The sequence below is a fragment of the Strix uralensis genome, chromosome 18 (genome assembly GCF_047716275.1).
Source record: "Strix uralensis isolate ZFMK-TIS-50842 chromosome 18, bStrUra1, whole genome shotgun sequence".
Lineage (NCBI taxonomy): Eukaryota > Metazoa > Chordata > Aves > Strigiformes > Strigidae > Strix > Strix uralensis.
Window position 1 is genome coordinate 5,234,716 of NC_133989.1, and position 144,179 is coordinate 5,378,894.

The following is a 144,179-nucleotide window of genomic DNA, read 5'->3' on the forward strand; positions in this document are numbered from 1 at the left end:
TAGCCTTTAACATACCGTTAATTATATTTATATTGTTACATATTTCTGTGAAAAGCCAGCAAGTTATAAAATTGCACTAAGTAGAAAAAAAAAATCTTTGGATCAAGTAATTGGGTAATTCAAGTCTTTACCTGATAGTCACAGAAGTCAAACATTAAAAAGTTTTACAAAATTACAGCTAGCTACAATGAAGCTAGCTAGCAAGCTTTGTTGGGTCTGGGCACCGTATCTCCCATGTTCCCTCAGTTTCTTCTAGCATTGCCCTTACTGACATATATTTTAAGCGTTGAGCTGTATGTTCTTACCTTTCATTCTTAAGCGTTCATTTATCCAAAGAATAGCTCTCTTTTGTTTTTTCATCCCACACTGAGCAGCAGAAGAGAATTGAAAGCTAGTCCATCCACTGTTTGCATTGATTCTGTTCACCATCTTGCAGCAATTTAGTAGCAGTCTGTACAAACAATTTTACATACCATATTTTCCTTAGTATTTTCACACTTCATGGAGATCATCTCAACAAAGCTACAAGATTGAGAGTGCCTTTTTCAAGTTTTTAACATTGAATGACTTCCTAAAAGGATAGCATTTAAGACTCCTGCAGAGAAATTTTTGTCTTGTGAGTGTATGTGCCATTTTGTTGCTGTCTTGTCAGGCATACTTTCCAGCTATCAGTGTATTTTTTTTCCTAAATTTTTCCCTTTAGTAGTGTTTCGAGTAGAATTTTCAGATGCTTCTAGATGTCAAGTAATATTAGAATATCTGGCTTTACATTTTTTACATTTTTTCTCAACCAGTTCTATTTTCTTTGTTATTAGCATTTAGTGACTCTTTCTTCTTACTGTCAAGAAAGCATTAAACTCATTTGTTTGCTAAACATCAAAGTACATTGTTACATTTCTACCTGTGGTTGTCCAATTTAGCAATTTTGAATGAGAACAACAGTGAACTTAATGGTCATTCTTTAGAGGGCCGGAACCTCGACTAGTGTAGAGTGACAATCATGTTATGCTGGTTAGGATCTGGTCCAAAACGTTGATATTCCACAAGATGGCAAAGCTTAGTTAAGATCATCCTTCCGAAGACTCTGTGTTGATAAAGAAGCAATACGATCTGGTGCATAATAATTGTAATCTCTTCCCTTCCCAACTGTCCCTGGGAAAAAAAGAGCTTTAGGAAACGTGCTCATTTCCTGCAATAAGTAGTCATTTAATTAAAGAACAAAAGTAACAGGAATCAAAAATGCTTGCAGCTGTGATTCTGTTAGACATTATATAAAAAAGAATGAAATTATAATACATTAAATTAGTTTTTAGAACATGAACTTAAGTGTTTTACAAACTAATTGTGGTAAGTTCAAAATGTCTTGTCAACGTAATACTGAATGACAGTGTGTCAGGTCCATTTATGTTAGAGGCCTTGGAATGGTAAAGCCTGTACATGCACAACATCTCCTTTTCCAAGATAGACTGCAAAACAGTTTAACAAAGTGTTAAAGGAGAGTAGTAGGTTCTTTCAAGTAGCTTTACTTCAGTCTTTTTCAGCAGATCATCCCACTCCACAGGCCATCACTCTTCTGACTTCAGAGCGAAGTACGTCTCTGGTGTTTCTTTCTGTACGTAAGTGCTGCAGACACTTCATCTGCAGAGTCCTTCTTTCACATAAACATCAAGGTATCCAGGGCTGAACTTTAGGGAAAGACTTATATATTCCCCGATGTGTGTTCAGCAGCAGTATCAAAAAGTAAAGACAGATTCTTCTCAGAAGAAAATTTCTATGGCCTGTGAAATCTAAGAGAAATAAGAGACATTTTTCAAACCACTTTGAAATTAAAAAAATATAATTTTTAAAAATTCTGTTAGATTAACAAAAATGTTTTTAAAAATACAGTATTCATTCTGTTTAAAGGTACAGTAACTTGAAGTCTTAATTTTCACCACCACATTTCCACATATATGCCATGACTGTAGGGCAGTTATAGTCCTCACAGCCCAGTCTAACCAGTTTACAGTTACTGGGGAGTGCAAGTGCAAATATAGGTGTGGGGTTGATTTGGGGTTTTTTTCTTTTAGGAATTAAGCCACAGTTTGTCATTGGTAGAAATATTCTTTATTGTGTAGTGATCTTGTTATTTTATAAGAGTTAAGCAATGTTGAGCTAATGCTTTGGAAAATATGAGGACATACTGTTGGTTTAATGTACAATAATCTTAAGAGTCTGTCTGGAATAAATACACTCTTGTTCTGTAGGCTTGTTCTTTTGGCTGAGATACATAATTAAAGTCCCAATCGTTTGTAATGCCTTAGCACTAATTGTAAATGGTAAGCCTGTTTACTCTTAATATCCTGAACAAATTTCAAAATATATCATTATAATCTACTTAAACTGCCCAGGTAGCTTCAATTAGAGAAGGTATCTCTCACTTTCAGACTTAAATTGCAGCCATCCCAGGTTTTTTTCCCCCCTATACTTCATTCTACCAATGCAGTGATGTCTTGCCATAACCTGTAATGTTAAAAGGACCCTAACAATTGCATGAACGCTCTAGAATCAATACAGCCTTTAGATCAGTGTACACTGCATTTACAACTCAAGTGTATTTGCCTAGACCATATTTTCATCGAACAGCCAAAGCTCAGTGAAGCTGGAATTGATTCCAAGTTCAGAAATAAGCATGGGACTGGTGAAGTGAACCTTCCAGAATGCGGGACTGCACACCGAGTTCCTTAGTACAGTGCTAGGCAACTTCCCTTAGCAGCCAGCACACCTGAGAATGCTTACCGAGATGGCAAGAGTACACTGTGCTCCCAGCAACTCCTAAAACTGTGTTTTAAGAGCAATTGGGCTTGCTCAAGAGACCTAATAGAAATTGTAGGAAATAACTGCTTGCTGTTTCAATTTTTCTCTAACTAACAAGGTCTTTTTGGAAGTAACGATGGCTGCGGAATCAGCCTCTCACATTTTTTCCCACTTAGAAAAGGGAAATGAATGTTTTCATGCATGTTTAAACATAGTGCCTGTCATCAGTGCTGGCAGATGAAGCAAGCACGAGACTGAGTAGGTTCACACTGGCCCCACCACTCAGAGAGTGCCAAGAGTCCAAACCAGTTCTGTCTCCTGCCCTCTCTGCTGGTCTGTCACTACGTGTGCTCGGGGGGTTGCACTCCTTCCACTAGCAATGGGACTGACATTCAAGGGATACTGAAACCTGCAGGCTCAACCCATTACAATAAATCCAGTTAGTCTTGTTACAGTGTGTAGAATTTTATATTTTTTAGCAGGGAGGTTGCAATGTTTGTGATAATAAGGTTGCACACTGAAGTACATTTAATTCAGAAACCTTTATATACTGTATTAAGTTGTTCATCTCCTTTAAAAAATTATATACCCTATATTTAATTTTTTGTCATAGCTTTTGAATCTTCAGTGCAAAGAATGCAAGCTGAGTGCTGTTCTGGGGAAGGTCTAGGGGCTTCTCAGTACATGCTAATCAAAGCAAAAAAAAAAAATATCAGAAAAGCCAGGTTCTGGCCAGAAAGAGAAATACTTCCATTTTCTTTTAAAATAAACCTTCCTTTGCATATTCTTCTCCTACATCCAGCATGTAAGAGCAAAATCTACAGATTTAGGACTCAAGTAGACTGTTTTTAGCAGGTAGTGGAAATAAATAGCTGGAACACTGACCTTGTCAAATGTTTGCTTGATGCATGTACCTCCATTTCATTACTTTTGTATTCATTTAGCTCTTTCCGAATTGCTGCCTAGGAATTGAAAACAGAAGGTGGTTAACAATTTTGTATTTATAAGCATTGTAAAATACTGGACTTGCAGAGCAGAACAGGAGTTTTCTAAAGTAGAAATAATAGGTACTGGGTATAGCAAAGCATACTATGCCAGTGGGAATGCTGAATATTTAGATTATATGGATTGGTGATATGATGATGCTTATTCATTACTGATTGCTGCCAGGGTCACACCTGTCTAGAAGCAATTCTGACAGAATAAAACTACAGTGCTTATTATTGTCTATTTTAATAACATTCCAGTTAAAATTTATTAAAGATTAAGAGAAGTTGCTGAGAAATTGATCAGCTGGTCAACTGACTTTCATGGAATGTCAATGTGTGTCACTTTTTTAATAAAAATCAGACTGTTTGCCTTATCAGAACTTGCAAATACCAGTCCAGACTGTGTTGTCACCTGGATCCATAGGATTGTACAGTCATAAGTGAAGAAAAATGTTCTCTTTTGGTGCTTAGTTTAATGAAATTCAAGACTATAAAAGTGAGAGTATTCTTCGGTTTAAATGGCAACTGTGAGTGGTGTTTTCACAGATTCTTTTATATTTGGTACTTCATTGTTTAGCTACGTAAAATGATGAGGCTTATACCCATGTTCATGTTTTATATCCGATTTGGCTTATTAAAAGAAAAACGAGGAAAAATAATGTATTTGTCTACTCCAAAAAAGAAGTTTTTCAGTCACAAATGCAATGGTCAAACTCCTGACCCTGAATTCCTGACATATGCCACCAGTATATGCATTGAACTGCATCACTTTCTTTTAGCTTATAAACCTGCCTAGTTAACAATATAAACCCAGTAAAACTAGGAAAAGCCTAATATTGATACATAACCAGTACATACAAGGAAAATACAAAATCATTATGCCATTGATTAATATATAATAGGTTATTCACCTTTTTAGTGAGCTCAGGAGAACAGCTACTGTAGTAGAAATACATTGTTCCTTTTCTATATGAGTCCTATAAAAACATTTGTTATACTTTTGACTGGGGAGACACTGGAATGGAGAATGAAGTGTTTGATCTCCACATCTCAGAACAAAGCAGTAACGGTGCCATATTTGCCATTTTACCCAGTAATTATCTCAGCATCCCTACTCATTCTGCTTGCTGCAGCCCTGAAACTTCAGAACTTACTCAGCAACTGTTCTATCTGGAATCATGCTGAACTATTTTTCTTACTACTCAAGCACCGAAATGTGAAAGTTAAATTTGGATGTAAATCAGCTATGTGGCAGGTATGTGATGGAACAAAAAAGAGTATTTGTTTATGCTTGTGAAAATGTGGGATCAAGTGACTCCTTGAGCATTCATAGGAAACAGGAAAGGAAATATTTGCATGTTTAGAAACAGTGGAAGATATTTACATGTTTGGGACAGTCTGAGGATAAATGTTAATACTGCATTGGCTGGAAGTGGTTTTGAGTTGCAGCCCTAAAGCAGTCAGAAAGATTGTATCCACCTTTTTTTTCCTGTCAGGCTGGGTAGAAGCCTTTATAGTCCCAAATAGGCATTTTTATAAATAGCACTTTTTATGATAGTATGCATTGGTCAGTGTGGTTTTAGCATAAAAAATAATGGTAACATTTACAGAGATTAAATGTCCTGGAGGTTAAATGTCTTTGCAGAATCTGATGTATCATTCTAGACAAAGCAAGTAGAAAGCAGTAATATGTCGTTTTAATTATGTCAGTACCTTATCTGCTGCTGATAGTCTTGTCCATGGTTTATCTGCTCGCCTGTCATAGTCCTGTGCTTTTGCCACTTCCACGTAATCACTGAATCGAATCAGGATTTTTCTGTCTCTTAGTTCATCAACTGTAGGTCTCTGGTTAAGCTGTATTGAATAGTTTGGTAAAATAAAACTAGTGTTAATAACAAACATTTCAAACATTTTTTGCTTCCCATCTTAGCTGAGTGTGCATTTATGTATATGAAAATAAAACCCAACCCGTGGAAATTCCAGGGAAATACACAATCCTTCAGAAGATTTTTAGGAGAGTAATAATGGTTTAAATGGGGTTGTGGGCTACAGCACAGTGGCTTTATAATGGACAAAAGGGGAAAATATTTTAACCTGGATATTGATAAAATGAATTTATATTATGTAAATGAATCATAATGAATTTATTATGATTTATGTATAATATCATATGCTGTAGGGTGTTCTACTACAGTCAGCGGCGGATTGGCTGGATAAGGTTTTCAGGACTGGACCCATTGTAAGAATTTCAATTTGTCTTTAACAAGTTATCGCCATATTTGGCTTATAATTTCAGTCAGGATTCCTAGGAACAGAACAATAACAAGACCTACTTCTGATTCTGAGAATACCTTAAATGCAAAGAGAAATTTATTGTGGGAGCACACCTGGTGCTCAGCAGGGACTCAGCTCTACTACTGATTGCTACAAAGAATTAAGTAGTCCTTTTCTAGCAATATAGTTGCAAAATAAGCAGTGTGCAAGCAAATATCCATTTTCTGATTTAAAGCTTATATGTAAATATTCTAATAAGTCATGTAGGTGAGATAAAGTAGATATTTTTATAATTCATATTACTGAATATCCCTGAGACACTGCTGAGGAGGATGTATGTTAAGGGAGTTTTTGTGTAATAATGACCTCTATGACTGGTTGATGTTATATTAGCTTTGCTAGATTTCTAAAAACTAAAAGAAGGTACTGCAAGATTTTACCTTTCTTGTCAGTCTCTGTTTGATTTCCCTTCTTTCTTCCTGTTCTGTTTGATCATTTCTTTCTGCGGAGAACATAAAAAAAAAAAAAAAAAAAGTTACTTTCCTCATGAGGAGGATTGGTATTTTCCAAAGTTCCAGGCAATAAAAATTAGAGTGCAAAAAAATTAGTAGCTGGTTGTTAGTTGTATGTTTTGTAAGTTCAGTACATCTCCCTGGTTCTCTATTAGAACATAGTTACCTCTCTGTAAGGACAACGTACTGGTGCCAGTGTCATCTTTTCCTGTGCTCTAAACTCCAAGGAGATTTAATAAAACAATAGCAGCCACACCAACTCTCCAATGGTATCAATTTTAGAAAGAAAATCAAAATATTCCATAATCACTTTTTTATATTGCTGAAGCCATTCATTGCTGTTAGATGCTGAAAAGACTCATTGCAGCAGCTCCAGGGAAAAGTATGTTCTTTCCTCTATAACTGTATTCTCAGGCCACATCTTTAGATGGTCACACTGCCACAGCAGTTATCTTTGACTTGCATGCTTTTTTTCTCTGATATTCAGGATGTGTCACTGACATTAGAACCTCTTTATCCTCACGGGGTTTTCTTTTGTAGCGTTCCTTTCTAACCTAAGCCAGCTTGCTTTTGTGTGTTGCGCCTATTAACATTCAAGCCGTGATAACTCCTACACACTGGGTCTAAAAATAGAGTGCTGTAACACTGTGTGAAATATATCCTTTGCCTTGGGAAACAAGTTAATGGCGTTTCTATTTCTAGTACTATCTGTTACTAAATTAAGGCGTGAGCCTATGACCTGACAAAGCTGAAGACCTAGTGAAAAATGTTTAACCATTCTGGGATTCTCTAGATGCTACTGTGAAGTTTATTATATGACTTGCATTAGGTATTTCCAGTGTTTAAGCACATGTGATTATTAATGTGCCTTGAAAAAACACTAGCACTGCAGATGAGTTTCCAAAATGATATTTTTAGTAATGACGTATTCTTCTCTCTTATTTTTACGCTCATTAGTTTACACTGAAATGCAATCGTAAGTATCTATTTAAAATAACGTAGTAGTGCATAGCCACAACTAGCTATAGTAGAAATGCAAATCAAATGAATCTAAAATGCTATAATGTGCTATATTACAATTCAGTGTCAAGGCACACATTTAAAAGAATAGGACAGCTAAAATTAGTGCTCTGTCAGGGATGAACAGCTATTTAAGTCTGGAATGTTTAAAAAGAGAACAGGTTTTAAAAAGTGGAGCGTATTCCGAGATGTAGAGATACCTGCAAGAAGTTACTAATGCTTCATTCAGTTTTAATTCACCCCTTTTAGAGTAGATATTCCTATCTATATACTTTTATTCAAAGAGAATTTCCTGTGGCATAGTGATTTTTTAACATATGACTGTGATAGGCACTGAGAGAATACCTAAAGAAAAAACACAAATACACATTTCTGATCAAAAAATGCTTTTCCAAATTCATGTGACCCATTTCTATGTGACGTTCTCTGAGGTTCAGTGCTTATTCCCAGCTTCCAGAAATACAAAAAATGATTCTTTTAGAAAAAATAAAATAAGATTTGATAGGAAATGCTAGCAAGGGCATTATAAAACTCAGGCGTTATTACAGAGACAACCCAGAGAGGTTTTTCCCATCAACATCACTCTGCCTACACCTTAGATCCATTCATTAGTGAGGGCTGGTTTTATAAACCTCAGTAGAGAGACACTCCCAATTATGAAGTGGCATGTGCAGTACTGTAATTCATTTTGCTGCTCTGTGAGTTATTCAGGGAACTCTAAGCTGTGCGTGACACTGAAACAATTCCTGATGTTAAGAATGAACCAGGGATTGTACAGTGTGATTGAAGAGATGCTGCCTTTTTGAATGTGACTGCCAGCTTTCTGTTGAATACAGGAAGACGACGTGTGAACACCTGGAACGTGATTTTAGTTCATAAGCTTTTCATGCTTTGTGGTAAACCAGCAGTGTTTCTATAGATAAAGTAAAGGACTTAGGAGATGAATAAAATTGTAAGAAACTGTTGGCTTTAAGTTTGCTTTTTAAGTATTACTTTTATCTCAGAAACATCTCCCTAAGGGAGATAAGTCGTCACTTTTTTAAATCTTCCTGAGCTTTGTTTTAAAATAACATAGTAGTTGCACTTAGGCACTTGCAAAATGCTTCTGATTTTGACAGAGTAGTACAAATGTGAATTATTAGTTCTTAAACAGGTTTGGAGGTAGCAGTGCTTCTGTTAGGAGTATGTATTATGAACATCAAAGATGTTAGGAAACTTACAGTGCAACTGTACAAACCCTTACAACCTGGAGGAGACTGCAGTGATTTCACTGAAGGGCGTTTACACCTGACACCTAACAAGAATGTCGATATCCCTATTAATAAAAAGAGACTTTACTAATTTCTAAATTCATTCAAAACTGAGACTAGAGTTGTTACATCTGTCCAGCCTTTTAAGATTACAACTGATGCAGCTACGTGATGACCTTAGCTCTTTACAAGATACCTAGCCTTTTATATTATGGAAGAGGTAAATAAAATAGAAGTGGTTCTGATCTCAGCCAAACCTGTATAAAGCCTGAGCAACTAAACTGAAGTCAATAAATTTGCTCCATGCTGGGAGCTCTTTAAATAAGATAGAAATCTAGACCAGTATGTAGCTGGCATTCAGGACATATCTTTAATTCTGCTTTATCTTCTTTCTGCTTTATCTCTCTCTAAGCTCATTATATGAATGTATTCAAACTTTTTTATTATTAAAGCTGGTCAGTTTAACCCAGATTAAGGATGTAACCAGCACACTCCAAAAAGTAAATATAAAGGAACAGATTTTTTTCAGTAGAGATCAGCTCTTCCTTAGCCAGGAAAAAACCCAAAGGAACAGATTTTGAGAGATCTTAGGTACTCACTCTTGAAAATCTGGCCCCACATATTTCAGAATCTTGGGTTAATGCTTTTTCTTGTCTCTTGTGGTACATGACAGGTGAAGTTAGGCCAAGTTCATCCATTCACAGTTGCAAAGAATGTGTCCTGTTTCTCATTTAGCTATGCACGTGTTAGGTACATCTAATTTTACCGTGTGCAATGTATGCATTGGAGGAGTACTGAAAATACTGATAAATACAAGTTGGCTATGGAATTCCTTCGTGTTCAAACTGAAATGAAATCCCCAGTAACTTCAGTGGCAAAAGCATAAGGTTTTTTCTATGAACTACTAAGAAAGTTCTGAGACATTCAATTTAGGTAACAAAATGTAGATAACTTTTTTATAGCAAATTATCATCACATTAATAATTAAATATTAATTAAATAGCACAGGCAGCATTGCTTGTATGACAAACTTATGTGGCTTTATGTTTTATGATTGTTTAATGAGAAACAAACTATTGTTCACATTGTTTTTTGTCATTCAACACTAGATCATGAAAATAACAGAAGCAATGTACTTTTCCTTCAAGCAGATGGCCTCCCCCTTTCTCTTGTTTGCAACTCATAATGGAGCCAATTTCTAAGCTCTCTCTCACCTTCCCCTAACTTAGAGGATTCCCAGCACTTGCAAGGAAAGGGATTATGTTCATCACTTCATTGAGCCCCAGGTCAGAATCTTTAGGAAAAGAGTTGCAAGTTTCTGTCTTGTGTTTATTTTGAGAGATGTTGAGAACATTCCCCTGTGGCAGCATCTATAAAAGGCCTCGAACTGTCCCTCTAATAAGTATCTCAGAATGATCTTTCTTTGACTTGTCTTTGGGAAGATCTTTAATCATATGAACAAAGGTACTTGCTAGGAGAATCACACCTCTGTAAGGATGCTTTCTCCATTCCACTTTAGCCTTGGTGGCATTCAGTGTACAGTTTGCCATGACAGTCCACATCTTGAAAAATGTCAGTCCAATTCTCATTGCACTGTGTGACAGTAAAATTGTATTCCTCTCTTAGACATCTGTAACAGTGTAATCAGAATGAAAACTATTTGAAAGCGTAAATTTGAACAAGTCATTCTTTCCTGGACTAAATGGCATGCCTTTATCAAGTTGTAAATTATGATTCCTGCAGTATTTGAAACCCAGGACATGTGAAAATTTAAAACTTTTAGGTACAGAAAATAATTTGTCTATTTAAAAATAACATGTTCTAGAAATGCAGTCACTGGTTTCAATAAACACGTATAAAATACTTCAGGAAAAAAATACTCACGTTTAAGTATATTTCTTCTTTCTAGCTCCTCAACAGCAGGTCTTTGGCTGAGTCGCCTGCGGAAAAACACCAAAATCACATTTTGTACCATGCCTGTTCTTTGGAAAGTCTGCAGTATTCTCAGTTCTGGTTGGTGTTTTCCTTAGGGAGGGGACTACACAATCCCTCTCCAGGACAGAGGAAGAAAAAAAAATACAAGAATCTTGGCACGAGAATGTTTTCTTCTATTATTTTTCCCAAATGTCAGCAATGCAGGTAGAAGTTCTCCTCTAGTTTGCTCTGCTGTCAGTGAAATGCTCCCTCAGAACGTGCATCCTTTTCACCATACTTTCCAGACAGTCAGTTGGAACCAGTGCTCTCCAACAGTTAAATTCACTCTTGTGAGGGTATTTAAGGTGGTTATCAAATGAGTTTCACAGTGATCTTCTGTAGCTATCGTTGCCTCTACCTTTTAATCTCACATAGCAGTGGGCTTCCTTTTTTCTAGTAACACTAGTGGTGCATCCTGACAAAATGCAGACTTGCCAGAAATAAAGCTTTCCTGTGGTTTCCCGACTACACATCTAACAGACCAATCCAGCAGCTCTCCTCCTGCCTGCTGAATAAAATTCGTGTGCTGCTCACAGCCTCATGCTGTCTGAACGGAGTGTCTTATGCAGTTTCACCTCCCCTTTTCAGTAGTGCTGCTTCAGGATTGAGTCTTCAAATCATATGATCAGTGCCATAGCGATTTTATTCTGCATACTAAATGAGACTTCCCCACGAGACACTGCTAATATCTGCAGAGAATCTCAGGTAATTGAGCCCCTCCCCTAGGCAGACACACACACATGCTGCATTTGCTAGCTTTCAAGTAATAATCCAGCAAGCAGATCGGAAAGAGTTTATGATGCTTTCTGGCCTGCGTCCTGGCAACGTTAAGGATTCTCATCATCTCCTCTCCAGCAGATGTTGCCAAGCCAGAGATGAAGTTACAGAGACAAAGAAATGCTCAGACCAGGGACCACACTGCAAACCACTGCTGCAGTAGTTATCCCTCTACTGTGTATAGGAAATAAAGGAATGATTATAAAGCGATGCTATAACAAGATCTACATTTTGTCAAATATACAAGAGATGAAATAATGAAGTAACTGTTAACAGCCTGTAAAAGAATTCGTAAAAGTACCCGATTCTAATTGCTCCTTGTTTTTTAAGCCTTACAAAATATATGTTCAAAATCAACTCTGTATTCATGTTATCAGACCAACAGCCCAAAATATGACTGCAACTCCTTATCCTTTTTTAATTAATTTCCCTGATGTCACTGGGAAAGCTCTCATCTTTGGCAGTGGGAAGGTATCACAACTACTATACCAGATTCACACCAACAGAAAACTTAAGATGATGAACTCTTGTGCTTAGAAACACCTACAGTCTAACTCTCGTTCCTCCTACCTAACATTTTCTATCACCTAAGGTTTTTCTCCTGGTCTCTGGATTTCTTTTTGGACTAATGAGTCAGATACTCCAGCAGTGGAAGTTGCAATAATCCAAACTGAAATCCAAACAGGAATGATGCTGAAATGCCCTGCTAAAGGCTTTAAATATGTAATTTTAATTCCTGTTACCCTTGGGCTCCTCCCTCCTCAGTCATTTCCCTCTATGTCTCAGAAATGATACAACTCTAGCTAGGTTTTGTTTGAAAGAGATTAATGTGCATTTTATAATATAAATCAGGGAAGAATGACTTAGAGAGCTTATCTGCAAATTAAAGGTCCAACAGACCTGCTGCTCACATGCCTCTATCTCAAGCCATTCTTAATTACAGCCCTTCCATGCAAGATTTATAGATTCTCCCAGAATCTGTACATTAGATTTCAGAGACCCCTTTTAAACTGGGGGATTAAAAGCCTAACAGAAATGATTACAGCAGTGTGAGAATGCATATGTATATGAATGCCCTGTATAGCATGTATATATGTATAGTTATGTATGATGGTTAATTATTTAAAACCCCGTTTCCTTTTTGGCTTTGATAAATACATGAGACGTGCATAGGGACAACAACATATTTCTGTGCACACTCTCAGCTTTACCCACAACAGAAGGAAAAGGTGCAGGTATACACAGGCATATATATGCACGAGAAGGCATTGCATTTTTTTTTCCTGAGTTTTTCAGACATAGGGACCATACTTCCAAGCTTTTTGTCATAGTCACGAAACTAGATGTGGACTTTTCTTCAAAATAAAATTCTAACAGGATTTTGGGAAGCTGGGGATAGAGTAAAAACACCAAATACAGCGAGAGTCATGATCAAACAATGAGAAGTGGCAACACAACTGACATTGTTGCTACCAGTATGGAGCGACATTTAGTTTGTTATTTTTTCTGTTCAGGAGAAGCCTCTCTCTGCCCAGAAATCCCTTTTATTTGCTTTCTCCACTGTGAGAGCTGTGCTACATGGTGGCTGGGCTCCGGGAAAAGAGGAAATGGCACAAGTCGGTGAAGGTGAAGGACTCCAGATGCCTCCACCAGGGGCTGCTGATGGTAACGAGGGGAAGCAGCTGTGAGCCCGGCCCAGCCAGGCGAGCGAGGGCCGGGGGGGCCACGTGTCTCTGCTGAGCTGTGCTGGCATAAATCAGGACTGAGAGGCCTTTTCTGCAGAAGGGTCTTTTCTATGTCCGGTGAGGAGTGTGCCTGCTTGTAGAGCGTGTTGCCTTTCCTGATTATCTGTCATAGCAAGAAACTAGTTGCTGCTGTGGGTGTTGACTGTGCGGGCAGAGCCCGTCCTGCTGCTTTGGGAGGATGGAGGAGGGTGCTTCATCCCCCCACAGGGGTCTAAGCAGCCCCAGCCACACTTTATTTCCTCAGAAGGGGACTCGCGGTCCCCCTTGATACTGCCAACTTCCCTCAAAACTTGCCTGCAGCCAGGCTCAGAGCAAGATAAGGACAAATACATTTCTGAAGGTTCCTGTCAGGTCAGCAGCTCAACCTAGTGCAGGGGAAGATGCAGGTTACCCCTGTCAAAAATGCATGTCCCTCTTGAAGGGAGCTTTTAAATTAGAAACTGTTTCAGATGAGTTTGTACCTCTGCTTGGGTGACCTCTTCTCTGGGCAACAAGTGCTCAACTTTGGATATTTAATTCATATTTTTCTCTGAAGCTGTTAAAATGTGAAATCCCTCCTCTGACAGAACCAGAAAACACCCCCTGTGCGTCGAGCTCAGTGTATTTGCTCAGAAGGTGGCTGTCGGGCCCTGTGGAGAGGCAGCGCCATGGCCTCAGAAATGCCGCCACACCTCAGGGAAATCTGGCCCGGGAAATGGCGGCCAGCTCGCCTCACGCGGTTGTTGGGGAGTGCAGGCCGGGAAGCAGGGACTGAGAGACTAAGGCTCTAGAGGGGGAATGCTCAAATGTCCTATGTTTAAAGGAGACAAACTCCAGCTAAATAATGATTATCAGCAGACTTCATCACAGCAGGGGAGCTGGTGTGTGATCCCAGAGGATGAAGCAGGCACCTGCCATGAAGGAACCTTTGCAAAGGCTAAAAACTGAACGCTCAGTGGACTGTGGATGATGTCCGCAAGCTTTGCACAGAGGATTTTGTATTATAGAGCTGCAGGACATTTTGAAGCAGAGTCCTCGCTCATTTCTCCTGGCTTCAGTAAAGTTCCTGCACCTGAGTGTGGGCGGGTGCAGGGCTCCACCCTGGGGCCGGCCTGCACCCAGCCTGGGCACCATGCTGCTCTGCAGCTCTGGTTGTGGGAGCCCTTTGAAGGTCTGAGGTGGGCATGAGGCTCCAGTGCTGCTGCAGTGTAGATGGGGACATGGCTGGGTAAGTCTTGTGCTTTCTGTTTCTGTTGTTTTTTCACCTGCAGACTCAGCCCCACATGGGACTCACCTCAGTGAGGTGACTGTAAGCTCCACTGGGAGCACTAACGTAGTGCACCACTTCTGTTGTGTCACAGTAATGGTTTCTTTTCAGTTGATTTAAATTTAGGTATCTATTTCTTGCTTTTGGGAAAAGCATCCAATTATGCTGTTGTGTTCTTGGGTGATATTAAAATCTAGGTTTGGGTATTTTTGTACTGTCTGCTGAGGCAAGAGTGCCCTCTGAGCACCTCTGCAGGGCCAGCTCTTTTTGGAAGGGCCTTGAAACTTCCTTGAAAACTCTCAGGTAACTCGTGGGCAAGTCCTATCTCCGTCCAGATCCCCTATGGTGTAAATGCATGGACTGTCACTGATATTGCTGTGGTCTCATGTTAAGAATATCCACTCCAGGAATTGCCTTCCCCATTAGCTTAAACCGAGGGATGCCAAGAGCAGAAGTAAGGAGAGCTGAGCTGGCAGCACCTCAGTCAAGGCAAGTGCAGCTGCCTCAGGGAAACTGAGCAGAACTGGACACACCAATGTTGTTTCCCTGTAAATGATGTTTGGATACAGTTCAGACAGAGTTTGCTGTACATGTGTCAATGATGCTGCAATTTTGGATAGAGACCAAAATCTGAATATTTTCTCATAATGCTGAAGCAATCACCATAAGTTGGGGGGGGGGGGGACGGATGATGACACACAACACTACACAAACAGTTATTTCTTAAATTCAGAAAAATGACAAAGCTTTTGTGTTATTGCTGTTCTGTGCAAAGTGAGCATAAAGCTTCAAGCACCAGGTGTTCTTCATCTGTTTGAAGTTTGGGTAGTGTTCTGGGGGTATTTTCAGATTACCTTTAGACTGTTTTCTCCAGTAATTTGGTGTCAGAAAGGTAACTGGCTAAATTTAGATATTGACATCTCTCAGAAGCCAAAAACTTTGCCTGTTCTTGTGTCCTCTGCAGTGTTACTCCTGAGGGTGAGAGGAGCAGGTCACTGCAGGTTAGCTCAGTCACCTGTGGCTCGCCCTGAGAACACCCTGCCAGTACATGTGCTGAGGTCTCGAAGTACTTTGGGTGCTGAGAGCCTGCATGTGGCCTCAAGATAGTTGTTTTCTCTATGCAATGGGCACATGGGAATCCTGTGACATTCATGAGTGCTCCATGCTGGCTCCGAGAGGAGCAATAAATCTATGAGTGTTTGGTTGTTTCCCTTGACGTACATGTGCGGTGTGTGATTGTAGCAAAATAGGCTGCCCAGGGCGATAACGAGTACTGCCCCCACCAGCCCCATGCGTGAAGAAGTCTCTGTTGGCTGGTCTGGTGGAGTGGGCTGCAGCCCTCCGCTACAGGAGTTGGGTTTGAGGTCCTGCTAACTAACATCTTTGACGCATACACAAGTGCAGACACTGGAGTCGGCTTCCAGGGGAAAAGTATTAATTGCTTGTCCCCTCTGGAGCAAGGTCACATGCTCATGAGCCCAACACCTCTCACATGTGCCTGTGACTGCTGATCAATAGATCAATATTTACTTCACACAGTCAGACTGTCTCCTTCACATTTAAGGGAATTGATGTCTTGGGAGCAGCATTACACCATGGGTGATAGTATTGGACTGTTACAGGTGACTGAATCCTCAGCAGTCTGAGGATTCACGTGTCACTAGGATCCCAGGGTCTGCTATCAGATGGGCAATTCATCAATATGTCTTAACAAGCAGGAGACGCTGCCAAGTTCTCTGTCCTCATAGTTAACCTTAGAAGTGTCTGTTTTGCCCGTTGTGGGAACTGCATCACAGCAAAGCCACAGTAAGCTGAGGGCTTGCAGGTGCGGGCACAGAATAGCTGATGAGAGACAAATTTGGGACAGGTACAGCCCACCTGTATGTATATGGGGCTATGCTGGCTTCCCACACCTCAGACAGTCCTTCCTTTCTAGCTCCTCTTACTAGTCTACAGCCTCACCTGTATGGCAGACCCTAGAAAGTATTCAGCAGAATCCAGTGAAAAAAAAAAGCTCACATTCTTGGTTTACAGGGTTTCTTATCTGTCCTCCAAGCGTGTTCCTTTGTTTCATAAATACATTTTTGCACAGTGTTGCACAGTATCTGTATGTATGATTGTCATAAAACTGGATTTCTTTTGGATTTGTAGTTGAAGCCAAAAGACATACTTTGGAATCCTGTTTCTGCTCTTACTTAGATCCATGTGATTTGGATAGTTTTCTATAAAGGGAGGGGTAGACTGGGTAGATTTGGACACGTGCATGTGCCTGTGGACTCTAGACTGACAGGTGAGCAATCGATCCAGCCATCAGTAAGCGAGCTGTAGCCAGCAGCAATTGCATTGATTGTCTCTTGTGACAGGTAGTTCTGCAGATGGAGTTGGGAAGGGGGGGGTGGGAGGATCACTCGCGTGGGAGAGCTCCAGTCCAGGCCAAGGGAGGAGAAATGGGAGTGCCCTGTGCTTGTTCCTCATAAAGCAGTTTGTGTCTGCTGCCCATCAGGAGGCAAAGGCTCAGCCTCTTAAATTGGCATCTCTATTACTGGAACATCATGTTCAACAAGAAGTTTATTTTCATCCTTCCTATAAGTAGCTTTGAAGACTGTGTGTGCCAGGGCTTTGAGTCACCCACACACTGCACTGTGACAGTGCAGTACTGCTTGCAATGTACAATTATGGGTAGTAGTAAATCCTTGATAGGAAGTACTTGCCTTTTACAGTCTATACAAAATTAGAAGGCAGACACTGAGACACAAACTTCTTTTTACCCCAAGGTAATTCTGGAGCATGTAAAAAGTCGTAGCTGAGTGACGTGCCAGCATTTACCATAACAAGAGCAGTTGCTGCCATTCTCTGATAGTAGGAGGCTAAAGAGCAGTATGAATAGGGTGAGTTGGTATGGTAGATTATGCAAGTTACATGCAAAAACTTTACCGTTTTAAAATTGCCCCATATTTGTGTCTATGTTCCTTCATAAACTGTTTTGTGCATCCAAATAAGAAAACTGCCATTGGGTCTGCAGTAGAAGGTACTAGATAAATGCAGAGGCTGTATATGTGGCCTTAATTACATATCTTACTCATTTGTTTGGCCTCTGGTTTTGTGTGGATTTTCAAGGCTGCAAATCAGCAGTTCATTATATTGTCACTCATCTCCCAGGCAATTACAGTTGTCCATCATTATAATTTCTGTGATATAAGCCCTGCAATGAGGAGTTTGGATTTCAGTTGGAATAAAAACTACATACTTGCCCGGCATGACCCTTGTATCATAACCCACTGAACGACCTACATCCTTGTGACAGGTTTGCTATTGCATAGTGTTCCTTAGTGATAAGCACCGTGTGGCCTAAAATACACCAACAGAGCCAGGATCTAATTATGTGAGAGGAGTCAGATGGAGAAGGCTTTATGGTAATCACTGTTTTCACCACCTGTGAAAGCCCCACTGCATTTGACCTTTGGTTTCATAGTTTCCTCAATGTGTGAGGAAGAAAGGCCAGACACAGCTGGAGAGCAGAGCCTGTCCTCAGTTCAAAGGCCTACTGCAAAGTTCACTGAAGATGCTGAGCATCCTTCCATCACCTTCAGGAGGCTTTTGCTGTCATACCTCTCTCAACATGCAGTTAAGGACTCTTGGAGGATGTTGTGGCACATTCCAGGACTGACGTAACATAAGGGTTTTCATTTTCAGACGAGCTATTAGTTAATATACAAGAACTAATGTGCCTACTTTAGGGTGTAAATGTAATAGCTGCTTATTTCAGAACAGGAGCTTTCTCCTCTCCCTTCCATCTGCTCCCCCACACTGCAGTTTAACAGGGCTGCTAGATAGTGGATCTGTCCTGTTTGTAATAGAATTACAATATTTAGTCATTAGGGTGACAAAAGTACAACTGATTATTCAGTCAAAGACATGCTCCGAGTATGTAATTTGATGAGTGCTTCTTTTGGTAGCAATGTAAGCCTGAGCAGCAATACCACTTGCTCTTGCTTCTGCTTTGCCTTGCAGCTGGGCAAAGAACTGGTTTGGGGAATACATTCAAGCTAAAAATAGCTCAGCAAGAAAAACTGCTGAAAGAACATGCTCTTCAAATAAGAGTGTAAGTGGTGCAGACTCCCAGTGCAACTCCTCCACTGAAGGCTGATGAGGGCTCAAGGCTGTGTATTAAAATGTATGTTGAAGGGTCTTCCAACTGAAACCACATGCTGGTTGTGATCTGGGTCACACTGTGCAGGTCACTGAAAATGGTGAATAATGTTTCATTGCAAAGCAATAGATTTTTTTTTTCTCTGAAGCAGGAGTAAAACTCTGGAGCTCTGTGTTCCCACAGAGAAAAAAAAAAAAAGACAATGTTACATATCTCAGATTTGGGCAAATTGAGAACATTGTGAGCTTGATGCTTCAGGACAAGCAAACAAAAGGAATCCTATAAATCCCAGGGTTTTAGTTCTATCCCATTATGTATGAATTACCATTATATCAAATAAAGACATCTGCCACTGCTGAAGTGATTCTAAAATCAACCCTGATAGCAACTGCTTGAGCAACAGTAGGGAGTCTGCAAGTCAATCACTAGTAGACCAGAAGCAAATCTTAGCCCAGTGATGGGGACTGCCACTTTATTGAGGCTTCCCGATACTCCTAGTGAAACAGTTGCATGCTCCTGGGTGCTTACTGCATAATGATATGTACAAAAAGAAAAAAAAAAGATAAAAGAAGCTGGGCTTTAAGTTCACTGAATAAAGGATGCCTAAGCAATGCTTGTGCTTGATCTCCTCCAGGGAGACTGAGGCTGGCTTGCCAGCCACCCTTGAGCCCTGTAAGAAATGTCTGTAGGTTCATGACTCAACTTTTGGGCAGCCAGGAACGCAATTTCAGCCACCGCAGCCAGAGGGAACAGGGACAGGAGGACAGAAAGACATGTCAGTTTGGACTGTAGCACTAACTAACTATGTTTCAGAGTCCATCAAGCAGAGATACTGTATATGGATGGAACGGCCCCAAAATGTCCCGAAATCAGCTAGGATGCTCACTGTTGCAGAGCCAGCGTTAAGACCTTCAGTGCTGTCCACTCAACCCACAAACAGTTGCCCCTACCAACAGATGCCACTGCAATGTACAACTGTGGGATTTGGGTCACTGGAAGAAAGCACAGCTGGATTTGCAGAGAGCAGACAAAGAAAGATTGGTATGCATAGCTTGTCAGCCTGCCTCTGCTGACTATATGTAAATTCTCCTCCACCCCCTCATTTAATGCAAAATGATTTGAGAATGGCCATTCTTGCCATGGATACAAGCTGCTGAGAATTTCCTCATGCAATGTGAGCTCTGGAGAATAGACTTCTCTTGTTCCCTGCAACCTGTATTTGTATATAAAGGACCCTTTGGCAATCTGCAAAGTTTGTGAAGTGACAAATAAACATCTGCAGGCATATTTGCCATTGCAAGGTGTTGCACAAAGCAACAGCAAGGATTTACCCCGGCGCTGGCAGTATCAAGCTGTGTAAGCCTACTAACCCAGCAGCTTCAAACCCTGACAGGAGGGGGCATGCCGCTGCACTTTGCAAACTGGTTGTAACGTCAGGCTTTATGCCAAGGAACAGCTTTCTTAATTACTGAAGTAAATCAAGGAAAATGCAGTGCACTCTTGGCTTGGTGTAATCCCTAAAGAAAAAAACTAAATTATAGTGATTCCTAAAGTTGCAAATGCTTCTGGGATAGACAGTCCCTGCTGGGACCATATGTATGACTGCACACCTGCTGTCAAATTGCAGGAATCTCTCTGGGAACGCTCTCCCTGGCAACGCAAGTACTTTCTAGTTCTCGCCTGTCACTCACCCACACAGCATCTCCAAAAGGATGGGATATCCCTGCCTTCAGATAGCATAGCACCATCTGTTGTACTATTTGCTGTTTCTCTCGTGCACACTATTGTTAGCCCAGCACTTTTCAGCACAGAGCTAGACCAACAGCTTGTCCTCATGCTGTCATTAACCAAGGCTGGCCAGAGCCACACAGCCTTTGCCCACAGCATGCTCTGAATCCTGCCTCTTTACTACATTCCCATCTATTTTAATCTTTTGCTATTTTCAAAATTTCTCTTGAGGTTATCTGTTGATTTTTCAATGCAAAGAGTGTTCCCGCTATCAGCATGCAGAGTGAAATGAGAAATTCCATTGACAACTCAAGAGATGTGGCCCAAGCACTCTGTAGGAGTGTGAGTCCCCTGGTCACAACGACAGGACTGATCATCTATTTTGTAGTTATTTCACCAGCAGATCTCATAGTGCTCTGCAAAGCTGCCCCATACAGTTCTCTCTGTTGTACAGAATAGGAAAATGTGGCAAAGTGTCTTGTCTGGAAAACAAGACTTGCAGACCCTCCTGGGATTTATTCATTTCCCACTGCAATGGTATTTTAGTGATACTGTTTTTCTGTTTTTAAATTGGGCTGTGTGAGGAGTATGACTTGTCACTTGATGCCACAAAGCGTGACACTGAGCATTACAAACAGGCTAACTTATATGAAAATGCAGAGAGGATTTGAATATAAAAATGTCATCCTCATATTCCGTCTGCTCTTCCTCAAAGCTTTTTGTGATCCTCCTTATGATCCTAAACGTTTAGGATCCTGTGTTTAGCTATGGTGGCGTAAATCCAAATAGAAATTGCTGGCACATTTTAGTGAGGACAGAAAATTCTGAGCTTTTGATATCTGGGTTCCTCAATTGAATAAAATGTAAGAATCTAATTATGTAACATTTCCTATTGACCCGAACATTTACTTTTGACATTACTGCTATGATTTGTTGTGGTACAACATACACTGTCTTTTACTGTCAAAGTGCAAGGCTGCAACAGAAAACCTCTGTGGTGTGTTCTTGGGAAAGGATTCAATTTTACCACATCCATGTCTCCTTGGAGTTGCTTTCTGTCTGCTGCGTGACTGCTGGGATAGGGGTTAGCTAAGCAGAGCAATGTAAAGTGGCAGTGACTTCATCAAAACTAGAACAGGCCTTGACTCTGCAGATGACCTCCATCATACACTAGATTTCTAGGCTTTTGTAGCATGTTTTTTTTCATTGCAGCTGATGCACAGCAAGTCACAGGTAATGCTGCATTTGAGTGCTGGGCCTCTAGTCCACCAGAAAGTCCCTGCTAACCCTGAGCTTTCTGCTCTTGTTAGACCTAAGCTTGGTATTTCCACACACCTATCATTCTCTGTTATCTTTTTCCCTTATTTTGTAAACAGGCTGCAAAAAGATTTCTTTAAACTTAATTGCATGATGCCTATAAATATAACTTTCCTTACCACATTAGTACTGGTTTGTTTAACCTTTTCTTGAGAAGGAGGATTTTTCCCCTATTGGGTGGTATTTGGAAGTACTGTAGCCACTCCCTGTGATAATTATAATAATAAGGCTGCAGTGCAGCCTGGCCAGAATATGGCTTTTGCAGACACCCTCAAATTAGCCTGATCTCTGTGCAATAGACCAGCTGCTATCTGGAGAGACTGTTGTGAGATCCTGGCTTTTTATTTTTTAACACTATTTCTGAAAAACTAATGAAGTATTAATTCATTCAGAATTTAATTTGCTTAATGAATATGATCATCTCAAGTAAATGACAATGGCTGTTCATCTGTGAGCTATGTAGTCTTGATTTTGAGGGCTTCTTTTTCAACAGTGAGGCACTCATGGTTTTATTCTGATGTATATCTTTTGGCTGAGTAGTATTTTGTATAGTATCAACAAAACTGTCACATCTTTGTACAACAATGGACTAACTGAAGTAACCTGTTTCTGATGCAATTTAAGACTCAGATTTTACCAACATGCTGGTTCTTCAAGCAGGTGTCTTTCCTAGTTGCCTTGACACAGTCCTCTGCATAAGTGGACTTCCACAGAAGGAGGTCCTCAACCTCCAAAGGTGGTCTCTGTTTCTTTGTCTTTCACTGGATAAAAACTTGAGCATGAATTGATAAATCTGGAAGTCCTTTTTTGTCTTTTGGTGTGTTACATGTGACAGCTAAAGAAAAAGAAAATGAGAGTGCTTTCCAGGGAAAAAGACACTCTCCAGAGTCAGGAGAGGTCAAGGAAGTGTGCTGGCCACTTGGATGAGTTAATTATCCTGAAAAACAGATACTGGAGGAAACTTGCGGTGCTTTGCTTGACCTAAGTAGCTCCCAAGCTACACAAATAGACAGGAACCCCCACAAGACTTGATTATACAGCTGCAGCTTGCCAAGTGGGCACAGGCAATGGAATAAAAAAGATTTAGCTAGAACTACATTTTAATAATTGATACGACTGTACAATATTTATTAAGTAGTGTTTGATTAAAAACAATGACCTTCTGTTCTGACCTGGTTTCTCTCCTTCCCCCACTCCCTATTTTCTAAATATTTATTTTTTTCATTTTCCACTCCCCTTGCCTTCTCTTAATGTTATTTCAAAAAGGTAGAAACTGTGCTAGACTGACCCAGTTTTTCTATATGAAAGCAGCATGCCCAAGCCTCTGATTCCTGGGAGGAAGTAAGATTTTGAATGAACCAGGCTACAGAAGTTGTGCTGAGAGCTGCAGGAGGAGGAAACTGTAGTATTTGGAGGGCCAGCAACTGCACTGTATGAATTGCAGTTTCCTTGGATCACACGTGGTGAGCCAGTTCTTGGAAGAGAGTCCAAAAACATGCTCTAGTTCTTCACACAAAGGTGTAGATGACTCATCTGACAACACTGCCCCATAAATCAGTGATAACATACTGCTCTAGTGCTAGCCATATGTCCTCCAGGTATGGTGTGTGAAAATGTGACATGGCGTAGTAAGGAAGCTTTGTCTCTTCCCTTCCCCAGACTAAAAGACACACTACAAATTTTGTGGGAGAAGTGAATTCTGTCTGCTTAGGTATTCTGCAGGCAATTCACAGCAACAGTTCCGGTGAAACTCATTTATATCCAGTCTGCATGTAAGTTTGGTTAGGTCTGAAAGGAGGGTGGGGGAGGAGAACCAACACCACACCAAAACTCCTGCTCTCTCTCTTTTGTTCTTATATGCTTTCAAGCATATAAGGCAAGTCTGAAATTGAGTACGTTAAAACTGAAAAACATGCAGCCAAACCCCTTTCTGGCTGAGATTTTGCTTATATCAGTTCATAGTCTTCCAGATACACACTGTCCATCGTATCTTGCTTCTGTTTCAACTACAGTGAAGTAAGTGCTTGGCTTTAAGTGCATAAAATGTTTTTCCTGAATTTCATAAACCAAAAAAACTAATCCTAAATAATCTCAGTAACACAGTGACCATCCCCATAAATGGTGAGGGCTGTCCCCGTGAATGCCTGAATCCCTGCTCAACCCTTGGGTTATCAGTCAACTGCTACAGCACCTTGTTCTGGTCAGGTTTTTGTCATAAACCAGCACAAATGGCCGTGACAACCAGAGCATCTTACTTTGGTCCCTATTGATTAAACTCTGAAAATTAAATTAAATTAATTTCTTTCTGTAATTACTTGTGCTGCAGATCCAAACTAGTTTAAGGACTTGAATCGTAATCCAATGTAAGGTGAGGCCGTACAGAGCATTACTGGCCTTCTGCAGATTTCCATTTTGTTTTGTGACTGCTTGTCGCTTTACAGGCCTAGGGCCCAGATCTTCAGGCATGTGTAGATGCCTAGTTTCTGAGAGAGGATCTGACCCTGAACAGATGCTGCTATTTGTAGGCAGCTTTGCAGGACAAAACAAGTGCACTATTTTCTTCCCTAAAATGTTTTTTCCTTATTTAACTACACTTGCTTTAGCCATTTTCCTGCAAGTTTATTTATGTAATTATGGTCCCTTGTAATACATCACAGCTTTCTGAACCCTGATTTTTTTTTAATTTCTATTTTCACATGTGCCAATTATACCAGAAGACCTATTCGAGGAATTGACTCTGTGTCCCAGAAACGGCCCTGGATATTTCTCTGTGTTTACACCTGCTGCTCTGCTCTTCCCTTCCCTGCTGTGCATTGACCTGCTGCCCCCTTGCCTTCACTGTGCCGTGGAAAACATGTTTTGATTATGAATTCCCAACACTGGAGCCAAGGAAGTAGAACAGAGCAGTGCAAGGAGTTAGTGTCTTCCCAGAAGACAATCTCTCATCAGCTGTGCCCTGGACATGTGAAACTTTCATCTCTAGGCAGAAGTTACTGCCCTCTGCAATGACACTTCCCCATGTTTGCACAAAGTAAATACCCAATGTTTTCAACAGCAGGTGCATGCTGCATCCTCAGCAGTACAAACCTGCACTGAGAGCAGCTTTGAGTCATGTGCATGTTGTTCAAATCAAAAACTAGCACACAGGACTAAGTCCTCTCTGTTGCAACCCTTTATAAATGAATTAGTGTGTTCAAAAATTCTTGCCAAACATGCTGTGGGCTGGTCTGAGACAGCAAATTGCTCTTTCTGGTTCAGCTGCAGATCATGGCTATTGCCCAGACCTGACAGGGTGCTCCATAATTAATTGTGCATGCACTCTCCTTCATTACTGAAGCAAGCAAGCACCTCTGGTAAAAAAGCTTCTGTCCAGAGGATCTGTTATGATCACATGCTCAAGGTGGTTAGGTTCATTATTTGCTGACCAGGGATTCACATTAGTGAAGTTCATTCTATTTTTGCAAGTGTAATACATGAAAGGGAACAAAGGCTACTTTTCTCAAGAGCTCTTAAGAGTCCTTAAGAGAAAGGGACAGGGTAGTCAAGGTATGGCATGTACAGATGTACTTGAACTGCTTCTAATACATGTATTTGAACTGTGCTGCAGCTCCCTTGGGCCTGAAAAGCCCCATAAACAGGAGGCTAAACTGACTCATTGCTTGGAGACGTTAACAAAACTTGAGCTTTCTCCCTTTCCTCCCTGATTTTTATCCTTGAAGACTGTCTCAGAGTAACTCTGGCAGCAGACACTAAACCTCAGCTCCTTGACTGTAAGGCCAGTGCTGTTACTGGGTACGTAACAGGGTTTCCAACTGTGTGTCACGGCCTGACATCAAGGAAGGGCATAGGAAATATTAATGCCTATGGGGTCCAGACATCTAAATCCTGGAGGCAGCTTCAAAAATCTCAGCTCTCACTTGCACCTCCCCCATTCTTCCAATCCTTCCCCCCCATCCCCCGCCGTATTTTTCTTTTCTGTAGCCTGAAAAGCTGAGCCCATAATGGAAAAGGGACAAAACATGAAAAAAATCCCAAATCCTCACACAGCACCAGGTTTAAAAAGCACTCTGGCACTGTGCAAGCTGTTAATAAAATACTGCATCCACACACAAATCTCCAACAGCAGCCCCCCAGCTGGTCCCTGCTGCCAGCATCTCGTCTTGCTGTCTAGTGCAGAGCAAGGAGAACGGGAGACTCCCTCGGCGTACACACATGCCCACAGAATTAAATTGTAGCTCTATATATAGTTCCCGTCTCATGTGAGGAGCTGAGGCTTTCACAGACGCCCACGCTGTGCTTGCTGGGGTTATTTTTAGCATCAGTGACAAGGTTACCTGGATGATTCCTACCAAATAAGAAAGAAATGCATTAAATTATACACAGCTAATTAGCGGTGACAGCTTGATCTTTTCTTTGTGCCTGCCCCTGCCTTTCTGTCTCTGGAATAAATCTGTGTCAAGTCTTCCCAGCCTTCTGAAATCAGGGCAATTCCCTGATTTCTAGTTCAGTAAGTGGGAGTTTGAGCACAGTCGAAGCTTCATCAAAAAACCCTGATAATCTCCAGGTGAATTTATGCTAGTCTCTAAACTGGGTTCAGTTCAGTATCTACTTAATTTCTGTATTAGGGCTACTAGTAGTTTGTATGCTGCACACACACCCCTCTTTTGGTTGAAATCAAATAAAATAATCCCCAAAATTCTGTGGATTCAGCCCAATTTCCCACTGAATCCCCATCGGTCTGGAGGGCCAATGCTTTTTCAGTGAACAAATCTGCACTGAGACATTTCTGTGAGGAAGTGGCAATGGACATGCCGTTCTTGGGAAACAGGGGACAGCTTTTGTTTTGTCAGTAGGTAAAATTTTCCTTTATGATTGCTCTGTGTTGAACTGTCACGCTTTCTGCTTTTAGGCTGCAAATCTGAAGTGCTGTTTGCTTGGTATTGTTCTGTCTCCAGCAGCACTGTGAACTTCACGCTCTGTTACGTGAGGCTGAGGTACAAACCAGGGTCTAATCTGGGTGTGCATTTAGCTACGTCTGCAGTTTCTGGGGAAGTCAACTCAAAATGCCTTTCCAAGAACCTCAGGGCAGCACTAGAGCTACAGATTTCCAGATGTAGTAAAGTACTGAATAAAGATACCTCCTTTTCACTTTACATTGCCAAGAAACCTTGCCCCAGCATGATCCACTTACCCATGCCAAGATTTTCAATGTGGTAAAGATCAGGTTTAGGTGTTGGAGTTTTGGTTCCGCTCTATGTCCACAAAACCATCATTCTTCCTGTCTGACTCCTTTGATGCCCACATTTCTGTACCTGAATTCCTGTTTCCATAATCTTTTAAGTGCCGCTCAATGCATCGTGTCTACTTATGTAAATATTCAAGGAGGTGAAACAGAACATGAAGTGAAAATTACAAGTATAATCTTTTCCGGGAATTCATGTTTTCACTGAAACATTAAGTAATAATGGAGTGTCTTTAACTGTGGTTATACAAGGCATACTTGAGAAGTACCAGCCACCCAGGCAGTTCAAACACTAACTTTCTAAACAGTCAGATATCAAATCTAATTAAACAATCTTTTTCTGCGTCACTCTTCAGTCTAGCAACTATTTTCCTCCCCCAGGTTTCAGTTAAAACCCCTTCTAGAACAAAGTGAGTTTGTAAAGCAGAAAGCAGTTATTGCAAATAATCGTACTTGCAAATGTCTTTTCTGCCTCTTGACACAAAGAGCTCTCAATTCATTGAATTCCATTGAGGGCTTATTATCTGCACTCCGAACATATAATAATGGGAACCAAGACCTGTTGGGACCCCTGTTGCCTAATGCACAGTCGGATATTGCAAGTGCACACCATGGCCTGGGGCACTGGGGATGCATGAATTAGTAAGAGAAACACTACTGGAAAGGGAATTCTGGGGAGAATGGAATACTGCCATTTAGGATGGAGGGGGAGGGAGAAATGCATGTTTCCACGGCAACAAGTGGTAGACTAAATTGGCTGGGAGTATGAAATATGGGAAATACACTTTTCAAAAGCAGCAAGCACATAAATGAATACTTGAATCTGTACTCACGCTGCTGACAGTCAGTAATAAATCTGAAGTCAGTGGACTTGCACTGCTGTAAAAGTAGAATCTGGCCCAAAAGATATAACAGAATTTCTCAATCTCTCTTTTGAGATCAAAAGAGTGGGAAAGTGAAGAAAAATAGGGATTTTAGCTTTGACTGCATTAACACTCATCAGCATGATAGCAGAGAGTTGGTTTTCTCAGCAGGTTCACAACTACTGTTGAAATGTATTACAATTAGGATCAATTTAAAAATACAGTGGTTTTGAAAATGTTATTCTTTTGTCTCTCCATTTTTGAAGTTACATAAACACTATTAATCGGTATGTTTTGCGCATTTCGTACATCAGCACAGCTTTCCCTCCAGAGTACAGAGCTAGGCTGTGTTAGCTGTGGCACTGAGGCAATTTGCTAGACAGCTATAGACTTTCAAATCCCTACAAGTGTGCTGAAAAATAGTGATCTTGAAAGCCACTGCCTGTTTACTTGCCATTCTTATGCAGACAGCCATCAGATAACTGCTCAGTAATCTGCCCATACATTATTCTTTTGTGCTGAAGTACAGGTCTACAGCATGATGATACATGTGGATTCATAAATGAGCTGGCAAGTCTCATTGCTGTTATCAAAGTGTTACTAGTAGTGCAGCAGAAGCAACGTGCTCTTATCTGCATAGGTAGCGGCAAAGTCATACAGAGAACGGGCATTTCTGTTGGATCCCATATCCCAGTCAGTACCTCACACCTGAACGCTTAGCAGTACGTCCCTTAGCTATAAACTTCCAAGTTATCACAAAGAGACTATGCTGCACAAATACCAGTAAAATGAATTAATTTAAAGACCTCAAAATCTCATCCAAGTATTTCACTCTTCCCAGTGTGGTTACATTTCCACGCTACTGCCAGGTTGTGCTCTGAGTGGGGACTCTGGGGTGGTCTGGGTTTTGTGGGGTGAGACCTAGTCAGTCCCAGTCAGAAACTCCAGAGAGATATCTCTAGGGCTTTGTCACTTTGGCCTTTACCAGTACCCATTTTTACTTTGGAGGTTTTTTTTTTTTTTTTTACACATACGTTCTCTTCCTGTTGTAAATATTTTCCTGCCTGCATCCACCACCTGAGCTTGTTTGCACGGTCATGTTCTATTCTGGTGGATGAGTTAAGAGCTGAGCTGAGCTCTGCCAGTGCACATATGTGCTGAAAGTTGTGTGGGAGATTGCTTCCAATCTGTTTTGCCATTCCTGGCTATTCCAGCAATCTCTGCACCGTCTGTTCCCCAAGATGTGCTGAATCTTCCATGTTCCAGGAGGAAGGAGCTAAATGAAAGCCTGTCTTCCAGCACTTGGAACAAAGATGGCTTTTAGCCATCCTCTACACATTACCAATGAGACTAATGGCCTGCACCACAGATTGTTCCATAAGACCACAGCAGACAGTATGGAGGCTTCCTTCACTGAATTTCCATATAGACAGTACATTTCCTAGTAATGACCAGCCCTTTTCTTCACCAGTAGAGCAGTTTCCTTTTTAAGTCCTTGAACTGACACTTGACTTTAGGTATGCCTCCTTTAAAATAATTCTTTAGGCTCATTATTAAGCAAACTAAATGGTATATGAAAAGAAAGGGATAAAGTCTGTAGTTATACCCACTGAAGCTGCAATTCTATTAGACCTTTCATGCTAAGAGAAGTCAGGCTGTATTGAAAAGAGATGTGACCTTCCAGGCATTTCAGCAATAAGAGGTGTGGCTGGATATGAGATAATCCTGTCACTCAGTGAATACTCATTGATGGTTGAACTTGGTTTTAGGGATGCAGTGGGGTGGAAACCACATAAAATTGGGCTCCTAACCTACGAAGACATTTCATGAGCAATTGACTGGCCAAAATACTGGAGTTAACAATATCGGAGTGCACCTTGAAGTATTTCCCTGAAATGAATACACAAGGCTTGCAAGGTCAGGATGATCAAGGCCATGGTCAAGGTCCGTGACAATTTTCTTCCTAAGACGATAGGTGTTAATATGGTACATCTATGATTTTCTCTGCCTGTAACTCTTGGAACTTAATGTAAATTGTAATGTGATATTTTCTACTTCTATGGGATGTACATGTTTTTAGTGACAGGGACAGTCACCTGCTCTGTCTTGTGCAATCACTGACACAATGCACTGCTCTCCTCTGGGTACAGAGTGCTACCATGCTATAAAGAACACACAGCAATCACTGAGACTGGAGGAAGGTGATTACTCCATCTCCAACATTGCAGGGGCATCGTGAAGTGCACCCAAAAATCTCATCCGTGTTCACTCAGCAGCTCATTTCTTAGCTGAGGGTAAGTGTGGTGATGGCAGTCATGTTTTCCTCCATTAACTCTGGTCCATTAGGACTTGTGCTCTGATCCATATGCGTGCATCTCATTCCCTGTCCCCTGAGGTAAGATTTAATCAAATGCACACACATGAATGAGCTAGTCTAAATATCAATAAATGTTTCTTTCAGGAGAGGCTTGAGATATTTAATATTTAATAAGCCTTGAAAATGAACTTCCATTCATGTTTCTCAATTTGATTCCAAGCATTTTGGCGGCGAGCAGTGCTCACCATCCCAGTGTGGGCAGGCGCAGCACAGATTATTTAACAATCCACTTTGTCTCATCTAAAATATTCATGTTTGCAGATATCCAAATGTAGCTCTTAAAAAAACACACACAAAATCCAAATGGTGCAGTCTGAGCCTCACAGTTACCTTAAATCTTTGCTTTAGGCTACATGCCACAGTAATGCTATTTCTCTCATAACTCTACCCTGTTGCCCTGGTTACTGATCAAAACCAGACCATCCCTGCCATCCCTGCAGCTGAACTTACACAAACACCTTACCCATGTGAGGGCAATGCTGCTGAAATTGCTTCTTCCTTAAAGCAGAAATACAGCCACCAATGCATACAGCAGCTTTCCCTTGTTCAAGTAAATACACAGCCATAACAATTGCCTTTTTCCTCAAATTCAGCTAGTGCTGACAAAGTAAAATCAGGTTAATAAATAATTATAGTATTATTTTTGTTAAAGCACTAGCATTTCTGGAGGACTTCAAAATCTTGATTGTGTCAGTGGAGCTGCAGGTAGATTTGGCAAAATTTTGTCTCCCACATTAACTTCTGTTTTGTCTTTTATTGAAATCAAGGGAATCCTGACCAAAGAGGGAGTTAAGAATTCTTTTGTGTGGCTGATGGACAGCTGAAAATGTGCTATATTAGTTTGTGTATGATTCAGTGCAGGAAATGGACTTGGGGGTGGGTGACTGTCTCATCTGACAGTACTCAGAGGACGCTGCATTGTAAAGGGATGTTCCTCCCTGTTCTTAGATAGACTTACTTTGAGAGTTTCATTTCAATTTGCTGCCGGATTTCCTGTCTTTCCTCATCTGTCCTCCTTGGGAAAATATTTCTGTCTTCCAGCTCCTGCTTACTTGGTCTGTTTCGTAGTTTTACTGCCAGCAGTTCTTTCTTGCATTTTCTTGGCAAAGTACCTGGGACGTGCATTGAAAAGAAAGTTATTAGAAAGACAGCTCCTGGAGATGAAACCTGAACATATGAAAAGCAGGAAACCTACAGAGTGACACTGATCTGTAGGTTAGTGTGCAAAGAGCAGTTGTATACGTTAATATAAGTAAGTAGCACTACAGTTGTGCAGGGCTCAGACACAAAACTGCTTACAAACGCAGAAGGATCATATTCATCTGTTATCTTTGTTATCCATTATAAGCAAGCAGTGCTGTCAGGTGAAAATTGTTTGCAGCTGAGACATGATTCATATCACTAGTTTAGAAGTAAAAGGCTGTGCATCTTGCCACAGTCCTCTGAGCATCCCTATAGCCCAGAGCAATCCCTATTTCCTGAACCATTTAGTCCTTTGCAGAAGGACTGGATTGCTCAGTGGCTGGAGTGGCCAGGACATGTAAACCTTCCTCTCTGGGTCATCAGGTATAACCAGAAATAGATAAAGGTGACTGAAACCATCAAAGTTGCTGCTTGGCATGTGTGTATGTATGCATGTGTGTGCACACACACATATATAAAATGTTGTTTTGGATTTCTGGCATTAGAAATTAGAAAATCAGAATTGTGATCAGACCCCATGTGTGACTAATGCTAAATATGAGCCATTATGTATGTCTACATCCTGTCCAGTGTGACCATGTGTCATAACAGAATTTCATTTAGCAATCAATACTATACTCTTGACATTAGGCCTTGCCCTCTGAAGAGAACAGGGGCAAATATTCCAAGGAATGAAAGAAAAGACCAAGTTTTAGGAGAATTTGCAGAATGCTGGCAACTTGATTGGGCATTCGGGCAGTAAGAGACACAAATACTTACTGTAATTGCATGACCTCTTCTGCTTATTGTAAAAACAGAATAACACATGTTTTCCATTAAACTAGACAACCTAATACATTGCCATTACAAAAGAACTGTTCAAAGGAGAACATGCAGCAACTGTTCTGAGTAGGAGTCCACTGCTCTTCCGTGTGCTGGATGATGAGTCCTTGATGCTGCCCTTCTAATGACATTAGAAGCATCCTTTCCTTTCCCTCTTACAGGGAACTGTGTTTGAGCTTAGGTGTTTCCGTAACTCTGGTGTAACTCTTTAGACTTCAGCATGCTAAACATGAAAATTGGACTCCTGAGCTTATAAAACCATTTTGCCATGTGTTTGGAAAGGTACGCAATAAAATGGCTGTAAAGTAGAAAGCCATCTTTATTTTCAAATGCAGACTGAAAGTCTGAGGTGATGTCCGTATCTGATGAGGAATAGCTTGCTTATGATGGGGGGGGAAGGAGAGGGAAGTGCTATCAAAACCAGAGAGCTGCTGAGTCTTACTAAGACTGCACTCTTCTAAAGCAAGTAAATTTACACCAGATCTCTGCACACTACTACTGTGCTGTACCGGCTTTTCTGGTGTCCAGTCCAGGGCTTTAGTGGAGTGTGAAAATTATCATTGTGAAGTAGTGCCAGTCAGATGGTGTTTAGAGTATTGTCAGGGTACATAGGAACTACAGTTAAATCTTTGTATTTGCTTCATCTTGGGAGCATGGTGTATAATAGGAGGTTATTTTGTTTTGGTTCCTTTTTACTTTAAAGGGGTTTTTTTAATTTAATGCTTCACCTTTTCTACAAAAGGTCACCTCATTTTTGAAGAAAATGACATTTAATTGGTATTTTTGTTTGGCATTTGAGATAGGATTAAAGTCTATTTTTTAAAGGATGCTCTGGAGGTTGGCAAGATTCTAAATCCTAAATAGATTCTGATTCCCAAATATTGGGGGTTTATATGCTAGGGATCTGTGGACCTACATTATTATTATCATTATTGATCTTGAATTTCTTTATGCAAAGAGGAAGAGTCTATTCCGCATCCACACATACATGTTGGGAAGATTGGGGCAGAGAGTAGTTATGGTTTCCCTGTGCGATCTCTTGATAGTTGCAGTGGTCTAAAATTAAACTTTTTTGAAACCATAATCAGCTCAAAACCCCACTTACAGTCTAAAAGCTGTGCCCTTGTTTAGCACCTTCCTCCTGATTCTTTCCAAGTCTGTTGGAAACATTAATTAAATTAAGCCACTCAGCCCTCTGTGAAGTAGTAGGTATACATTTAACAGATGGGTAAAGAAGTTAAATGATTTGGCTGATGCCACACAGAGCCTTCTGCTAACTGAATATATGACTCCATCAGAAACATTTGGCTCACAAAACCACAGACTTGGGACTCTGTCAAGGTTTTTCAAGCCTCCACCACACTGGGAGTGGGTGCAGAGTGGGCGTTTGCAGTGCTCGATCCGTACAGCATAGGAACCAACAGAATTCCTTCTGGAAACAATCTGAAGCACATTTGGGGCTAGCAAACTCCCGGGTATCCCTGAACACGTTCTCATTTTCACCTGCAAATTTTAAACAGGCGGTAAGAGGAATCTGGTCATGTCAGGAGATTGCTGCGGAAGACTGCGCATGCACATTAAGCCCCCTGTCTCCAGACCACGATAGACGTCCGCCCATGTGCTGGCCATCTGCGTAGTGCATTTGCAGTGCATCTTGGGTGCACTGAAAGCAATATATGCAGACGCTATACAGCACATGCATACGTCTCTGTCCAGAACTGCTTAGGAGGAAACAAGGAAGCTCTACATATGTAGTAAACACTTTTTTTGGAGAGGCACCCTAAACTGTTAGTTCTCCCATTCATTGGTGACAGCTAACGTATGAGCATGTAGGACTCTCCCTCCACCCTTCAAGCTGTATAAAACTACTTGCCATACCATACTATACCTAATCTTTGAATTGAATCACAGTGATTATTTGCTCAGATGAGGTCAGGGCTCATTTTCTGCTATCCCTCATCTCATTGAAGGTCAGCTGAAACCGACGCTTTGCAGTTACAACACTGGACCTTTTTGCAAGAAGTCAGGTTTTGAAGCTGATGTGGAGACATTGGCTGAAGCTAGCTCAGTGTATGCCCTAGAGGCTTGTATTTCAAAGTGAGACAGAACAATGCAATATTTTGCTTGAAACAAAGTAAAATGAAGCTGCTCTTCAGGGCCTTGACTGCTCCCAGGCTGCTCTGCTGTACACTTAGAAAAAGTCTACTACTTTGTGAAATTAAAAACACAAATCATATCTGAAAAATCTCAACTTTAACCCAAATCCTGCTGTTGTATTAGAGGAGCGGAGAGCATATAACCCACTCAGGATAAGCTGTGCTCACTTCATCCAGATGTCTGGATTTCTAAAAGGCTTATGCTATAGCCACTCCCATGGTCCATATGCACTGGGTACTGATTAATCTTTAGGGTATTTCACCAAATAAAAATGCAAGAGATCTGGATTAAACTCATCTGCTAGTCTAAGGAGCCATTCCCCTTGCCTGACCAATTGGGTTAATTCCTGAAAAATAATACGTGTCCTACAAAGTGAAAAGATGGAGATGATGTTACCCCCTTCAGGAAGACGTGTTGGGAAACACTGTATAATTCATGTTTTCATCTTGACCGGCCCACTGATGGCCAGTTCTGTTAGTCCACCTGCTGCAGAAACCCATATCTGATATTTCAGAATTAATAGACAAATAAACAAAACAAAACCAGAGAACAAAGAGGAAATAAAACCCCAAACTAGTTTGCCCCACATCCATTTTCAGCACCCTAAGGCAAATTCCTTCCTGATCACTATCTCAGTAGAAAGTGAACCCTTATTTAAGTATTTTCTTCCTAAGGGTTATTTTTCCTAGTCAATAAAGCATGTTCAATGCTGGTCTGCCCCACAACCAAGCTATCTCAGTCAGGATCTTGGCTGTGGCTGATTTATGATTTATGGCAGCTCAACTAGGTCAACAATAAAGGCTTTGAAAATTCACACCCTTTTCATGCTTGGTCTGCAGGTTCCTGACAAAAGTTCCTGTTTTAATTCAGTTGAATCATGACATTTAATTTCCTGTATGTTTAGTGTTCTTTCTATCAAGCAAAAGGCAAATCTTAATACTGCACACTGATGGAAAGACATTGCTTGCACTAGTTATCAGTTGTGGGCTACATGCTAGTTACATTATTTTTTAAACTCATACACAAGACTACTGTCTTACCTTGTGTTTTTAGAGGTTTCAAAGAATGATTTATTGAGTAGGGTGCTAATGAAAGGCCAAGGTACAATTCCTGACTTTTTCCAGAGTTATCTGTGACCTGTACCAATCTCCCTGTAACCACGGGGCTGTTGCACTGATGCACTGTTCTGCATCGCACTGGCATTGACAAAGCTGGTGATGTAATAAGGCAGTACACTAATCGTAAAGCAACTCCAGATTAATGGATAGTTTTACCTCCTGATTTGCAAATCAGCCCAGATTTTTTAAACTAGAAAGAATGTGGAGCTTTTCAGGGCATTATTCTGGTGCTATCCCTGTCACTACTGCATCTCTCGTTCCTTTCTGAAATGCAGACGGGTGCATTTGAATGAATGCTGGCACAAGCAGTGCCACCCAGTGTCAAGACCAGAAACGCCTTGCTTATGTCCCATCTTGCTCTGAGTAAATGGGCAGCAGTCACATTCCCAAAGCTGTTGTCTCCTGAGGGGCTGAGGTTATTATCACCCCACACCAGGACTTGTGTGGTTTAAGTGGCTGTGTTGCCCAGCTTGCCCAGTACCCATCCATGGCAGCCTCCTTAGACATCAAACAGCTGAAATTTTACATAGCCTGTGTTTTTGTTGTGCCCCTAAAATGTCCCTGAACTTAAACACCAACAGAGCAAGCACCAGGCTTGTACAAGAAGTTAGGTCTTCTGTAAAGGCACATTTACAACCTGCAATGTCCACAATGACCTTCAGCCATTTTAAATAAAATGGTTTCTTGGTATAGAGACTGAAGTTTAGTTGTGAAGAGACTTGAATGCCAAAGAGTGAGATAAATTAATTACAAGGAAGAAGGATGTGTAGGTACAAACAAAGAAAATTCTTCCCAAAAATTATTTTTGTTGAAGTTGGAAAGTGTTTTGCATGGAAAAGGGGGTTGCAGTCATATCTGGAGCCTCTTTATTAAATGATAAACCGTCTTTGTTTGCTCCCTTTGCCCTTGGTGTACATCTGCAGGTAAATACTAATCTGTATATAATCACCACATTACCTAATTTCATAAAAAACATGAGTTTTCAGCCTTTCAGATAAGGTATCTAACTGGCTGTCTAGATATGCACTTCTATTACTAGGACGCCATCATGAGAACTGGGGAAGCAAGTCTGTGTGTAGTTCTGGCCCTTGACGTTTTAAATTTGGGCCATTAATCTTACTCACTAAAACATTCAAGAATGTATCAGCCCCACCTCATTATATTTACCAAATAGTCCTATAAGCTTTTTCATGAAGCTTTTACATCTTTGTAGTACTCACATATTATTCAAAAATGTATTTAATAATTTTTCTACTATCCGATATTGTTTTTCTAAATTTCTAGCAGGCATGCCCTACCCAGTCATAATACATGACCAATCATGCCCAGTACATAAGCCGTTGTGTGAAGTAAGATTTATCCATACACTTAGTATTTTCTTAAATCAAATTATATAGTTAAGGAGAAAAAGTTTTCTGCTCAGTCTGAATTCTTTTTATTTCATGTTGTGTAGCAAATATTTCAAATGGCATATTTCATTATCTTCTATGCTGAGCAACAGCAATGTTGCAGATACAATAAAGCCAAAATATCTTTGAAAGAGGTCTGTTTTTCTCACCATCTCAGTTGGCCTAATATTGCCCTATAAAACTTGCTGCTTTTAAACGATTCTTAAGCCATCACAAACACGATAACACAGTTGTTCAACTGTAGTAAGCAGAAAATTTTCAGAACTCTAACACTTACTGTGGAAAGCCAAGAGCTGCTTCTAGATATCACTGAAATTTGTACAATAACCAATGTCCTTCTATCATCATAATTTCCATCTTCACAGACAGTGAATAATTATTTGTTAAATATATAGAGTGTTCATCTTCAACAGTAAAAGATTCAGATTTTTTTTTTTTACTAGTAGGGGATAACATATATTTTTCCTGGCTGCCTCTAGCTCTTAGAATTTATACCAAAGGAGATCACTTTTATACAACACATAGTAAAAAAAAATAGATAGAACTTAAAAGGTGATTTTTATTTTTTAAGTTATCCTTAAATGCACAGCAATTATGCAAGGGATTCTCTTTTATTTTGTCCTATCTCAGTAGTCTATTCTGTTACTAGGTGTCTTAAGACACAGGAGCAGAACTCATGTGTCCTGTCTGCTGCCTTATACTTTCTAATAGGCACCTTTTAAAATTCATCCTTCATCTGTTATAACAATTATTTTTTGATTAATTTTTTTCTGCCTGCCTTCTTTTAATACATTGATGAAGAGATTGAAGGGTTCATTTCAGACTGAATCTTTGTCTTGCTGACATGGAAAACATTAAAAGCTTGAATGAAAAATAAATTTTCTAATGAGAGCTGATTATTTTGCCAAAGCCCACTTAAATAATTGCTCAGGATTATACAATGCATTCCCCATATGTCTCAAGAAAGGGTAAAATGGGCCAAATGGAAAGCAACTTTCTTCAAGATATTTTTTGTGGATGTTTGTCCTTCCTAGACTCATTGGCCTTTTCCCCTTTTCACTATACCATTACTTCACTGCAATAACAGTCCTAAAATGGGATGCTTCCAAAACATCCACAGCATTGGCACCGACTACACAGAAGGCTTTGCCTACTGACAGTGAGATGTGTCTGCAAGTGCTGCCATTCATATATCATGGTACAAAGGGTACATAAGTAACCGAAAGGGTGAAGCATATGGATACATTGACTTATCACATAACTCTAAACGTCATCTTAGTATGCAGTACCTACCAAGACAAACATGATCACAATCACTATGACTCAAATTTAACTTTAGCTTTTCACCAGGATTCCTTGAAAAACTTGATGTGACAATAGAGGAATTTATGCTGCTCAGTGTTGTCTGTTGCATGCTGCCTCGTTTAGAGCGTTCCGTTAGGCAACAATAGTATATCTTTATAATATAAGTGACTTTCCTTACCAGAAATAATGGAGTCATTCAAAACTTCCTCATCCTGATAAAAACCAGAGTCTTCCTTGAGCTCTGAGTTCATGATCATGTTTTCTTTGTTCTCATCAGACTCTTTAACTGAGTTCCGCTTATTTTCTGAATCACTGCTGTAATTCAGGGAGTTCTCCTTTTCTTTGTTGCGCTCAATGCTAGATGTTCTGGATGGACGGACATCCACTCTTTTTTTTGGAGAGCCTTTGCTTTCTCTTCCGTGGAAGCTGTGGGTGGAAGGTGCACAGCCCAGATTTTACAAAAGACTGATTTATTTCCACAGTAGGAACTTATTGTTATATGAAAATGAGCAAAATCTCTTGTAGCTTGTAAAGGCCAGGGCAGAGTTCAACATGGGACAACATGGGATGGCATTTTCAAGACTGTGTTGAGAATGGCTAACGTGGATCGGCTTTCCTATCTCTGTCATAAAAATAAGGTCCAGAACGGCGGTGACTGATGTATTTCTTTGATATATAGCCACAATTCTATACTGTACTGATTAAAAAAACCACACAGCACGTCTTTCTAATGTAAAACATACATGGCATGAAATATTACCATTCTGATATTTTATGATTATGACAAAGGTTTAACAGTGCCTGGAAATAATATCATATGAATCTATTCCCCATGACAACAGCTGTTATGGAATTGAGAAATGTTACCAACTTAACTCCAAAGTTCTATGATGTTAAAGGTTATCTCTGTCCTCCTCTAATACACAGGAGGGCTTATAATGAAAACCAGACAAAGGACCCAGTGTACTCCCACACAAGCATTTGTCTTAAAAATGGATACCGCATATGTTCATGCATAAGCCAAGAGACGTATACTGAAATAGTAGCATTTCTCATATGTAGAGTACTGATATTTAGAGCAGGATATGCCTTAGCTACTCTAACTTGCTATCTTGTGGGGAGATTTTCTTTTGCAATAAGTCAAGGATTATCAAATTATTCTACCTGTTTGAAAACCTACTTCCTTGTCACAGTAGTCTCCTTAAAAGGAAGAACATACTTTGAAGTAACTGCCAAATTAAGCACTTTAACCAGAGGTAGATGTTCAAGACATCAAGAGGACATCATGACATCAAGAGGGAGGCAAACCCAAGCTGTAGGAGTAAATAAAATGCTAATAACAGGGTGGGAACATTTACCAAGAAAAATTATTTAGTGGAATGACTCTCCTCATGCACCCCTATAGCCAAGGTACCTGTCCTGCCGGTGTTTGGTGGCCAGAGCCCTGTGGAGTTCTTCGATGACTCTGCTGGGAGGTAAAGGCAGGTGGACGGCAGCCAGGTGAGGGGAACCGGTTGGCGTTGTTACCTGTCCTCTGACATGGGGATCTGAACTTTTCTGGCCAGAGGGATGGAAGAGAGCAGCTTGTCCTGAGATTTGGGAGGAACCAACAATGACATAATTCTTCAGGATGGTGGAAGGAGGAGATTTCATGGCTGGGTCATCTATTTCACTTCCTGCTGTCAAAACACAAACGGGTGAGATGTTGTGCAATGCTTCTTACTCTTTTGCACACAGAGTCTGCACTGAAATTAACTGATTGTGTTGAACAGAGGAAAATGGTGATGTTTTGTTCTTGCTAGGAGGTAACTGCTTAAGATGAATAACTATCTGAATTCAAAAGGCTCATACTACACAGATCTAGATATTTGAAGTGGCAAAATAGATGCCTCCCCCATTTCCCCTCTTTCCCACAGTATCAGATTCTCCTTTTTCCCAGCCCACCAATGCATTCTTGATTGCCAGTACTGTTCCTCCTAACCACCAATGGTTTGTACTGCGGCGGCTGTCCAATCTAGCACTTTCTCTGCTGGACTCTGGCGGACCATATTAAAATTTATGCACTGTGGTTCTCAATCAGGACAAAATGTACCAGTGTCTATTATCTGCTCCTCTGTGATTGCTTCACAGCTTTAGACCTCTGTCTTTCATATGCCAGTTGAGGAAATGCCAAAATCATTATAATATGAGGATAATGTTCACATAACAAAACTTGCCAAATTAAATCCAAATGAAAGATGTGGTATTGAGCACTAAGAAGAAAAAAGAAGGGTGGAGAAATTTAATCTTTTTTTGCCCCCAGATTCAGATACTTTTTATGCAATGTAAGCATTTTGTAGGAAATTAGACTTTGATACACACATATCTCTAGCACCTGAGTCCAGAACACAGTGGACATTTCCCTTGTTGTAAATTGATAGTTTCACATTCCTAAGATAACTGAACATCTGGCCCAAAAAAGATGTTGATTAGTTTTTCTGTTCTGCAGTTCTCTTCCTCTTTCCCCTATCTCCATCCCAAGCCTCTGGCATATATTGTTGCTCACACCAATAGCTCAGTCTGGGTCTAAAAAGGCAATACGACTTCATGACACAAGAGTATTTATTTTCTTTTGTTGCCACCTAGTGTTTTAAACAGGAATTTAAACTGACACAGCTTGTACAGCTTTTGTACAAACTTGTTTTCACAGATCTTTTTTACTTTTTTCATTTACTCTTGAGATAAAGCCTCCAGTTCATAGCAGAGAAAAAATTCTGCTCAAGCCAGCATTATTGTCCTGAAGTACCCATGTAAAAAGGACTTGGTTCCTATTAGCAGGGTAACTTACTAGAAAACTGGAGAGGATAAAAGTAGGTTTGAATATTAACTTTGGTTATTAAATATTTCCTCTCAGACCCAGCATCCTGCGTAACGGTTACCAACTACATGCCTTTTCTTAAGTTCACTGTTGGAAATCTGGTACAGCTCTATAAGGGTAGTGCTGAAACAGAGCTGGGCATCTGGAGGTTGGAGGACAGAATTACTGAGGAAAACAGCAAAAGCACAAGTAGGAGGAAGAACTCCTGTAGCTATAACCAAAACCAAACATCAAAAATTTGAGAGTGACAACACTAAGCCTGGTCTCTTCTTCACATTTGTGAGGTGAGGAGGAGAGTATCCTTCAATGAGGAGAGTTGTATCAACAATAAAATCTTCTCTCTTATTCTAAGAAAGGTCTAACATTATTTTTTTTCATTTTTGGAAGGCATTTTTTCACATTTCTCTCCCTCCAACCCAAAACCCTAACCAGTGGCCAGAGCTTCATTCATCTCTCTGTGCATCCAGGAGACAGGGGTCAGGCTAGTCTAAAAGTTACCCTATTTAAAATCTGAAAGGTCTGAAAGCACAAGGGCATTTCTTCAAGTGTCTAGGTGCCCAATGTGCAATGTCTTGGCAATGAGACACCTTCTCACCCCTGAGCTCCTCCTGCACTGATCACAATGGTTGCTGCAGCCAGGAGACAGCCAACCTCTGCTAAGCAAATATGACTTTTGGGCACTCAAGGGATTTTGATTATGTGCTACTTTTATGATCGGTCATTGCCCATTAAATCATGGCCTGAGAAGACGAAAAAACCCACTTCTTAAGTCAGTTTATACCACTTCACAGTGAGAGAGAGTGTCCGTGTTTTCTCACACCAAGAACCCTGGGTTCAGCTCAACCCTAAAGCAGGAAGGGAGGAGACTTTGTTTTATCTTTATACCTGCTTGTTCCTGGAACAGGTCAAGGGCCAATTTTGCCCTCATTGCAGCTTGGGCCAATATTGGGAGTTGAGAGTTCCCTTAGATCACACCTTATTTGTCCTAATGACAGCTGTTTAGTGAATAATCTTGCAAAGTGATGTCTTGGCACCTTGCCCTGTTCCCCCTCTCTCTGTGATTAATTGGTGCTTGGCTTATTCCTCACTCCTCTGCTAAAAGCATCTCTAACATTGTTAAGGGGCGGAAAACTAAACACAAAAGAGCTTTTCAACCTCTTCATCTCCTTTTCTTTCACAATTGTTCTTTCTCTCTCCCCATACATTTGTATTCCCTTACACTCATTGACAGTATTTGTTTAGTCTTAACTTACCACTGCTTTCACATCCACAAAAAAATAAACAAATGTATAATTACTATTGAAAACGTATCTATAGTTATTGGAGTCATTGAGAACGAAGAGTTGTTCTTTGTGGAAAATTTAGATGAGAATGAAATACCAAAACTCAGAATATCTTAGATGTTACAGGAATAGATTTGGTTAAGCAGCAAAATATTTAGACTCAAAATGCTGTGAAGTGCCTGGTGGAGCTGTAATCTCGTTACCCTCTATGGGTCAGGTTTTCCAAATAGCCTACATCCCATGCAGAGCATGGCCGCCTCCTCAGTTGAGTGAAGTCAAAGGGGTGTCCTGATTGTGCCTGTTCATGTTGCAAGGTGGAAGGAGCAGGCTAAAGCCTGACCTATAGCACAGAATGTTGAAACAATCTGAACAGCAGCTCCCAAGGAGCATTGTGATACTATTTTGAATCCAGCTCCCACATAAACTCTTACAGCTTTTAAGCATGGACAAAATATGGATATTTTTCATGGGAAACAAATACTTGTAATTCTCCTCAAAAAGACTGAAAACCTCAATATTGTCTATGCACCCCAGTGGTCAGATCACAATGCCCCTCTGATATTTTGTTTCCTGGTGACTGAAAGCCCTATTCATTGTGCCAGTAGATGAGTGTGGATGCAAATCAGGGCTGAGCTAATGGCTGTCATTTAAAAGTCTAAATATCCAACAGGTCTGACATTTAGATGTCAGGACTTGATTCTAATTTGCAATAAGGCCCTTTTAACTGCTTTTACCATATGTAGGGGCCCTAAAATTGGAACAAACTAAAATCATATTCACTTTAACACCCTTTCTGCAGTGCCAGAATGTTGGAAAATGTAACAACATTGGCAATACATTAGAAAATCAGGCCCAGAGGAATTGCTCTTGAAACATTCAATGAAGTCTGGCATGGAGGATTGATTTGTGAGAGCCAGGTGTATCACTTATGTGTGTTCTGTGTAACTAGACCAGATTTCATAGCTCTAGTTTAAACCTACCCTAGAGAGCAAACCATTCAGACAGCGACCTCTGCAGAACCTATTGACTTGAACTTCATTTTGGCTGTTGTACTGTTATCCAGCAGGAGTCTAGGTAATGAAAACATTTAAATCTTCCTTGTGTTTTATGGCATATTGATACGAGCATCTGATTCAGCAGATGTTTGCAGTTGGTTCGATTTGTTTTACGTGTGTTTAGTGCAATACACTCGCAACAAATAATCCCCTGAAAGATTCAGATAAATATATGAAGTACAAAGATTAGTGCATTGTTATCAGGCAACCGGACACCTCAGTTCATGGAAATCATTAGCATTCTGTTCACCCAATATAACTAGCCTGATTCACAGCAGTTTGTGGCAATAGGCTTAAAAAAGGATGTAAGAAAAACAATTATACACTGTGCCATGTAGGCGAACAACACATAAAGGATGGGGCAGTCTTTACTGACCAGTAATGACTGACCTGTTACGCTCTTTGTGACTTTGGAGATTGCCTTGGGTGGACCTGGGAGCAACGGAGGGCTGGGAAGCTGTGCTGGGTTTCTTTCTGTCTGTTTCTGGGGGGAATCTGTGGATTCAGATACAAGTAAGGCTTGTGGACTGTCTTCAGATGCTGGCAGGCTGGCATCTTCTAATTCTTCCGTGGGTGCTGAAGGTTTCTTGGCTAGTAGGAAGATGAGTAAAATTAATGGAACATGAAGTTAATAATGATAGGCCAGGGGACAATGCCAGGAACATTCAGAAAAACAGAACACATGGCACACAGCTAGAAGCACTTCTTTTCCATAGTGAAAATAATTATTGTGTGTAATAGCCAACCAGCCAAGGCAGGTAAAGAAAACATATGAGGATACTGAAGATATTTTAGTTTTGATGTTCCTGAGACACCTGCTGAGCTTCCCTTACTTCCCTAAAGCCTTTTTCCCTTTCCTTTTTTTTTTTTTAATAATGAAGACAGCAAGGCAAAGCAACTTTTGAGAACTGCAATGAGTTTTCTTACAGCATGCAGCTGTGGTGGCACAGTTGCTGAGTGAGTACTCTTCTGTGCTAGGAACACACAGCCAGAGGGCAAAGAGTATCAAACCGGAAATATTACATGAAATCTGACTTCCCAGTTGTTTGTTGTACACATTTATTTTCACAATTTAATTTTTATCTTATTTCTTACATGACTTCAACTTGCATCCCAAGCTTTCTCTTACTGTACCTGACTCCAGAACTGTTGAGTCTTTCCTGAGGTTAAAGTTGATAACCAAGAAAAGCCTGCCATAAAAAAGATTTGCCTTTGGATCTCAGCAGCTAGTTTAGAACAGAGAATCAGTGCAGTACTTAAGAAAAACTTTAGTCACCAAAGCCTTAGTTTGATATGGTGAAGCACTACTTATTTCAGGATTGTCTCCTGAAAGATGGCAAAAGAACTTAGCTCTTAAAGTTAGTGCAGGCTGAATCACTGAGCAGTTCATCAGATTGACCTGGCTCTGATGAGGGCACAGGGGAATAGATCCAGAAAGGCATGAATCTGAAGCAGGACATAGGTGGAATTTCAGTGATGAAGTCCAAAATTAACATCCTTGAATCATGCTCAGATACCAGCTGACTCTGGCAGTGCCTAAACTTGCACAGTGCCTCACTGTTTGACTTTCACGCTCTGTTACATGTCCTGATCTCTGCCTTGGCATAAATGGGGACCCACAGAGAGGCTTGAGGCCGACTCTGATCCAGGGCCACAGCCAGGCTCTCTCCAAACTGCATTTCCAGACACTATGGGCTCAGTAGTAGCCATGAGGATTATTTTTCCAACCCTAGCAGGTGAAGCACTCATCCAAATGGAGAAATCAGTGTTTAAGTCTTTCCTCAGCACAGAATCATAGAATAGTTTGGGTTGGAAGGGACCTTTAAAGGTCACCTAGTCCAACCCAGCCTGCACTGAGCAGGGACATCATCAACCAGATCAGGTTGCTCAGAGCCCCGTCCAACCTGACCTTGAATGTTTCCAGGGTTGGGGCATCTACCACCTCTCTGGGCAACCTGTGCCAGTGTTTCACCACCCTCATTATAAAAAATTTCTTCCTTATATCTAGTCTGAGTCTACTCTCTTTTAGTTCAAAACCACTACCCCTTGTCCTATCGCAACAGATCCTGCTATAAAGTCTGTCCCCATCTTTCCTGTAGCCCCTTTAAGTACTGAAAGGCTGCAGTAACGTCTCCCCGGAGCCTTCTTTTCAGCCCAACTCTCTCAGCCTGTCCTCATAGGAAAGGTGTTCCATCCCTCTGATCATTTTTGTGTTTCTCCTCTGGACCTGTTCCAACAGGTCCATGTCTTTTCTGTGCTGAGGACTCCAGAGCTGGACACAGTATTCCAGGTGGGGTCTCACCAGAGCAGAACATAAGAGAGGTTCTGATTGGTGATAAATGGCAAATCCCCCTCCTTTTAGCATTCTGGATTGTCTAAACAAAGTGCTTTTCCCTCCAAACCATTCTAGGGTATCTCCTAAAAACTCACAGCAGTGGGCACCCACAGCTGCCACGTCACAAATCTTTTCTTGGCTCAGTTTTATGTCTTGTTTGGAGTATAAACTCTGTATTAATGAACATTCAGCATCCTCATGTTCAGAGTGCATGGGGAGGCACCAGAGCACTTAGGCAGTTGGAAACAATAGCATTGGTAAGATAATAGCATTTAATTTGTTGACAAACAGATTAATGAGAATGCCTAGAAGAGGAGGGATGAGTATTTATCATTCAAAAAAGACAGGAAAGTAAAATGAATATGCATCATTAACAGGAATTCTTGTGAAATTTGGCTTTATAGGAAAGCTGCTGTATGTTAGTTGCCCGAATTATGCAAGGAAATAATTTTCTTTTAAATCTACTTCTAGAGAAATGCTTTGTTCCAGGCTGACATCACTTCAGGTTTTTTTGCCTACTGCATAGAAAACAAAATGTGGAATAGAGGAAGAGAAAAATAAAGTCACTAATGGGTTACATTACAGAAGGATCAAGAGCTCCACTAGATGTTAGTAGCTTGATGGGAAAATTAGTGAGATTTGAGTGCATTCCCCTGAGTGGAGCGATACTTTCTTCTGGCAGTAACTTCACTGAAATCAGTAGACCTCTCTGGGACATGAAGTGCTGTTTGACACAAATGCAGAGGAGCAGCCATAGTGAGACTTTTCCTATAGAGAAGGTGGATCTGAAACACACTCAGCCTCAGTCACACAGATCATTTTGTTTCTGAACTCCATCCTGTTCTGAGAGTGGTATCACAAAAACAGTCTGGCATTGCGCGCTGTTCTCTAAAGAATGGCCATTTTACATTCCCTGCAAAGAATGGTTTGCTTCTGGTTTTCTTCTGTGGTTGTTTCTGGTAACAGCAGCACACGTTTGATTCAGTCTGAAGGCAGACCTCAGTCTTGAGTACACAAACCTATTAACAGTTTTCATACTGCAGAGTGAATATTATCCTGCTGAAAATATTCCAAGTGCTCAGCACTAGACTCCTTGCTGGAGTAGCAAATTACTCATGGAATGCCACTTGTCAAAATGCCATCTCACCACCAGCTAAAAATCCTGCCCCCAAGCCCACCGGCTAGGCTAGGCAGGAAAAACTGCCCTCTGTTTGCCTAGGCTGTTCTTTTTCTGTGTATTAACCAAACATGAAGTCTATAAATATTTCCTTTTGTTTCCTCCTCTCCTCCTCCCTGGCCTTCATCCCACATCCTCAGGATAAAATACAACATATTGGGTATAAAGCAAATATATTCATGTTGTTCCTAGCTGGTCAAATATTCACATGAATTTGTGGAAAGACACCTACTGCACTGGGCCTGGATTGAGCCCAAGGACAAATGTTATAATAAACTCAACATTATAATAAACTTAGCAATACACTGACAATTTTGAAGAGCTTTCCCACCCAATGAATTCCTTAAGGCGGACTCACTAGGGACAGGAATGCTAGAATGCACAGACAGGGATAAATTAGCACATAAAGACTTGACTGACAATAATTATTTTAAAAGCCAGGGGCCACCGCTGAAAGAGTTAGGAAGATTTCCAACAAATAGGAGTGGAGTCTCGCAAACCAGGAAGACAGGAGAAGGTAGTTCCACTGTTACTTTTTGGAACCTGGAAAAATGACACCTCAAAAAATGGAGGAAAAGAAATACAGAAGAGAGAAAAGGTTGTGCCAGGGAGACAATAAAAAGAACTAGGATTAGAGAAAGAGATGTAAGAAATGGGATGATTTTGAAAGCCTCAATACACAATTTTGAATGCAGTGTAAGGTAAATTTTAGATCATAGTACTAGGTTTTGCAGAGCCATAAGATTAAATACATGATATATTATTAGTGCCATCTTTCCAGGATAGCCTGTCCCAATGGTAAGAATTAGAAGTTCAGAGAGAAATTTCCTTAGCAATATGGAATGAAATGCTCTAGAAAAGAGTAAAAAAAAAAGACCTGAAGGATTCTGGGCAAGATCTTAATCTGGTTGTTCTAAGAAGAGGGAGATGAATGGTTTTGCCTCAATCAATTCTTAGGGTGATACAAAATGAAACACAGCCATAAATGATAGTTTGAAGAGAAAGGAAAACAGCATTAAGGGCCTGTATTAATAGAGGCTGTCTATGTCCAATTCTCTATTGTGTCTCTATTTTAAGAGACAAAAAAGAGAGGGGATAAATCTTTAGAAGCCCACATACAGTGCTTTGGGATATTTCTTGATGAAATAACACATGTAGTTGAAATGAAGAAGGTGGTGGGTGATGGAAAGGTATTGTTAAGCTTACAAAAAAAATCCTTGTGATGAGCAAACATGAGGAGAGATACTTTTAGGGAGACAGAATAGTTTCCGTTGTCAAAGCAATTAAGAGTGGAGTGAAGCTACAAATGGGCCAAAAGAGTGTTATATAAAAGCAAAACTTTTGCTGTTTTGGGAACAAAATTGCATGAGTCATGGGGATGGAAAGGACAGGAGGAAAAGGAAGTGGGAAAGGATAAAGCAAAGAAATGGAAAACGCTTCAGAGAATTATTTCCCTTCTGAGCTGCTGAAGCAGGTTGAGGGCATAAGCAGGCAGCATTGCTCAGCAAACCACAGCAGGTAGGGGTGGGCTTGCTGAAAGTGGCCAGGGTCTGGGACCCCAGAGAAAGCAGGGCATGGGGTGGGAAGGAGAACAAAAGGCAACCAGGGCAGATGGACAAGGTGTAAAGATTGACCAGAGGGCAGGAAGACCGGTAATCACTACATGGCACTCCTCACAGACTAGGATAAAGCATTATCTCTGCAGCTTTGCATTTCTTGGTTATCAGGAAGTAAATGGAAACCGTCCTGCTGCTGGGTTGTGCCTGGCTGCTCTGGTCCCAAGGAACTGCTGTCACGGGTGAGCTCTGCCAGAGCATGGTTGCATGAAAGGAACCTGGTTTAGCTTATCTGTGTTCCTGGTATTGAACTTCACTTGTATTTGCAGCATATTGTAGACAGGGTGATGATATGGACAGTGTGGGCTGTGTATTGACATTGTTCTCCGGAGCCAGGACAAACAATTTCAGGCTTGGCACAGAAGTTTAAGAAATGTTTTTGAGAAGCGTGTTTCATCTTCACAGCAGTCACTGCTAATACCAAAGGGGCACCATGCCAAAACTGAATCGTCTCATAATCCAACTAATCCCATTATGCCAAGCTTTGTGTGGTCCCTCAATTTGGTAGCAGTCTCAAAAATCACTGGTTTTAAGTACTGATTGCTAACCTAGTATGGGCTAAGCTGAACAAGGTGTTCTGACGCTTTAATGCACTGACATATTTGACTCCTTATAAAATAGCTTAGCAGAAATATTTTTTTAACATTTTATAGTTTTTTGAAAACATTTTGTATCCAATACCTGCATCTTCTTTCAGCTCATCCAAACGCAGCTCCTCACCAAACGAGGTCACATTCGTTGTGGCAGCTATTGTACTCTCTTGCTGCACCTCTTCTGAGGCAAGTGCCTGGCACGCAGGAGCTGGAGGGTCACTCTGTGTTGCTCTCGTGGCATCGTCACCAGTGCAGGCTTTGCCTTCAGTATCTAAAACACCAAATGATTTAATCTTAACTAAACCATGAGCAGTGAAACCTGAAAATCCCTGCTGTTGTCTTGAGAAGAGTGAGTCTCAAACTGGTAGTGCTCAGGGGACTGAGATTTGCCTTAGAGCAGCACCTGATCTCTAACAATGTTAAGCATCTGTAATGCAAAACTTGTGGACACCAGCATATCGAGATACTAATATCCACCCAGTTTTCTCAGGGGGCACCTTCTTCTGTGAGCAGCCAGCAGCCTGGACAAATGGCCATTGTGCATGTACAGGAAGGCCACTGTACTCTGGAGGCACCTGCTATGTGGGAGATGAGCACAAGTATGGGAAATCAGAGGTCTCTGGGAGAAGGCAATTCTTTGCACGAGCAGAGCTCATTGTGCAGCACATTCACAGGTTGGTCTGACATGTCCGAGTTGTGTCAGGCTCCGTGCATAACACAGTGCCATCCAGCTGCCCCAGCAGTAATGCCGGGGCCTTACCGAAGACAAGGCTGCTAATATTCCCTACCGAGCTGTAGGTTTTGAGCATAGTTTTAGTTACTCAGCTTTGAAAAGCATGTCCTGTGTGATTGAGCTGATCAGAAATTCAAATCCCTCTTCATGCAGACCTAGATACTGCTCCCTTTGCTTACTCTGAAAGATTTCTGTGCCAGTGATCCCTGCAGCTGTACGCATCTTGATGACTGAAGCTTTTCTAGTATTCTCCTATTCAGGCAAGAGTCCTCGGAATACAAACTATCCTTTTACTTCACGACTGTCTCAGAATTTACAAGATCGACATCACTGCTGCAAACCAAAGAAAGCAATTACTTTCCACTCTAGCCAGCGCTCCACACTGACGGACATCTCTGCTGTCCACCCCTGACCTCCTAACTTGTATTTCTCAGCCCTAGACACGCCTTTCTGGAAGCTCCCGACAGGGATATGTTTTCTTGCAATGGTATCATGACAAGTTTGTTGAACATTGATTTAAAATAGCTAGCATTCACGGCTATCCCTATTTAATACTATTTGGACAACATGCAGTGTAATTTATTGTGCTTTTGGGTAAGGGTATCAGATTTTGGCCCAGAGATGCTGCGGAAGGGATGCAGTATTTTTGTACGCTGAGCTCACTCAGTCTGCCTCATAATCACGTTTGGTGAAAAGTTACTGTTCTTAAAATAGCCCTTGCAGTAGCACAGTTGCTATGATACAGGGAAGGGGAGGGGGAAAAAGTTCATTGCCTACATTTCAGCTCATTGTGAAGCCAGCCTATACATAATCATCGGTGTATTAACAGCTGCCTGCATTATTTGACAGGCAGCCCTTATCTCTCATTGCTGTAAGTACAGCTACATCTGATCAATTTTGTGCTCACAATGGGGAGAATATCAGGGGAAGCTCCCTAAATGTTTTCAAGGTTACTCTGCTTTGCACATTCCTCACATCCTTCGGAAAGGCAAGCTGCTGACAGCTGTGCCTCAATGAAACTGCAGTCAGAGATGAGTTCCTTCAGTTCCCAGCCAATGGAAAGTGTAATGACTAATGAAGTAATGACAAGCAGAAGACAGTCCTGTTGAAGAATTTCTATTGAGGAGTGTCTGAGACTCACAACAGCGATGTTCCTGGTCAGAAATGATCAGCTTATGCTTAGATCAAAGTGGGTGTGCTGCTTTGATTGGCAGAGGGTCCCAACACTGTATTTTAGAGACCATCCAGGGACAGGAGAAAGCACAGACCTTAGACCCACTGGTAAGGAAAGCAGCAGAGTCTTGAGTATTGTAAAGTAATCAGAAGAAGTAGGGCTGTAATTTTGTTGGGAATGAATCCCACTGTATGCCAGACCCTGCACCCTATAACCTCTTAGAGAGCTGGTTCCCTAGAGTGAAGCTGTATTTCAGGTTCAGGAGTTTTCATGGGTCAGGTTGGCATTTGGTCTGTGTGAGCAGAGCTGGAGAGAAGAGGAGAACAGAAGGGGCCCAGACTGTGCAACTGCACAGGGTGGCTGGGATTTGGGGTTGTGTGAGGAGAAAGGGTGACATAACCTGTTAGGATGACTCATCACCAAAGCAAGGACGGTGCAATTTCACCCTGGGCTGCTCACAGATTGATGCAGAGTCTGCGCTAGCTTTGTGGTTTGCTCTGAGCCAAACAGTCCAGTTCAAAATGCTGCTTGACAGACCTCGTGCTATGAAACTGGAGTGTGACACAGCCATTGTAAATGCATGAAGCAAATCTGGAGGTTTCTCAGACTACAGCTTCATCCCAGTTTGGGCTATTTATGAAAGTGAGCAGGAATCAGGTCCCTGGAAGTGGAGTAGAGCCTGATGAAATAGAGGGATTTTAGGATTTACTGTAGTCTTTTAGCATAGTATTACTGCTTTAACAATTACAACTTCCTGCGTAAACGAGGACTTAGCCTTGAAACTGCTGCCGCTTCAGCTCAGTCCAAGTAGGGCACTAATCATTTACTGAGAATTATTTGGGTCAATTTTTTATTCCAGTTAATAAGCTGCTTCTACTAATAATATAATAAAAGAACCCTGGAGATTCACAATACTCAGTAAAGAAAAATAACTTGCAGGTGGCTGCAGTGTCCTTCAACTGACTGCTAGCCATTCTTGCCTTTCTGGGCAGCAGGGTGGTACTGAATATTTGTCTGACATTTATAGGGGTTCTATGCAACTTTATTGCAGACAGGTAAGCAGTCTGCAGCGGCCTCTTTAAAAGCACAGCTTGTCATCACTCCTCATTGGACTGGATGGGTATTTACTTAAAACCAATTTAATTTTGTTAAAATGATCTTGCAATTTAGCATCATCTGTTTTTCTCCCAAGCAGTTCTTTATGCATGCAAGAGGTTTATTGATTCACTATTGTTATTACCTTTTAATGTGCTCTACGGAAGTTTATTTTACTGTTCTTTTGCAAAGCTCTAGATATGCATGTCTTCAGATTCATGGATTATGGGGAAACTTCATACTCCTAACAGAAATGGGGTGTATTTTTCTATCCAATAGTGCTAATATGTTAATATGGCAACTGATTATCTAGAATTATGAGAGACACAGAGTTCAATGGACAGGAATTAAAAATGAGCCTTCTGAAAACTTCCATTTTAGAATAAGCTGATGGTTTGGTAGATTATTTTTTTAACTTGAACGTAAAACTCATATTAAAATGTATCAAATAACATAATATGAAAATTGCTCTACTGCAATGAAAAAAAAAAAAAGTGCTTAAAATGCTCTTTTTCTGACTCTTCAGTTGCTCGGTTACACTCCAGCATAGCATCACTGAGTATTGTCCCACAGCCTATTTATAGGCATGGCATTTGTTTTATACAAGGAAACTCAATTATTAGTTTCAAAGAACGTAATTTGTATCTATCAGATTGGTCAAACTCAAAAGGCTAGTCTTTCTTCATGACAGTACTTTCTGCTATAAAGTTTTCAAAGTAAAGATGGATTTATTTTTTTTATCTCTGTTTAGGGGGAAATGGCAAGTGGGATGTTGTCCGTAACATTGGGAGCTCACTTGATCTTGCAGAATAGTCACCCAGATGTCTCCCTTAAACATCTGTCAAAGCTTTGGAGCAGGGATATACAGAACCACAATCCTTTGTGCATGTTTCTGACACTTCATCATCTTTCATTCAGTGACTTCTGCTGAACCTGGTTTGTACTCAGGAAAGCTTTAAAATGACACTATCAAATGCTTCACTTTTCCATGTGAATGAAAAACAGGCAGAATGGTGATATGTTTTGTCACAAACTTCGTTTACTGGAAAGACAGCTGAAAACATCATGTTAATATCATTTCATGAGATTTGGATTCATGGGTTGTACATATTAGCTGAATGCATCTGTATAAGTTTATATTTATACCTTTATACCAGCTTTAGCTGACTTTCTTGGCAGTAGGATTTAGCTAGGTTTAGAGCAATTGCATAAAACATACATACAAGATCAGATTGCACCATGTATAAATCAAGCAAAGATGGAGCTGCATTCAAGATGGTAAAACATCAAAAATTAAACTGCATGGATTGATTGCAGCAGGGAGGAATTTGAAGAAAGACATACTTGATTCAGATACTGAATTTTCCTCTCTGTTTGGATTGAAGGTTTTTCTTTTTATTAATTTGATTGTTAGGTTTCTTCTTTTAAAGTTACGTGTTTCCTATTGTCTTAAAAAAGACTGATAAAAAAGATGAAGAATTTTTACTTACCTTGTTCTATCATCTCCAGAAGGCCTTTCTTAATGAGTTCATCCCGACCTTGTCGTGCTGTCATCTTCTTCTCCAGCACTGCATAAAATAGTAGCATAAGACAGCACCAGTTAACAACAGAGTATTCATATAATGGAGTGAGAAAGATGCAGTGTGGAAATTCCCCCTAGTCCCAACTACTCTGTGCTTGGAAAGAACTGCAGGGATTTCATTTTGGGGAACATGGACTGGTCAGCCTGTTTGTGCCTTTTCCTTTGTTAAAACAGCTGTAAAATCACCCACAGGTAGAGCTGAGATTTATGATCTAACCTACACTCTGATCACACTGAGTGCAGAGTAATGGATATTAGAGGATATTAGAGCCTTCATGCTGTTTAATATGGCACATTGGAGCTGCCTCAGGAAGCGGTGTCCTTTACTTTGACACTCCACAAGATACTGGGGCAAGTGGAGGGAACTGCACCATCCTATCTTAAGGCAAGTGAGTTTGTCTCCTTAATGAACTCCTGGGACATCCCTGGGGACTAGCGAGAGCATGCAGTGCTGTGTGCTGGGCTCCTTCACCACAGAGACCGGTGCTTGAGGGAAGGCATTTTACAGGCTGTAGCTCCCTCCTGTCACTTCTCGTAATATTACTGTGACCTATATAGTCTTCATCCCAAATAAAAGGGGTGATGATTCTTGGGGCCATAAATGTATCCTATTTTGGAGAAGAGACAGCCCATGAAAAGCAGACTGTGTCGAGGCTTGTGCTTCACTCTTGTATTTTGACCTTTCCTTCTAAATGTACTATATTGTACATTTTGTACTATATTGTACTATATTGTACTATATAGGAAGTCAGCCTATATGGGCCCTTTCTAGCCTTAAACATTATTAGCCTGTAACGTGCTGAAATCTCTGAATTAGGTTTAGATCAGGTCACCATTTACATTTCCTGTGTAAGCAAATTTCACCCAAGCTAAGCTTTGCTCTGTGCAGCATCACTCTCTTGTTCTCATCCTACCTGCAGACGTCTGCTTTAGCTTCTCGTTTTTCTTTTTCCGCCACTTCCATGGTTTGAAGATCCTGCCCAGTGTTGCCAGTTTGCTGTTCCTCCTCACTGGCGGAGTTCGAATCCCTGAGACCAAGTAGTCAGAACGCATTGCAGGGGACTGCTCCATCTCATCTGATAGGGGAAGAGAGGAAAGCCAGCTGTTAGACATTTAGCTTCAGCATAGACTTAAAAAGGGGAGACAAATGGAGGCTCACCAGCTAACAAGCGTTCAGTCTAGTCACCAAGATAAGCAGTGCAAGACTTTGAAAGAAAGTCTCTGCATTGCTGGAGCTGGCGGCCAGGCTGAGGGACACCAGCCAGAGAGGCGTTCAACCTCACTGTGCCAGCCCGGTGCTTCCTACCAGCTGCTCTCTTGACTCTGGTCTTGCACAGTACCTGTCTGGATGCCAAATACTTCAGTATCTCCACTGTTGCTGTCCCTCATGCATTAATCAGGGCTATTAGGCCCATAGAGAGGGGGATGTGCTGAATTTGTACACCCTCTGCTTTATTCCGTCTCTTTCCTACCTTTGTCCAAGCCTGGTACTCACCAAGGTACTGGTGTTACTCTCCCTCCCAAGGGCTGCGTGTAACTGCATTACAGCCTTCTGAAACGCGGAGAGCTGAGAGCTCCCAATAGCTTTAATAGGAGCAGTAGAAATTTAACATATCTGTAAACCAGGCCCACGCGGCCTCCAGTTAATCACGTAAATGTAATGTTCATTTAGAAGAATTTAGACCTTTATGAAAAGCTGAGAGGAAGTGTGAGAAAGCTCAGGTCCCTTCTGAATTCCCAGCTTCCAGTTCTGTTCTCAGGCAACAGGATATTGCTGCCTTTTTAAATGAACTCTTTCCACATAAGCTAACACAGAACACACTGGCTTGTGTGAGCTAATGCAAACCTTTTATATAAGAATAGTTTGTTTGATATGTGCTACGTAAGTAAAATCTTAGAACTGTTGTGCAAATTTATTCCTTGAGGAACCTAAGGGGAAAATTCTTTCCCTTTTGTCCAGCCAAGCCACAGGAATTCAGAGATAATGCTTCAGCTGGAAAAGCAATTTAGGTATTTTTAATATTTTGTCTTGAAAATACACTGTAAGTTTTGCTTACAGACAAGTCTTGCATGAAACAATACATACTGACTATTCACAGTTGTGTGCTGGCCAGTACCATGAAAGTAGCACAGTTCCATAAATGGGGTTATTGATGTCTTTACTGAGATTTGTATTTGAGCACCAATACAGTGATTGTTAAAAGAGAAGCTGCCATCACTCATCAGAGACGTTACATGAATAAAAACTGAATGACAATTTGTATTTTTTTTCAACAATCAGTTATGATTTAAATGAGCAATGTGGAGCTATGAACATATGTATGTTTGCAAGTAATTTCTCCCTGGAACAACAACATTTATCATAAATCGCTTTATGTGACTGCAAGATAAAAACTATACAGCATCTTCTAGGCTTTGTTTTTAAGTTAACGGGTGAAAATGCTTAAATCACAGCATGAAGGTGAGGATTTCCAAGTAAACAGGAAATAATTTTTGCAAGATTATTAAACACAGCAGGGGAATGAACACATTCCTCCTCTTCCATTTAATTTTGAAAATACTGGTAATAGAGATGAATCATTCAGTGGAGACAAACTAAAAACTTGGCCATGTGAACTATCAGAACAGAGAAAAGGCTGTAACAATCCCCGCCCCCCCCCGCCCCGCCGCCCTTGTGCATGCCCAGTGAATTTCCCTGTGTACTGAATTTAGAGCATCTTTTGTCTCCTTCCACAGAGCTTATCTTGGGGTTTAAGCTAGAAGAGATTTTAAATGTACGTAAAAATATATTTTTGCCTTTGAAAGAATGGTGTCTACCCAAGGTGATACTTATGATTTACAATTTGGAGGTCAGTATTAAGTTGAGAGCAGAAACTAGCAATAAGCCTATCACAGAAGGAGGGCAGTAGCCTACAGACCACAGCTGGAGTGCCAAGATATCACACTCCCTTCCTAATTGCGTATTCAAAAATGAGAAGTATTGCAGAAATAAGCTTTGAAGAAGTAGAGCTACTCTTGATTACAGAGATGGCAATGAGAATGGAAAATGGCAGAGTAGGTCTGCTAATTTGCTATTATGATTGCTTTAAAGCTGTAATAGAAGCCTCAGAAAATAGCATTTGGCCATTTCTTGTGACACCCCTTGAGTGGGAATGGAAATGTTCACAAAATTAGCTCATCTCAAAAGTGCTGCAGATCAGACTGTAAATCAGACCCTTGTCCCTGGAAGCTACAGTGGAGTAGGACAGCTCAGCCTCACCATCCCTGGCCCTGCTTGTGAGACTGCACTGCTGCTCAAACACTTCCTACCATTCTAGGAATTTCTGAAGCATGTAAGTGAAGATTAAATAAGAAGCTGATTTAAAGCAGTACCTTGGCAAGTTACTGATCTTGCTGCATTTCATTCAGGATGTAGGTGTCTGCAAAGTGGTTTAGGCATCATCCACATGTTTTGTTTAACACTGGTAGCATGAGATCATTTTACCTTTTTTGCCAGATAGCAGGGGATGTAGAGAGAACCAGGAAGTCATTCAAACCCAAACCTATGTGTTTGTAGCAATCTTTATTTTCCCAGATATGCCCCTAAGAAAGAAAATGGGGAGACACCGCAAAGGCACTAAGAATTCCCTAAGAGCCCTGGAGTGAACAGTGCTTCTGTAGTTCCTACCAGCCCTGTCAGCTGGGTTTCTCCCATCCCCTTCTGCCCTCTTGGTTGTGGAAATGTAAGGATTTTATGCCTTAGACTTTGGTTACAGATGAAATACAGATAGAAATCAAATGTCAAAGAAGGAATAGTAGCTAAACCAAATGTTTCAGTGGAGGTTTTTGTGGGCTTTTAAATTTTATTAATGCTTCTCATATGGTACAGACAGTTCTTAAGCAAATGGTTTTATCACCTGGTACATTCTCACCATATGCAGTTCCTACACTGTGCATTTGGAGAGATGGACACAAATAAAAATAGATAGAGACACAGTAAGACAGATGTCCTGAAGTCATAAATAACAAGGAAATGGTCTCACTGGCAATAAGAATCACAAGAAAGCCCTTGGAGCTCCTCGTTTCCAGTCAGTTCAGTTTTTCTTGGTTGTGGGTTGGCTGCTTGGAAGATAAGAAGTTGACAGCACAAAAAGCAGTTCCCACGTACAGCAATGAATACTGAAGAAGGCACGCCTAAATATCAGCCAGTTCCTGTAGCCAACAAGCTGCCAAGACTTGCCAACCCTCCAACCACTCTGTGAAATATTCAGCACATTTTTTTAATCTGCAATCAATATTTTAATTATGCTAACTGTTCTGTGGAATAATGCGGTTATTTCTCCCAGAGCCTGATAGCCTGGGGCCAGGCCATGCAATTATATAGAGGATGTCTGCAAAATATAAACAGCCAAGAGCCAAATCAAGACTCTCCAAGTCAGCAGGGAGAAATAAGGAACAGCTTAACTAGCTGTGTAATGTAGAAAGATGAGGGACAGTTGTTATACAGGGTCAAGCAAGTACAAGCTTAACCCACAGCACAGCAACCTAACCCTACCCAACACAGGGAGGCCAGGCTCTGCTTGGCCATCGCTGCAGAGACAGACCAATTGGTCCCACACTGTCCCACAAGGAGACATCACCAGCCCTGTGGGTCAGAGGATTTTGCTCTGACTGAAGCCTGTTTATATCAAAATTACTTTCGAGTCCCTGCTGTACCCTATTGAGGGCAAAGGCTTCTGTGCTGGAGCTCCAGATCCAAACCAAACTCCTCACATATCACACATTTATCATCTGCTCTGTGTGTGCCAAAGGGGTAGCAATGAATGTAGCTGTGCCCCTGCTGATGGGGTCATTTCTAGAGCTCCTAACAGTGGTCAAGAGTGTGAATGGTTTGATGTCTGAAACATCCCAAATCAGATGAGGGGAGAGGTTCTGACGTGATGGGTATTACCCTGTAGTACTGCTCTGGGCTGCAGAATAAACCAGTCAACAAAGAAGAAGGAAACAAACCATAATATTCATTACATTTGGCTGCAGGGTCTCACCCCTCAGATAGTATGAGGTATGACATCTCTTTACATCAGCAGCAGTTGTGGTGATCGGTGTTTCTGAAAAATGCCCCACTGCTTTCCTCCTTAAAATATCATGGTGACATAAATAGACTACTCTTCCTGTTAGTCCCTTCTCTATAGGAATTATGCATGGATTGTGAAGTTTTTCTGCACACAGAGCTCTCCCATTTACATATGTCAAGTCTAACCCCTCCAGCCTCCCCCAGAAGTGGGGCAGGTTTGCTGGGAGTACTGTGAAGTTTGTGTCCTGGGGTGTGTGATGGATGAGTGCTCTATGCCTGCACATAGCCTTCATTTGTACAGCATATGGTTTTGGTGCTGAAGCGATCACGTCTGAGTGATAACAGTGTTGTGAAAATGAGCTTTGGGTTCAGGCAGTTGGGTCTATCTTCTTGGGTTTTTCATGATGAGCCAGAGTCTGTAGCTCGATGCTTGGGTTGCTGATTATAGCACTGCAGGCTGCACTCCACAGGCTGATGTACTTCCACAGGCAGTTGGGAATATCAGGAATGCAGAGCCAAGTTATACTGACCTTGCCATGGACAGAGTCTGTAAGAGACGTGGGATGCCCTCTTGTGAATACGCAAATTGCAGCAAGAAGTTTATGGGAAGATGAAGGATGCTGAATTTTAATGTGCTGGGAATTTTGGTAACTTAAATTTATGGTAATGGAAGTTGTGTCTTGCTAAATCCTCTGTGTACACTGGTAGGAGAAGGACCACTGAAAAATCTGCAACCTGCAGGCAGTTTAAAAATAACACAGCAGACAAGAGCTGCAGGCAAATTTGTAAGGCAGGCGTGCTCTGTTTCCTGATGAACTGGTTTGTAATGCAGCTCTGCATGTTTTCCCTTTGTTGTCATTGCATCAGTCTTTGCAACTCAGATACAGTTAAAAAAGGAAAAAAGGTTCCCTTTGGTCCACTCCAGAAGGTAGAGACAGTGAGTGGAATCAAAATGACCTTTTGGGATACAGGTGCCTTTACCACTACTAGCTTTCAGTGCTGCCTAGAATTAGTGTCTACCTCTGAAAAGAAGATGTCACAGGGAGAGCTGAATTTTTAAAGGGTACATGTCTACTACTGGTCAGTCCTGAATCATGCAAGCCAGACATTTTTGAGGTTAGCCAAGAAACAGCACTTCTCTACAAAGGGTACTTTTATCTACTGAGAGAAACCTGCAGGGGAAAGAAGGCAGAAAGGTTGTCTTGGGTTTAGAGTAAGGACTATCCCAAGCTTTGGGAAAGAGAATTAGCAGCAGGAACAAACCCCTTTTTCCTTAGTTTAGCATCCTAAAAGAGGAAGAACTGATCACAGTGATTGAATCTGCAGGATAGGGGTAAATTGTTTGTGTCTAGGAGCCTTTGAACACTTCTGTTATGTTCCAGAGAAGCAGAATTCAAACTGAAGAGCTTTTTTATTGCACTAGTTAGATGTTTCCTGTGATGGAGCTCTTCCTTGTTCTAAAAATGTTTTCTGTCACCTGCATTTCTGCAGACATGCTCTCTTTCTTGACTCTTTGAAAGAAAACTGCAGTGGAATGTCTCAGTTTGAAGTTTCCTTTTCAGCTTTTTGAACATAGAGTATTTCAATTTTTCCAATTTTGAATGACTGTTAGAAATTAGAAATTAAAACTAGAAATGAGAAAAAAGCTTTTGATGAACCTGAAATTTGTTTAAATTTTGAAGCACCTTGTATTTGAAGCTGTGGATGTTTCAATGTTGGTATGGAAGGATGTACACAGAATCCTTTGTAAAACAGAAAACCTTGTTCTGTACAGTTTAGTTATTTAGAAAAGGCAAGGTACCTGTAGTACATTATTGAATGTAATTGTAAGCTAATTTTGGATGCACAGCTGCTGACATGACATAGACTGTTGCTCTGACACATCATATTTGTTACACTAGAAAAAACATTGAAACGAAGTAGGGAAAATTACAGGATTGAGGTGCAAATTCAGATGTTTACCTATCCAAATTCTTAGGTTTTGTATGGTCAATAGTGTAGGTAAAAATGGCTTGAATTCTTATCTCTCTGTTCCCAGAATTGTAATCCTTTATGTTCATGATTTCCCCCCTTAGATTTCATCTCACCCAACAGTTTAATCTCATAAGAAAACAGATGGATAGTGGGCCAGGTTCATCCACATGATAACTACGTCATTCATTGAGTTACCTTAGGGGGAAAATCTGGCACAGCAAATTTGTGCAGACTGCAGACTCATGGAGATACATGAAGGCAGGTTGAAAATACTAAGATAAATGGCAGAATGACAAAGGAGAATAGAGTCCTTTATAAGCACCATACCCAAAACAGCTCCAGGTTCAGCTTCCACTGAATACAGGCTGCTCTTGGGCTGTATCACCTTTCTTTTAGCTGGTTGGTATGAATCCTGATTTGATTTTTATACTTCCCTGCAAGAAAATGCAAGTTACTGTGCTTTCCTCTACCTTTCTTGCAGTCTCCAGAGTCTGAGCTTCCATTTTCACTTCATATGCAAATGTTTGCCATGTATCCTTGTTCTATAATTTCCACTGCTCTTTAGTATGTTAAATTATGATTTAACATTTTTCTTTAATTGAAGGAGGAAAAAAAAACGCCAAACATAATTTGTGGGTGGTAGGAGGGGGCTGTGCTTGCCAGGGAAGTTTATTTCCATTCTGTCATGCTGAGCCTCCCTTCAAAGTATTTGGATCTTAAAACCAGCTTTAGCTGAAATGCACGGGGAAACAGATTATACTTATCAAAGGAAAGAGAGCAGGGAAGTGGCAACTCCAGCTAAATCTCTTAGATAAAAATACACTTTATATGCTTGAGATTTGTGATTTCTTCCAGAAAATGTTCCTTCGGGAAGTTGACATATCACCTAACAGCATTACCACCATATGAGCCAAGGTGCAAAGAAATTAATCAGGAACCTTTCATGGTTTTGGATCATTGTGTCAAGTCCCAATAGCACTTCCTGTGATTTACAATGCACAATGTGACATTAGCTATTCATTAACAGAGTAAGTTTTTCAGTGTTTGTGTAAAGAAAACCACAACATGCTTTACCTGGATAAGGAAGAACTAAATAACAGTAAGAAAATTAGGCTAATGAAGGATTGCTGTATAATCACAGTTAATTCAGTTACCCAAGCCTGTACAGTGTCTTCTTTTGAGAGGAGAAATTTGACATTTGCATGCCTCTCACCCAGCAAGGGCTTGCTCAGGCAGCAGACAGAGCAGCATCTTCTGAGATTCACAAAAAATCCATTCAAATAAAGTCAAATGAGCACTGCCTCTGCAGAGGGCCAAGAGCCAGACTGTGCATCAAGCCCTGTCCATCCTGCATCTGCAAAGGGTTTTGTACCACACACATTACAAATTCCCAGGTCCGGGCAGTTTCCCCAAGCCTCTTGGAGAGATGCTGCTCTGCAGGACACAGGGAGGCCAAGCCCAGGAAGTGCAGGAATGGCTTGAATTAGGCTTACCATGCACTGGTAGTAGAGCTGTTGTCTGCACTGCAGGACTAGTGTTTCATCACCTGCAGTTGTTTAATTAGCTGTAGCCTTGCTGCAAACCTGTTGAAAGGATGTTTTTTATAGGTTCCTCAGGGAGTCTGCAGACTGAAACACGCCCTGTGCTGTCTCCATGAGGCACCTTCAAATCCATTTCACTGCAGCTTATCCCTGAGAGCAGTTACATTTACAGAGACGTCTAACACCCAGGGAAGTCATTGGTGTAAGAGCACCATGCTTGCTAACAGGGAACTATGCATTGCTTTTTTCTGGGATTCATACCCCAGAATTGACCTGTTTAGAGTTTCTTCTGTTTATGGGAGTCTATGTCCGTCAGACATACAATCATCTCTCACGTTACATCCATCCCAAACTTGTATATTAGAGAAATAATCAAATCCTCATGTTCTATGCACTTTTATGCTCTTGTAATTTAATGCATAATTTCCTTCTTCCCTCAAACACGCATCTCTCTTTTGGTGCTCTGTCACTGTTCAATGCCACTACTGCAGATAGAAAACATTCTTTCTGCTTTGTGAAACACAAAAGCATCTACCTTTTTTTTTCCCCCCCTTTATCACTCCTGCTGCTTCGCACTTTCACTTTCCTTACAGCCATTGGCAACAAATACACATTAGTCAACAGTCTCTGGTGCATATTCCAGGCCTGCTATACAGAATCGGCAGAAATTTGGAAGAAGAAATACTCAGACAACAAAAATATGACATAAACCAGAACAGCTACAGAGAAAGGTAGATAGAGAACAGACACAGTGACTGAATTCAACTTTTGTCTAAAGGTTATGCATCCAGTTTGGCTCCTTGTAAAACTGTTATAAAGCTGCCAGTGACTCTACATTTGGTTGGTATGTAAATTGTAATGAAACCCTTCTTAGGAGGTCATATCACCTGAATGAATGGTTAAATGCTTTCTAGAGATGGCTTGGTCTGCTGCACCTAACATTATGTAAATATGAGACACATGTAGGAAATACTTTGACCAGAGCACTGTTTTTAAAGATCCATTTATTCCAATGTCTACTGGTATTTTCCAAAGAGGCAATTTATACTAAATACTCAGCAGTCTCCAAAAGATGGCAAGGTACTGCAAAACCCTCTGTTGTCTTCAGCACCCTTGAAAAGACACACACATATATGTGCATGCAGACAGAGCAGAGAGTCAGACACTACAAAGTCCCCATGGGCAATGGCACTTCTCACGTGTTAAATCTTGTGTTAAAGTTAACATTATCTGCTCCTTACCCTGGCACAATCTCAAGGTTCAGATAAGGACTTTAAAGCACTGATCTAACAAAACTACAACATGCTTAACTGTAGAGTTTGAGTATATTTAAAAATTAATGAGTTCTTGGGAGGTCCATACTCTAAAAATTGAGATTCTGCTTCCAAACTGATGGGCTCTGGTTAATAATCTTTAAAGTACTAATAGAGCAATATGCCTTCTAAAATTCTCCACTGGTCGAGGGCCAAGAGAAATAATTGCTTATCAGATTTACTGCAGTGATTATCACTGTTTGTCTGAAACAAGACCACAATCTATTCCTAATGGGAATGGCAGGATCTTCAGGGCAAGGAATGAACATGGAAATTACTCAAAACATATAAAGCTGTCTCTTCTGCAGCTCTTGGAATGCCTTCATTCCAGATTTTTTTCTTCTTGTATGATAGGAGCTATGAAAATAAACTACTGAGTTGTAATCTTTGCCCTCTGTAAGAAATAGAATAGAGAGACAATGTCCCAAATGGCAACAACAAAATGAGAATTTGGCAGGCGAACAGTGATCTCTGTCCATTAACTCTCTATGTCACCCAGAAGCCAAGCAGGGAGAACAACTATGAAAGTAACTGCTATTCCTTTTGTTAACGTAATACATTGGCTGTGTCTACGTTAGCAAGTAACACAGTCCATTAGAAGTGGGTCTGTGAACAGCTGGTGCTGAGGACTCAACATCATCTGGCGTGCATATTTTAAGTAGTGTGATCTTGTGACTCTAACTTGACAGAGAAGGGGCTCTTTTTCATTACAAAGTGCAAGGGAAACAAGATTCTTCTTTAAAGCAAAAATGCCAACCAAACTAAACAACCATCCATCCAAAAATGAACTAAGAAATCCTGTACTTTCTTTCCACAGGAAGGATAAAGATCATTATTTCTCTTACTAAGTCCCTAAACACACATGCAAATTCTGATGAGTTGTTGGTACTGAAAGTCACTAACTTTCATCAATACTTTGCTTCTTAAATTTTTGGTAAAGTAAAAATTCTCTTGTATTGTGTCTTAGCCCATCTTACAGCTTATCTGAAATATCCATATACTACACTTGTCTGTTACATATCCCTATGGCCAGGATGGCATATCTCTTCCTAGAGGCCTTCAGAAGGACATTTTAGCATCAATGAAATTGCTGTGCATAAATTAACAAAATAAATATAATGAAAATTTCAAACTTGCTAGAATGATGCTATGGTTGTGACAGAAAAAGCAAATTTACTGTAATGCACAGATGGACAAGTTTCTTTCAGCTTGTTCTTTTCTAAGGTTTATAGTGCACTGAATTTAGTGGAGAAAGGCTTTGCATTTAACTAAGGTTCAACCAATTTCATTAATTGGAGTGAGTCTTTATGCGGTTAGGTGCAAGAACTGAGTTTTGTATTAATTTTGACTTCATAAAACATTCTTTCCACACAAACTAGACAATTGTTGCTAGAAACAAGTCAGAAAACGCATCATAATAATTTCTTGAAGTGGTTACATTTGAAAGAAGGGGAGAGAAATGCCTTAAATGCCATTTTAATATTCATGTTCTTTTCAAGGATAAACTTTGTGGCTAGTTAGGTTGTACTGTTTACAACAACTGCAAAGGTCACATAATAAACCTCAACAGTATGTTTGCAGATGGTTACTATCTTTAGGAATATTAGGCAATGGTTATGTACAAGCATGATGTTTAATGACTACAATACTTACACCATCTTGGAAAGAACTACTTTAAACTGATATAAACAGATACAAACATATTCAAAGTAGGTACAAAGAATGCCATGAGCTAAACTAAAATGTGATAACTGCTGAGAAATGGCTCTTTTGATATGTTAAAAGTCTACTAGCAGTATTTGCATTTAAAAGTCTACTGCAGCATTGGTAAGTTCCCCACATCTGCCTTTAAGTGCCTGGAAGGTTTCCATAAGTGTCACCATGTGGCTAATGTGTCAGGCATTGTCCTGCTCACCCTAGATCGGCTTGTAGATGAAACAGGAGAGGCTGTAGCAATTCTATTTTCCTACTAATAAATTTTCCCATGGCTTTGTCAAGGCAACTTAGTGGTCAGGGCCAGCAAGGCGAATGTGAAGCAGCTTAAATCTGCCTTGGTATTACAAACTCCCTCTGTACCTTGTTTCACATACATACAGAAATTGCTGATCAAAATCCTATTCTGCACATTTTGCCTGAACAGGTAAGATTGCCCCAGTTCTACATTTACAGACTTTATAATGTAATGGTGTAAAAAAGAATTTATGATATTGAGAAGCGTCTAGGAGAACATGATTACACTTCTATTCTGCTGGTCAGTGCTTAACCAAAAGAACAAAAAATAACTACCATTTTCAAAATTAAAAGCATGTCAGGAGGCTCTGTCTTGTACAGATGAGTTTTGCTGATTTTCCTGGCAACAGGTTTTAAATTCACATGTCTTTTTAAAACTAACAATACCAGGTAGTTCTTTGGTCTCCAGCTGTTGATTTTCAGTTGGGTCATGTTTCTGAGAAGGAATCATCTAATGAATGTTTTTCCAACCATTGCCCTTCATCAGCAAGAATATTTTGACTTTTTCCTCTGGTTCCCTTCCCTTCTCTTTTTTTTTTTTTAAATTTTTATTTTATTATTTTTTTATGCAAAAGAGAGAACCGGATCTGTTACAAAACTTTCATTTTAAATCTACCACAGAATATCAACTGAACTTCTATTTCAGTGCATGAGGTTTTTATTAAGCAAGTAAATAATAGTCTTGTTCGTTTCAACCATATCCTGGCCTGTTTTTATAAGTCTCACAAAGCCCAAACAGAATGGAAGGAAAAACAGTGTGGAATATTTTTACCCTGTCTGACCTAAATTTATGTATTTTTTAGTTCTTCCAAGAGAAAGAGAAGTGGAATAACTACTCCCTCTTCTCAGTTTCTTTTCAGCTTTCATTTTTTAACTGTGTTCTCAGCTGCTTGCATGAGTCATGGAGAGCTGGAAAGAAGACCCCCCCACAATATAATAACTGCTTCCTCATGAGGAAGCCTATGTGTGTTCTGGGGTATACCACTAAAAAGCCACAAAAATCTCCTGAAAGCTTCTTTGTGCCAGAAACCTGCATAGGAACTAATAGAGGAAGTGACAATATCTTAGCTGCAAACACTGATTACTTATCAGTGTAATGAAAACTAAGATATTTAAAGATTTCCATATCACTCTGTCTTGAAATTTATGCTACTGTTCTTCGGCATTTGCAGAGATTTCAGGCTGCTGTTGACTTTGTGGATTGTTTTGTGTAATGATGGTATTGAATTTCACTGGTCTAGGCATAGCTTGGATTTGATTCTGTGATGTTCCAAGAAACTCTGAAATCCACAGGCTTTTATGAGAACTGGAAGGGTGTTCAGTGCTTGCCACGCTGATCCGCTCTATTCCAAGCTAACATTCATCATTGCCTGTTCTTTCCTATACAGTGTAAGTTATATCTAAACTAAATCTGTTCGAAGCTACCTATAATATTAGATTTAGAAACAATGGGGGACACTCATGGCAGAAAACCATTCTTCATTCTGAAATCCCGTAACTTTGTTTAGAATAAGCCAGATCCCTCATACTTTGGCTCATGTCTAGACTGAGCAGAGCATATCAAACCAGGTCAAGGATCTTGTGCAGTAAGAGAGGAAAAAGAAAGGTCGGTCAACTTACTCAAGCCTAAGCATACTCATTGGCAGGTCAAATGGATTCACACAGCAAACATAACAGTAAAAAAATGTTGTGAAACACATTAACAGAGGATATTGGTATCAAATGTGCCTGTCAGTTCTACTGCCTTTACAGGCATGTATTATTAGCCTTATACTGCCCTGTTTCAGTCATGTTAGCTTAAGCTTATCTGCCTCTAACGTAGACCTCCAGTCCTAAATTCCTGAACATAAGGTCAGACAAGGTATTTGTCGCACAGAAATTACGTCTCCCCATCAGACACTACTCCCTTTCTCACTGGGCTACCCTTCCTCTTCTCTATACACATTCTGCTTTTACACCCAATTCTGGTTTTTGCTATCATTTCACCATTTGTACAGAGCTGACTATTTATCCTGCAGGCAGCCTTCTCTTCCTGCATAGTACAGTTTACTGATCCTCTGGACATTAACAGAGTGACTTTAATCAAGACTATGCAGGAAAAGCCTTTCTTCTCAGAGAAAGCTTTCAGACGTTACAAGCATTCAGGATTCATTTACCACATTGTGTAATGAAGCAGAGCTAAAAATACCGTATGTTCCTTTGACATTGCCCATTCATTACAATAAATGACTGAAATTTCTGTGACTGCAGAACAAAACATGTTTTATGTTTTTGCTTTTAAGTGAAGCTGTGTATAAAGCTCTTTGCCACTTGGAATATTCTCTTAGTGTTTTACATAAAAGGATAACAAAATTTATTTGGAAAAGGCAGAGAAGCCTACGGCTTGTTTTCCTCTCATTTTCTTAAATGAATGAGGAGAGATCTTAGAATGTGAGATCACGGAAGTGTAACTGGCCAATTTTTTTCCATTATGAGAAAATATAGTGAGGAAATTTGTTGAGACTGCCCTTTAGAACAACACCTCTTATTGTCAATTCACTGCACCAGATAAGCAGAAGTCCATGCAATTATCTTCAAGCCTCCTGTGCAATCTGTGTAAGTCTGTTTCAACAACTGAGATGAGATTATCAAAGCATAAGAAAGAACTGACACATAGGACCAGATTGTTTGAAGATGTTTATTTTAAGCCATTTCACATAGTCTCATTCACTATTTTTGTTTTTTGAACTCAGAGAAAGAGAGAATTTTTTTTTTCTCCAGTAATTAAAACTCTGAAGGCGGACGCTCTTGCCTGCACAATAAAAGAACTTACAATATTTTAAAGAGTATTAAAAAAATCAACTAATTTCTTCCTTTCAAGTGCTGAAATGATCTAATGCTATTAATAGAAGATTCTTTCTCTGCAGAAAATTTATTCTTCTATTTAAAGCTACTGGGGAAAAGCTTGAAAGAACAAAAAATTAAGATTCTGACATCTGGCTATCGGTTATAGCCTTTGGATGATGAGTTCAGATAGTGGTTCTAAAATAAATACGTTTATTTGGAAATAAGGCTGAACGATCGACAAGACATCCTTTCTCCACACAGTTCCATGCAGTGGCTGCATACTTGCTAGAAGCCCACCCAGCTTGTTCCTTAGTGCTGAGGAAAGCAAATTTGAGGATACTGGATTGACAGCACTGAAAACCACAGATTTTTTTCTTCATGCACAGAAATAGGCACAGCTAATGAAGCAGCATAACTCCCCCACGCTGCTGATCAGCAAAGCCTGACCCTGACCTAAATGGCCCATGATTAGCAGAGCAGGTGTTAGTCTGTCCCCATGATCTTCCTGCAGAGGTATGAAATTGATACTAGCTGTGATGACATTTCATGTGGGCACAGGAATAAGAATTCCTGTCACAATAAATCAGCAAACAGAATACCTCCCCAGGAGTTTAAAGAGGACATTTTATACTGAATAGCTCATATCCTGCTTCCAGGCACCTGATCCATTAGGCTTTACCTCTTTGACATGTGCTGGTGCTCGGTGATTTTGATCACATGCTGACCACACGGCCCAGGTGCCATTCTAGCAATTTACTCTGGGGTGATGAGATTTACGTGTCTTGGGCATTCCTGGTGGGATCACTCAGAGATTGTATTTGCAAAAACACATGGGTATGTTACCTAAAACACATGATTCACAATAAAACCACCGAAACCAGAACAGAATGGTTAAAGCTGAAAATAAAAGACATCTTATGCTTTTGTTCTTTCTTTTGTTTAATAAGGAAATGGAAATGAGATACTTGTAAAATGTACAGTGAGGCATTGTGCTAGAGATGTCTGAGTAACCAAAACAAGCCAGGGTGCTTAAATACTACTGCAGCATTTGTATAGCTAAAACGGAGATCTAGGAAGTGCTGTCAGTTAGCAGGGTGCTGGATGGGAAGGAGTTATATATTTCCATGATCTATGCATAGCATTGAATTAGATACAGCAGCTCAGCTTCCCTAACGCAGCTTCTCTTCCACACAGTAGATAAACCCTTAGAAGATAAACCCTTAGAAGATACAGACATGAAGAAGTATGCCTTGATTTACAAACTCTTGGGCTGGTATCCAATAAATCTAGTTTTAGGGCATTTAGTATGAGATCAAAACTATCATGGTCCCAGTGATGCAAAGTGCAGAGCCAGTAGAAATTCATTCTGCCCTCTCAAATGTGTTCAAAAAATGTTGATCAGTCAACTTTGTTCCTGCAAGCTTTTTGCTGGATCAGGTATCATTTGTCTGTGCCACTTGCACTTTATGCCATCAAGCATTGTCTGTCTTCCCACAGTTGGCATCAATCTGGCATAAAAGCACAGAGTTGGCATAAACTCTGTATCACAGCTCTGGCTGATTTGACAGAAATATGATCATTTGCCCATGCCTGATCTGGATGCAACCTGTACTGCTGTTAAAAACAACCGTGCACAGATCTGGTGTTAACATCAGCCGCTCATACGACGGCAGAGCCTGTCAGTGCCAGAAGGTGATGTGAAACTAATGGAACGTCTCTGCCTGCTGCCCCGGCACAGAGGTCTCGGTGGCAAGAAGCAAAATGAGACATCACATGGTGGCTCTAGCCTCTGTACAGATCACTTCTGCTCAGTGATCTCACCTTTCAACAGCAGCTGCATGCTACACAAACAGCAAAGAGAATATTTTCACAGGGCATGAGCCTATGCTGTGCTGCTGCATCCAGCTAGGCAGCAGGGTGATGCAGAACAGCTCCATTTTCAGAGCAAAATAGACCACCCTTTTCCTCATGTTTGCTTTTCTTTGGTTTTGGCTTTGGGCCTTTTGGTTACTACAAATGCACGCATGGTCTACTCTCCCCAAATTCAGTAAGTATTCTATAGTGTGTCTGTATCTACACACTATATGTGTATAGTGTATGCACATATGTGTATATATGTATGCACGCGATATTATACAGTATATTACATAATTACATATTAAAAAATCTTTAAAAAAAAAGTGAAGTAGTCTGCTGGTAATATGGATTTGATTATAAAATAGCTCCTTCTCATGTAGGTCAGAGTGAGAGGAGAGAGGGTTTGGGAGCTTGATTTTAGGGTGGCATAGTCAGCATCAGAGATATTGTAAATCCAGCCAAGTTAACTAGCAGGTGTGTCCTAGCAGAACCCAGTGCAAAGTCTGACTAGGTTAGCCATGCTGTTTCTAATCCATTCTCAGTAATGCACCTAATTCATCCTAGTAGCATGTATGATGACTTTCAAATACAACAAGATAAGGCGCAAGTTAGAAGTTAAATTTTGGCATCTATTACAGTGCTGTCTTGAATGTTCATGTTAGAAACACCTGAATGCCTAAATGCACAGTGAAAGGATTGTGAACAGAGTTGAACTGCAGTTGCCATTAAAGGGTTCTTTAGCTCTCCTCACCTCTCCTGGTATTTTTTTCCTTGAGTTTTTTCCTCTGATTTTTGTGTTTCCTTTTTCTTTTTTTTTTCCCCCCTGGAGTTGGCAGAAGGGCAAGGGGAGAAGGGCAGTGCTACTTAGTATTTAGTCAACATTAACAGTGAAAAGCTTTGACAGTTAAGTGTCTCCCAAGCTAAAACTGGCAAAGCCAGCTGAAAAAAAAAAAAAACCCAAATGTTCCTATTTCAAACTGCAAACTTTTCTTATTTGTTGAAAATGTTCCAGGATGGCTGCAGGGTACACTGAGCCTGCCTAAAGGCAGGTTTAACTTATGTTTTGACCATTTAAGAAGGAAAACAACTCTCTTCCCCAACTATGCACTTTGGCACTCAGCAAATAAATTTTACCATGGCAACTGTAAAGCCACTTGAGACATACAAACTCTTCAGTAAAGTGGTCCTTGGCATCTTGTTCTACAAAGTAACCTGGATACTCTATGGTCATTAAAAATTATAAAAAACCCACATGAAATAGCTTATTATCATGTATTAGTATCGTGTTTTCCAATTGTTATGTTAATATAACAGCTGAGTCTTACGTAATACCTTTTTGTAAGTATATACCCAAGTGCTTTACAAAGGAGGAAAGCTAAAACACAACGTGTCGTGTGACCTGTCTCAGATTGAACCAGTGCTGTAAAAAGAACCTTCACCTCTGAATAATGGTCCAGCACTCTGCCTTTCAGCTTCTTTAGCTAAATCCTGCACCCCAGCAAATTCTGACTGCAGTCACAGACTGAGGAAGTTTCATAGAGTTGCCCAGTATCCATGATATATCTTGTCTTGCTATGAACATGAAAGAATTCCGAAGCTGTGAGGTCACTGGAGTGAGTGCAAGCCGAAGGTGCACAAACGGATAATGTACCCGTTTTTTTAAACAGACCTGAATGGTGTGTAGAATGACTGCACTGACAGTCACAGAAAAATATTTTCAATTATTGTAGTGTGCAGCTGTACACGAAGTATGTGCATATTTAGACAGTATTTGTTATATAGTTGCCACAGCTGTATGTATGAATCACATAATGGCTGTATTCTTGGCCAGTTTTGACTACGTACATGTAACCACTCAGTTACACAAGCAAAACCAAGGATTGCCAATATACGCCTTTTTGCAGACTCATTTAATCATCTCTCTTTGACATTGTGGCCTTAGATTCAGTGCAAACAGAAGGACAATTTCACAGTTCTCACAATTTGCAGAATGAGACCTTGCTATGCAAGCATAATTTCTTGCCATGATTTTTCTCAAAATAGACTAATCTCTGTAGAAAATGAGAGCAGAGGCTAATGAGGGTTGAGGCACAGATGGGATGGCACCAGTAACTACTTCATACAAACACAGCAAAGTAATAGTTTCTAGCATGACATTTAATAAAATCAAGCCCTGCTAGGATGCACAGCTACAGGGGAATTTATTTTGAAGTCAGATATGATGCTGCCTGGCTGTCTTCAGTGGAAATACATGACACATGGTCTATCTCATCTCGCCTTCTTCAATTTAATCACACTTTTAATGAGCAGAAACATAAAAAGTAAACAGTTCCTTTCTCCTCTACAATAATACTAATTTTCTTTCTACACTGTTTACTTGGAATAACCAGAGTTCATTTTTAGACCCCTGTTCAGTATTTCATTCAAAGAACTTCACAAGCATCTTCCAAGCGCTATTTTGAAGCTTCAGCAATGTTCATTTGTGTACTGATAAGCAATGCAAATTTCCTGGGATTTTCTCCCCTCTCAAACAGGGCTCTGCCTTTCAGGGCAGAGGGAAGGGTTGTTTCTTGGTTTGCTTATGAATCCAGCTCCCTTCCCAACTGAGAGAAAAGTGAGAGCTATGTAGACCAGAATACAGTTGCACTGTGGGCAATTTATATATTAGCCCCTCATTTACAGATGGTCCCTAAAATCTCAATGTTATTCAGGGATGTATTGCCTTCTATTATGAATTCTGAATAATGAATAATGATCTACTATGAAAAAAAAGTAGCCCAGTGGGAAAAGCATCAAACTGTGTTTTAGTAGTTATGGAATGACAGATACGTGTTTGTGTCTTGATGCACGTTCAAGACATTGTGGCATTCACAAAGGCATTTGCTAAGTTGCCACGCTATTGTATGCTTGGAATAAAATAATATGGTGTGTCTTTTGGCATAAATTGCCTTCTGAATAATCACAGAAGTGCATATCCACAGTAAACATCTGTTCTATGGAAGGCCAAACACAGTTCCTTCGCCTCAAACTACTTAAAAACAGGAGTCAGAGATCTAGAATCACAGGATTGATTGACTGATGGATTGACTTTGGATTTTATTTTGCCTTCAAGGACTCTCTAGCCTAATGGTTGCCTTCTCGTTTCTTGTCTGCAGTCAGGAAGATTTAAAAAATGTTCAGGTTTTTACATGAAAACTGCAGATTCTTTGCAAATTCCTGATTCCAGAATTCCGAATTCTAAATGTGATGCTCACTATAAAATTTCACAGGTTGACAGCTCTGCAGATCCAAAGCCTTTTAACCTATACAATCAGTTTGCTGGAGATAGCAAAAGCTAGAGCTGGAGAAAATATTCTGGATAAAATTTTTCAGTGGCAACTTTTAGTTGAAGAGTATCCTGACCCTCCACCACCAAAAAACTCTGATTAATATTTTTGTTATGAAACTATGTTTCAACTTACTTCAATTTATCAAAGTATGAAATGCTGAACATTTCCTTCAAACAGAACACTTTTTCAGAACTGCCAGCATAGAAAATATCATTCCCACAGCTCCAAGGATCGCTGGATTTGCAGATTGTTGCAGTTGCTGTCTCATTTTATTCATTATAGTTGGGTTTCACTGTGCTAATCCCTCTGGAATAGGCATTTATCGCCTTTCAGATGATTGTTAAATGCTGTATTGAAAGGGAATTACCATGTATCTTTCATCTTCCTGAGAGGAATAAGAAAAACTGGGAAAAGTTGTCATTATCTGGGGTAATGGGAGAGCTGAGAGGATCCTGCTGTTTTTCTCTACTTTGTGCAGCTGTTTATAGCTGACTTCCAGTGGCAGTGTAGGTGTAACACACCAGTTATAGTCTACAAAGGGCACTGTGCCTGTGCCACACAAATAGGCCTAGTCCTATTTCCCTGGCACTACAAATGAGGGAGAAGACTTTTGGCTTGCTGACACAGAAAGAGTCCTTTGCCTGTACTACTATTGCTAGGTGTCTGAATTGTAACATTGTCTTGAAAATTGCATCCCCTCCCCTTTATTTTTTTCAGTGGGAGAGAGGCAAGGGAAAGGGAGAAAATTCTGGGATCTCCTTGGCTGTCTGGGTTCTGAACCATTAGGGTGCATGTGGATCAGATTTTCAAGGCTTATTCTCCAAAAGTAAAAATCAGAAATTTGTATTCTTAAAGTTTCTGATACTTGAATATATTTTCTAATCTTCCAAAGTGCTGCCTAGGTAGGATGGTGCTTGGTGATCACACCTGGATAATCTTGCAATAGACTGAGATCTACTTTTAGAGAAAAATATAGTGCTGAAAAAACAACATTAGGGTCTGATAGTTCAGTTTTCTGTGAGTGACAGAGCTTGAAGAACATTAATAGATTTTCCAAAGTAATTAATTCTCTGGCCCACATGGTTATTCAGAAGAGCTTGGTAAAGTGAGTCATAAAGGCTCAATAATCCATGGTTTAATTTAAGTTACATGACTTCTAAGAAAATCTCCAGATTTTCTGAGGAGAGAGGTGAACTTTCTGTAGAAAGAATTAAAGAACAGAGAAGGACTGGAGAAATAAATCCAAAGGACTTTGGTGCACAAAATCTGGAGAAAGCCAGCACAAGCAGCCCCAGGGGAACATGGGATGGCAGTGACCCATGCTTCATATTTGAATCCTGTCCTTGGTTATAGTTTTAAAGTAACACTTGGCAGCAAAGTTATAAATAAATAGATTAACCAGAAGCAGAAGGTTGAGAGGGGGCTGACTGCATTAAATCTTGCAAGCAACTGTCAGATTATTCACATGTGGCATTTTCCTCTTCCACCACTGCACAATAGGTGAAGCTGAGCATTTGTTGTACAATTAAGAAGTCAGGGGATATTTAAACAAATCAGTACTTTCATCAGGTCAAGTTTCTACCATTTCATTACATTACTTTTGCAATTGACTCTGATTTTATATTGTAGGCCTATATATTCCCTGGAATACATTCCTCTGTGTATGTGGAGCATGAAAAATTAATTCCATTAACAGGTATTCTTTAACTAGGTCTCTAGAGTTCTGTGAGCCTGAATTATGCTGCATTTTCAAGTATCTTTTTAATTTTGCATGTTCTACATAAAAAACAGTTTCCTTTAAAAATCATTGCCCTCTTCTCTGTAATGGTGACAAGAGGGGAAGAGGATATTGAAAAGTTCCTCATCAGCATAAATAAATTAAAATCCCCACTTCATTGAAGCCAAGAGGAATGAAGCTGCTATTAAATGTTTTAAGAGGAAGCTAGAGGCAGAGATGACCAAAATGAAGCTCCACAAACTCTCTGCACACTTGTATTTTTAAATGTCAGATAATCTATTAAAACTGAAACATCTTTGAAGGTAGTGTGACTGGAGAAGGGATTGTGATACAATGTATTTAACTAATGGGAGATCACCTTTGCAGTTCTGTATTTGCAGGTTAAAATTCAGCTTTCTGTTAATAAAGCCAGTCTTGTATTTCTATCACAACTGTCTATACTCAGACTCCTCCTCTCTTTGTCATCTCTTTCTATACTTGCCTGATGATGCCTCATTTTGCAGGGATTTCAAAGGTTTGCAAAAATTTCACAGCGGTATTCCTGTGTCATCCAGCAAGAGAGATCTATGTACACTATTTATAAACTCACACAGTTCTATGTGTTGCATAACAGCAAATTCATGTTTAATTAGATATTTTTGATTTTTCATTATCCAGCTTGCATGCATAATTGTCATAACTGTGCCCATGGGGTGGATTCACAGCTGTATATACAAACTGGACCGAGGCATCTGCTTGCACTGCTTCTCTGTAAATCTGGAGCTGGGTATATAAGAGCAAGTACATTACAGACCGCCTTGATAGGTATAATAAAGCATCATGTGCACCTGCATTGCAGAATGGAGAGCAAGAATTCCTCTGCTCTGGCACAATTAGGAGCTGAGTGACACTGAGTAGGAGAATGCAAGTGAGAGCCCAGGGAGAAAGCAAAGAGGTGCTTCCAGGAGCTGCTGTGGCACAAGGTACATGGATTCCCCTTCTGAGTTTAGTGGTTTTGCATTGTATAAGAGGCAGAAAGGATGTGGTAAAACTGCCCCTGACCTTTCAGTGACTTCTCATCCTAGGAAATGCCACCAGTATAGCTCCCCTGACCTGCATGGTTTAGCAGTGACCAGTGGGCAAACAGCTGGTTAGGGTGGGGAATGGCTATGGTACAATCTTCACAAGCAATGTACTTCCCCAAGCAGCACGGCCATCCAATGGGCGGTGTTGCAAGCCAGAGGGATCTTGTGGGATGACAAATCTGTGATGCAGGCAGCTGAAATCATAATTGTGTGGCAGGAACCTGTGTAGACTGTACTGCCCTGCCCACTTGTCCCGCTGGGTAATGTCAGGTTGTTCTCAGCTGATGTGCAGAGCCTCCCCTTGGGCTTTCGGTCTACTAACATTATGGTTCATTATTTTATTAGGGAATTAACAGTTTTTTCTTTGCTGGATGCAAGTATACTACTAAGTTTGTTCCTTTGGCTTTTGATAAGCTAAAGCTCTCTGACAAAATTAATCATCTTTCCAGCGCATTCTGGGCTGGAAGCTGCTCTGTTTGTGATGGTCCCCAATGAGAGCTTGTGGCACCCTCGCTCAGGTTGGGCCGACTGCCGACCAGGTGAAATGATTCTAACAACTCCTCATTCACACTTCTCTTACTTGTCACTTCAAAGATGCATTATTTATTTGTAATGGCATGTGGCAACACAGTTGCTAAATGCTTAGCAAAAATAATTATGGCGTTGCTATGACTGAGAGTGGTTCACAGCAGAACCAGCTTTGGTGGATATATCAGGAAAAAATGTTGCTAAGGGGCAGCTCACTTGTTTTTCAGTAAATCCTTATCAAGAAGGATCAATTATTCTTCTAACACACCCAGTGTTGCCAGCTCAGGATTCTACCCCCAGTTTTATGGTATTTGCACTTCAGCATGGTTTTTTTTTTTTTGAATTATCCATAAATTGGGCACTATTTACATTTCTTGCCTCACTTTTCATAAAGATGCTCTGTGTGCATGGGCCAAGATACCCCAACCTGGGAGTACTGTTGATATTTTTTTAGTGCAGTCCTGCCACTGACTTGTCTGGTGGCCTTAAGCAACCTGTTTCCTCCCTCTTGGCTTCATGTATCCTCTTGGAGTAAAAGGGATACAAGTACTTTAATTTACTGTGAAAGTGATGACTATCATTTGCAATGTCCATTGGATTCTTAAGATAATGGATGGATGTCTGATTAATAGAGAGGATGTTCCTGGCAGTTGCTTTGCCAGGACGATGCCTTCCCTGTGACAGGAGCTATTCAATGCCATTTTAGGCAAAGAGAAATCTGATGGCTTTAGCGTCATGCAGTGCTAGTGAGGGGGAAATGAGAAAGATGCATGGAGTTTCTAAGGTGATCCTGTTTCCTCATTTGAGCAAACTTTAATTTTTGCATGTCAACATTCTCCCTATACTATCTCCTTAATTTTCTCATTGCCATTCATGGTATTTTAGGACAGCTTTATCCTGAGTTATGGGCATATATTTCACCTCGGTTTCAAACATAGTATGTTTTTACCAACTTAAAGGCATCCTGTAGGCATCTTGCTTTTTGCATTTCTATTCTAAGATTTCCTTTTTCACCTCATTTTTATGTAGTCCCTTTTCTAGAAATAAAGTACCTGTATGCTGGCCTCCTATCCCCCCACAACTGTGTTTTGGCTGTTACCCACTTAACCTCTTCTGAACAGAGTCCTGAGCACCACTCAAGATGAAATTCAGAATGATATCTTTTCTTGTGGGTTCTAAGATTAGCTGTTTGATGAAGCAGTCATTTACTGTGTCCACAACTATTTATCCCTACATCTTGTCCTGAAGAGGCTATATGAGAGGAGTTGAAATCTTCTACTATTGATACTTGTCTGTAATTTACAGCTTTTCCTTAAAATTTCAGCTCCTGAAGTCTTACAAGTTTTTTTCATTGAAAAATGAAATTTCCAGAGTCACATTTAAGTCTATTTAATTCACTCAACATACTTTTTCAATGAGATGGTTATGCAAATATTAACAACCTCTGTAAACAAGAACAAACCACACAGGAGAAATGCCTCCTTAACCTGGTCCCTGAAGAGCCATTTGGAACAAATGGCTGTGTGCATAATATAGTATTTTCTAATTAGCATCTCTGGCAATAAGCCACTCAGGTATATTTGATATGCTTTTATCTTAAGATTAAATTTACATTTGCTGCTAGGTAGCTCTGACATCTTCATTCTAGTTTTAGATCTCTGTCATAACATGATTATTGTGTGATCACTACTACCAGCCCCTATTTGTATACAGCTCAGGTTTATCTACAATGACGGGCTCTACAATCATGCCAAATAAGGAGGTGGGGTTTTTTGCCATTTGCCTCTTAGAATTCAAAACACCAAGAAAATAAATTATAAATAAGAGTGTCTTTCTGAAGAGATTGAAATATAAATATTAAAAAAAAAAAGAGTTAGTCAAACTTTACAAGACAGACTTAGGCACAGATTTTAATGATTTTTACAAAGTTTTGAAGAACTGGATATAGAACAGATCCTTTCCTTAGTCCAGTATTCTAACCACAAAATTTTTTCCTACCACAGAAAACTAAGCACTTTCAAAAATAAATTTTCAAAGGCAGACTCACAATCAGTGTTATAAATTGTTACAGCTCTTATGAAATCAGTTTATCTATTATTGATTACATCAACTGAGGATCTGCCACAGGACTCTCCAGTAAAAAATATCTAAGTAAAAAAATATACATTATGAAAGTGCTTTCATAAACATTAGAAATAGATAGTAACAGGATTTCTTGTGCCTTGAAAAATTCCATAATTTTCAAAATTTTTATGTTAAAATAGAACCTTTTTTTTCAATTCTTGGAAACAATTTTCCCAGGTCACAGTAGGAACTGTTGCCTAAATCAGATCAGTCATTCATCTAATTCAGCTAAAGCATTTTCACTATTAAGTTGCTTACCAGCTGCTTTAGTGAAAAGTGAGTCTTTATTCTGAAGTGCAAAAAAGGATGGGAAATGTCATACCATTGCTAAGTTACCTCTCACAGATGTCACTTTTGGAGATTAGAAATAGAAAAAGCAAAGTGCAATAATAAGGTAAAATGACCTCTACAAATCAAACAGCAATCTAATTCAGTTCACCACGTGGGCCATTGGGATTTTCATACCTTATGAGCTTAATCCGATTCCAGATGATGTCCATTCATTGAAAACATTTCTATTTCCCTAGGTTAGTAGATTTCTTCTTCCAAACAGCTTGTACTCCACTCTCTTTACCACAAGAGCCTGTTAAGTGTTTAGGTCAAAACCACAGAACAGGAAAATACTAATGCAAAATTGGAAATCTTTTACCCACTCTCAGTCGAGATTTGTTCACCTCTAACACCAGAAGGAGAGTGAGAAAAAGTGTTCCAGTCACACAAGTCTGAAGTTGTATTGGGCAGTTGTCACTGTGACAAGACCATGCTGAAGTAATTACCATGATGCTACGCATAAGAAGTCTACTATAAATCAGCTCCTTTTCAACCCTACAAAAACTACATAAATCACATTCTGTTAACTCAGGGTTGCTTTATAATTGCAAAATAGTGCTGGATTGCCAACAGAAGCAAGGGGTTGGTGGTGGATAAAATATTTCCACACATTTGAGATCCATACATTAATCAAGTATCATTTATCAACTCATAATATCAATAATAATATAGCACTCATGGCACGCTCTTGTGTTTAATGCTGACAACATAGCCACTATAGGTTATCACAGGTACGAGGATTGGTGCTACTAGGAACTACACGTTACAGATTCAGTCTGTTGACTAACACTATAAATCCAATGGCAAAACCAATATTGTTCATTTAAAGGGAGATTAAAATTTATCTAGCTTTACTTAAAAACTGTTACCCCCAAGAGCCACTGAAAGTCTCCTTAACCCTTTAATGTGTATAATTTAACTTCTTTTTTAAAGGGTGCTCTTTTTTAAAGGGTGCTCTTAACCTGGCTTATTTCAGTGCTACACTTCACAACATTGCCTCAGAAATCATTCAGTGGGCAAAAATGAAGGACAGGCAGCTGAGTGCAGGATGATGAACCACATGTGGGAATGGAAACAAATAGCTGAAGGCAGAACAACTTCTTAATTGGCTTTGCCTTCAAAGCACATGTCCTAAAACTGTCCTGGGCTTAGATTTAAGAGAAGAAAAATTGTGCCTGGGAATGGTGAAGTGTAGGATTAGAAAAACGAATGAGAGAGACCTGGAGCCAAAATTTCAACAGAGGCAAAACTCAGTTGGAGAAATTTAAAGGGAAAAAAAAAATGTTAAACTCAAAGCACACCATTGTCCAGAACCTCAAATGGAATCCAAGATTTCAGAACACTGCTCCTCTATGGGACAATACCTGATGGGTGCTGGTAAAGGTTTCATCTTCATTCCTACCTGCTGGTTCAGTTCAGTTACCTTGTTATTCTCTGCAGATCTACTGGCTGAAATACTGCCAATGAAACAGTAATGTTGATCTGTGTGGCAGAAGGTCTGGGGCTGTTTTAACTTCTATTCTGAAGTCTTTACTAGATCTCATACATGCATGCTGTTGGCTACATAATCTTAATGCAATATTCTGTAGTCGTTCACTGAGAAATTATATGATGGCTTTGCTGCAAAAGTTGTGAATGGGTCAGGGAACAGTAGGAAAAGGTAGATGGAGAAGGCCTTGGAGAACTGAGTTCTCTCTCCTACCCCTGCCAGACTGCTCGTGGGGGAGAGGAGTTAGTCATTTGAACAGGGTTCTCATCTTGAAACTACAGTTGACATGCAAATCTTCAGGTAGGTAAGAATCCACAGCAGAATTTAGTAGACATTATTCTCTAAGCATATAAAATGCTGTCTTATCTAACAATTCTGGAAAATCATAGCATACACATCTCAAGTGAGGCAGTCAGAATTAATATTTTTAAATCTCCCTCTGATGCTCTGCACAATCCTCAACTATGTAAGGTGGACACACTACTTAGGGCTTTTGTGGAGCAGATACTGTAGTGACAGGCACTATAAAAAAGCTTCTGAATATATCAATAATTCTGCCTTCATAGATTACTGGAGAAAAACATTTGTGATCATGCACTTAAAGGCTGCATCACAGTGCATATGCACAAAGAACCAAATGAAGGTTGCATAGGCAACCATAATTCTGGCATTTCCTAACTTTTTAGTGCTTGCCTTTAAGATCTTAATAATGTGTTCTTAATATAGTGGCTTTCCGGTATATAACATGTAATTATCTGAAACTACGTATGTGATGTTTTCTCAGTATCTGGAGAACATTTAGCTTTGTGCTTTAAAATGATTCTGAAGAATAATCATTATTTAACTAAAACATCTTTGGCTTTCTTTTCACTTTGCTTTTGTGTGGAAGCCACAGAACAGCTTTTCACATACCAGATGAATAATGTGTAGGAAGAGTGAGAGAGGAAGGGAATTGATGACTTTTTTTTTAAGTATGTGAATTTAATTTCACCAGGCACTTTATTTTAATCATAATGCACAACCAAATTTATTAAAAAAAAAAGGATCTCCTTCAGAATGCTTCAATATGTTGTTTTATATATTATTGAAAAAGTTCATATCTTACAAAATAATACATTTCTTTTCAACTGTTTTTTCAACTGTAGGTTGAAAAAGAATATACATCAATGTCTTAAGTACTAGGTAGCATAAAAACATTCTGCATCTTCAAACTATATAGCAAAATGCAATCATAGGCATGTTGGACAACTCTTAGATTACCCGACCAGATTTAAAGGTTTCACAGAAATAAACTTTCTCACACTGTTGGTTGTTTTAGAGAAACTCTTCTCATCAGTGCCAGGAGGAAAGACACCAGCTAACCAACACACATCTAAACTAAAAAGCATTGGGACACTTGCAGTGGGAAAAATCCCCATTCCCTCCCCCCCCCGCTTCTCTACAACATAACTGTAGACATAAATCCCTCTCCCTGTTGAAAAAGTGTGTATATCAATATTGAAATGAAGCACGTGTAATAGACAGTTATGCAATTAATCTGCCAGCACCGTTACTGATTCCTAGTTTTGCAGGAATACATTCATGGTTATGAAATGTATGATTCTCAGAGCACAAAGTATGAAAGAACAATCCTACTTTTTCAGCTAAAAGATAGCAAATGGAATTTTTTTTCTATATTCCTAATGATCACAGAGATAACAGATTTTTGCATATTGTATCACAAGCAAAATATCACAGGAGTCCTAATTCCTTAATGTTAAAAGCTAGCTGCCTACCCTCAATATAGAATCTCAGAAATATTAAAAAAATGTTCAAAGCTTTAGGGTACATAATGTCCACTCACCTCAGTTAAAACTCCAAGATCAGTTTAACAAAATAAGGCATCAGTAGCAGGAAGTAAATATTTATCCATTTTTCTATTAATTTCTTCTATTCCTTGCTACTTACCTCTGAGTACTGCTGTTGCTTGGAGCACACAGAATGCAGTAGCTCAATCCAAGGAAGAAAACGGTTATTTCCTTTCACCCTCTGTTACTGCTCTCCCTTGAAACTCCTTCACTTTTTTCTTTTCAAGTTGCATTGGAATACAGGGATGGACCCTGTGGGCTCTACCCGGGTCTGTTTATATTATGTAAAACAGATGAATGCATTTCCTATTTTAACCATGAAAATCATGTCTTCACTGACAGGCGCCCGGATCATTAATAGTATACTGTATGCAACTGTGAAAACCCACGTAATGCTCAGAATTGGGCTCAGTTTTCTAAATGAAGAACCAGATGAAAATCTGCAAATCAACTTTTCTTTGTTGCAAAAGTTTCTCTTTTTCTCTCCTGTAGAAGAAGCTGGAAGTTACTGTTTAACCAATATGGATTTTTCATTGGAAATGCTGGAGGAGACCTCTAGGCTTGGTTTAACACCAGAAACAAACACATTAGAGATGTTTTGGTCATTAAAGTGCCTCTAACCCCACTGTAACTTTTGGTCAGCTACCACATCAAACCTGTGATTCCTCTCTCCCAAGGCAATTTTGTTTTACAGCACTGTCAGCAAACTGCTTCAGCACTGTTTGAAAAGATTCCAGCTTAAATTACAGTAGTGAAAGCCTGTTCTGGGCTCTTCCCCTACTATTTTTTTCTAGAATATTTAAATTTCATATTATTCCCCACCCAGTCTTAACCATACTTCCCAGAATGCAGGAAAACAGTCTTTCCTTCCTGCAATCCTAAATGCCTTCATTAGGGAGACTTAACGTTGAAGTGTTTTGGAAAGGCAGATGCTCTAGATTTAAAAGAAACAAGAGAGGACTCTCAGTGAACAGCTGCATTGCTCTCAGCTTCACGCAAGCCATATCTCCGAATGGTTTTGTACATTATTTTGTCACTGGGAACATATTATTACCATCTAAATTTAAAAGCACTGGCTTTCTTGCATAAAGGCAAAAGCAGACTTAAAACCACAATGACTGTTCTGTTCAAGTATTCTATGCCAGTGATACAGAAAATAAGATCAAAGTGAAAAACAGTTCTTGTTTGAGAAGATCTTTGCTTGCAAGGTGTCTGTACAGAACTGGCCAAAAACACAGGTACAGGAATTCTCATACACTTTCAAATATAATCTCTATTCACAGTTCTTTGCTGAAGTCTCATTCTGCAGCTGCTTCAGCTCTTTGTTGACTGCACAGAAATATCTTGTCCATACTATCAAGCAGTATTATTTTACATCTGTTAGTAGATTGAAATGTTGGACATAAACCCCATGTTCCAAAGTTATAATTTTTCAGTTCTACAGGAAAATATTTTTAAAATAAACTGAGCACTGTCTGCTTCTGTAGATATTAGGTCATGTAATTCTTGAAATAGTGTTCTGGCAAACAATTCCACTTCGGAACACTGAGCATACCTCTTGCTCTTAAAAGCGGCTAGTGAACTTCCAAAATCCAGGGAGAAAATCAAAACAATTTTTTTTTTTTTAATCTTATAAATTTAAACTATATCACATTCTTTTTTACCCTATGAAATATATATTAACAGTTTTTTTCTCTTATTGAGTCTTCTTATGCATCTTCTACAACCACCCACATTTATTTTCCAGAATAGTTTAGTCAGTGACTGAATGATCCATTGCAACTCAGGTAAATTGCTTGTTCTGAAAAAAGTGCACTAATCATATGAATAATGTAAGATTGATTTATTTCAATGAACATACGTAAAACACAGGCATAGATTTTCAGTCATAAACAAGACTTCAATGGACAGCCAGTTACTTATTCCCTGAGGGACAGTTTAAGGAACAAGGTGAATGAGGTACTGTTTCAGTGACTGTTAACATCATGGGGAGTCTTTTAATTCATGTCAATGGCATAACTTAGGTCAAAAATTTTGTATACATATATATATAAAAAAAATACATATATATGTTCTAGCCAAAGACTTCTTTACATTTTCTGAGTATAATTTTTGCATTTAAGAAGTATCTGATTCTCTCTAGAGGGGGAGCCAGCCCAGAAATTTGAGAACTTCGCTTTTTGATAAATCTGGGTTTCCTGATTGTTTTTATGTAATTACATCTGTAATGTGACAAGAGATTAAATATCCTAGGGAGTTAAATGCAATGACAAGTTGAAAAAGAATCCCAATTTTTCTTTAGTATTTAGTAGAAGTTTGCCAACGAGCATTATCCTGACCTATCAATCAGTATTTGGCCATTAATCTAATTGTTATTCAGTAAGTTCTTCCTATTATAATCTCTCAGGCATGTGCTGCAAAGTCTAATGATCTTTCTGTGTTCTACCATAAGAGAAAAAAGGATGTTGAGTCATGTTGTAAGTCTCTTCACCTTGTTGCTGGCAAGTCTAGCTTTTTCTGAATGATTCCTGAATGGAAGAATACTAAAATTGGGCAGGTAAATAAGACTTTGATCAGAATACTGGACAGCGGGGTAAAGCTGGGAAAAGTGTAAGATAAAGTTGAACAAGGAACAGGACAAACATTCTCTTATCTAAAAGTGCGCTTCCTTGCTTGTATTTGAAGTCCTTAGTTAATTTAAAAAAAAAAAAAAAAAAGACAAGGACTAACGCACTATTCTGTACAGAATTCATCCCTTCTACTTACTGAAGTTCTGCAAAAAGCTATGACAACCAAAGGCCTAACTTCCAAATGTAAATAAAAAATATTAAGCAAAATCTCTATTAAAAATTAAACCCAGCAAACTCTGACCCAGCAAAGTTCCCAAACACGTGCTTAAATTTAAGTACGTAGTCTTAACAAGGTTAACAGGATTCATCTGTCAGTGAGATGCCTCACGCGCAAACATGCTTCTTTGAGTTTTAAAACCACATTTGCTAAACTTCTAAATACTTGAAATTTAGGCACACAAGTTTGAAAATCTGGCAAAAGCTTCTTAAATGTTTTGCTGAAATATAAAACAGATCTTTTCTGGTTTAGAAATTTATATAAATCATTACTCTTTAGGCCAACAGAACTGGTTGTTCACCAACAGAGGAGTCGTCATGGCCACACAGGTAATGTTGGAGGGCTTCTGAGGCTGAATGCAGTGACTACAGCAAGTCAAAACTTTTGATACAGGACTGAGCTAACAAATGAATGAACATATTGAGAAAGTTGATGTTTTGTACTCTTGCTGATGGGCAAAATTCCGCAAAACTTTGGAATGGTTTAACTTCAGATTCAGATTTTCCATTGCCGTAAATAAAATAGAAATATTCCTCCCTAACAGGACCCAGACTTTCATCTTGCGTTTTTGCATGAGATTCAGAACTCTCATTTTTACACTTCCATATATGAAGCACCTCTGGCAACTTACACTACAGGAATAAATAATCTCTACAGTGAATTCATGCCTTTTTAAAAATCTCTTTTAAGAATCTGAACTCCCCTCATACACTTTGGTGTTCTCCATGTACTGGAGAACTAAGTTTTTGTTAAGCTTTTCTTAGCAAACATACTTCAAGTATGTGAATTTTATAAAGCATCCTAAATGTTTCATGTAAAATCGTGTGCATGTGGTAATAGTTTGGGATATAATATTTTACATTTCAGCTGTCTGTATTTCTGTGTTAGAAGACATTCGTGTATTTATGAGATCATAGATCTTCTTTGGATTACAGCTAAAATACAAGATATTCTTTGCTGGTAACAAATGGTAACCCTTTTCATTAAAGCTGGGCAACATTCCAGCTTCCAGTGTTTTACTGTGCAGCTTGTTTAAAAGTCTTTCAATAAAAAGAGATTCAATTGTCAATGTTACCAGGTAATGACTTGAGCAATTGATGTAGCACAAACTTGGCATACAAAACCCTGTATGGATACTGGAAACCTTGTTTCCCCATTGAGGAAGAGGGGGGTGCAAATTGGCAAGGTTACCTCTTGCAAATCCAAGGTGTTTTGCTTCCGGTTCCTGTTTTTCAAGAAAAAATGATCATATGGAAATTTGTCTGTGTATCAGAATGCTGAGTGCTAATTTTAGAGCTCTTCAAATAGAATCAGTAGACTCTCTGAAACACACTGAAGAAAAATTGGTACTTGTGGAATCCCTCTTAAACAGGTTTTAAATTAGGTGAATTAGGACTATAACTTAATCAGTATTACTTAAATACTCATAAATTGTGTTTGGACCTGATTTTGAGACTTTCTTCTATCAGATTTAATGAATACATATAGGAGAGGCATACTTATAAAAATTGGAAACAACTACTCTTTAAACCATAAACTTTGAGATTAGATTTAGAAAGACTGTAAAATGAAACATTTGTTCTCCTATTGTCACAAACCTGAAGAAATCTCTCTTATTTTAAAGCCTCTTTCATTTGAATACACTTAACATGCTTGGAGTAGTTTGCTACTACTTCAATAATTGACATTTGTAACCTTTTCTGATTTGGAATTAATGTTATAGTCAGTAGAAAAAGAGACCAGATATTCCAATATATTCCTGGAAGTATCTTTAAAATGTCCTAAAAAGTATTTTCAAAAGCTACAAAATTCATATACCACTATCCCTGTGTCTCTTGATCAGCCTTAACTAGGATATTTTGAGGTTTTAAATGTGGCAATAAGTTCCTTTTGTTTTCTCAAAAGGGCTTTTGTAATTTTTTATTTTTATCATCTGTCATAAAAATTTGTTGTATGTGTAAGCAATTTAATGGTTCACTGAAAGGGTGTTATGCAACTGAATTGTATAAAATCCTGTCCAAACCCAGAAATTATTGTAAGGGGGAAACAGCGAAATGGTGAAAGGCTGAGAATTTAAATATGTTTTCTGTTTGTATTTATATCTTTTTATATGTGATTTTGTATAGCTACTCTCTTTGTTACCCTGTGAGGGTAAAAGAGAAGAGGAGATTAGGTTAAGAGGTCAGGAATGGATAGTTGCTGTCTATTCCCAGAACAGTCAAGACTCTAGAGTCATAATTTAGCCAATGGGGAATATGTAGTACCATATCTGTTTTACATAGGTCTGAAATGATTATGTCAACCATTGCTAGCTCCATTTCATGGTTAGTTTTTCAACTAGAAGTCACTCAGTGTAATGCTGAGCTATTACGAAAATCATTAAGCCTGGTCTTAACAGCACAGATGAAGAATGATAAATGCAGTATTCCAACTGCACTAAAGTCAGAACTTAAGGGCTTTCTATCCGTGCTCATTATAATCCTGTAAATGAATACAATGGATGGGAAATATTATCAATTGGTAAAGCTGTCACTGATACAGCTCATTAGCTACTGTGCCAGTATATACAGCTATTCGGAGTGTGAGGATCAGGGAGCAATTCATGCAAAGGGAGACTCTGCCAGTATTACTCGCTCACATCACTAAATCATACAGATTTTTGTTGACCATTGTTGTGATTATCTACACAGCAAAGCATTAGTCTATGAATGAAAGCTGGATAATTTGACTCTAAACTGATTATACGTAAGTACTACTCCAAAAGAAGTGAAAGACCTGACATTGCATTTTTTATTTCACTGGCACTGATTTCCACAGGAATAAGAGCTCATCTTAAGGTATTTGACAGAATAAAGAAATGTAATCATGCTATACACTTGTTTCTGCAATCAGAAGATATAACTTCCTTGCACAGAACCTTTGTATTGCACTAGATGATCTTCTGCAATCCCTTCCAACCTGAATCACCCTATGATCCTATGATCTGTTTATGTAACCTTTACAAATAAAATCCACGTCCACAGCCATCAGTTATTTACCTATATTTTTACAGATGTCCCAAATGTATGTTTTTGACCTTCAGGCAGAAACACTGAAGTACAACAGAAAATTCCACTTGACCAAAGCTGGAAAAGCTCAGAAGCCTATAAATTATCCAGTATTCTAGACTGTTAGAGTAACTTTTGAAAACAAGAAATAGTAAGTCAGGTTCATTTTAGCTCAGAACATAAAATACAATGAGCAGAAGTGGAACAGTTGTTGATAACCAACAACTGGTATGCAACTTCTTGGGATGAATGTTTGTATTTGTAATTGAACTTGCTAGTTTGAGCTCCAAATACATTTTTGCAGGAAGCTTTAGAGATATTATCTAATATCACACACAATATGTATTTGTCTTCTCACATGTTAAAATAAGAACCTTGTAACTTCTAACATTCGTCACCACAGAGCATATCACCTGAAACACAGACGACCATCTTTCCACCAGCCAACATAAAAGAGTGAAAAAAGCAGTGTCAAAAAGCAGTAACACTGAACTGTAATTCCCTTCAAGATTTTTTTTCTTATCTCTTCTCACACTATATGAGCCTTACTTCACAATCTCTCTTGCCTTTTCATTTGAATTTGTAATGATCTTTCAAGAGAATAATCAATGAAAAGGCAATTTGCACACTGACCAAAAGTACGTATTTTGTTTGCAGTCAGTTCTGAAAACATGGACTTCTGTCCTCTCTATACAGGATAAATCATTAAACAACTGAATATAAGTATACTGTACGCTGCAGAGGCCGTAGACTTGAAATCATATTTTCATTGCTCTGAGGACTAAAACTGGCTAATATTTTTATGCATATACATAGATCAAAATCAGCATGTCATGAATTGTTGATTTTTTGTCTAATAATCATAGAATCATAGAATGGTTTGGGTTGGAAGGGACCTTAAAGATCATCTAGTCCCAATCCCCCTGCCCTGGGCAGGGACACCTTCCACTAGACCAGGTTGCTCAAAGCCCCGTCCAACCTGGCCTTGAACACTGCCAGGGAGGGGGCAGCCACAGCTTCTCTGGGCAACCTGTACCAGTGTCTCACCACCCTCACAGTAAAGAATTTCTTCCTTATATCTCATCTAAATCTGCCCTCTTCCAGTTTAAAACTGTTACCCCTTGTCCTATCCCTACACCCCCTGATCAAGAGTCCCTCCCCACCTTTCCTGTACCCCCTTTAAGTACTGGAAGGCCACTATAAGGTCTCTCTGGAGCCTTCTCTTCTCCAGGCTGAACACCCCCAACTCTCTCAGCCTGTCCTCTCAGGGGAGATGCTCCAGCCCCCTGATCATCTTCGTGGCCTCCTCTGGACCCACTCGAGCGGGTCCGTGTCCTTCTGATGTTGGTGCCCCCAGAGCTGGACACAGCACTGCAGGAGCGGGTCTCACGAGAGCGGAGCAGAGGGGAAGAATCTCCTCCCTTGACCTGCTGGCCTCACTTCTCTTGATGCAGCCCAGGACACGGTTGGCTTTCTGGGCTGTGAGCGCACATTGCTGGCTCACAGTCAGTTTTCCATCCACTACTACTTCCAAGTCCTTCTCCTCAGGGCTGCTCTCAATCCACTCCTTGCCCAGCCTGTATTTGTGCTTGGGATTGCCCTGACCCATGTGCAGGACCACTTGGTCTTTGGTCATACTGCTTTCATGAACTGCTCTTTTGGGGCTCTCCATCAGCCTCCCTCAAAGACTGCTATACATTAATCAGCCAATGAAAGTAAGATATACCAACATGATATATATCCTCATAAGTACCCATCTATCTCTAGCACTGGGAGTACCAGGGATATAGTGATTCGTACCAGAGAAGACCACTCCAATATTCAGCACCAAGGTCAGCTCAGGACTATACACAACCTGTCAAAAAGTACCTTGATTTATTAAAAAGTCAAAACTCTCATCAGAAATATAGAGCAATCTTCAATTAATTTAAACATTTGTTGGAAATAAACAATCCTGATAGACAGGATTTTATAAAAAAACATCTAAACCTAAAATTTTATTCGTTAACTATATTCTTTATAGAACATTCTATGTGGAATACAATGCAATTGATTAGATGTGAGATACAGTTTGTTTGTAACATTATTTACTCTTAGTAATGCACAATGCAGCTACCTGTATGTCTGGTGGAAGAAAAAACAGATGAATTGTGCACTGTGCTTGCATCTATTTTTCTTTGAATTGCCTATGTACAAAATATGGGCTAAATTGTGCCTTTAGGCACAGTCTGGAACAAAGATCATAAATTGCACAATCTCAGAAGACATGATATTGTAGCACAACTCCCTCTTTGCTTCATGATAGGCCAGCCACAAATTAACTTTTTCAGAAGCAGTCTACAGCATGCCTGCAATGTCTCAGATGCACGCACTAACCAGGGCATTGCATTGTTACAACAAAAGTCTGTTTCTCTTTCCACTTCTCCTTGTCTACTTCTCAACTTCATCTTCCAGAGAAGAAAGATGTCATAGGTAACAGATTGCATGTAAGCCCCCTCGTATGCAGACTGAGACAGACATACATTTTCACTCCCTTAAACAGATGTATATAGTCTTTCACAAACCTAGATTCTTTTTGTGTAGGTTTAGTTGACATATTTCCTTTCAGTGTGGACTTGAAACATGGAGATGCATTGGGTAGACGGAGATTAATCTATTCCTGACCTTAAATTGATCTAGATGCATGTGAAATGCTAACTCAGAAGACCTCTATATATTTTATACATGTAAATAGGCAAATGTGGTCCTACTGGATTTATTATGTATCAAGCCAAAGAGTGCTTTAATTTTTAGGGAACAAATTGTCATAGGTTCTGAACAAGACTTTGGCAATCCACCAATGATAACAAAGCTACACTGACAGTATAAAACTTCTAAAACGTCAAAGTCATTGTGTAGATTATTGTGTTGTGGTAGTAGACAATTCTGGTACATAGTCCAAAAAAAGAAAACTGCAGTAAGGTTAGAAAACGTTCCCAGTACAGTAGCCTGGAATATGTAGTATCACTAGTGAGAACATGGCAAAAATGCACATGGGAAATCCCAAACCCAAGAGTAAAGTCACTCACTGTACATTTATTGAAGTAACCAGACTGATATAGTACTGCACACATTTCAGCCTAAAGGTTGTCCTTTACATGACTCTAAGGGCTTTTTTACATGGCAAAGCTTACAAAATCTAATCCAAATTATCTCACCATGTGTGCTTGGCGTAGTTTAATTAAACCACACTAAATTTGCATGAATGCTCTCTCTTAGAATTAAAGTAATCTTAATTCAATTTAGGTTCATTTACTTTGGAAAAGAATAAAGCTAAATTAAATTGAGCTCACTTTAATTTTCAACATGAGTGTCCACACAGATTTTAATAGTTAATTAATCCACTGTACTTTCATAAATTAAACTGCATGGATTTTCATAGTCCGTGTTTATGTAAACAAGCTCTAAACACACTCTTATGTTATTTCAAGACTGTTCTATTTTCTATTACACTCCATATGGGCTAATTTAACAGTCACTAGGAGGAGCCAAGTATTAGCGGATTGTTCTTAACTGAGCCTGTATTTTCCATCACTGTATATAAAAGACATTTATATATATATATTCTCTGAATTACAGTCCTTAATGTAGCCCTTTAGGACTTAAAGTCTACTGATGATGAACAAAAGATGCTAGATATGATTCTTTAGAAAAAAGAGTATTTATTTAAATTCCAAGTCTAAAAATTATATGCTTAAAGATGTTACTCTGCAAAATAGCTTATAGCATAAGAATTGGATTTTCTAGATAACAGATGTGCTAAAACCACAATTTGAAACAATTTTTGGACTGTGTCCCAGCACAAATCAATCTTATGGATTCTGAAAACGCTAAGACAGATCTTGAAATGGTAATTAATTTGATATCATGATTTCAATGTCAAAGAAGAAACTGATTTATAGCTGTTAAGGCTCTAACTCAACAATTATAAACAATGTTTTTTTAAGTTTCACTGTTCCCAAACTTGTCGGGTCCCCTCATTAGTTTCAATTTTTAAAATGTTCTTCTGTTCATGGGGTGAGAAACTCTATCTTTGGCTGCAACTCTGTTCAAATCACAGCTTGTTAGGCATGGTTCGTGTTAACTGTGATTTCAGCTGGCAGGGCACTAGATTAGCTGTTGACATCAAGCCAACATATAATTTTGTTTTCTTGAGTCATCTGTTGCCAGTTCCCATGACAACTGATCTTCTAGCCTTCAGATTTACTAGAGAGAACCATTAAAATGGCCAAGAGTACATACAGAGATTCTTTGAAGTAGATGGAAGTTCAACTGTTTTCTTCAACGGAAACTAAAAGATCTTTTCAGCTTTTACTTCAGCAACATGTGACTTCTGTTCATGAAAACACAGATGTTCTTGTATTAGAAAAATAGAGTGAATGGTAGTTTTTAACAAGAAATCTGTTTCAATATCTTTCTACTACATCTACAGAATGAAGGTCTTTGTGTCTAAAATCATGTGATGCAGAGGACAGGCAAAATATTTTTCTATTCCTACTGGCAGAGCAGTAGTGAAAGATGAAATTTAAGATACAGATTCTTTTGATCTTCACTAGAGTCCCTGTACATTTCAATTTCTTGTTTCACAGATGTGTGACTTAGGTTCAGGAAGTATCTCAGGAAGACATCATTAGTGCACTAAGTCAACCCAGAGATCGTAACAGATCAGAGGACAATGCCAATCAGAATGCTATGGGAGCTTCTTAAAGCAAAAATACCTTTGGCTAAAAATAGTACTCAGTGTATATAAAATATGTAAAACCCATATAGCCACAGGTTATGAAAGCATAAGAAAAAAATAAATAACATATTGGATCACAAGCAGTCTTTCTAGTAGAATGTTAATAAGCAGTGGTTATTTCTAAGACCATCTCCTGTTGAATTTCACAGGACCCTATGCAGGAGTGGTTTCCAAAGCCTGAATTCTACATTCCCTTATACACTGTCTGAAACACTGTGAAACACTAAGCACCCCCAAATCCCTTTGAAATAAATGGAAGCACAAATATAATAGGAAATGATGCACAACTGGCTTAAATACTGTTAGAGACGCCAGGGGAAAAAAAAAAAAAAAAACAAAACAGGCTGTCTCTTTACCTCTTCATTAGGTAAACATTTGCCTCTAGTATAGGGAAGAAAATAAGCAACTAGACAACTTTGTCATTTGATGTGGGTATTCCCCACTGCCCAGGAGCTTGTACTAACAAGCATTATTTGCAGGAGGATGTCCTGTTACCCCAGACTTACACAGAAAGTGCAGCAGGCATTGCAATGCTTGTAAACTCAGGTGTGGACACAATACTCAAAGCTGTTCTAAGAATTAATGGCCCTCTGAAAAGGCAATAGCCTAGAGGGTTTTATGCACCGCATTCAGTTTATGTTTCATTATACATATTTGGATGACTTTTCCAGGCTGGTTCTTCAACAGCAGTTCAAGATTGCTTTCCTGAATGTGAGGGTACATAGGCCTATCATCTCAATTAAAACAGAGAATAAGGCAATCACTCTGGCAAGAAGCTACCTTGCTTCTCTTCTCCTCCTCTGCCCAGTAGAAGCAGTTAAAACATTTTAAAGATAATGGGGGTGTATGTGGGAGAAAGTGAAAGATAAGAAAAGAGAACATACCAGTTCCTCAGCTTGAGTTAACTCTCCCGATTCCACTGAAGACAGCCATTTTCCACCAGCTGAAAATCTAGGCCATTAGAAATCACAGGTGCTCAAGTATTTTGGTACCAGTCATACTGTATGTAACTAAGTGGCTTTCCCTTATAACAACTTTTCCCCATTTGAGTATAAAGCCACCCTTTGCACTAGACTGTTGTGACTGGTAAAAACTGGTGTAAACGAATGACAAAATGAAACACTGTGGCTGGGATGTATCATTGCCATCTTGCAATACTACAATGGAGATTAAACAACTGCATACATTAAATCTGGCAGGTTTTGCTGTAATGGTGGTGAATTCAGGCTCTGTGTGATTGTTTTAGAATGCAGTTGGCTCATGAATGTCATTGATGCAGACGCTGGCTTACATTCAAAATGCTGTGTTTCATGCTTTGCTTTTATCTTTAAATATATTTGAGTAGGTTTTTCTCTCTTCTAAAACAGCTCACATAATAGGTAGAACTAAAAATGATCTAATAGCTTCAATGCCTTAGAGCTACTGCCATGCATGAAATTCAAACTGTGACTATAAAAAGAAGTAAGGAGGGCTTTCTCTCTAATTCTTATTTTTAGCTATTTTTGTATTTTTTGAGAAGGATAGAACTTGTTCATGTTTCAAGTCAGCATCAGTTAAATAAAATGCAATCTGAAAGTTATTACAGGTCATCTGGGGAACTGGAGGCAGGAGTCTGGGGATTTTTGACTGGTTGAGAAGTCAGTAAGTTTAGGAAGATTAGTAGTTACTAATTAAGGTTATAGAGTGACCCAAATTTGTTTTTACAGCCCTTACTGTTACAGTTAGATGCAATGATATCCATTATAGCTGAGAAAATAATTACTGATGAGGAATATATTTGCACCTTACTTTCTACCTGCATATTCCCTTTGATTGTATTACAGTTTTCCTGACACTATCAGCAACTTGTACTTGCTAGATCATTTCTGCAGTGTTCAAAATGTGTATCGTATGAGTTCAGCAGCCAAATACAAGTGGCATTGCTCAGTTCTAGTCCAATACCTTATGTCAGTTCACTCTATGACTGAGTGCAACTCTTAATTAAGTTTATTTGCATGTGTGCAAAACATATGCTTGATTATTCAAACCTTGCTTTGTACAGATGTTGCCTAATTTTGTTAAATGGGAGAGACCACTATAACTTTTAGGAGAAATTAGCCAAATTAGAATAGATTGAACCATTTGAGTGTGTTCCCAGACTAACATGACCATTTGGTACCTTGCTTGTAAGAATTTAAATATTTTAACTATTTGCAAATGCTCTGAAATAAGAATATGTGATTTTAATAAACATGGATTGTTATTCGGTTTTACTATGTGCTTCATTCCAGCACAGGCTGACTCAGTATGTTGTGAGACATACGCATACTGAGACACTCCTGGAGACTGATTTTAGGTTGAACCATAACCATTATGACTTTGGAAGAGACCACTGAGGATGCACACTGTTGGTAGCTGGTCTGTCCACTAGAGCATGCTTTAATTATGTCATCGGAGCCTTGGGTCATACTGTAAAAGGTAGACTATGTGGTATCCTCTAAACCTGTTCTAACGATTCAGGCATTTAATCAGAGACTGATATATTTATTATGAATAAAAGGAACAGGAGGATACTACGAATTTCTTCAGAGAAGCTTAATTGCTAGTGCATTGGGTAATGAATGACTAATTAATAAAATGAAAGCAGAATATAATGGATTTGTACTTTGTTTGTACACAAAGGGCATCATTAGAACTCTTCAACCATCATTAGCTCTCTTCTGTAGTGAGTCATTCTGCTCCCTGAAAAAAGTCTAGCTGCATTATAAAACTGCCAAACCATACAACTGATACAGCTAAAACTTTCTGGATTGTCCTCCTGTGTAAGCTGGTTCTCTGAATTTAGGGGATTCTTTCCCATTTCTTTTTTTCCATTTCATGGTGAAATGGGTTATACAGATACCTCAAGGCAAATCTCAGCAGAATTTTCCAAAAGTGAAGATATATAGAGAAAACCCCTTACCCTACCAAACAGTCACATCAGCTATGGTCTCTTGGAGGACTCTACCTGTCTCACTCTGAAAAGGAACTGGCACATCTTAGGTGTGAAGAAACCAGGAGAAAGTGAAAGTGGACAAGCTTAATGACAGCTCCTGTGTTTCTGGTTCTTTCAGACAACCTGCGTGTCACTCAAACTAAAATTTGTCCCTTTGTAAATGAAAAGACTTTGTTCTCTTCTGCTTCTGAGATGATGATCACACCCTAGAGGTATGCAGCTCCAGAATAAGCACTCCCTGTCTTAACCAACGTACAATAACCTGTCTTTACCAATTCAGAATCAGTGCCGTTTGCCACATTTAAAACCATTGTGACAAGATTAAAGTGACTGTTGAGAAACTGAAAACAGAACTTGAAGAGCAGGAATGGGGTAATCATTTAGTAGCATGACTTATTCAGTCTTAAAAAAAAAAAAAAAAGTAAAATAAAAAAGGAACACTGAAGTAATGAAACAAAACCAAAGGAAGAAAAGCAGTCTGGCAAATTCTGACCTCTGTGCTATCAACTCTTTAGTAAGTAGGTTCTTTCACAGGCAGATTCTCAAGAAAGGCCCCAAAGACACATAAAGGGATTTTTTCAAAGTTCAGTTACAAAACCATGTTTCTAAAATTTGTGCATTTCTAGTAAATAAGACATTCCTTGATCTACCAAAGAACTAGACAAACACATAAGAATCAGTCTTTGATTAAAAAAACCCCACCATTATTCAACCAATCCGGTTAAGCAGTCAATTACAATCATTTGGTTGAAATACATATCAGTGGTAATTGTGTGCTTAAATGCTTTCAATGTTTAGTATAATATATTGTGGAAAATGAAATAGGCATGGCAACAAAATATACAAGAGAGTTCTTTTACATACAATGAAGAAAATTTGTAAAATCAGATGCCAAAATATACAAATCATTTGTATGCACAAAAATCCCATGAGTGCATATGCAAACCACTTAATTATGCCTGTTAGTTATTGTAATTGCCATTAACGTGCAATTACTTGCTCTGCATCACAATTCTAGGTGAATGGTTAAATCAGCTACAAAATTATGAATAGCTGAAAAATTCTGTTTCAGTCCCCAAGCCATTTCATTAAATCTCTTATTGTATAATAAACAAAGTGCATATCATGAACTAACAAATTGCAAACTATATTTTTTCCTGAAGTGACTGCAGTATTCCCAGAAGAATTGAGGTTCTGTTGTTTACGGAACAAGAATTCCACATGCAATAGCAGTGAAATTGTCCTTCCAGTCCTTCCCATCAGGGCTTAGTCACATCACCAGGATGGGTTATTTGGGCTCCTTCAAACCTTGGGTGTTCTGTTAGGGCTGTTATATGCTTTTTTTTATGCTGCCTGTGATCCTACTATTTAAGCACTTTCTGCATAAAACCATTAGCAATAACTTAGTTACTTCCAGACATAATTGCCTGGCTCTTCTCTTTTTTGAGGGGTGAGACTTTGATTTGGGTTGGGTTTTCTGGAGTCTTTTTCAGGGATGGGAGGATAAGAATATTTTGGAAATAGAATGGGTGTGTTACATCTGTGAATGTAATTTTTGGTGGGAAAAAATTGAAAATGAGGATGGTTATGTAATATTTCTTAAGGACTATCAAACTAGATTTGCCCAAGCAATTCTACAAGACTGTTCCACAGTTAAATCCTCTTGAATCCAAAAGCTTTGTTCTCATCTCTTATGATGGCCAAATGGCTTCATCTTTGGCTCTGCATTCTAAATTGTTTTAGAGAAACAGCCCTTGTAGTAGTACTTCATCAGCTGAAATTCAGTCCTAAATATAGCTGGAGTTTTAGCAGCCTCTCATACATGGATATTAGGGCCAAAGTTGGTGCTCTAAACTGGCTTCTCCTAAGTTCACTCAGAGCTAGTTTGAGGATGTGACTGCAGGCTTAATGGATTTATAGTGACGTGAGCCATGAAGAAAGGAAACGTGGGAAATCCAGACTACCCTTTGGGTTGTGTTTTTCACCTAATATATTGACAGGAAAACACACCAAAATATAAAGTTATTAACAGGTGACAGCTCCCATCCCCTCCTTATCTCTCCTTTTCTCACCTCTCCCCACCAATAAAGGCTGTACATATTATTTTTTCAGCAACAATGGTAAAAACTGAAAAATTAATAAAACCTGATGGCTACCCTCCCTTATCCTCAAGCTTATCCTAGAGCTTGACCATAGCTACAGTGCAGAAAAATCTACCTACATACTTCTAAAATTCAGACTCAACCAACAACATCAACAACAATAAAACCCCAAACCCAAACCTCTTCCTCTCCCATCAGGACCTGGCCCGCATGTGGACTGCAATTACCAGAGTTATTGTTGAGGAGAGACCATACAGAATGCAATTATGCTATTAGGACAGGGTAATCAGAATAGCTTGCTTGTTAGAGAAAACCATATACTTGTCCTACACTAGTGTTTTCACTCACATAAAATAGCCTTCTTAGGAGTTACTACAGTTAAACAGTGATTAGGCATATCAGATCAATTTTCAATGGATATGGTTTATATGATAGTACAAGACCTGAGAGAGAATCACAGTTTAGTGTCCATGCATTTAAATAGTCCAAAGAGTTTTGCAGTGATGCACTAGTTTAGGTGTGCAACTGTGAGTTTCCATTATCCTCAGTCAAACAAACTGATGGACAGAGGTATCAAACACAGACATGAAATGCCCATTAAAACGTATAGTTAGAACAGTGATATTTCAGACAAAACTCTAAGAAGAAGAATATAATTACTATTCAAACAACTGTTGGTATCTGATGTTGGAGCCACTTTGAATTTGCTGGTTTGCAGATGAACGGGTAAAACTAAATAAATACACTGTGATACTTGTGATCCCAAAGCTGCCGACAGTTTATGAAAATGATACTATGTACTTCTTTGGGAAACAATTGCTGTAAATAACCCATCTGTCATGAGAAATAATCCTAAATAACAAGGTTGTCACCTCAAGTAGACTTAGATGGCAGTGAAATAGATGAAGCCTTCTTCACATCTCAGAAGGCAGAGTGCGTTATGGACAGAACAACAATGAAACAAAGCAGCTACTTAAAACCACTGCAGACATACTATTTTGGAACAGTTGCTTTGAAGTCATACCTTCTGCTAGCTAACCAAATGACAAGATGAGAGCAGGAGCACTGGGTCGGTCAGGCCTGTTGCAATGGTAAAATGCCTACAAAGGAATTTCAGTGCTAGTTTCTGGAGGATACAAAACATCCGAGTTACCAATGATTTTGTTTTGTGTGCAGATGTATTGGGAAATGAGGGAACAAAAAATTGATTTTGAAAAGGTATAATTAAAAATTTCACAGTAACAGTCATGATTTTAAGGTTTGGAACATGACTCGGATGTTTAATGAAGTGGTATGACTTCAGCATTTTAGTGGCCTCTCTGAAGACAGAATTACTGATTTGTGGTGTAAGTGCCCATAAGATCTGACTTGGAAGTTGTAATCTTTGGAAGCCAGGAAATACAGTACTGCCATTAGCAACACATACAAGACAAATTCTGCTGACTTCAGCACAGAGTATTTGTTATTCTCAGGGGAATCTTCTAGTACCAGTTTTTGACCTCTTCTACACAACTTCATTTAGCTGTAAGGTCTGAGCATGCTTGAACTTTGGCCCTCTAGCACTTGCCTGTGCTCTGAGCATATCAGAGTCAGGAGCTGGGAGACTCACAGCTCTCTAATTCTCCAGGAGACATGAGTCCATGGAGAAGTTACCCAACATTTTCATGACTCAATACCAACACCTGTAGAGCTGATATAAACTCCTTGGAAAAGTCTTTGAGAGTTGTATAATGGAAGAGCAGGATTTATGTGGTAAAACAGTTTCCAAAAAGTTGCCAACCACAGCAATGTGGAGAAAAAAAGCAGCCACTTACTATAGCTATATAGACCTTGCCTAGTAGCTGTTCTTTCAGCAACTTACATATGCAATTACACATCTATTCACCATCATTGCAGGTGCAAGCTGAGCAACAGCATGTGTATAAATGTGTGTGGGTGTGCAAATGCTTCATTATGGTGATTTGTTAGCACAGTGAGTGAAGCTTTGTGTCCAATGAATGTGTAAATTAGGTGCTCAGATGACTTGAGTGAAAAACAGTTCACTTGGCCTCCTTAGCCCATCCCTCTCAACAGACATTGGAAAAGATAGTTAGATACTTTCATTCCCTGTCAAAGTAGCAGCTTCCATCTAAAACCTAATCCTGCTTTCTTGTGCTGTCCTCAGGTTTCTAACAATGAAGAGAAGTGAATCTTGAGGTATTAGTCGTGTTGAATGATATCATAATCATATGCATGATATGCTCTTATGTAGCATTAGAATAAGAGGTGTCACATCTTGTGTTGTCATTTCTGGGGCAGAAAAATGGGACTGTTAGCTAGCTTTAAATCATTGCTGGCATTAACAAGATTCTGACCAGAGGCTCTCTTTCATGTTCAGGATATGCACTGCATTATTTCCTATTATATCACAATATGTTGCAAAGGAACAGCTAAATTACCAAGACTAATCCTTTAAGTCTTTCTTTCTTTACAATGTCAGATGAAATAAGACTATGCCATATTTCCGTAATCTCTCTTGTATTATGAGAATATTATGATCTATAACAACAACAAAATCCCTCAACTGCATGCATTCCCGTTGGTTCTGATATGCTTAGACTTGTCTCTTTCTGTCAGAAAAGGTATTTTTAAGACTGTATGATTTAATTTTAACAGACACTATCAGGCTAAAAATCAGATCATTAGCGTAAAGCAGGAAAAAAAAAGTTTTCTGGTGTTCAAAAATTAGTATTTCTGAAAAGACATGATGTAATACCTGAGGTTCTCCTCTTTCTTCAAGAAACTACTTAAAATGAAAGTCAATTTTGAAGATCTAGGGTGTCTACTTCCCCTTTTTTCCTACCTGGATATGTATATTTAGATTAATCTGTTCAAAAGTAGCTTTTGTTCTCAGACAACTTTACATCAGCTACCAAGATCTAAAAAAAGATTTCTGCAATGCTGTGATGGCAAATTGCAGAGGAATTTCTTGAGGGAGGGTGGGAGTGGAATTTGAATTAAAAACTAATTAATTAAGCCCACCAGTAGTAGCCTTTCATTTCTTTTAATAGGATGAAAAAAAAATATATATATACATAAAGGTGTATCCTCCTCCTGAGAGATAGAGTGAAAACATCATCCCATACATACCTATTCAAAAATTTAGCGTGTATTTCTCTGCTGAGATTTTCATGATGTCTAAGCTGCTAAGAACATAATCAGTAACTTAACTCTTTTAAAATAACTTAATTAGAGCAGCCAAACCAACCATGATCTCAAAATGCATAAACACTTGGCAGTATGGTTTTTCTTTGGGTTGGGGGGTGGGGGGTGTTGTTCAGGGGTTTTTTGTTGGGTTTTTTTAATAAGTTACTGCAAAGTATGCCTAAAATGCTCAACAGGCAAAGAAATACAGATAACAGATAAATATTAAATTCCAGGATGGGAAGTGGAATGAATTTTCTGCAGCTGCAGGACACAGGAGACATGATTATATAAAACATCATCTCCCAAATAAGATAGATGAGTAATGCCCCAGGTCATAGTGCAGGTTTTTTCAAAGAGGTTGGTAGAACTAGAGACCTTTGATGTGTTGGAATAAAGCCTAAACACATCCTAGAAGTAGTGTTATGAGATCAAGAGTGAGAAAAATATAAATGGAACAGCAAGTTACTGAAAACAGCTTCTTCTATTTTTTGCTCCCAGGTTCTTCTTTCAGAAACAAGGGTTATTTAATCACTTTTCATCTCATGTCACCCACAGTAACTTTGGAGCTTACTGGCAATGTTCATCAAAGGATACAGTTCATGAAAAAAGACACCAGTGACCCTATTAAGTATTACCTGTAGGAAAAGCCTGAGCGTTAGGTCAGTTTTGCTTACGCACCAAAGCATCCACACAGGAGAGATGCTGTAAGTGCCCTAAGGGAATCGTTTTCAGTCAGACTGACACTTCATTAGACAATCGAGGATCCAATCTTAAGTCGTAAGTCATAAATGAGATTTTTTTTACAGTTTAAGATCAAATTGAGGACTGAAAATGCTGAAACTATAGAAAGGCAGGCTTTGTTGGCTTCTCTGTTGTTACAGTAGTAACACCCATTCTATTTCCAGAAGAATAATTTGGGAGAAAGGCATCTGGAGCAGGAGAGATCCTGCATTTGCTAAGACAGAAAAAAAAAGTGCTAGTTAACAGAGTTAACTAAGGCTAGATGGAAGAAAAGTGAAAAAACTGTAGAGAAAATAGACTGAAAAATACAAAAAAGTTGCAACAAACTCTACTCTTTCACAAGAGAATGTAGGAAAGCACCAACTCAGTGAAATTGGAGGAATGCCAGTTTTCCAGATTGGCCTGTGTTGTCTTCAAAGATACTTTCTTGGACTTAAGAAGAGAGATACAGGACACATTTCTATTACAAGTTAGGGCCCCTTCTTAAAACGTTTTCATTCACGCACAATATTCTGGATTTTTGAAGGACGCTTCTTTGTACTTTGACTTGTTAAAATGATCTCTTTCACTTGGCTTCCTTTCAGTTTATTCTTCTGGTTGAATTACAGCAGAAAGTGTACACCATAACACTAAGAGGTCTATCTGCGATCTATCTTGACAGCTGTTGTTCACATACCCTATGTTTGCCTTAAGAAAATACGCATCTGATCATGTCATCTGTTAAGTTAACCACTGTTGCGAGGGTTCGAGTAAACTAGCCTCGGGCAATGGCTGATATTTGCTCCTATTACGGATCTAGCAGAGTCATGGTTTTAGAGAGGATAGAGTTTTTTTGTATCACACCATTCAATTCAGAATTAGTATCAGGAGTTTACAGTAAAATAGTATGTTCTTCAGGACCTCTGTTATGTTTCGAAATGTAGGGGATTCCCAGATGAGAGTAAGTTCACTTATGTTCTTCACTTGCAGGAAGAAGTGTTACAGGTTGCTAGGTTCCCTAGAGTTAAGTGTCTCGTATGTGAAATCTGAAGTGATATATGTAGTTTATTTCAGTTCTGATTTTTCCATTAATTTTCTTGAGTTAAACAAGAAACTAGGCATTTAAAACTCATGGTGAACAAGTGGAGAATTTGTATGAGTGAAGACTAGGCTCCCTTTTCTTTTTTCTAGAGCTTTCTCTGCATAGTCAGTATTCTGAGTACTTATTCTCTGCTTCTAGGCATTGTAACATAGAGCGAAGTCAAATGAGCAACTGTTATGGAAGTAAACATTTTAGCTGAAGGTAAGCTGAACTGCTGTATCTGAAAATAGGACGCTTTTCTCCTTGAAATCTCTGCAATCCTACAAAGCTGCTCCCCAGTCTGCATAGCTGCTACAATTTTAAAAATCTTTTTTTTCCTTCTATCATAAATGCAGAGCTTATAAAATTATGGAAGTCCCATCTCCAAAGCATAAACTTCAGAGAAACCCAACTAAGTCAGTGTTACATACACTATCATGCATTGTGAGCAACCCAAAAGGGCCTGAGGATTTAGGTAGCTGGAGAGAAGGCAAGCATACACAACCAAATTTGTCAAACAATTTCAACTATGAGTTCCAAGGCCTGCCAGTCACACTTGGTGCAACATTTCTGCCCTTTTCTGCAGTAGTTCATGAAATACCCCCTTGCTCTGAGCCATCATTAGAGGTGACTGGCACACTCTTGACTGTGTTTTTCACTTGTACTGTCATTCTCTATCTGCTGCTGAAACAATTTGCAATAGTCAAGGCTCGAGGTTCTCAATCCACCTGCCTCTGCCATGCGCATTCAAAATGCAGGGAACAAGTCACTGCAATGCTTTCAGTAATTCAGTGATCCCTCAAGTGGGTGTTCAGCAGTGGCCATTATATAGTTGGCCATAATGTGTGCTGGTTGAGAAGAAATCTTTTAACTATTTCTTTATTCTGTTCCCTCACCACAGTTCTCAAGTCCAGCTGAAATAATGTTGCAACACTAAGTACTGTGTGGGAAACTTGCCAGGCGCCAGTCCTAAACTTGCTCTCATCTTCCCCAAGTCTGCCCATCACACGTAACTGAAAGCATGTTTAACTCTGGAGGCTGAGGCATTCTGGCTTCAAGAGTTACTTCTTTGCAAAGTAAACTCATCACATCTCTTACACAGCAAGACCTGGAAATAGGGAAGAGCATATAATTCTTCTGTAGAATAGTAGCTAACCTTTCTGTTGAAAATGTTTGCTCTACTTAAATATTCCACACAGATTCATATCATTCATGATAAAAGAATTTAAAAGTACTTGCAGGAGCCAAGAAACTCTCTTGGAGACTAATTTCTACTACTGTTTTGCCTCAGTTCCCCCAAGAAAGCAGGGCTGGTTCTAGATGCTGAGCAAACTTGCTCAAAGCATCAACACTTGCGTATGTTACTTGAAGTCAGACACAGAAGATTGACCCTGAATATTTCATTTGGTGTTCACGTGTGTTCATTCGGCCATGCTTTGCTTTGCTTCCAGCCTGTCTCAAGCTTCAAGGCTAGGCAAGTACGCTCTCCCTAAATAGCATCTTCTACTGCCCGTCAAGAACACTGTCCTAGATGGGGTGGACCACAGCTCTGACCCAGCAGAGCATTTCTTATGTTCTTATAAGGATAAAAAACAAGGCTTGATGTTAAGAGGTAAGATGCAGACTTCTGTGAGCAACTGAATGAAATGTGACACATTCCCAACAGATCAATATGGGCAAGGCAGCGGGAAGACTGCATGGCCTGAGGGATATAGCAGCTCCCAGAAAAGGCTGAAGGCTTCCCTGGTTTGATGTAATGCAGTGATCTATGTCCAGCTGCTGGTTATGCAGCAACAGAACAGTTTGAGGATGTTAAAATAAAAATTAGAGTAAGGAAGTTAACACATGAGCTGTCTCTTCATTATATGCAACAGTCATGAAGTGCTTTATGCATAAGGACATACCTTGCTATAGTTATAATCACAGGTCTGCATGCGTGAACCATGTGTGATTACAGGATACTACTGTACTACAGAAAGCAAGATAAGATACCCTTTGATTAAGATCATCTTACTGAAATATTTATGCAGACTCGAGCATGAAGCTATTGACCTGATTCAAGTAGTTATATGATGTTCTCTCTAGGGCATATATAAATTGTGTATACATTAGACCATAAATCAACTTCAATTTCAAAGAAAAGCATGGGATTTAATAGGCACAAAGAATTTATTGTATTAGCATACAAACTCTAGCTACATTTAGAAGCAAGATGAGGGTATCATATTTAGTTTTACTTACTTTTTGGTATTTATAGATCTGAACTGCTTAGAGAAGCTAGGGTAAATAATTCTACGTATTACATTTTAAAAATACAAAGCCACAAATCTGGTTAAAAAAGTCATAATGTTAGACATAAATAAGTAGCATAGCCCCTTCATTACAGCACGAATTGGGCAGTCTTGAAACTGAGTTCCAAAACTAAAGATTAATACTGTTACTTAACTACTCGCTAAGATAAACAGTTAAGTTTCCAGACAAACATTACTCCAAGCACTATGTAACTCATTACATTTTCAAAGTGTGGTGCAAACATTAACTGACTAAATAAACTTAAACCATCTTCATTCATAGCTAAAGTGTGAGGTGTTTTTTTATTATTTGACAGACATATGAGTTTATCTTATTGACACAGAGAAGCAAATAATTGTGTGCACAAATTATTATGTGGGCAAATTAAGTCTGAGTACTTGTATTTAATGTATGTAATCAAATTTGAAGTTTACTTTTGTTTAAAAATAAAGCCTGTTACATTAAAGAGAGAAAGATAGGACAGGGTGCAGACTAGCTGATTGACTGAACCACTTCCATTCTGTTCAAGCGCCCATTCTGCCTAATTTAGGAGAGAGATGCTTGTTTACTGATCTCTTTTTTCTTCTTTTTTCTTTTTTTCTTTAAATTCTGCCCTTATTGAAATTGGTGTACATATACCCACCCAAAGCTGAGTGGGAAGGTGTGGACAAATACATATTTTCTGATTTAACTTTTCTCTGTCAAGTTCCCAACTACCTCTACTTCATATAAAAAAAGATTAGAAGGTAAATTAATTGCAAAGAAAGAGAAGTACTAAAAGGTAATTAGAAATCCTTGTCCATCTTTCATTAAAAAGCCCATGGTTTCCCTTTTCTTCCTATTAGGTGAAACAATATTCAGCATAAAGACTGAATCTCTGAAGACTTAACAAATAAAAATTCTTGTCCTAAATCTCCAAGTAATAGACCAGACTTGCCTGTGATTTTAAATAAACTGGCCCAGTGTAACATTATGCAAAGAGCAGAGTTTCAGAATTTTTTTCTTCCTTAATTCACCAGATTTCCAAGATGTACTTGCCTAAACTGTTTTCTCTATTATTAGTAATATGAAACACTGGAGGCCATAGAACGAGAAACTGCAGCTACATTTTAATAAATAAATAAATAAATAAAACAAAGTTCTCTAACCTTACAATGAGAACATATTTCCTTTTCCATACAAAATCTTTTGTCTTCTACCTTCCACTTTTTCCATGAGTTGACTAGCAGACTCTGAAACACCTAGATACATAAGCAGCATTTATCACAGCAGTAGTACTGCTGTGTATGATTTCTGTGGTTAAGATACAGGACTGAGCCTTACGAAATCCAGAGTTAACTTCCACTGGTGCCACTGACTTCCTACAGAAACTCACAAGAAGGCAATTAATCACAGTTCAATTCCCCATATGTAAAATATAAGAAACACTTGGTTTTTTCCACTGTTTTCTCTCTTTTTCAAATTAGATTGCAAACTACTTAAAGTGGGAACAGTTCCTCTTTATATGCTGCATAGCAACTGGCACAATCATGCATTATTTCAGATATAGCCCATAGGTATTTCTCAGACAAGACATCTGTGTCTGGAGAATCTGAGCTTGAATCTTTTTTGTAATCTGTGATAGTCCTTTTATGATGCATAAAAACATCTGAAGAGTTAAGGCAGGAAACAAAAATGCCCTTTGTAGAGAGTATACAAGAGACCTGTAATACTTCTGTGTGATGCATGACATACTCTGAAAAAGCCCTTTTTCACTCATACAGCTTGCTTTGATCGTTGCATACTTAAGACCTAAAAATTTCTTCAATAAGATGCAAATGCATTATATAGATATCAATATAAAAATTTTTAAAAATCAACCCTGAACTCTTTGCACAGCATGGAATGTCATCCCTGCTTCTTTTAATGTCAGAGTATAGTTGCTGCAACCAAACATAAGTGTGAAGAGGGAACTTGTGTGCACATAACTGGGTTCCTTCTGGTGCATGAGAAAGGATTCCCACGAACTAGGGGAGATATAATATTTAAGACATTCTAGAACTAATAAATTAATTCTGATTCAACAATGGATAATAGACTGTTAGATCAGATAACTAGTGAAAAAGCTTTTCACTGACATGTGATAAGACTACCTACTCTAACTCTGATATTCAAGTGCAGACCTAATCCTTTACATGTCCCAAGGGTTTTGCTAGTAGCACTGAGAATAAGAGAACCAACAAGCATCTGGAATATCAGAACAGCAGTCAGTGCATTGGGTCTCTGTGATGTGGGAACAGAGTGCACACTTGCACTCCGTGACGGTCCCTTAGGTTTCTGCATTTCAAAGCAAGATTCTATCCAATCTTTCTGCTCAGAAGACAATGATCATAAAGCTAGGAGGCAAGCAGCACCCTCAGTTATTACTCAAGAATGCACAAGTAACTATAGGTGCAAAAGTTCATAAAACAACACCGGGTATTTCCAATATGATGACCTCACTCTCATAAATCCAGTCTATGTTATGATGGTGTATAACCAGTATTTCCACTTCTTGGATAAAGAGTTTTAAATGGTTTAAATATCTTTTCAGCAACATTCAAACTACCTGCCAATTTGGGATTTAGGAGAAAAGAGAACTGTAAAACACCTTTTTTTTTTTTACCCGTTAAAGGTCTCTAATTCATCTACAAAACTCTAATATTTGGCTAAATATAAATCCCCAAACACCAGAAACAGTCAAACCTTGGAAAAGCCTAAAAACAACGCTCAACATGAACAGCATACTTATTAACTGATCTCATTTAATTGCTGCAAAAGTAGCATTAAAACATAACTTCACCAAGCTCTCTCTTGAATCCCTAAAATAAACTAAGTGGTTAGAGTTTCAGTAAGTAAAATACCCAGGCAACCAATATAAAGCAGTTCATGTTACATGTGCATCTTGTTGAGTAATATGCAACATAACAATACCACACCATTGTCACACAAATCTAAATATGTGCAGTATCAAAATTGCACGTTCAGAGCAATAGAATCTACATCTAGTAAGTCCCACCTACGCAGCTTGCCCAAGTGCACTGTGCCCATTCTCTTCTCCAGAAATGGAGAGATCACTCTCCCTTCCTGGAAAATGATGGAGAAGAACTGCCATGCATATGAGATGAGTGATGCACCAGGGAGTAGGGTTGCTGGGGCAGGAGGAGATTCTCCACTGTGGGACAGAGAAAAAAAAGGAATTCTGTGCTGCCAGTGAAGTTTCTCTGCATCACAGGAATTTCAGATCCAGCAAGGGACGGGGATTTAATGAGAAAGAAAAAGATCTTCCCAAAAGCACAATGGACCATTTGTTAAAGTGTAATTCACATTGTGGTACTTAGTAATACCGTGATGATTTTTCTGGTGGTGTGTCATAAAAAAACCTCTACATTCCCACAAATAACAAATGTTTTGGGGAGCCTTATAGGACTGAAATTTGGATTTCAATGTAAAAGGAAATGGGATATTAAGTAAACTAATACCCTGCATGTTTCTAGTCTCCTCTGAGTATTCCTGAGTATACTCACCATTATGTGTGGAGCAGGAAGTTTCTGCTAGGAGCCCTTTGGTTGGATTTGAACAGAAACATCCTGACTTTGAGTGAGAGAAATTAAAATATCACAAAGCTTCATATATACGAAACATGGGGTTAAGTCATAAACTGGAGCAAAAGCACTGACTAGCTTATTTAATTCTGCTCATAATTAATAGTGTTGGGAAAGGATGTAGGAGACCTCGTATACTTCTTGTTTCAGAAGAAATACAGTGCAGGCTAACCAAACTCTGTTAACAGAACAGACTGGTTGATACAGGAAAATGAAATGGAAAGCAAAATCTTTCTGGTGGAACAAAACCATTTAATATGTGGCCTGGCTCAAGTGTCAGTATCAAATTTGAAAATTTATGCAACCACTAAAGACATCGCAGATAAGCCTACAAGTCCCTGATGTAAGTTGCAGCAAAAGGATGAGAGCACCAGCCAACTGACAGGCAGGGCATCAACAGCATCTTTTTCTGTCCTGGCACTCACTCTGCTATCAATTTCCTTGCATCTTAAGCACGTGTTTTAAGTTAAGCACACAGTTACAAGATTTTCTGAAGTATGGGTCTGGAATGAATAGATTTGCAGCAAAAATTACTAGAGCAGATTCAGAGGGCTGGCACCAATCTATCTGCACTCTAGTTGTACCCATGTTTCTCTTTGTCTTCCCTTTGTTCCTTACAAGCATCTGCAGCCCAAACCTACTACAATTTGCTTTTATGCTTTCGAGTTTTCAAACCTCCCCTGCCAGTAGCTTCCAACATCATGCAGTTTACCAGTGTCCTGATGGTTAAGGAGAGTATAGCTTTCCAATTGCTAACACGCCCCCTAACACTATGCACAAGACTCAAGCTGAGCAAACTTGTTGAAGGAACAAATATGTCAGCAATGAATGTTAATTAAAATCTTCAGCAGCATAAATCAACCCTAAAAAGTCATGAGAAAACAATGATAGGCATATGAAGGGAGTGTCACAGTCTATTCAGGCTAGGTTACAGCTTTAAAGCAGAAGAAAAAAAAAAAGGCCTAGTATAGAGTATTCCTATAGTTGATGTTTTATTGCATTATAACTTTCCCTAAGCATTACTTAGATGGCTGATGTCCTTATATTGCCTGTGAGGCCCCACTGGCTTACAGGTCATCCTTCAGTCCAAAGAGAGACAATGTAAAAGGAACATAACACTTCAATTCTCTTCTTAGCATCCTGGAAGAATACTTACAAGAATGCTACAAAACATTTGAATTGATAACTAGAAACAGTGATGAAGGAGCTTTAAGTTTTATGCAGTTGTTCTCTCGAGTTAATTCAGTGCACAGTGCTGCCAATTACACGTGGTATCAATAAAAATAAAAAGGGAATTAGTGTTTGGCAGGAACATAGTTGTACATCTCTGGAACAACTATTCTGACGTAGCTTTAACTTGTCAGATCTTGAAGCACATCACAGCAAATAGTGTAGAGGCTGAGAAGCCCTCTTCATCAGTCTTTTCCAACGAGAATACTAAGAAATTCTGTTAATATAGCTGTTAACAACATCTAACACTATTGCTTGCACCACAACAGCTCCTTGCCTCGGTACAGATCCTACACTGGGGAAGGAAGACATGGAGGACCACTGGCACGGTCTGCTGAAGAACTCGGTAATGCCAGCCCTGAAAAAGCATTCCTTAATTGCATGGTGCCAGGGAGGAAAAGTAGCAGCATACAGAGCAAAACGTGATGGCACCAATGTAGACTTACACAAATTAAAACGGATTATCCCAAAATTAAAGGGGGTGTGACATTTTCACACATTGTCATGGTTGTCTGTCTCTCCTCAAGTAATACCGTGTTTTGACATGGTGTGCTCTTCTTCAGTCTGTGGAGCCCTATCTTTTATGACTACAAATCAAATGAGATTGTCAATCTTTTCTATGCCCTGTGACTGCTGGAAAGGATATAATGAGAGCAATATTTTGGATTCCTGCAACTGTCTCTCAAATAGATGGTTCTGTTCTGAAGAGGGCCAGGGTATGAAATTCAGACCTTTGTTTCTGTATTGATCCTTACCTGGAAAGATGGAGGAGGGGAAAGAGAACAGGAAAGGAAAAAACTATAATCTCTGGAACTAATCAAATCCCTCTTTGCATTATGTTTTCTGAAGTGATTTCTGTCTTTTGCCATCTAAATCATCTTCCATCACCTTCTAACTTTTTAAAATTAGAACTTAACTAGTATTTTATCACTTTTCTTAACTGCCTCAAAAAATTCCCCTTGATATTATGGCAGGATGTAGTATTTTCTAAAGTAGTTTTTCAGCTCAGAGCTAACCCCAGATCTACAATCAATTAAGTTGTGTCATTATACACAAAATCTGATACAACTGGATATTCTGGCCTTCTCCCAAACTCCATGAAAACAATGGGACTTTGAACAGCCATCTTATATGGCAGCAGGGAAGGATGCTACTGGTTTTATAACTCTTTCCTATGAGGATTTCCAAACGAAAGTTGTGTTGATTGGGATTCTTCTGCTGTCAATCTGGCATCAAGTCATGGCACAATAAGAAAAATGAGATTCACTTTCTTAACAACAGCACAGGCTAGAGACAGTCTATAGTTAAGCAAGACATAAGTATTTTGATGTGTGTTTCTCAAGTTCAGGACATATTCCATTTTATGGCTTGCTCATTCAGTATGGCAGCATGCTTAAATAAAGACTGAAATATGATGTCCAGTGTGCACTGTACTATAGTCATTCTCATAAAATATTGCTCAGTGGCCATAAAATAGTTCACTTAAATAACAGGCTGAAATGCATTATTTTGTCTTAAAGGAGAAAATAACCGATTCAATTAAAACAAAGAAACATTAATTTCTTCTTATCTTTCCTATAGTATTTCCAGTACTCTCTACACTACCAATAGGAACTATATGCACCATTTAAATGCTGGAGGAAACTATCTGCTTGTCAGTAGAGTCTGCACAGATAAGTGAAGTCTGTATTTTCTTCTCAGACCATGACTGAGACATCTTAATTGATCACTCTGAGGAACTGCTGTTTAATTAAAGTTGCATGTGAAGGATCTAAATCAGTGAATTTCTATCTCTATTTTAGAATAAATAGCTATTAACAACCTCTAGTCTAGTTTAGTGAACACCTTGTTTATCTTATTTACTACAGGAACATTTAATAAGCTCATAGTGACATATGTTAATCTTTTAAGTTTTTTACATGTGATAAAATTCACTGTAGTCTGTAAAGATTACATCTGTTCTAGTAAATCAAGGTTATAAAATAGCTTTTCATTTCTACAGTGAATGCTTTGTGAAGAAAAGCACACTAGATAAGAAGCTTTATCATGAAGCCCTGATTGTTCAAGGCTTGGAGTAATTGCAGCTTCTGCTGGCATCAGTCTGGATTGCCAGTGCCCGGAACTTCTCAAAAATCAACATCTAACACTATTTGAACCATCCAGTTAGTTATTCTGTGCTCTTGCTGGAAGAACAGGGAGTCCTCTTTAAAAAAGCAAAACAAAACAAAAAACCCACAAACAAACAAAAACCCAAAAAAGAAACTTCAGCTTTGTTCTCACTTGGGAAACTCCCTTTGAGATTTGACCTCAAGCAATAAATCATTTAAAAAATTGCAAATGAAAGCAATAGGAAGGTGAACTAACACTTGCTATCTGCAGTCTGTTCATCCTGAGTTCCTTGAATGTGATGTTTACTCAGTATCAGCTAAAACCAGATTATATGGTCCAGCGATAGAAGATTCTGAAGTTGTGCAAGACAGCCAGCAAGTCTTGTAACCATGCTGTGCACAGTCAATACTACTGTTAAGCTGGCGTTTCAAGAGAGGAAGGAAAATGAAGCACTGCATCAGAGGATTTTCTTAAGTAAACATGAAAAGCTATATGCTGCCACCTCTACATTCTCAGCTATGTCACTGAAATTTCCTGTATAAAGCTGGGTTAAAAAAAAAAAAAAAACAACTGTAATTGTACAGGTCAAGAGGAGGAATATAAACTATGTCTTTAAACAAACCCTCTTGAACACCAGAAAAATATTTAGAATATAGTCTGGCTTCATCTACTACCACATTTCTATCTTGATATACTTTACTACAGTAGACATAGCCAAATGAATTGGTGCAGAATAATCCTTGACCACATCATGCATTCAAGAAAATATTTCAAAACAAGAGTGCATCTCCAATAGGAATATAGTAGCATTCAAATGCCAAATAAAAGTAGGAATGTTTTCATAGCAATCCTTCAGTTATATCCATATCTTGTTATGGACTTGTCTGTATAATTTAAATTAATTAAATGTTAATGAAAATTAATTTTTTAAATTAACAAAGGATCCTACCTGTTCAGACTTACTACTCTACATAGTTTGTCTGTGAGCAGGGTTGGGATGTAAACACAAAATTTGTATGTATCATTTAGTGCCCTTAAGACTTTCTTTTGACTTAGGAGTCCATAAGTGGTTATGTTGATATTATAATGATAAAATTATTTTCCAGAATAATAAAATAAATTACATTTATGTCATCCAGCATGCATAATTCTTACAATAAATTGTATTTCAGTTTTTTGAGTAGCCGATTGTATGAAATTGCTCATAGTGATGACCTGCAACACTGTAGGGTAAAATATTATTTAAATTAAGTAATTTGTGTTCATTTTATTATCATTTTGAAGCATAGAGATGTTCAATACTATTTGATAAACAAATTTAAAACCTGAAAAGCTTACCAAATGTGCTAACTCTACTATTGTTTATGCCTACCTGGACAAAAAACATATCTATTTATCATCTTGTGTTTCTCTCCACAGATTGTATGTATAACACAATACATATAAAATATTTTACATGTATATAAAAGACATCTTGCATATTAGTATAGCTTCTGCATTGCAATGGGACATTGTCTTATCTGATGAAGTCTGTATTTGGGGAAAAAAATGCTACTTAGTACTGATAGCTCTCTCTCCTTACAAAAAGCATAATAATGTTTATATCTTTGTCTATTTGTCAGACATGTTGTGTACTTTCTTCGTTGTATATTTCACAAAGGCCAAAATAATTAAATAGCAGAAAATAATATAGAGCAATTAAAACTGAGATTGCATATGCCTTCCTTTCATTAGTCACTTCTGCTTCCAGAAATCAAATGGCAGAAACATACATTCCTCTTTCAGGCAAGATTGCCCCTTTGGGAGTGAGTCGAGCAGTTCATGTTAGAAGAGTCCTTTGTTCCCTTCACTTAGGGTATCGGAACACTTGGGCATCAGAGATAAATCGTCTACTGTTTGCCTTAATTTAATTTGTATTTCACTCCAGAGCAAGGTGCTCAGAATTGCGTGATAAGACAAATAAACAGAAGATCTTAAAATAGTTACAAATATTAATATCCCCATCGGCTCAGAAGGAAGCAGTATAGCAGGTGTATGAAGAGAGCCTGGGCTATTTTATTTTTACTCACTAATCTGAAAAAAAGTCAGAACTAAAGTTCAATCCAAAATTGTATTCAGGGACTGTCTCTTCCAGGCTGATAGTGCTGGACCCAAAACCCAAACCCATTTCTAGGTTTAGAATTCAGTGTAACGGGCAGAGATGATCAACACCCCATTCATTGTCTTATGCTGTTTTGATTGCTCCTTTTCTCATAAAGAAACCTTCCAGTTCTTGTATTCAGATAAATTGAGAGTAAACTGGCTCTTAGCCTTTGCTTCCAGCTTGTTGTTGTGCCTTTCCCTGCAATCACATCACATCGAAGTGATGTAGTTATTTGGTTTTTTTCTAAAGGGGGGTCATCATTGCTTAGATGTTGACAACCTGAAATTACTGAGTCACCACCAACAGACATTTAGACTTATTCCTCAAAGTGAAGTTAAGCTGACAACACCATTAGCCATTGTTAAGGAAAAAAAATCTAATCACAATACTCTATTTATATACTAGCGATTCGGCCGTGCCCCCAGGCACCACCCTCTGTGCCTACACTTCATAAGAAGATTACGCTTCTCCCCATGAAGTGAAAATTACCTTCTTGTGGGGAGAAAGCGTTTAATTATGACTCTGCTTCCCCTTGTCTCCATGGTGATCCCATGCAAACAGCCTGCTTTATTAGACCTTATTTCCCCCCACCCCACCCCAGTGATAAATTAGCCGTGCGCGGACCTCGGTCGCAGCGTTAACCGCTGCCGCGCCGGAGCGCTGCGCCCGGGGGCACCCCCGGGGACCCCGGCGCCCCCCGCACCCTCACTTGGGTGCGATTGCAAAGCCACGGGAAGAGCTCCGCCGTAATCCTATTTGGAGCTAAGCCGCTGCATCGTTTCAGCACTTACTGCAGAAAATATGTTCCCAATTCCCTGCCCGGCCGGGGCGGGCGCGCTACAAATTGGCGGATGATGCCGGCGCGCCCCTGCCCGCCCGCCCCAGCGCTGCCGGGGAGAGCGGGGCCGTTACCTGGGTGCTCCCCGGCGCCGGGGCCCGCGGGGTCGGTGAGGATGCTGGGGTCACTCTGCGACCTGCCTCGCGGGAGAAAGCAGCCGGTCCCTTCTTCCGATGCAGCCATGAGGTGGAGGGCGGGAAGCTCAGAGGCGGGGGGAGGAGGAGGCGCTCATAGAGCCGGAGGCGGCCAGGGGACAATGGGGACGGGGGTGCGGCGGCGGCGGGGCGTCAGCCGGGCAAGCCCAGCCGCGGCAGCATCTTCCCCGGCGCCGTCGGCAGGCTGCGGCGGGGCGCTCCGCCGGCACCGGGCACTCAGGGGGCAGCCTCGGGCGCCTCAGGGGGGTGGGCCATGCTGCCTGGCGGGGTGGGGAAGAGCCGGGGCGCGGGCCGCCGGCCCGGCCCCCCGCCGCCGCCGACACCCCCTCCCGGGATGCCCCCCACCCCCCCCCGCCCCGAGCGTCGCTCCCGGAGTCGCCTCAAGCCGCCGCGCTGCTGAGCGCATCCGTTGGAAAACATTGGGATTCTCCCATGGTGCCCCGCGAGCGGCCGCGTGACGTCACGGCGGGGGGGGGGCGAGCGCTGCACCTGCACTGCACAAAGGCGGGGGCCGCCGCAGGTGCGCGTGGCCTCGGGGTTCCGCCCCCACCGGGAGCACGTGACTGGGGCTGTCACGCCCCTGCCCGGTGTCCCGTCCCCCCATTCCCCCCCCCCCCCCATCCGCCCCTCGGGAGGGAGCGCTGCGGGGCTCGGTGTCCCCTGCCTGTCTTCGCCCGGGGGATGCCCGGAGGCGGGCGGGGGGGCTGTGGGGTGCAGGTGTTTCGGAAAGCGCTGGTTCCTCCCTGACGGGACGAGCGGCGGTGGCGGCTCTCCGCGGAGCCGGGGGGGCGCCGGGGGACGCGCCCTATGTCGCCCCTTAGGCTGGGGGAAGTTTTGTGGCAAAGGCGACGTCCCCCGGCCACCCCGGGGAAAGAGGGTATTTCCCCCCGGGCTGAATAGTCTGGTTTGGGAATTTGTTTAAAGGGAATAACCTTTCTTATGGAATTTTTCCTTAGGTGAAAGGTGCCTTCTCCCCATCTTGTGGTGGGTGCCAGCAAAGGGGCAGCTTGTGTGTGCCCAGTGCCCCGGGTAGTATCTGCTTGGAGCGTTGACCTGCAAAATCAGGGACACTAATTGCTCTCCTAGTGAAGTCCCGCAGAACGCTCAGTCAGCACTTGTTAGGATCACGCGGGTTCTCTCCTCGTTTGTTACAGCAGGGTACTGTTGGGGACCGCACATTAAACATCGCTTTTGTCTTTGTATGGAACCAGCGTTAAGAACTACACATTCCTTCAGGTCGATTCTTAGGCTGATTCAGGAGCAATGGTTATAGGCAAAGCTGACCGAGATCCTGTCATAAGACAGGTATAAGGTTGCCAGGTTTTAGGGATGAAACTTTGTGTCAGAAAATTTTCCATTAATGCAGTCATTTGTTCATGTACATATTTGGTTTTGCAGAAACACATGGAAAACATTTTTCATATCTTCTATAAAGCAAGTGTGTTTTAGCCATTTCTGAAATTAGAAGCAAACCAAGCGGTTCTGTGGCGTTGTGTCTTTGTTGTATTTTGGGGGGTTCATCACATCTATCGCTCTGAGAACTGTATTTGCCTTTTTCCTTTAAGCAGGAGTTTCAAAGTTAACCACCTGCACACATCTCATTTGGGAGTCACCTTTGGGTTATGTATTCCCTTAGGTCTGGTCAACTTTGTGGCTTCAAAATAACCAAAACAGTCTGTGGGCCTGTATTTAATGTAGAGCTTGATAAGAAAATTCTTCAAAGACTCCATTTGAACAAGGCCTGTGTGTGGCTGTTGTGGTAACGTCTGCCCACAGCTGGGGTAAGCAGCTGCACCGAACAGGGAGTGTGAATCTTGTCACGAGAGCAGATACTGAACAAAGAGTTTAAAGCAACATATCAAAGTGTTTCTCATTCAGCGAGTTCTATCCCTTCTTGCTGTGTATAAGGTAGATCCCAAGGAAAAAGTAGCGTGTGGTAGTGGAATCTAAGCTGTATCACAATGCAATGGAATAAATTAAGGTAGCAAGGGCGTTCTGCAAGTCAGTTTTTTTGAAAGCTTAACATTGCCATCTTGACACGTTTTCAGTGTCAGTTTTTATAACTTCTTCTAAGCCTTGCCAGTCAAATGACACATCATAATTCCAAAAAGACAGCTAAATGAACCGTTTTTATCATGCTATAAAACATTTCCAGGGAAACAAACAAGCAAATCCAAAACACTTGTTTAAGGGATGCTTTAAAGAGATCTGGATATATTTTGTACTACTTTCCCCCTCAAGCCAAGCTTTTGAGTCGCCATGACTCAACTTTGAAAGGGAGTCGTGAACTCTAAAAATTACTTCTGGGAGATTTTTTTTCTATGCATATGGATAGCCCAGCCTAACATAGGTACTGGCCCCAATTTTCAAGTAAGAATTTTTCCCCTTTCTAGTGAAATAAAAAGCTAAATCTATTTTTAGTCCTAAAAAGAGAGGAAGTAGCAAGTTTTAAGTGTTTTTTCTCTATATAGCTTTTAGGTTGTGCTAGAAAATGCTGATGGTTTCTACTGATTTACTGTGAAAGTCTGTTTGTACTAATTGATATACCTGCTTTCTGCAATGAAGCATCATACTGGTTTCTTGTATAAAATACATAGCTGAAAAGTTCCATATCAGATTTAAGCATTTGTACAAGAATGAATATATTAAAATATTTTCAATCCAAGACAGTTTTAGTACTGTGTAGCAGCACATGAGATGAGACTGACATATTTTTAACCAGCTTGCATACTGATTGCCTCTGTAGAGGACACTTTATAGGGTTCTTTGAATCCTAAAATATTGTCTGATAGAAATCAGTCAAACAAGACTGGAATCTGCCCTGATGTTTTAACTTAGTTAAAACGTTTCATTTTCTCTCATTCCTGCCAAACCAAGCATCAAGAGACTCCGTCTGGGAATAAATCCCCGGTGCTGTGCATGCCAGCTGACAGAGCTGCCCCTAGGCCACCTTGCTATTTCCAAATCATCATGTTTGGGGGAGGGAGTACAAGGAAAAAAAAATCATGTTAAACTGTTTAAACTGATGTTGCTAAATAATGTCTCTCATGTGAAACTATTATCTGCATGTCTCTTACTTTCAAGTTTCATATACAATGATGATGATGTATCTATTTGTACTTTACATTTCCTTACCTTAAAGCAGGCCCTGAATTCCTTCTGGGGGCAAAGCTTTTGACAGGAAAAATAAATGTGAGGCAAAGTCTCTTCTTTGTGTTGAAGTACCAATGCCAAAAGGAATGGAGCATTTTCACAGAAGTAAACAGAAGTTGATAGAGGCATGCACTAACCAACATATTTTAAGTCTATTGATTTGTAAATCCTTCTGAAATTGGAATGAAACTAAACCTGGTTCTAGCTGTGGGTACTAAGCACCTGAAAAATTGTCCTTAAGCTCCCTTGTACTATTTGATTTAATTCTATAAATGTCACAAACAAAAATATTTGCAGGATCAGAACAACTATTAGTAGAAACATGGTTCTCCTTTTATTTGGTTTATTTTCTCACTATAGCAGTCTTGTGGTAAACAAGTTTGCAACATTTTCCGAGAAAGTACAATGATCTGATATGTTTTATTTCTCTCAGAGGATTTCTAGCCTTTGATATTTATGATGAAAAGTTATGAGATTTTTCTAGCTCAGTGGCAGATATTTCTGCTATTGGCATTCATTCGGTTGCAGAAAAATACTTCTTAAAATGAAATATCCACGCAAGGAACACAAAAGAGAAAATAAAATTTATTTAGCTGGATGCATATTCCACAACCAAACCAATGCATGTCCGTTTGATGTGCCTTTCCTTGATAAAAATTTTTAAATGAAATTATAAAAATGGTATGCATGATCAATTTGCTTGCTGTTTGACAGACAGCTGAAGTCCTGTTTCATGATCTAGTTCTACAAAGAGAAATCTGAACTTGTGTTAGAAAGGAATGATTTTCTGAGGAGAAAGAAAAGAGGTGAGTCATGTCAGTACTGTTTTTCTAGAATCAGCATAATATTAAATAACCTCATTTTCATTAATCTGAAGCCTACATGTGATCTCTGAGCATAACCCTGATCTTTCTTTCCGTGCTGTTATTTAGAAAAATGAGTTCAGGATACATTTGGATTGACAGTATCAGCTTTCATGTTAAAATTGTTTTGATGACCAAAGGACAAACAGCCTTGCTCAGAGCGGTTTTCTTAGATGCAGCAACACAAAGCATTTGTTTTGTTGCTTGTGAGTCTTAACCTAGTTTTTTAGATTTTTATGCCAGCTTGTTGTAGTTCAGTATGCTAACAGTAACAATAAGGATGAGCATTCCCATGCTCAAAAGGCTCTCGTCTTACTCAGATGCTCAGATGCTTTCTTGGTAAAGAGGACATAGGGCCTATTTTGAGCCTTTAATTGTCAATAAGATAAATGCATGTCACTGAGAAGAGATATAAGTATCATCCAGCAGTCACAACTTGAAGTACAAAGGCTTGAAAGATGTCTTCTCCAAAGCATGATGATGTAGTTGCTACTATGGAAGGCAAATAAAAAATGAGTAAGTACCAGGGACTTGTTTATTGGTGGCTCCATGTACAGATTCACAGTTAACATCTCTGATACTCAAGAGCTATTCTAGGAATCACCCATCTGATTTTCATGTTTGCTTTCTCTCACAGCTCTAGTGCTCGCTCTGTCATTTGGTAAGTGAAGGAACAGGAAAGAGGGAGGGAAAAATGTAAAGGAAAACAGTCAGCTCAGCTGCCAGCCTTCTTGACTCACATAAGTCCTGCTAGGTACCAGTGCAATGACAATGAGAAGGGGAACATCTACTTTTATGTCAGTTATTCCAAATTATGCAGCTTACAATAGTAACAGCAACATATCAGTTGATGGGAGGGAACTCCTGTCTGTGGCATGCCAAGGCCAGCAGAGAGTTACAGGTATGCGATTACTGTAATAATTGTGCATAAGAAGCAAGGAAAAGGCAGCTGTGTGTGGAGGACAGGGGAGGACTCCTGCAGTGCTGTCAAAACTAGCCAAGCTAGAGGTGATGTGCCATTTAAGTACTGTTTGTGCCAGTTTCCACTCTGAATGGATGAATCTGATTTTCCTCTCCATTTTTTGTTCCCCTTGGACCTCAGTATGTCTGAGGAAAAGGGGTGTATATAAAACTTCCATAGCAGGTCCAAATCTCCCTCCTTTCTGTATTGCCTTTTGGGGAACAAATATTCTTGTATACAGATCTCTTTTTTACAGGCAGTGTTCTTAAGAAGGCATATGGCTCGAAGTTCCTTAGTATTCTCACTTTCATCTTCAAAGTATTCCATGGTCTCAGATATCCAAAACTATGAAAAACTGGACATGGGATGTCTGAAAGCCACGCCCAGTGTAATCGAGACCCTGCAAGCTCTACTAAATAATATGGGAAAACCCAGTGAAGTATTTATTACATTTGTAACATAAGTGGTACAGGTTTTAGACTTCAGGATAATAGAAATAGCTTAAAGAAGGTGGTGTTGTAAATATAAAAAATGCAAGGTTAAGATCCCAGAAAAAGTTTGCCACTGGAATTAGGAAATTCCACTTTGAATCATTAAATTGTTCTTTGACATATTTAAGGGTCAGAAGATACCCGATCATGCCTGATCTGCACGTTAATCGCTGTAGTCTGGCCCGAATCCCGAGGCCCAGGGCTGTCCTCACAGGTGAGATCTTGGCTCACCTGAGAGGGAAATTTCCTGCTGGCGTCATTTCCCCCGCAGCATCGCCGCAGGCTCCCTTCGCACGGGTGTCATTTCCCCCGTTAAGATGCTTTTCGCCTGAGGAACGGCCGCGGTTCCCGCCCCGCCGGGCGCGAGCCGTTGGCGCGCGAGGCGCGTCTCCCCTCAGGGCGGCGGCGCCCTCACAGCCTCCGGGGGGGGCCCGGCCCCGGGACGCCCTCGCAGCCTCCCGGCAGCCCGAGAGGAGGCTCCCTCGGAGGTAGGCGCCCCGCGGGCGGGCTGTCTCCCCACTTTCCCTTTCCGCTTGCGACGGGGTTTGACCCAACCTGCGCAGCGGCGGGTGCTCGCCCCGGGGTTTGCCGCCCGCATCCCGCGGGGCGGAGCCTGGGGAAAGCCTCTCCGCCAGGATCCCCGTCCTGCCCTGAGGTTAAACTGGGACAGATCTCAACTGGGCGGGGGCTCGGTCTTGGAGTTTCACTTTAGCTCTGTAGAATCAGGAACCTCATTTTATGAAAACACTGTAGGCCCATATAACACTGTAAAAATATTGTTAGTCAATAGTTTGATCATATCAGCTGTTTAAAGACTTTTTCCCCTCCTATTTTAATAAGGGGAGGAGGGAAGGCTGCTTTCTCAGTGATTTCCAAGCAGCTGGAAACTGTTTTATGTTTAGGCCTTTGCTTGCTAAAAAGCCACAGGTGAATATTTGATTTCTGTCTTAACTGAATTTCATAAAACTTTCGAACTTTTCTTCACACTAAAAATAGCCAAGGCATGCTAGTGAAGGGTTTGTAACAGTCAGTCTTGACTTGCCCGAGTGCTCTTTAAGCCCAGGCTTGGCACTATTAGTGAAAGGAGTGTCAGGAGGGCGTTGTGGACAGCATGTGCTAGTCACCTTCCTCACCTGTGTGCCCAGCAAGGAAGAAATATGGGAGGAATGATGTGCATCCAGTTGAGACTTCATTAGGAAAACTGCTGTTCTCCATTTCATTCTTCCAGGGCTGTGACCCTGGAACTGTCATGGGCATTAATAAGCACTGTGGCAGTTTTGCAGCTATCTGGCTCTTCTGTTTAACTCCTCGTTCTGCCTGGTTGCAGTACGTTCAGAAGCTTCGCCAGTTTTCATCTTGCATACCATGCCTGAAGTACCTGAGCTTTTCACTAACGCAACCCTTCCATTGATCAATTATGTCTGTCACCTTTTTCTATATATATTGTTTTCTTTCCATTATTTATGTTTCAAAATCACTTGAATGTATTGAAGAAGAGAAAAAAATGATGTAAGCTATTTGACTTAGTATACTAAAGTGGGGGAAGTTCACAAATGGCTAAAACTTAGCATCTGCTACTAATTGATTTTTGGATTATTAGAAAAATGCTTGCCACTTGCTTATGAAAGTCTGATTTACGTAATTCTGATTAGTTTGTTCCAAGAACAGGAGGGCATATGTTTGGGAAGGAATTGTGGTGTGAAAGGCTTCCTCCTAAACTGCAATGTGATCCCCAATATTATTGGAGAGAGCATGAAACTCTGTTTACATGGGTGCTAGAGATTAACACATCACTTAGGTTTATCCATAGTTGCAGTTTAGTCCTTTTTTTACATACTCTGTCTTTTCTCTGTTATGGAACAGAGAGACTTTTCTGGATGTATGGAACAGAGAGACATTCTCGGACGTATGGAACAGCGAACAGGTGAGTAAATCGTATTGGTACACATGTATTTCAAGTAATCACCATAACACCCCTACATTTAGTACATGTTGTGAAATGTTTTATATTGGCATGTTTCAATAAGGTCAGCGTGCAGTATTACCAGAACACATGCAGTATGCAGGTGACTGCAGCTCCTATGCTTTCCATTTATCTCACTCACATCATTGGATCTCGGGTTCCATCTCTCAGGGTAAGTGATACAGGAGTGCAGGGCAAGGAAGACAAATATATTGTAATTATTGTAATGATGTTTGCTTTCTCCTTGCAAGTGGTAAATTGCTTAGAAAATAAATATACTTTTTTAATAACTGTTTTGAGCACTTAAATTCCATGAGGAAATAAAATATGTATGAAAAAGAGGAGCCTTTGTTTTGCTTAGGCTTTGCCGTTTGAAGTGCTTGTATTTTAGAAGCAACACAGCTCATTTTTTCAGGGATAAGTTTGGATAATTTGTACCCTTATCAGAGATGTCCTTTCTTTTTATTATGTATTTTATTCAGACAGTACATTCTGATTCAGATCTCATGTTGCTGTTACCAAATCTGGAATAACTTTGATGTATAACTTTTTCAAATTAATTCAAATAGCAAAGATCATTCAGTTGTCAGCAGAAGCTGAAAGAGAAAATTGGTGTTCTGTGCTAATTGGATGAGAGCTGAGGAATCTTTGACACAGAGTTGCAGGACAAAATTGTGATTCCACTCATGTTAGTATAAATTTCAACACTTATTTCAATGGCACTTTGATGTCATCTGCATATCGGTTTCATTTCTTGTGTAACACAGAACTTTGGCTGGTATTTCACACACTGACCGCGATACACAAGAAATTTGGCAGTTGAAGAGTTAAAATACTTTGGGGGGCCAGGGATATGTGAAACTAGTGACAGCGCTTCCTTCAGTAGATCACAGTTGCAGTTCTTGGGGACCTGAAATCTAGTGAATACCATCATAATTATAATTTATGAGCATCTCACAGGGGACACAACTTCATGTAACTGGGAGCTGACTTAGGCTTGTCTTCATGGGAGAGAATATAGGAATGCTAGTGTTGATCAGCAGCTGAAGGTAAGAGGATGAAAGGTCAAATTGATTCAAACTCATAATAAGCAAGGGCCAAGTTAGCAGCACAATATCTGTTTTGAGATTGAACTTGTGTACTGCATGACTCCCCAGAAGTCATAGCCACCAGTTCCAGTTCTCATACGGGTGCTACTCAGTGCAACAGAAGAGTCAGTGGAGCTGCGGTGTACAGAACTGATCTAAGAGAATTAAACTTGCTGTTGGATCTTCCCCAGGGAGGAATGCAGTGGTCACTCTATGGTACATCTTCTTACTTCTCTGAGTGCTTCTGTGTGTTGCCTAGTTTTATATGTGTCTGGGACCTTGGGATGGCCTCATCCATTCAATTTCCCACTTACCAATTCCTGAAGCAAGACTTGGGAAGGGAAGTAGAACAGCTACAAATAGATTCTAGGAATTTTTAGTTGAATTTTAAGGAAAACTAGGACTGAATACCACTCCTACATAGTAAAGTTACTGCTTTCTAAGAGATGAAGTAAGCATTTATGTAGTGTTTTGCATCCTCATTAAGGCAAAATATGCATGTGCATAACATTATTGCTGGGGAGGTTGTGTTTCTGCTCTTTTGCAGATGCAGTAAGTCTTTCTGAAGTCTTTTTCTTCAGCAAAAACTGAGGCTAATTTTTTTTTTTAAGTTCTTAAGTATCTTTTTTTTTACAGTTGTGTATGTTGCCATGACAGCAAGAAATCCTAAAACAATCTGCTCATCTACTGTATTGCAGTTTAGTATGCTGTTTCTTAATGGTGCAGATGCCATCTTGCTGCAAATTTTGGAAGGGCAGGCTTCTTAGCAATTTAAAGACAACTTATTTGATGGACAGAGATAGTGGTTGGTTTTCTAGGATCAGTTCTAATAGTAAACTTTTAACCTGAAAAGTTAGCCCAAGATAGAATTAGACATCTTCTGTTTCATGACTTCAAAGCTGGAGGCTATGACATTGTCATAAGCAAAGTCAGAACAATTTAATCATGGAAATTTCTGTACTGCATTTCTATTGTAAAATACACTTCACCAGTCTGACTTACAAACAGCAGTAGACTGTAATCGGGTGAACACTTTCAGACTATGCAGCTTTGATCTCATGTATTTTTGGAAACAAATCCTTCAACACCTTTATCCAACAAGTAAAATGCAGATCTTGCCTGTCATACTCTTCCAGTGAGGTCAAAATTCAGATGGTTGTTACAAAGATCCTTGCTAGGCCAAGTGCCATGTTGGAATAAAAGTGCAAGTAGGATTTCACAAATGCTGTTTCTGATAAACTTATTAAGAGCCAAATTCTGATCCAGAATTTATGAGCGTATACAAGTTAGTATTTAAAAGGCAGGAGTCTTTCTTCACTAGGATTACCATGTCTGTTAAAACACGGTAGTATGCTTACATGACATAGTGACTTCAACAGTAATTTGGTTTCAGAAGTTCTGCTTTGACCTGCTTGTTCTGTGCATTGTAATTTGCTGTCTCCAAAATTGTGCCAGTGTAGTTGTGGGACTGTGGTACAAACTGAATCACTGAAAAAATGAAGGTTAAAACCCAATCCTGTTTCTTTAGAGCTGCTTCTAACCCATCTTATGTCAGTGATCAGATTTTCTGTATGGTCAAATGAACAGTTGCATCAGCACAACTGACAGGTTTGCAAATTACAAGCTCAGTAGGGTGTGCTGTGCAAGAATGATTTATGGGCATTTCGTTGGCAAAGTCCTCTTATCGTGTAATTACACAGAAAGTGACATTCTAACAAAGCAGTCTCATCACTCACTAATGAATTTGGGCAGCACTCTGAAATGCTGTAGAGAGGAGTGGATTTAAGGAAGTGCTACCAATGTCTTTGAAGGACACTGGATGTGGCTCTGAACTTGTACACTGCAAGGCCAACAGCCCCAGCTGCTTCCACTATTTTAAAGCCATTGGCAAAATCTAATGTGAAGCCAGAGCAACAAGGAAAATCTGCATGCTGTCAGACGTGTTTGTAAACATTGGAAGGTTTTAGTCATTTGGGTTGTATACAGTGTGCATCAATACTGGGCAAGTGTACAGCAGTGTTAAGTAAATGGGAAAGCATGCCAATTTATACCAGAAACAACACCAGGAATGGTACTAAAATCAGAGACATGAGCAAGCTGGAATATGGAGTGGGCTTTAGAGCTTGATCCAAACCTCTTTGAAGTCAATAGAAAGAGTCTTAGGGTTTTCACTTAGAGGTTGTCCCTATATATGTGCCTCTCATTCATATCATCATTTAGGTTGGAAAAGACCTGTAAGATCATTGACTCCAACCATAAACCTAACACTACCAAGTCCACCACTAAACCATGTCCTTAAGTGCTACATCTACACATATTTTAAATACCTTCAGGAATAGTGACTCAACTCTGGGCAGCCTGTTCCAATGCTTAACAACCCTTTCAGTGAAGAAATTTTTCCTAATATCCAATCTAAACCTCCCCAGCACAACTTGAGGCCATTCATCATTGTTATACTTCTAGGGCTAGATATAAAAAAATTGCATTGGAAAAGAATTCCCAAGATCAATTTGATACCATCTGTGAACCATATAGGTATTTTAGACCTCCTACAAATTACTTCTGCAAGGCCAGGTCCTTCAAGTCTTAAGGTCCAGTTGCAGAAGTGGTTTTTTTTATTATTAACATGTAGTCTAAAAATCTTTTATTCTAACCCAATTTGAAATACAGAGACCTGTAACAAATTTTTGATAAATATGCAAATAATTACGTACATGAATGACTTCTTAGAAATCTTGCTAGTCATTTGTAGGCGTGCATATTGGAGGTACATGTCCATACAGCTAAGAGATTGTATGACCCATAGTATTTATAATTAGGTAATTATACCCTTGCTTAGTGAACTAGCAAACAGGGTGTTTTTTGCTGGTGTTGTATTGGTTTCCCCCCCCCAGAAATAATAAAGTGGAAATAATCAGTGGAAATTAGATCAGTCAGGGAAGATGTCAGTAGGTTTGCTTCTTCAAAAATCATTCAGAAGTCATTAATTATTTTAACATTTTGTCTTCTTTCTCCCTTGCCTTTGTGGCTGTTACAAAAATTCTGTTTATTAATGCGTTATGAACTGAAGCAATCAAAATGAATCTTTTTCTCCATTTGTAAAGATGTTATATATGTGCATATGAATGATATAGTATGTACTACTTAAATTTTCATGTGGGCCTCCTATTGGATTTCCTGCATAGAAGACTAGCTGACAATGTAAGCATACAACAGCCTGTGTATTCTGCCCAATGCAAATGTCATATAATATTGTTTACAGAGATATTTGCAATTCTGTCAAACACTAGGACCAGGTTTGGGTCCATTTTACTTTTGACTCTTAACCTGCATTTCCCCATCCAGTGTAATGAGGAGCTCTGCTTAAGACCCTAGGGAGCTCTATTAGTTATAACTGGCAGTCTGCAATCCTTTGTGCTGTCAAGGAAGTCATGAAGCTAATGGATGGTACTGCGAACACTTGGTAGTGGTTTTATGCTCAGCGATTTGTGCTTTATTTGGCTGAATAAATATCTGATGGAGCTGAGAGAATACACTCATGAAACATTATTGTGTAGAGGAAATTATTGGTGTGTCTACCAGCGAGCCACAGGAATTATGTAATTATTTTAAAGGGTAATTTTGCCATCTAGCCTTTATTTATGCATCTGAAGTAACAAATACCAAAATATAATTTATCTTTAGTAAGACATTTGACAACAGTGGTGTTAACAGGCCAATGGTTACAGAACTGTGTCAGTTACTGTGGGCAGAGGATAATAGTCTCCTGTCAGACTGTTAGATAGCAGAACTTCAGAGGTCTTGAGAAAGTCATCTATGACAGAAGCAATCCTCCACTGCATTAGTATCCAGGAATTTCCCAAACTGTTATGAGGTATTATTATTGTGATGATGGAGGTTGAGAAGTACTGGCAGACTTAACCAAATTTTTACATTATTTAGGATTCTAAAGACCAATATCTAATATGTATTCATACTGGATTTTTCACATCTTTTTAATTATGTTACAAATCTTACAGTGTGGTAGAAAAGTAGAAATAAAGCATAGTTGAAAAAAGCTGTAGAGAAAAGCTTTCTGAAAGGTTAGGAAAATGAAGTTCTATGTATTAGAAAGAAATCACACTGGAGTGCTCCTTGATTTTATTTTCTTCTTGGTCACAAGATTGAGTTCAACACTGGTAGCAACAGAAGTCCTGTGTTTTTATGTTTTAGTGTTGTGCTACTCTAAAAATAATTCAGGGTAGTTTTTGGGTATATTTCCCTGACCTTGCATTCTGACTTGGCACTGAGATGGAATGTGGGTTAGTTGTCTGGAATGCTTCATATTTCAACGCTAAGAAAAAGTATGGTCAACTCGGATGCTCCCAGAATTTACCTTTCATTTATCGTATTCTGACCTGTTATACTTCTTGCACTCAAGAAATGTACTGTAAAATTCTTAGAGACAAATATTTGCCCATTCAGTTTTGAAAATGTACCTAAATGTATTTTTTTTAAGGAATCCTTACATAAAACAAAAATTCAAGTAAGCAATTCTAACAGTTAACTTTTTGTCTTGTTTTTGGCTGGGGTGTGGTATGTGTGGGTTCCAGACGGGTGCATTTGCTGGCTCTGTGCTGAGCTGAACTTCCTAAAGAGGGTCAGCCCAGTAAACCATCTTCCTCTTCAGCCTCACAGAACTCAGGATCTTCCCTGGGCTCTGCACTGTCTTCACATGAAGCTCCGATCTGGAAAGCTCAGGGAGAGGGAGAAGACTGATGGCCCCATGCCTGGTTTATGACTTATGTTTTAAGCACAGTAAAATAGTAGGGTTTTAATAGCTCAAAATAGGCACCCATTTTGCAATGTGGTCATCTGAACTGGGAAGTCTAGATGGAGCTGAAGGGAATGGTTTTCCCCTCACACCGCTGTTTGTAGGATGAGGAGGAAATCTGGCACAGGTGGAGTTCGTTAAAGAGTCAGAAGGTCCCCTGTTTTGATACCATCTGGTGAGACACCTAGTATACTAAAGTATCAACAAATGTGTTAAATTTTTTCTATATAATTCCAGGCACATCAATATTTGCACTAGTATTACAAAATTCAGTCCTTAACAGAGAATAAAGACTTGAGTCAGTGCCAAAGGCTGAGACAAACACAAGTGCCTTCTCCCTCCCAAGACTTGATAATTTCTTAAGAGGAAATTTTACAAACTGATCCCAACTCTCTTCATATCCAGTGACCAGCTTGTGTATCTGGACAAGGTGATAAGTTTGTTGTTGAAACAGCTTCACAACAATTTATTAAACATGCAGGACTGTGATCACACTCAGCAAGGGAAGAGAAGGAATATAACTGGTACTCACCTTTTTCTCTGTGTCATGAGTTACCTGAGTCTGTGCCTTAAGTCACTATCTACTAGTCTGTGAGATGCCAAAGATGTAAGGTCAATGAGTCTGGAGACATACTAAAATGCCAAATTTATTCTCATTTAAACAGAAACTTTTTTACTTCCACATTAAAAATGTCAGCTCTGATTAATTGTAATTAACGGTGTTTCAAACCCATTTCTACAAGCTGTTGCAAACAGACAGGACTACCTGTGTACTAGGCTACCTGTGTGCTAGGTTTGATCCTCTTTGTCAGAAGCGCTGTTCTTTCAGCGAGTCATGGCTGACTACAAGGGCAGCTGAGTATTTTGATTATTTTGCGGGTTTTTATACCTGGGATTGCAGCCTGGAGAGGTTTTTTGACTGACAGCCACTAGAGAGCACTATGTGATTGTAGCTTTTCCAAAGTAGGGCGTGGTAGCCAAATACAGAAATACAATGGGAAGTTAAATATGAAAGGCTTTTTTCATGACATTTGTAAAGAATCCTCTTGTGTTTTGCACAAAATAGAGTATATTAAGTAAAGATTTTAGCACCTCTGGCATTTCGTTTTACACAATTATTACTCTTGGTGAGGACTTCTTACATCAACATTTATTTCTTGCTCAGTAGAGTTTCACAGGGATCTGTAACGTAGCCAGGAAAAGTCCACTATAGTAGTTCATGTATGGGCTGTTTTTACAGACTGAATGATGATGCTTTGATGTATGCTGTATAGGTAACCTTTGGTGAATCTAGTTTCATTTTAGCTTAGTGCTTGGAAAACTTTTACCTCAAATCATTATGATTCAGTAAACTGTGAATGGGGTGGTTCTATGTAAAATACATAAGCAAACTCTTAGAAGTGGTGATTTAAAGGGGAGGTGCTGCATGAATGAATCTGCTCCTTTCTTCCTGATCCTAGTATTTGATGTTTCCTTATCTGATCAACAGTGTATTTTTGTAGATCTCATATGGCCCATTTCCCATATTCCCCCAGAAAAGAATTGCATTTTTTTTCTTTTGAAGTACCTGTGCCTTGAGGCATTTTTTTCTCTCTTTTCATACTGCTTTCTGAAATCAGCTGTCAGAGACCTTGACATGTTTATGCATTGTCCTTTCAAAGCTCTTCTGTGCTTTTTGGGAGGACTTTCTCACCGAAGTCATTGGTATCATTCAGCTTATTGTATGAGCAGAAGGTGGAAGGGCTGTAGCTTAAAATTTGGCAGTGATTTTAGAAGAAAGCAAATTCTCAGAAGATAAGGAGCTGCACAGAAATCCAAAGTTTTTGTCATCAGGTCTGCAGTTCTATTTAGAGCAAGTGATTAGTGCAGCTGTGGTCAGCAAAGAGATTGTTGCAGAATGGTGTTTCCTTACTTACTAAATGGGTGCTGAGAGGCAGAGCCGCTTATAGTGAAGTGAAATTTTACTACCTCTGTCGGCATTACTGAGTCAGAGCAGCTGTAAACTGGATTCTCAAGAGATGAAACGTTAGGACCACCTGTGTAAATGGAACACATGGCAATGGGGAAGACCATACCCATGACAATGGTGTTCATCACATAAGAACCTAAATAGACCAGACTGAAAAAACCCTACCTTGAGTTGCAGATCCCCAGCTTAGTTTGCCAGCCTCTTTATTCCAGTGTTAAACTTGAAAACTTAACTAGCAGGTTTGGTTTGAAGTACTTAGTGACCAAGCCCATGTTGCTTCTATGACAGTTGAACCAAACTATTAAAAAAAAAAAAAAAGAAAATCATGGGTGTCCCTGTATATTTGTTGGTTTTTGTACTTCTTCACCAGTTATGAAGAAACTATATAAGTGAGACTGCATTTCTGTTTACTTTTACAGTACCAAAATGCTTAGCTGGGAAGTCATTTGGCTGTACAGAAAGTGTTACTGGCTTTAGATCAAGTGATGAGATGTAAAAATTACTCAAACAATTTGTTTAAGCAAATTAGAATAAACAGCATTCAGGTCACAGTCAAAATGACTGAAGAAGTGTGAACAGTTTGTTAAAATCCATGACCTCTCATAGAAGTTAATAAATCTGCAGATTTGAGAGTCACACCTTCAGAAGGAAACTTTTATCTATTCCTTAGTGATTAGAGTGGATACTTTGGTGATTGATTTGTATGTTTGCATTGATTTGCATGCAGATTAACCGAAGTTTGTATTTAACTGTTCATTCTTTTTCTCTGGCTTAGCTTCAGTAGGAAAAAGTCAGTGCCTATACACTTCACATTATTGCTTTTTGGCTGAACCATTTTTATGTTCAGATGCTGAAAATACTGAAATTTTGATCTGTTTCAGAATTTATAATGAATGAATCTTTATGACTCTTAAAATACATAGACTAAATCAATAGAGCTTTTTATGTTTAAAGGTGTGCAGGCAAATATGTGAAAATTCATTAATATAGAAAGGTTTATAAAAAAATTAAAATTTGGCGTTAAGTTCCCAAGTGATGTCTAATGGATTTAGTAGGTGATGCTCTATCACTCACAGGGCCAGGAAAGAAGGTTTCCCATCCTCTGAAAATTGCTGAAGATTCTGAAGGTTTGTTTGCTCAAGCTGAATTATCTCCAAATCTTTAAAGTGTTTGTGATGTAGGGTTAGGGAAAGAAGGAATGGTCAATCGAAGTATTTTTTATTGCATTTAGATTACTTTCTATGAATTTTCCCACCTGCTTTCCAGGACTTAGCACGGGTACTTTCTAGGAATTTTCCTGATGGCTTTCTGAGAATTTTCCATGATGCTTTCTGGGAATTTCTCTAATGCCCCCAAATGCATTCTAGGAATTCTCCCAGGGAAGTTACCAGGAATATTCCCAAAGCTTTCTAGTAATTTTTGGATGCTCTCTGGGAATGTCCTGATGCTCTCTAGGAATTTTTCATGTGCTTTCTAGGAGTTTTCCCTGTACTCTTTCAAAATTGCTAGGAAATTCTGGAGTTTTATGGGAATTCCCTGGGGTGTTCCAGGAACTCTGGTGTTTTATGTATTTCTAGGAATCCCTACAACTGCCCTACCATACGTACAGCATTCCTGTGAATCCCTGTCACCTAGCAGACTCCTCCAGGACATTCTAGGAATTTGGAGGAAGGGGGTGTCTAGAATTTTGCTAAGAACTCCTGCAGTTTGCTAGAGATTTTCTCAGGCTTTCTCAGTATTTCAGGTTGAAAAGCCTTGTTAGAAATTCTGGCAGTTTTGTAAGAATCTTCCTAGTTTTTTCTAGGAATTCTTGAAGCTTTTCAGGAATTCTCTAAGTCTTTTTGGAAATTATGGGGTCTATAAATGTTTTTCGAATATTTTGTGCTTTCTAAGAATTTTCCCAGCCTTTCTAGGACATCCTGGATCAAGAACCTTCCTAAGAATACCTAGATTGAGACCTATGCTATGATTTACTGTATTGAGAAATTTTCAAATCATTTCCTAGCACTTTCTTGTAATTAATTGATCTAGATATTTTCTAGAAGTTTTCCTAGCCTTTGTAGGTATTCCTGAATGTATAACCTTTCTAGGAATTCCTGGACTGAGACCTTTTCTAAGGTTTACTATACCTACAACCTTTCCTGGAATATTCTCACTTTTTATGGGGATTCCTGGATCTAGAACCTGAGGTACTTCCTGTGCTCTTCTAGGAATTTCCCTTCCTAGGTTTAGAACCTTCCCAGGAATTTTCCCAGGTTTTCTAGGAAACCTTGGATCTAGACTCCTTCTAGGAATTGCCTGCAAAAATGCTTACAGGAACTGCAGTAGTTCCTCACGTCCCATATGCCTTGATTTTGCTTCAAGCCTAGAAATGGATTTTACCAATTTTTTTTCTAACAGATAAGCATCTGTCATATGCGTAACTGAGCAGCTGTAGGCATTCTGCAAAAAAAAAAAAAACAAACCTGCTCTGCTCAAAGTGCTTGAATTCCTGTTTTAAAATCAGTTACCACAAAAGTGATTTTTTTTCTTTCTCTCTTAAAATTCAATACATTATACATTGCTCCCAGGATTGATTAAAAAAAAGTTTCCCGAGTGCCGTCGGCATTCCTTCCTTTCTCTGAATCTTGTGTCCCTCTCACAAAGTCTTCTTCCCTACGTCTTCAGAGCAGTATTTTTAATAGAATTTGGCACCCCTTTAACCTGTATACTGCTAGCATTCCCCTCTCCTCCATAAACAAGCACATCAATCTATTCTCTGAAAAACACATCATTCTCCTGGCACCTTCTTTGCCTTCCTGAACCATAAAGAAGAGTGACTAGATGGGGAAAAGCCATCAATTTACCTAACTGTAAACCCTGCAGCACCACCTTCTTCCACCAAAGAGCCTCCCCCTCCACTGAAGAACTAGCCATTCCTGCATAAAGGACATCTATAAATACAGAATGCCTTTCATCAGTGTGGGACAGAAGACACCAGAAAACATGTTGTGCCTATTCGTTGTGTACAGCAGGACAGGGTTTTCCTCTGAGTTCAGAGTCTGAAGGGCTGAAAGTTTCTCAAAAGGGCCAAGAGCAAATGAGAAAAAGATAGGAGATAATTACAGGATGTCATTCCTGTTGTTCAGAGAACTACAGAAGTTCCGAGAAATAAACATCGCTGCTTAATTTAGGCTGCCCCAGGTCTTGAATCTCTCCAGAGTGATCTAGATACACAGGGATTTCCAGAGATATCACTGTTGCAAAGAAGTACAAAGCTGCCTGAAAAGACATCCTGTAAGTGACTGCAAGTTTCCCCTGACTTCAGTGAATGTTAGCACTCTATGCACTAATAAACATACTCCACTTACTGCAGTGCAGTCACATCTGAGGAGGAGCCCAGCCGTTAGACTGTATACAGTGACATGACAGACAATGACTTTAGGACTTTGCAAGTCTGTCCTCCTTCTGCCAGTGAGAGAAAGTTTTGCCATGGAGAAAAGAGGAACAGGTATTTCAAGTCAACTGACAGGAAGAAGAATATAACTGTTAAATGTTAATGCAAGTGTCAGGGTTAGGAAAGTATCAGCATGCCAAATTTATGGACTAGCAAAATGACTTCTATGGACTTCATTAGTTACTGTATGAACTCCTTCACATAGCATAATACACGCAAAGGCAAGTTACAAAATGTTTACTCTTCTCCTTCTGCCAAACACTTGGAGCCAAAGCCTTAATTGAATTTAAAAAGTATGTTTATGTATTTCCCTTTAGGGCACTGGAGTTTTAAACTGGTGTAAGACATAGGACTATTCTCCTTAATACTGAGTTAAGTTTTGTGGTCTAAGTCCACATTGAGAGTAAGTCTAGTCTTCCCAGAATGTTCTGTTGCAGAAGTGATTATATTTTTCTGAGGAGAATGATGCTCAAGACATAGAGGACATAGGGGTAGTATGGACTTGTCTGATCAATGGAATATGTCAGAGATACCTGAAAAATTATATTCTTAATAACTTTCTTTTATCACAAAAAATAAGGGAAAATGAGTTTGGCCATGTAGTTCATAAATATGTGCATTCTTTGTTCAGGTGACTCACTAAGGTGTAATCTACAGATACATGTGTTTTGCACCAGGAGGTGCTGGTCTCATGTGATCTCAGTAAGAAAGGCACTCAGCTGCTCTAAGTATCATTTAAAATGGTATTTGTTAGAGCTAACACTATAAGGAAAGAGTAGTACAGATAATCATGTCCCTTTAGATGCCAGGAACCCCGAGTGGTCTAGCAGCTGCATGCTGTGGAGAACCCATCCATAGAAGCAGGTCTCCCATTTTTGTCATTCAAGCTGTTACAGAATTTTCTTACAAGAAAACAACTCTATTCATCATTTCTACTGTCAGACCAGATGGATGTTTGCATGAGAACTTCTTGCTGCACTTTTAGATAAAGGCAAGGCCATGCAGGTGGTGTAATCACTGGTGCTAAGTGGGAGCTGCCTGCAGGCTCTACCATTAGCTGACTCCATTTATCCTGTGGCCAGGGAATTTGTGCAGCACAGCACATGCCTGAAAGCCACGCTGTACATGCAGCACAGCACAGTCCTGGCCCTACCAAGGCTAACTGTTACGTGGAGCTCTAGCTCCTCGACGTACAATTGTCTTCCAGTCAGGATCACTACATATGTGTCCTTCCTCCAGCTCGGTGGAAAACTGGAAAACTCTACCTCCCAAATGGGGTATGAACTGAGGTATGAAACTCTATGGAACATAAAGGCTCCCACGTCCATACCATTGGTGCTTGAGAAATGTTAGAGCATATACCTAACAGAATGAGACTGTTGGCTTTCAGCTTAACATTCAACAAATGCACTTTGTACCTACTAACAGTAAAATTACCAGTGGATGATCAGCAGTTGAGATAAGATACCTTTTCTCCTATTGCACAGAACAGACCAAAGGCTAGCCTGAATTTACACCACTTTCCAGTCTTTGAAGGAAAAAAGTGATACATGTGGGACACCATGCTGAACAGAATAATGGCATCACCTGTCTTTGGGACTCCGGTAGTCAAACAACTCAGCTTGTGCTGCTTTAACACCAGCTGGCCATGTTCACCTGGTATTTGCCAAAACCACTGCTTGGCAATCTTGGGAAGAAATTTCCTGACATTGAGATGTGTCATGTTGTATAACTGCAAGTAAAGTAACTAGCATTAATCACTACAGAGAGTTAAAATGGAACTGCAAGATAAAATGCTATTAAAAATACTCCACAAAGGAAGAATTAGATAATTTAATAGGTCTGTAACTTGAACATAGAGGATTCAGTAACAAAATTAGAAGGTTATAGTTTCTCCATTTCCTTCCTTTTCACATCCCTTTATGTTTCATGTAAGTTTAAGACTAGCCAAAGCATCCATTGCTATACTGTCAGTCAGATTAAGCAGGTGTGGAATCATTTGTTATTTTGTGGCTCTTGGAATAGAACATATGTTTGAAAGCGATAGCAGAGAGAACGGTCGACATGAGCCAGTTAAAGCTCCATAAGGCTGTGAGTTCAGTTTAAGACTCATGCATCTTTGGCTCATAGTGTAGTGTTGAACTGACTTACCTTACTTCCCACGAAGCATGAGTCATTCTTTTTGATTAATTCTGATAATAAAATTACCTATTAGAAGCCCTATAGGAGGAGAAGTAATCACTGAGGCACTGTGGGAATGCGGGAGTCAGCTGCCTGTATAGCATACCCTATAGAAAATACAAAAAGCCTCTTTCATGATCATTACATAATATTAGTAGCCAACAAGCAGCATTTGAGAAGAGCTTGAACTGCAAAACTGGCATGGCAAGTCAGAAAAAGCCACTCTTTTGTGCTTCCTATTGGAACGTTACATTGAAAGGGTGTTATGTCAAGGGAATGACTACAATCAGAAACATGAAGGATTTAAAATTAAAAACTAAATTATACTGGCTTTACAATGCTTGTAAATGATGTTACTCAAACTGGCTGGCTTTCATAAAAACTGTAATTCATTTGGTCAAATTACCAACACATTTCTTTTCACAGCTTCTTTAGAGCCAGCTCTGATTATAACCTTAAAACAGCATCTTTACTGGCAGAAAAAACCAACCTTCAGACAAGACATGTGAAAGCAATTAATTTCCCTTAGCTCAGATATCTTATTTAATATTTTTTTTTTTTTTTTCCCCAGAAAAGCATGTTTGCTAAAGTAGATGTTTCAAACAGGTGCTTTATAGAATCATAGAAGGGTTTGGGTTGGAAGGAACCTTAAAGATCATCCAGTTCCAACCCCCCTGCCCTGGGCAGGGACACCTTCCACTAGACCAGGTTGCTCAAAGCCCCGTCCAACCTGGCCTTGAACCCTTCCAGGGAGGGGGCAGCCACAGCTTCTCTGGGCAACCTGTGCCAGTGCCTCACCACCCTCACAGGGAAGAATTTCTTCCTTATATTTAATCTAAATCTACTCTCTTTCAGTTTAAAGTCATTACTCCATTCATCTCACTCAACTTGTTGCAACTTATTTGGGTAGGTTAAGATCTAAAAGTTACAGTATAAAAAAAATTTCCTTTTTTCCCCTGTTTTATCTTCTAGTGCTTTCTCTTTTACTTGCTGCAATTGGGCAATATCTAGCAGCAAACTGGAAATTAATATTCTAGAGCTCTCAATCATTGCTTTATATGAGCTGGTTGGACATGTCCTGAAATGAACAAGTTAAACTAAAAGGCCAAGCAAAACCTCTACCAGAAAGGATACAGAAAGATATCAGCCCACATATTATGAAGGGGGGAAATATTAAAATTGGATAGTCCTCTACCCTTTTTGATGTAGAAATTTTAACTGAACACTAATGGTGCTGGGAATTTCATCCTGCAGTTAGCATGCTGCCTCTCAGGCCAGCTGTTATACTCAGCTCTGTAGTATCTGTTATAACATCACTTTCCATGGAAGTGTTGAATGCTTTCCATGTTCAGAGCTTACACAGATTATTTTAGTAATGCACTTGGGAAAATACTCTGGGATGAAGCTTGTCACCTATGAGTGACTAATGGCTAAAGTTACATTTGCTCAGTATCTGGAATAAGGGGGCCTTGTGCTGTGAGTTGGACTTTTGTATGCTGCCAGGCAGAGAAAACTGCATGAGGTGGTCATGAGCACAGAAGGAATAAAAACTGTGCTTAAAATTTTGTGGCTCAGTAGTTTCATATCTGGACTGTGGTCAGTCTTTTGAGAACTACCTGCTAGTTTCTGTCTAACTGAAGAGAGAATTTTTGAGTGTATTGTCATCATCTGCCTTCATCTGACTATATCATGCTCTTTCAAAATGCATCTGAAAACTGCAGAATGCCATTATTGCAAACTTAAATTGTTTACTTTAATACTCGTTACCCTCATTTTCCATATTTCCTTGTTCTTTTCTCCATCCAACTGTTGAAGCTATTGGAAAAGAGATCAAATACCCCAAGATCAGAAGTTTTTATATCATCTATGTTATTTCCTTTTTATAAAAACTCTAATTAAAAATCTTTTTTGGCAGGAAGAAAATAATAGAGATGGGAAGCATCTGATAGCAACCAAACTGAAGGCCCACAAAAATTTTCTATCTGTAACAAATGTTAAGAAAGGCAGTTGCTACATTAACTACATATCTGTGCAGCTGCTCTGTCCCATAAAGTATCTTTGTCCTTTCAGTTTGTAGGTTTATATGCAAAATATAATTTTAAAAATTATGTATTAATTAGGAATTTCAATTAAGGATAATCAGGCATCTTCTTAAAATAATTCTTATTGCATTAAGATTTATATCACAAAAATTCTTAGTCATATGTGTATGAACTATATTGGCTAAGACTGAAGCGATGGAAGTTTTACAGCCTCTTGGCAAAATTTCAGTGTGCATATAGTAAGAGATACATCTGTTAATGAGATTGTAAGAATGCCCCTAGATAATGCCATAGCAAAATGGTCTCCACTGTGATGATGAGGATTCTTGAAATGTCCTGAGCTGAGTTTATAAAATTTCTTAAAAGCAAATTGAAAATAACTGGTGTTAATTACATTATTTTCTGGGAAATCTGTTAAAAAATAAATTGTCAGGTAATACTGGTGAACCATGTAAAAAGCTTTTAAAACTGTAATATTTGGCCAAGTGTAGTGAAGAATCATTCAGCTAGCTGCAGGGCACAAGGCTTATGCACCATTCTGTCTTGGCTTTGTCACTGAACCTGGGCAAGTCTCTGATTAGGGACACATAAACAAGTTATTTCAGGGCAAACTGCTGTGTGAACTTGAAATACATCAGCTTCTCGGCAGTATTGCCAAACAGACATTCTTACCCCAGGACAAGAAGATAATCCACCTCACATTTACCTCTTGAGGTAAGACAAGACTTTATCCCCTTTTGAAATAATTACTTCTTAGGATAAGGATGTGCATGTATCTATTTCTCATGGAATGACTGGAGCTCTTCAAGTTTATACCCTTGCTTGCCCTGCAGAAACTTCTTTGTATATTCCTATCCTCTGCATCTTTCTTTGTGTGCATAAAGGAGGAGTAATGTTTTTAATCGTTCTGTTAGAGTAGTATAAGATCTCCAGATAAAAGTGGAATAGGTGTAATAATTCCTTTTTTACATATAAGATATAAATGATATGACAATGGATTGGGAATCAGAACAGCATACTATATTGGCTTGTTTCTAGTTTTGTTTGTTATAACTAAAGCTGTGGGAATAACTTTTTTTTTTCTGGTTCACCAGTTGAATGGAAGGATTAGAAATTAAAAGTACCTTGTTTACAGTTAGCTCAAATTAAAGGCTTTTATATTTTCCCATAAATTGTTATGCTAATTAACTTCTGAAGTTTTTTTTTTTTAAATTTCAATAGCACTTTAAAAAATATTTTTTCCCCCACATAATTTCTTCAAATGAATGCAGATTCTTCAATAATTCAGTGAACCTAATTTGATTTTGTTTCATTCTGTTCAATTTAATTTCACTTGTGAGTGTGCATCCTGCATGAGAAAAATGGTTTGGATGAAAAATCTCATCCCAAAAATGGCTGCACTTCAGTTTTTATGATAAAGTTAAGCCATTTTAATGACCAGCAACCACTAAAGTGATACTGATTCTACTCTTGCCCTTTTCCTTGTACAAGTGAATGTGTGTGTTTGTATGCTTAGTTCAGGGAATTCAACTAAAAGCAGGTGGTTTTGCAGGGTTATTTTTCTGGTTTAGTTCCCTACACAATGTTGCTGTTGTATAATAAGAGTCATATCCCATACAAGAAAAATGGCTAGAGTGCAGCTGGCATGGAGGTAAGGATTAGTTCTTTTGGCTGAAACTAGATGTTCAGTTAACATAGCAGTATCATGGAATTGCACCTTCAGTTTCTCCATTTGAGAGAAAAAAATGCATTATTTAAAATCTGAGATTCCTTTTATGAAGCATATTTGTTGACTAAATACTTTTTGCACATTCTAACCCAAGCATAGACACTATTTACAAATAAGAGTCTACAGATGAAAATATGATGTAAGCATTTGGGGTTCTAATTCTGTATGAAAGCTGCATACTAAAGGCTTTGTATATAATTTGGTGCCTAGTTCTCCAACTGCTAAAATGCCAGGCTGGCTTGCAAAACTCTGTATGTAAAACATCACGATGCAGGCGATTAGTATAGCCACACACATCCAACTAGCTAGCTCTTTCTGCATCTTTATTGATACTTGCTCTATCTGTGTTCTCAGAGAGCCTTTGCTGGTGTGGTGCTGCCATTTGGTTGAGCTGCTAGAGAAAATTTTAATGAAAGATACTAGAAGTCATCCCCACATACAGCAAGGGAAAGAATGGCTAGAATTCATTGCCCTTCAGTGTCACTAGCCTTGAACCTGGCATGGCTCTACAGCCTTTGGGTCTGAGTGTCAGTAAGAGCAGGACCAGTCATGTGTCTGATCCATGGAAATGAGTATGTCTTTTGAGCACAAACTCCACTTTCAAATTTTGCTGCAATATTAGAATAGCCTTCTGCATTTAGTACACATTTTGCATATATGTAAATGTAAGATAAAATGTAAAATAACTTGGTAATGGTTGGATACCACTGAAATTTATGGGCTGCATAGTCCCCCCAGAAGCATGTTACTTTTTCCTCCCTGGGTGAAATAATGCACTTAAGTTTCTAGCTAGTAATTTTTTTATCCTTTCAGAGTCTGTGTAGTAAGGGAGGAAAACATGTTTTCAGTGGGGTAGGGCTTTTAACCAGATCAGATTTCATGTTACACCTGAGCACTGATTGCTTGGCAGAAGGGACATGCATAACATGTCAGCCTGCTGGGCCTTTTCAGCTTTCTCCCTTTCCCTAGATTTTCCAGGGAGAAGAGGTCTGTGTTCCTGAGAAGACCAGTGGAGGAGCCTGGTCCATATTCTGCACTGATCCTAATTGGTTATTTTTTGCAAAAGAGAGAAGGCACAAAGCAGAAAATCAGTCAGTGGAAACTTCTTAGACAGTGTTAAAACCATAAATCTTCCTTGATTGCCTGGCTTGCTTTTAAAGAAATGTAAATTTTCACTGGTGTAGATTGATGCAGCATACCCAGGGATCTTATGGGAAACCTAGTTCCTGAAGTCTCTTTTCTCTCCCAGTTTTTTCATCCACATCCTATGTACAAAGGAGATTTAGTAATATCCTTCAACAGCATTATGGACAAACCGTGGCTTTGTTGTTTGTGCTCATTCTAGTGTAGTAGCAGGGAAACAATTTCATCTGCACAGGCAAAAGTGAATTTTGCAATCCAAAACCTGAGGGCATAACTAATTACCCCTGGAGGGTGGGGCTTGCTTGAGTAGTGTGAGTGAATTGTGCTGCTGAAAGAAAATGAACAAAAGAAGGGCTACTTCTCTTCCTCTCTTCCCTCCCCAGTCACTGCCACCCAGTAGACCCCTTCCTCAGTGACAAAAGGTGCCGTCCATGTTCTGCAGGAATCTAGTACAATTGAAGTGAGACACAGTCGCTTCCAAGGCCTGTTTTGTTGTCAGCAATGTCCTGTTTTGTTGTCAGCAATGTCCTGTTTTACACAGGAGATACTGTTCCTACACTGACAGCCATTCCGGGCAAGAGGATTATATGTACATTGTAAATGGTGAGGAACTATGGCAGAAAAACAAGTTGGCAGGGAGAGGTTTTGCTTGAGCCTGCCACGGCAAGGCTGCTTCTAATTCTCAAGGCAGGGACGGGGAGAACAAGCAGTTTCTTAATAATGTAGTCTTACAACAGTGATTCCACACCACGCTGTAGACCATTTTCACAATATAAAGGGTTTGGGGTGATTTTTGTGAAAACAGAAGTATGAATGCCACCGTTTTATCTAAATGCCTCACCAAATGCTAAAAATTTTGAAATCTTAAATTTAAGGCAGGGTTGGGATTATTTGCCAGTGTGATTTTAAATGAGGATACCACTGCTTTTTAAATCCATTGTGATTGTGACCAGCTGTATTTCCTCCTGTAATCAGCTCTCTAATTTAGTTCAAGTGGCACCTGGATCCAGCAATTAAGTCTTCATGCCATGGCCCTGGGCATATGATATATGTGTAAAGAAAAAACAGGAGGAGGAAATGAAACAAGTGTCCTGCAAAGTGAACTTGAAAATATGTTGAAAAGGAACTCTTGAAAGAGGTAATGAAAAACATGACAAGCATGCTGACTGAGAACATGCAATGGCTCTGCTGACAGAAGAGCCTGCATAAAGCAGGGCTCTTCCTGGGGTGGCCTGGTGCATGCCATCAAGTATTATTTCTTACAGCTAAGCTTTGGGGAGAGTTTATGTGAGGGCCAACTAAGCTGCACACAAAGCCTGGAAAAGAATTTGAGGTATGGTAATATTTTTTAATACGTTTAGACTTCATTGTGGTTGATGTTTTTGCTCTCATCTTTTGATTATGTACATGATTAAGCATCTAAATACTTGCTGTCTTTGTGGGTTTTTGTTCCATTTTAAGTTTATTTTATGTTTGTTTGGGTTTGGTTTCTGTTTGGACCAAATGAAAATTAATAACTATATGCTTGTAAATAACTTGATTAAAATTTAAAACAAAAAAATTAGTGTTTTTGTTTCTATGTATCCAGCTCCTTTAAGAAACCTTATTTTTGTATTATAAATTCTCAGCATTTTCTTGTAATCTGGAAGCTTTAATATGGTAAAGTTGACTGCCCAGAAATCAACCCACCTATGCAGAAGCACAATTTGACAGAATCAGTCTTTTCCAGTTATTGTTAGAAGGTGTATCTTTGTAGAAGTGTGAAACTGTAGTAATTTCTATTAAATTTAAAAGAAGAAATGGGATGAACTGTGTAGTTTGATCATTTGTTAATACAGCCTTATTATATTTGTTCCTGTCTATGTTTTCAAGTCTTTATTGCTATGACTGAAAGAGTAAAGGCAGCAGAAGTCATGCTTAAATCATAGAATGGTTTGGGTTGGCAGGGGCCTTGAAGATCATCCAGTTCCAACCCCCCTGCTCTGGGCAGGGACACCTTCCACTAGACCAGGTTGCTCAAAGCCCCGTCCAATCTGCCCTTGAACACTGCCAGGGCGGGGGCAGCCACAGCTTCTCTGGGCAACCTGTGCCAGTGTCTCACCACCCTCACGGTAAAGAATTTGTTCCTAAATCTGCCCTCTTTCAGTTTAAAACTGTTACCCCTTGTCCTATCCCTACACCCCCTGATAAAGAGTCCCTCCCCACCTTTCCTGTACCCCCTTTAAGTACTGGAAGGCTGCTATAAGGTCTCCCCAGAACCTTCTCTTCTCTGGGCTGAACACCCCCAACTCTCTCAGCCTGTCCTCACAGGGGAGCTGCTCCAGCCCCCTGAGCATCTTTGTGGCCTCCTCTGGACCCGCTCGAGCAGGTCTGTGTCCTTCTGGTGTTGGTGCCCCCAGAGCTGGACACAGCACTGCAGGGGG

At 39.6% G+C, this 144,179-nt stretch overlaps 1 protein-coding gene across 2 annotated transcripts; it reads right to left on the minus strand.

Annotated features, from left to right (window-relative positions):
* Positions 1-1,182: 1,182 nt before the first annotated feature.
* Positions 1,183-116,257, minus strand: PHACTR3 (phosphatase and actin regulator 3). 2 transcript variants are annotated; one of them, XM_074888309.1, is made up of 13 exons: positions 115,844-116,257; positions 54,689-54,850; positions 53,683-53,760; positions 49,279-49,461; positions 43,860-44,060; positions 39,689-39,953; positions 38,453-38,700; positions 31,219-31,372; positions 10,726-10,781; positions 6,500-6,561; positions 5,499-5,639; positions 3,682-3,758; positions 1,183-1,787 (listed from the first exon to the last, which is right to left on the minus strand). In XM_074888309.1, the coding sequence occupies exons 1-13, from the start codon at positions 115,950-115,952 to the stop codon at positions 1,772-1,774; spliced, it is 1,752 nt and encodes a 583-aa protein (XP_074744410.1). In that variant the 5' UTR covers positions 115,953-116,257; the 3' UTR covers positions 1,183-1,771. The 2 variants fall into 2 exon arrangements, with proteins under 2 accessions (XP_074744410.1, XP_074744411.1); XM_074888310.1 differs by having other exon boundaries at positions 39,689-39,950; positions 115,844-116,256.
* Positions 116,258-144,179: the final 27,922 nt, after the last annotated feature.

What these genes read in the sequence shown, in the direction of transcription:
- PHACTR3 (XM_074888309.1), bottom strand. Translation starts at nt 115,952, where the DNA reads ATGGCTGCATCGGAAGAAGGGACCGGCTGCTTTCTCCCGCGAGGCAGG. An exon ending in TGAGCTGAAAGAAGATGCAG is followed by an intron (nt 44,061 to 49,278) that starts GTATTGGATACA and finishes TCTTCCTACTAG; the next exon opens with CCAAGAAACCTTCAGCACCC. An exon ending in GAATGACTCCATTATTTCTG is followed by an intron (nt 31,373 to 38,452) that starts GTAAGGAAAGTC and finishes TGCACGTCCCAG; the next exon opens with GTACTTTGCCAAGAAAATGC.